This window comes from Amblyraja radiata, chromosome 7 (assembly GCF_010909765.2).
Source record: "Amblyraja radiata isolate CabotCenter1 chromosome 7, sAmbRad1.1.pri, whole genome shotgun sequence".
Lineage (NCBI taxonomy): Eukaryota > Metazoa > Chordata > Chondrichthyes > Rajiformes > Rajidae > Amblyraja > Amblyraja radiata.
This window is the reverse complement of record NC_045962.1, coordinates 37,086,643-37,230,821: the sequence shown is the minus strand read 5'-3', so window position 1 is coordinate 37,230,821 and position 144,179 is coordinate 37,086,643. Positions and strand designations below refer to the sequence as shown.

At 44.8% G+C, this 144,179-nt stretch overlaps 2 protein-coding genes across 6 annotated transcripts in view; one reads left to right on the top strand and one right to left on the bottom strand.

Moving 5' to 3' along the window:
- The first annotated feature begins 24,128 nt into the window (after positions 1-24,128).
- On the top strand, positions 24,129-125,719 carry csrnp3 (cysteine and serine rich nuclear protein 3). 5 transcript variants are annotated; one of them, XM_033024193.1, is made up of 7 exons: positions 24,129-24,542; positions 41,725-41,806; positions 89,588-89,667; positions 115,864-116,036; positions 116,923-117,182; positions 121,131-121,427; positions 122,714-125,719. In XM_033024193.1, exons 4-7 carry the CDS (start codon positions 115,889-115,891, stop codon positions 123,758-123,760), a joined length of 1,752 nt encoding a protein of 583 aa, XP_032880084.1. In that variant the 5' UTR covers positions 24,129-24,542; positions 41,725-41,806; positions 89,588-89,667; positions 115,864-115,888; the 3' UTR covers positions 123,761-125,719. The 5 variants fall into 5 exon arrangements, with proteins under 5 accessions (XP_032880084.1, XP_032880083.1, XP_032880086.1 ...); XM_033024192.1 differs by having other exon boundaries at positions 24,129-24,607; XM_033024195.1 differs by lacking the exon at positions 24,129-24,542 and adding an exon at positions 24,961-24,985.
- A 10,764-nt stretch (positions 125,720-136,483) lies between these two features.
- The window catches only part of galnt3 (polypeptide N-acetylgalactosaminyltransferase 3), a 22,738-nt gene continuing 15,042 nt past the window's right edge, over positions 136,484-144,179 (bottom strand). Inside the window, exon 10 of the mRNA XM_033024190.1 lies at positions 136,484-137,357. Coding sequence (XP_032880081.1) covers positions 137,244-137,357 — 114 coding nt within the window. The 3' untranslated portion in view covers positions 136,484-137,243. The remainder of the gene's footprint in view (positions 137,358-144,179) is intronic.

The window sequence follows — 144,179 nt, the reverse complement described above, 5'->3', positions numbered from 1 at the left end:
AGGCCTGAATAGAGTGGATGTGGAGAGGATGTTTCCACTAGTGGGAGTGTCTAGGACCAGTGGCTATAGCCTGAATAAAAGAACGTACCTTTGGAAAGGAGATGGGGAGGAATTTATTTAGTCAGCAGGTGGTAAATCTGTGGAATTCATTCACAGCCACAAACAGTTGTGGAGGCCAAGTCATTTAAGGCGGAGCTTGACAGATTCTTGATTAGTACAGGTGTCAGGGGTTATGGGGAGGAAGCAGGAGAATGGGGTTGAGAATGAAAGATTGATCAGCCATGATTGAATGGCCTAATTCTGCACCGATAACTTATGAACTATGAACATGAACTTTATCCATGCTAACCAGCATGCCCCATCTATGCTAGTCCTATCTACCCACTTTTATCCATTATCCCTCTAAACCTTTCCTATCCATATACCTGTCTAAATGTATTTTAAATGTTGCCTCAACTATCCTCTCATTCCATACACCCACCATCCGCTATGTGAAAAAAATTGCCCCACAGTTTCCTATTAAATCTTCCCCCACTTGCCTTAAACCTATATTAAACCTTAAACCAGGGTTCTCGATTCCCCTTACCCGAGGTAAAAGACTGTGCATTCACCACATTGGTGTCGCTCATGATTTTATACACGTAACATTTAATATTAATATTTAATATTTTTCCCTATATCATTGTCTGGTAACAGGAAGTTAGTCATTCAATGCCATGCGCATAATAAAATCTATAATTACTGCATTATTACAGACAGATGAAGGCCATTGTGCTAATAATATTGACCAGCTCTTGGAAGGAGCTGGCACTAACATTATGAACGAACGTTTCCAATATTATTCAAAATAATCTTTTAAATTATTTATCCACTTTGCATATGGAGATCATTATGGATTCCACATTCAACACAAATTTTCCATGTGCTAACAATATTCTGCGTAAAAGCAATTACCTGTTATATTACATTTTTCTATTGATTATAAAACTCAAATCATAAGTTCTATCTACCAAAGAGAGAAAGTAATCTACCCTGATCTAAGTCCGAGGTTAAAGACAGCAGTGGGAAGAAAACACAAGCAGAGTATTATTTAGGACGGGAAAGGAATGGAGGGTTATGGTCTGAGTGCAGGTAGATGGGACTAGGGGAGAATAAGTGTTCGGCACGAGGCCTGTTTCCATGCTGTAATTGTTATATGGTTATAGGTGCAAGATTTTTGATTATTGTAAAGGAGAATGAAGTGCAGGATGTTTCTCACGGGACTCTCAAGACACTGGAATACATGGCAAAAAAAAATGGAGAGTTGCGTCTGAGGTGGGAAATGGATAGTCCACGTTTCATTGAACCATAGAATCAGTGTCATACAGCAGAGAAACAGGCCCTTCAGCCCAACTTGCCCAAGCCTACCAAGATGCCCTATCTACCCTAGTCCCACCTTCCCAACCTTTCCTATCAATGTACCTGTACAAATTTATTTTAAATGTTGTTATAGTACTGCCTCAACCACTTCCTCTGGCAGCTGTTTCCATATACCTGTGCGAAAAAGTTGCCCCTCAGGTTCCTATTAAATCTTGCCCCTCTCACCTTAAACCTATGTCCTCTGGTTCTTGATTCCGCTACACTGGTTAAAAGATTCTGTGCATTCACCCTGTCTATTCCCTTCATAATCTTAAACACCTCTATAATATCATCCTCCAGGTTTGGCTTGGGACTTTTCATAAAATCGTGTTGCATGGTTTTGATTGAACCACATGTGAAATGTCCTCTGTCCACTCTCTTCACAGTTGTTGCCTAACCCGCTGTTCTTCCAGCAGCTCTCCTTTCTCTGCAATCTCTTGTGAAAAGGGACCCAGTGTTTTTGAGCCAAACACAAAGTGCTGGTGGATCTCAGCGGGTCAGGCAGCATCTGTGGAGGGAATGGACAGGCGATGTTTCGGGTCAGGACCCTTCTTCAGACTGATGAAGAAAGCTGGAAAGAGAGGTGGGTCGGGACAATGCCTGGCAAGTGATAGACAATAGACAATAGTTGCAGGAGTAGGCCATTCGGCCCTTCGAGCCAGCGCCACCATTCAATGTGATTATGGCTGATCATCCCCAATCAGTACCCCGTTCCTGCCTTCTCCCCATATCCCCTGACTCTGCTATTTTTAAGAGCCCTATCTAGCTCTCTCTTGAAAGCATCCAGAGAACCAGTCTCCACCGCACTCTGAGGCAGAGAGTTCCACAGACTCACCACTCTCTGTGCGAAAATGTCTTTCCTCGTCTCCGTTCTAAATGGCTTAGGATAAGTGGATACAGCTGGAGGGGGGGGGGGGGCGATGATTGGCAGATGGGTGGAGTCAGGGACAAAGGCTGGAGGTGAAAAGGAGACAAAGGGGTGTTATATAAGGAGAGAAGAGGAGGAGTGAAATGTAAAGTTGGTGGAAGGATATGGGTGGAAGGGAACAGTTTGGGGAACCGGGGGGGGGAGAGGAATATGGTGGACTCAGAGAAGACAGGGATGGGAGATGATTGGAAGGCAATGGAACTAGGTGACAGGGGTGGTGGGGAAGGTACATGGCGGGGGAGGAACAAGCAAAATAGGGTGGGTGAGAAGTGCTTGTCGGGGGTTTCCGAGAAATTGGAGAATACAATGTTGTCTGATGGATCATCTGCAATGTCTTGTCGTTTTTCATCTGCAAAGCTTTTCAAACATGGTGCCATTTTATTGATTTCTTGCAATTTTTCCATAACCAAAACAATTCTTGCAGTAACTAGGAACTGCAGATGCTGGTCAATACACAAAAGGACACAAATAGCTGGAGTAACTTTACGGGTCGGGCAGCACCTCTGGAAAACATGGGTAAGTGATATTTTGGACAAAGACCCTTTAGTTTAGTTTAGTTCAACGTGGAATCAGGCCCTTCGACCCAACGAGTCCATGCCGACCAGCATTCATCCCGTACACTAGTTCTATCTTTAAACTTTACTTTAGACTTTAGAGATACAATGTGGAAACAAGCCCTTCTGCCCACCGAGTCCACAATTACAATTTTTGCAGAAGCCAATTAACCTACAAACCTGTACGACTTTGGAGTGTGGGGGGGAAATCGGAACACCCAGAGAAAACCCAAGCGGTCACAGGGAGACCGTTCAAACACTGTACAGACAGCACCCATAGTCAGGATCGAACCTGGGTCTCTGGAGCTGTAAGGCAGCAACTCTACCGCTGCGACATTGTACCAGATTCTTGTGGTGTAACCTAATTGTCGTGCTAGGTTTTTCTGACAATATAGGCGAATAGGAATAGCCCGATATGTCAACAGGGTGAGCATGGACAAGGTGGGCTGAGGGGCCTGTTTCCATGCTGTACACGTATAGGTGTCTTTTATTTGTCACTCCATGCTTCTGTTTTCAAACCTTCTGTTCTGCAGACTTCACAACTTTGTCAACCAGTCCTCTCACATTCTATGTTGCATGGTATGTTAAGTAGAAATTTGTCTTGATCAGTGGCACAAAGTGGATGATCGTTTGGTTAAACTTCATGGCCAATATTCAGTTCTATTGAAGTGACACACTCAATGGGAGAAGGGTCATGACTCGAAACGTCACCTATCCATTTTCTCCTGAGATGCTGCCTGACCTGTTACTCCAGTACTTTGTGTTTATCTTTGGTATAAACCAGGATCTGTAGTTCCTTGTTATTATAATAAACGGGAACATCTATTATTGCCAGACTAAAATCAACATTCTCGGCGTAAGACATATTTAAACCCTCAAGCCTCAACTCCATCAGTCTCCAAAATGTTTGGCGTCAAATTTCTTTCGGATGACATACGCTGACATCTGCTGGCCAATCTACAAATTGTTTTCATCTTACTGAATGTGTAAGAGGGAACTTTTACACCGAACACACTGAAGATAGACACAACAAGCGGGAGTAACTCAGCGGGATCGGCAGCATCTCTGGAGGGAAGGGATTGGGAGATGGTTCAGCTCCAGATCCTTCTTTAACTGAGACAGGGGAGAGGGAAACAAGATATATGGAAGGGTACAAAGAGCATGTAAGGTGTGAAACGGACAGATCAAAGCAGATTGTGATCAAGGAAATGAACAATAGTTTATTGATGGTACACAAAATTGCTGGGGAAACTCAGCGGGTGCAGCAGCATCTATGGAACGAAGGAAATAGGCGACGTTTCGGGCCGAAACCCTTCTTCAGACTGATGATAGACACAAAAAGCCGGAGTAACAGTGGGATAGGCAGCATCTCTGGAGAGAAGGAATGGGTGACGTTTTGGGTCGAGACCCTTCTTCAGATGGGCTGAGGGAAGGTGACAACGAGGCATATAAACAGTAAAATTAATCTGGATAACAGTGAAACTAGTCAGAGAAGTAGGGTTGGGGAGGAAGGAACGAGAGGGAATGCAAGGGTTGCTTGAAGTTAGAAGTTGTTTAATGTGCTTTCCTTTAGCAAAGAGAGCCTGGTTCAGAGCTCCAACCATGCCTTTATGTCCTAATCTAGGTCATCAGAAGATCCTACTTTAAGGAAGATACTCCTTTCAATGAGAGAATCTAGAATCAAGTGTCGCAACTTAAATTAAAATGTGTTCCACTAAACTCTTGTTTCTCAAACTTTGAAACCTCTGGCTGCTCTAAAGGACTGATCAAGCTGCATTTGGAGTATTATGTGCATTTCTGGTCACCCCATTACAGGAAAGATGTGGAGGCTTCGGAGAGGATGCAGAGAAGGTTTACCAGAATGATGCCTGGATTAAGGGATATTAGCTAGAAGAATATTAGCTATATGGCAGATCAATGGTGCAGCATTTGAGTTGCTGCATTACAGTGTCAGACCCGGGTTTGACCCTGACTACGGGTTCTGTCTTTACGGAGTTTGCACGCTCTCCCTGTGACCTGCAAAGGTTTTCTCTGGGTCCTCCCATTTCCTCCCACACTCCAAAGACTGAGACTATTTGTAGGTTAATTGGCTTGGTATAATTGTAACTTGTCTCTAATGTGAGTAAGATAGTGTTAGTGTGCTGGTCGGCGCGGATTCGGTGGGTTAAAAAACCTGTTTCCGCACTGTATCACTAAACTAAACTAAGAGGTTGGACATACTTGGATTATGGGACATCAGAGGAAGACCTGATAGAAGTATATAACATTTTGAGAGGCATAGATAGGGTAGACAGTCAGAACTTTTCCCCAGGGTGGAAATGTGAAAGACAAGAGAGCATAGCTTTAAAGTGAGAGGGGAAAAGTTTAGAGATGTGCAGGGCACGTGTCATACACCCAGAGTGGTGAGTGCCTGGAACATGCTGCCAGGGTGGTGGTTGAGGTAGATACGATAGTGGTGTTTAAGCGGCTTTTAGATAGGCATATGGATATGCAGAGAACAGTGAGATATACAGTGCATTCAGAAAGTATTCAGACCTCTTCACTTTTTCCACATTTTGTTACGTTTCAGCCTTATTCAAAAATGGATTACATTCATTTGTTTTATCATCAATCTACACACAATACCTCATAATATAAAAGCAAAAACAGGTGTCTAGAATTTTTTGCAAAGTAATTAAAAATAAATAACTGAAAATATCACATTTACATAAGTATTCAGACCCTTTGCTATGACACTCAAAATTGAGCTTCGGTTCATCCTGTTTCCATTGATTATCCTTGAGATGTTTCTACAACTTGATTGGAGTCCACCAGTGGTAAATTAAATTGATTGGACATGATTTGGAAAGGCACACACCTGTCTATATAAGGTCCCACAGTTGACAGTGCATGTCAGTGCAAAATCCAAGCCATGAAGACAAATGAATTGTCCATAGATTTCCGGGACAGGATTGTGTCGAGACACAGATCTGGGGAAGTGTATAAAACAATTTCTGCAGCATTGCAGGTCCCAAAGAGCACAGTGGCCTCCGTCATTCTTAAATGGAAGAACTTTGAAACCACCACGACTCTTCACAGAGCTGGCCGCCCGGCCAAACGGAGCAATCGGGGCGAGAAGGGGCTTGGTCAGGGTGACCAAGAACCCGATGGTCACTCTGACAGAGCTCCAGAGTTCCTCTGTGGAGATGGGAGAGCCTTCCAGAAGGACAACTATATCTGCAGCACTCCACCAATCAGGCCTTTATGGTAGAATGGCCAGACGGAAGCCACTTCTCAGTAAGAGGCACATGACAGCCCGCTTGGAGTTTACCAAAAGGCTTGAGAAACAAGATTTTCTGGTCTGATGAAACCAAGATTGAACTCTTTGGCCTGAATGCCAAACGTCACGTCTGGAGGAAACCAGGCACCGCTCATCACCTGGCCAATACCATACCTACGGTGAAGCATGGTGGTGGCAGCATCATGCTGTGGGGATGTTTTTCAGCGGCAGGAACTGGGAAACTAGTCAGGATCGAGGGAAAGATGAACGGAGCAAAGTACAGAGAGATCCTTGATGAAAACCTGCTCCAGAGCATTCAGGACATCAGACTGGGGCAGAGGTTCACCTTCCAACAGGACAATGACCCTAAGCACACAGCCAAGACAACGCAGGAGTGGCTTCGTGCCAAATCTGTGAATGTCCTTGAGTGGCCCAGCCAGAGCCCAGACTTGAACCCGATTGAATATCTCTGGAGGGACCTGAAAATATCTGTGCATTGACGCTCCCCATCCAACCTGACAGAGCTTGAGAGGATCTGCAGAGAAGAATGGGAGAAATTACCCAAATACAGGTGTGTCAAGCTTGTAGCATCATACCCAAGAAGACTTGAGTCTGTAATCGCTACCAAAGGTGCCTCAACAAAGTACTGAGTAAAGGGTCTGAATACTTATGTAAATGTGATATTTCAGTTATTTATTTTTAATTACTTGGCAACATTTCTAAACACCTGATTTCGCTTTTTTATTGTGGGGTATTGTGTGTAGATTGATGGTAAAAAATAAATAATTTAATCCATTTCAGAATAAGGCTGTAATGTAACAAAATGTGGAAAAAGTGAAGGAGTCTGAATACTTTCTGAATGCACTGTAGATCAGTTTATCTTGGCATCATGTTCAACATGGAGATTGTGGGCCGAAGGACCGGTTCCTGTGCTGCTCTTTTCTGTGCTCTCTTCCTCTAAATGCACTGGAAGAATCTTTGAATACTTTTCAAGCAGAGTTTAATGGATACTTGAAAAGCAAGAGGGATGAAAGATTATTGTGAAGTTGAGGTTACAGTCAGATCAACATTATTAAATTTTGGCAAAGCCTTAACGGGCCAAATGTGCTTCTTATCCCTGATACCACACTTCCTCCAATAGTCCTGGCTAGATACTCTCAGCAAAACTCTCCTTGTGAACCATTATCAAATGTCATGTGGAAACACATAACATTTGTTTTCAATTATTAATAAACTTTTGTTATTTCCTTAATAGGTTAATGCATCAGATAACATAACTTCAGTGAATGACCCAAGTTATTTAGCTACTAGTTTGGGACAGCACAGTGGCACAGCTGTAAGGCCACTGCCTCAAAGTGCCAGAGACCCCCATTCGATCCTTACTATGGGTGCTGTGTTGGTATAGAGTCCGTACGTTCTCCCTGTAACCACATAGGTTTTCTCTGGGATGTTCTGGTTTCCTCCCACACTCCAAAGACGTACAGGTTTGCAGGTTGATTGGCTTCAGTAAAAATTGTGAATTGTCCCTAGTGTGAACTCTTTACTAACACATAGTGTTAGTGTGCGGGGTGATCACTGGTCAGCAGCTTGTCGTTGGGCCGATGGGCCTATTTCCACGCTGTATCTCTACAGATCTAAAGGAATCATGAGTAATATACTGGCAAGGATTGACAATTAGATAGATGATATATATTTCTTTAAATCTTTTAACAAATGTTGAATGAATTCTACACTGATTGTGCATCTTTCACAGAGCCTAACATGTTGAGAAATTAAATACTGGACTTTATAAAGTCAGTGGATACTAATTTGTGTTGAAAGATTATGGATTTTTGACTCGGGTCAAAACCTGGTCAAGGCACGATATCACCCACTCAATCTGCAGCTGCTGCCAATATGTAGTTTGACATTTTCATGGATGACTATTCAAGTGACTTCACAAGGCTTCGATCCTGACCTCAGGTGCCGTCTGTGTGGTTTGGGTGCTCCGGTTTCCTCCCCTATCCCAAAGACATACAGGTTTGTAGGCTCATTGGCTACTGTAAATTGTTCCTAGTGTCTAGGATAAAGCTTGTGTATGGTGTGATCACCAGTTGGCGTGGATTCGGTGGGCTGAAGGGCCTGTTTCAGCTCTGTATCTCAAAACTAAACATAGAAACATAGAAATTAGGTGCAGGAGTAGGCCATTCGGCCCTTCGAGCCTGCACCGCCATTCAATATGATCATGGCTGATCATCCAACTCAGTATCCCGTACCTGCATTCTCTCCATACCCTCTGATCCCCTTAGCCACAAGGGCCACATCTAACTCCCTCTTAAATATAGCCAATGAACGGGCCTCGACTACCCTCTGTGGCAGAGAGTTCCAGAGATTCACCACTCTCTGTGTGAAAAAAGTTCTTCTCATCTCGGTTTTAAAGGATTTCCCCCTTATCCTTAAGCTGTGACCCCTTGTCCTGGACTTCCCCAACATCAGGAGCAATCTTCCTGCATCTAGCCTGTCCAACCCCTTAAGAATTTTGTAAGTTTCTATAAGATCCCCTCACAATCTCCTAAATTCTAGAGAGTATAAACCAAGTCTATCCAGTCTTTCTTCATAAGACAGTCCTGACATCCCAGGAATCAGTCTGGTGAACCTTCTCTGCACTCCCTCTATGGCAATAATGTCCTTCCTTGTAATTAAGCGGCAGACATGGAAAGATTCAGTGTAACCTGTCCTCTATTTGGTAGCATGAGTACCGCCACAGAAGACACAAAGTGTTGGAATAACTCAAAGGGTCCGGCAGCATCCATTGATGCTGGATGCAGCTCCAGAGATGCTGCCTAACCCGCTGAGTTACTCCAGCACTTTGTGTCTTCTTTGTGTAAACCAGCATCTGCAGTGCCTTGTTTCAACAATACCTGGAATAGAGTTGAACAATATTGACAATCTGACAACATTGTGGATCATAAATCAATCTTTCCTTTTCTCTGCTTTGCTGTTCCCAGGGTAGAGGATTAAAAAACTAGAGGGCCCAGGCTTAAGGTGAGAGGGGTGAGATTTAAGAGGGACCTCAGGGGCAACATTTTCACTCAGTGTGTAATCCATATCTGGAAGGAGTTGCCAGAGGTAGCTGTAGAAGTGGATAGAGTTATGACGTTTAAAAACAGATATATGGATGGGAAAGGTTCAGAGGGCAATGGGTTAAATGACTAGCCCAGCATGCCATCTTGATCGGCATGGACAAGATTCGGCTGAAGGGCCAGTTTCGTTCTGTACATCTGCCTATTTAACTGATCAGCTGACAACACTGATGTAATGGTGCATTTTAAATTCTTTCTTACATCTACATATTTTTTTTATTCCTGTATTGAATCTACCCTAGATTCTCAGCCGAGTGAATATTCTTAAAAACTTAATTTTTTTAAATTATTTTATTTTTTAACTTGCAGTTATTTTAGAATTTTATTCTTTACACTACACTGTGCCTCTTCTGATCAATACTCCGTGAGAACTGTGGTTTGGGCAGTGCATGCAACAGGAATTAAAAATAAAATGATGTTTAAATGCAAACATAAGGAACTGCAGATGCTGGAGTCTTGAGCAAAACACAAAACACAGTGCTGGGGGAACTCAGTGGCGAGGGAATGGACAGACGATGTTTCGGATTGGGACCCTTCTTCAGACTGATGGAGTAGGGAGGATAAATCTGGAAAATAAATTAAATGATCTGCATTAGAACTTGCAAGATTGTCATGAAATTGCAGAAGCTACAGTATTTATTTTAATTATAGAATTTGAATGTTCCATTAAAAGCCTAACAGATTTCACAGCTTAGTATGTGATTACAACCTATATAATGCCAACCTATTAATAGAAATCTCCCAGTGAAATGCCAATGACCTGATATGTAAGTCTGAATACAACATAGGCCAACAGCAACTGGTTGCATTTAGAAGATGGCATCATTGCTAGTTTTAATTATAATTAATGCAGGTAAAATTAGTTTCAAATGCATTTACAATCCCACATTTGTTTATGAAAACAAAATATATTTCTTATCAATCGGGATAGAATCCACAAAATAATTCATTATTGTCAAATAAATGTGTAAAAAGATTGTTTTCTCTCGCTTATTATTAGATTTTAGACTTTAGATATGCAGTGCAGAAACAGGCCCTTCGGCCCACTGAGTCCGTGCCGACCAGTGATGATCCTGCACACCAGCACTATCCTACACACTAGGAATAATTTACAATTTACGGAAGCCAATAAACCTACAATCCTGTATGGCTTTGGAATGTAGGAGGAAACAGGAGCACCTGGAGAAAACTCACGTGGTCACAGCGAGAACGTACAAATCCTGTATAGGCAGCACCCGTCGTCAGGATCGAACCCGGGTCTCTGACGCTGTAAGGCAGCTACTTTACTGCTGCGCCACTGTGCTCCCTATTGTTGGAAAGGGTGTTGAAGAGATTCGGGTCGGGAACATTCTTCACACTGATGGAGTTGGGGAGAGAAAGTTGGCAAAGAGAGGTGGGAGCGGGACAATGCATGGCAAGTGACAGGTGGATACAGGTGAGGGGGTGGAGGTGATTTGCAGATGGGGGAGTACATAAGGTTACCCACATTGTGAAACATGAAAAAGCAGAAAATTGTTTAAATGGAAGGAGCAACACCGTAAAAAAAGTAGAATTCATGTAATTAGGGGGGCAAGTATGTTAGTCAGAGTCATAGAAAGATACAGCATGGAAACAGGCCCTTCAGCCCACTGAGTCAATGCCGCTGATACTAATTCTACATTAATCCTTTTTTATTCTTTCCACACTCTTAACTCTCGCCATTTATACCTCTCATACAGAGGTTGGTTGGTATATGAAACCAGCTGCCAGAGGAGGTAGTGAGGCAGGTACTATAACAACACTTATAAGACACTTGGACAGGTACATGAATAGGAGAGATTTAGAGGGATACTAGACTAAGTGGTACCCGTTGGGTCCCAGCTTCACACGGGAGGACTGGTCCCCCAACGCAATATTCCACCTCCTCACCAATTCCAATATTGCTGGCCAGTGGGAGGGGGGGGGAGGGCTTTCTGGAGCGCTAGCTTTGTGTTGTGGGCCGAAGGGACTGGTTTCCAGAGGGCTAGTATGGACATTGTGGGCCAAATGGAAGGGCTGGCAGCTCAGTCACTGAGACCACTCACACACACACACACACACACACTCACTCACACACACAAACTCACACACACACATACACTCACAAACAAACACACACACTCACACACACCATATATATGGCAGTAAACTTTCTTGAATACTCACGCGGCTGAGCGCAGCCTCTCCACTTTGGGGGCTTTCGCAGTCAGTGGCACTTCTGTAATCAGCGTCACCTCTGCACTTACCGGAAATTACGCAATCAGCGCGACCTCTGCACTCACCGGAAATTACGCAATCAGCGCGACCTGCCCACTAAGCGGAAGTCACAAAATGAGCGGGACTTTTGAACCAAACACAGTCTGACCTAATAAAGCATTTATTCCTTCCAAACACAGTCAGACCTAACAAAGCATTGCAGTTTCAAGCACAGGCAGGGCAGCAGGCCAAACAACTCATGGCATTGTCATTAAGGGCTAACTAATCATTTTTTTCAAGTACATCGCAGACTCACAGTTCAGTTGATTCACAGCTTAGAATGAGAGTTGTGGCCTCTCCCTCGCGATCTTGCAGAGTGACTGAGTCTCGTCCAGGCATCCGGGGTTTTATAGTCCTGCCCCCCCCCTGGAAGGGGCGTTACTTTCATCGCGGTGATTGACTGGCGAGAGGATCTCAAGGTTTTTGAAACACTCATAACCTTTTTAATTTTTCATCGATGGGAAAAATCCTCGAGGCCTGCTCAACGGAGGACTGTGAGCAAGATGCCCAAAAATCATAGTGATATATGGTAGCGTTTTTTTTCTAAAATCAATATACCACGCAGACAGGAAGTGGTCAAGATGAGACTTTTAATTATATAGATGGGCGAAATGCGGGCGGGTGGGACTGACTTAGATGAGGCATCATGGTCGGCATGGATGCGTTGGGCCAAAGGACCTGTCTCTGTATGGCTCTATAATTGTAAAGTCAATTCGATATGCCTTTTACGTGCATTAATTTTACACCTCCCATTTTCTGGCAACTGGTGGTCCGGCACCTCCTTTAATCCAGAGAAACTCCCTGGAAATCCCCTCGAAAGTATAGCTCCTAGGCCGGGTGAGACGGCCAATCTCAACTTCATCGGGACTTTCGCGGCCGATTAGTTGGGTGAAATTCACCCCCCTGCGACCAGGAGCTCTGGAACTCCGGTCCGGCCGAAGCCGGCAGATCCATTCTCATAGCTGACTTCCGAGGCTGACTTTGCAGGCTGGTATCGGCCACTCAGCGGCCTCGGCAGATCGTTCTGGTACCGTTGGATTCCTCTCAGGGGCCGTGAGTTCTGTTGGTCTGACATAACGGATAATTCAGAAAGGCTCTGGAGCCAATGGTGCCGGAAAACTGGTGGTGGGCCTGTCATTAAGCTGCTAGTAATGGGGTCTCCATGTAATGGGTTCCCGCTGGTTTAACTAACGGGAACGGCCTGGGAAATGGAATGTGACAGAGATGTTGTAGATATCATTACTGTATGCACACATTACACTGTGAGCTTCAGGTGAGCGCAGGGTTTCATGGCACCTGGTGTATTTGACAGTAAACGCAACTGAATCAGTGCTGAATGCTCAAAGATGGTATAAAAGTGTCCTCTTGTGGCGTTACAGCTTCATATCTCCGCAGATTAAATAACCTCTTTGGACAGGACTTCCTCAGCACAAGAGACTGTTGGAATCTGGAGCAACTATCAACTGCTGGAGGAATTCAACGGGTCGAGCAGCATCTGTGGGGAAAGAAGAATGGCCAATGTATCGGGTTGAGCCCTTGCATTGGGACTGGGAGTGGAGATGGCCCGTCTAAAGACGAGCAGGGGAGTTGTGAGATGGCCGCCAGAGAAGATTGGTGGAAAGCAGGGGCGATGGATGATGGACTGGTGAAAACAGGAGGGCGAGCGGAAGGGTTGGAGGTGCTGCAGAGTGGAGGTGCACTTTTTCCAGCTTAACAACATCATTCCGATAGCAGGGGCGACTAGAACTGAACACAGTACACCAAATGTGGCCTCATCAAAGTCTTGCATAACTGTAACATAACATCCCAACTTCTATGTTCAATACCTTAACTGATGAAGGACAACCCTCTTTACCACCCTATCTACCTGTGATGCCACTGAGGCAACCTGTACTCCTAAACCCCTCTGCTCTACAACACTCCCCAGGGCCTGACTATTTACTGTGAAGGCCCTGCCCTGGTTTGACTTCCCAAAATGCAACATCTTGCATTTATCTGTATTAAACTCCATTAACCATTCCTCAGCCTAACTAATCAAAAGCCTGTTATAAAGTTTAATAACCATCTTCGCTAACTATGATACCACCTACTTGTGTGTCAGATGCAACCCTAATCATGCCTGCACATTCATCCAAATCGATGATATAAACCACAAACAGCACCTACCTCTGAGGCACACCACTAGTCACAGGGCTCCAGTCCGGAAAAAACCCTCCACCGTCACCCTCTGCTCCCTTCCATGAGGCCAATTCCCTATCCAGTTAGCTAGCTCTCCCTGGATCCCATGCGATCTAACCTTCCAGAATATGGAACATTATCAAATGCCTTTCTGAAGACCACATATACACGTTTACAGCTTTGCTCTCCTCAAACTTCTTGCTTTCTTTATAAAAAAGTCAGATTCGTGAAAAACAATCTTCCAAGTACAAAATCACGCTGACTATCCCTAATCCGTTCGTATATCCAAATTATTATATATCTTATCCCCAGAATCCCTCTCTAGTAACTTACCTACCACATATGTTAGGCTCACTGATCTAGAGTTCCCAGGTTTTCCCTGCAGCCCTTCTTAAATTAAGACACATAAGCCACCCTCCAATCATTCAGATCTTCACCCGTGTCTAACAATGATTCATAAATCTTCCCCAGTTACCCACTTTCTCCCAATGCATTTATAAAATCTCTGGATTCTCTTTAATTTTATCTGCCAGCTATCGCCTGCCACCATTCTATCTGGGCTGGATAGGCTGGGACTTATGTCTGAGTGGCCTAAGAGGCTGAGGAGTGATGTTATTGAGCTGTACAAGATCATGAGGAGCACGGATAAAGTGAACACTCACAGTCTGTTTCCCAGGGTAGAGGATTCGAAAACTAGAGGGCACAGGCTTAAGGTGAAAAGGGAGAGATTTAAGAGGGACCTCGGGGGGACTTCACTTTTCACAAAAGCTAATAGCAAGATGCAATAAAATGTCTAAAGAAGAATCCCGACCCAAAACGTCAGCCATCAATGTTCTCCAGAGATGCTGCCTGACCACCGAGTTATTCCAGCATTTTGTGTTTATCTTTAATACCAAGAGAGATGTTCTTCTTTATGTTCAATATTTCTCTTGTCTTAGTGTCTACACGAAGTGCAACATGCAGAAGTGAAGGACAAAACAATGTTATTCAATCTTCCTTCCACTAGAGGCCAATAGAGTATAGAACTTGTTTAAGAAGGAACTGCAGATGCTGGAAAATCGAAGGTACATAAAAAAGCTGGAGAAACTCAGCGGGTGCAGCAGCATCTATGGAGCGAAGGAAATAGGCAACGTTTCGGGCCGAAACCCTTCTTCAGACGTAGCAGGGTTCTGAAGAAGGGTTTCGGCCCGAAACGTTGCCTATTTCCTTCGCTCCATAGATGCTGCTGCACCCGCTGAGTTTCTCCAGAGTATAGAACTTGTTTTAATCCAATACAAATAATTCCCAATATTTTTCCTCTGTTCAATGATTTGGATGAGAGCATACATGGCTAGATCAGCAAGTTTGCAGATGATACAAAAATGGGTGGTTTTGCAGATAGTGAAAATGGTTGTGAAAAATTGCAACAGGATCTTGATCAATTGGCCGGGTGGGCTGAGGAATGGTTGATGGAATTTAATGCAGAAAAATGATAGTTGTTGCATTATGGGAAGTCTAACATAAGCAGGACCCACACAGTGAATGGTGGGGCTCTGTGGAGTGTTGTAGAGCAGAGGGATCTAGGAGTGCAGGTGCATAGCTCCCTGGAGGCGGAGTCGCAGGTAGATCGGGTGGTCAAAAAGGCTTTGGGCACATTGGCCTTCATCAGCCAGAGTAATGAGTACAGAAGTTGGAGGTCATGTTGCAGTTGTATAAGATGTTAGTGAGGCCACATTTAGAGTATTGTGTTCAATTCTGGGCATCGTATTATAGGAAATATGTTGTCAAGCTGGAAAGGGTACAGAGAAGATTTACGAGGATGTTGCCAGGACTAGAGGGTTTGAGCTATAGGCAGAGGTTGAGTAGGCTGGGAACGCAGGAGAATGAAGGGTGGTCTTATGGAGGTGTATAAGATCATGAGACGAATAGATCGGGTAGATGCACAGAGCCTCTTGCCCAGAGTAGGTGAATCGAGGACCAGAGGACTTAGGTTTAAGGTGAAGGGGAAAAGATTTAATAGGAATCTGAAGGGTAACATTTTCACACAAAGGGTGGTGGATGTATGGAACAAGCTGCCAGAGGAGGTAGTTGAGGCAGGGACTATCCCAACATTTAAGAAGCAGTTAGATAGATACATGGATAGGACAGGTGTGGAGGGATATGGAGCAAGTGCTGGCAGGTGAGACTAGTATTATTGTTCCATTGGCGGTGGCGCGGGCACATCGCGATGCCCCGTGTCTCCCAAGAATTCGAGAACTAGCGACAATTCCCCTACCTGTTTCAAGTCTGCTCACACGGAGCCGTCATGCGTTCCTTTCGTACAGCCGACAGGAACTTCTGGACTTCGGTTCCTGCGGCTGCAACAACTTTTCGGTCGATCTCCGTCTCGCTCCTGAACTAGTCAGAACAGCGGAGCAGCGGAGCTGCAGAACACCCGCGGAGCCGCAGTGCGGCAGAACACCAGCGCGCACCAAGCCAGCTCGGCCGACCGGAAGCATCAACAGACGGCAACACGAACGAAAGCACCGCCGAGGACACAGAGGTGGGTTAAAGGCCAGGTTAGAGTTAGCCCCACACAGGCTAGCGATTCCTAGCCTTTTCCTCGCCAACGTGCGCTCACTGGCAAACAAAATGGACGAACTCCAGCTAAGGATCACCTCCCACAACTGGATCAAACACAGCAGCATCTTGATCTTCACAGAAACTTGGCTCAACACCGACGTTCCTGACAGCGCCATCCAGCTAACGGGGCGTCATTTACTCCGAGCGGACAGGACAACAAACTCCGGTAAGACCAGAGGTGGAGGTCTGTGCATTTATGTAAATAAAGCATGGTGCACGGACTCCACCATCATCGAGAGTCACTGCTCAGCTAACCTTGAGTTCCTCTTGCTTAGATGCAGACCGTTCTATCTGCCCAGAGAGTTTACCTCCACTGTTGTGACTGCAGCCTATATTCCTCCTGATGCTAATGCCAAGCTTGCAATGAAAGAACTGCATACTGCCATTAGCAAACAACAGACTCACAACCCCGAGGCAGCCTTCGTTGTTGCGGGTGACTTCAATCACTCCAACCTGAAGACTAATCCCCAAATTCTACCAACATGTCTCCTTCGCCACTAGAGTAGACAAGACACTGGACAAAGTCTACACAGACTGTCCAAGGCCCTCCCCACCTTGGTCAGTCTGATCACCTCTCATTGTTCCTGCTCCCTAAGTACTCCCCACTCATCAGATGGGTTAAACCCACTGTGAGGACAGTTAAAGTCTGGTCAGAGGAGGCGGACTTCACACTTCAGCAGTGTTTTGGAAACACTGACTGGAAGGCGTTTGCAGCCCAGGCCACCCTTGACTCCCACACGGACATTGATTCCTACACATCCTCTGTTCTGGACTTTATAAACTCCACCATCAACAGTGTCACCTCCCTCCAACGGGTGACCATATTCCCGAATCAGAAGCCATGGATGAACAGCGAGGTCAGGCTACTGCTGAAAGCACGGGACACCGCTTTCAGGTCAGGCGATGCTCGAGCCTACAGTTCATCCAGGGCTAACCTGAAGAGGGGCATCAAGAAGGCCAAGCACTGCCATAAGCTAAGGATTGAGGAGCACTTCAACAACAACTCCGACCCCCGACGCATGTGGCAAGGCATCCAGGCCATCACGGACTACAGACCCTCCAACACCACCCCCACTTCCAGCGACGCCTCCTTCCTTGAGGAGCTTAACCACATTTATGGCCGCTTTGACAGGGACAATCTAGAGACAGCCATCAAGGCTGTGCTACCTGCCGATCACCAACCCCTCACACTCAACCCCTACGACGTGTACGTGGCACTGAGTAGGACTAATGCACGTAAAGCTGCTGGCCCTGACGGCATCCCCAGGCGCGTGCTCAGGGCCTGGGCTGCGCAGCTGACAGACGTCTGGACTGACGTCTTCAACCTGTCACATACTCCAGAACAGGAGTATGGAGGATGCCATCTCAACGGCACTTCACTCCGCCCTCTCCCACCTCGACAACAGAGACACTTACGTAAGAATGCTGTTCAACGATTACAGCTCAGCCTTCAACACCATTATACCCTCTAAACTGATCACCAAACTCGGTGACCTGGGCATCGACCCCTCCCTCTGCAACTGGATATTGGACTTTCTAACCAACAGACCCCAGTCTGTTAGGTTAAACAAGCACACCTCTTCAACCCTCATCCTGAACACCGGCGTTCCACAGGGCTGTGTGCTGAGCCACCTCCTCTACTCCCTCTTCACCTACGACTGCACACCTGTACATGGTACTAACACCATCATCAAGTATGCAGATGATACAACGGTGATTGGCCTCATCAGCAACAACGATGAGTCGGCCTATAGGGAGGAGGTCCAGCTCCTAGCAGCATGGTGCACTGACAACAACCTGGCCCTTAACTCCAAGAAGACCAAGGAGCTCATTGTAGACTTCAGAAAGTCTAGGGGCGGCACGCACACCCCCATCCACATTAACGGGACGGAGGTGGAACGTGTCTCCAGCTTCAGGTTTCTGGGGGTCAACATCTCCGATGACCTCTCTTGGACCCACAATACCTCAACTCTGGTCATGAAGGCTCACCAGCGTCTCTTCTTTAAAAGGAGACTAAAGAAGATCCATCTGTCTCCTCAGATTCTGGTGAACTTCTGGACCATCGAGAGCATCCTCACCGACTGTATCACAGTATGGTATGGTAACTGCTCTGTCTCCGACCGGAAAGTACTGCAGAGGGTGGTGAAAATTGCCCAACGCATCACCGGTTCCTCACTCCCCTCCATTGAGTCTGTCCAAAGCAAACGATGTCCGCGAAGGGCGCTCAGCATCGTCAAGGACTGCTCTCACCCCAACCACAGACTGTTTACCCTCCTACCATCCGGGAGGCGCTACAGGTCTCTCCGTTGCTGGACCAGCAGGTCCAGGAACAGCTTCTTCCCTGCGGCTGTTACATTACTCAACACTGTACCTCGGTGATTGCCAATCACCCCCCCCGGACACTCCTTCCACAAGGAAAAATTACTGTATGCACGTAAATATATTTATTTATTGCTCATATTCTATGTCGCTCTTCTAGGGAGATGCTAACTGCATTTCGTTGTCTCTGTACTGTACACTGCACAATGACAATAAAGTTTGAATCTGAATCTGAATCAGTAGCTCGGACGTTGGCCGGTGTGGTCAAGTTGGGCCGAAGGGCTTGTTTCCACACTGTGACTATGCTCAAATATGATTTCAAAGACCACAAATTACTCAATATTTCTCAATACAGTTACTCAATACAATTACCCAATACAGTGGCATAGCAGGTAGAGATGCTGCTTCACAGCGGCATAGACCCAGGTTCGATCCTGACCTCGGGTGCTGCCTGTGTGGAAATTGCACATTTTCCCAGTGATATGGGTTTCCCCCGGGTGCTCCCAAAGATGCGCATGTTGCAGGTTAAGTGGCCCTCTGTAAATTGCCTCTTGTGGGTAGGGATTAGATGATAAAGTGGGATAACATAGAACTATTGTGAACAGGTGATCGATGGACTCGGTGGGCCGAAGGGCCTATTTCCATACTGCATCTCTAAACCTAACCAAACTAATTTCACTGACACCATGTTTCTCTGATGTTTCTCGGTGTGTTTTGTGTGGGGGGTGGTGTGGGGGGGTAAGGGGGAAACCGCTTGGGTCGCCTCCTCCATGGAGAGGCGACTTTTTCCAGGTCGCCTCCCCCGTGGCCTAACATCAAGGATTGGCGCGGCCTTTCCCGGAGACGCGCTCGGGGCTTCAGCGGCGGGCGCAGCGTGAACTCTCGTCGTGGAGCGGGTGAGCCCTCGCTGGGGCTCGCTGGAGGGGAGCGCTCCGTTTCGCTGGCCCGGGGCAGCCGGCAGCCTGAAAGTCGCGGTCTGCAGAGTTCCAGCTGATGCGGCGTCTACAGCCCGGGATCCCTCGTGGGGGACCCGGGGGGGGGAAGAAGAAGCCACCACTGCCGGCCCGCGGCCAACTTCTACCGCGGGCCCAGCGTGAACTTAACATCACCCCTGGAGGGGAGCTTCGACCGCCGGCCCTGCAGTCTACGGTGCTTCTGGCTGCGGCGGAGACTTTAAATCTCGACCGCCGGCATGCGGCCTACACCAACTTAAAGCCGCGGTCTCCGCTGAGGAAGAGCCGATCCTGGACTGACTCTGGACTTTGGTCCTGTCCACGGGGGGGAAATGGAGGAGGACTGGCCAAATTTTGTGCCTTCCACCACAGTGATGAATGCTGTGGTGGATGTTTGTGTTACATTTTTATTGTGGTTGTGTGTTCTTTATTATTGTACCGCTGCAGACAACCCAAATTCCACCGACCCTGGTTGTGTGGCAAATAAATTCTATCAAAATATCACCATAGATCTCTAGCATGTATTTTATCTTAAAATGTTTATTCAGCATCTTTTCATTGGTCTACCAGTGTTCACCACCATACTACATAAGCCTTTATGATTTCTGTGTTTATATGGAAATCCTACCAGATACCTTTAGTGAAATTACAAGTCGTATCATCGATCGAGAATAACTGTGAAATCACAGAATTTGTACTAATTTTGAAGATGAGTAAAGATATTGTATTTGGCATTTGAAAATATAAGAAATGGAACATAGCATCATGGAGTCATACAGCAGGGAAACAGGCCCTTCGGCACAACTTGTTCATAAAACAACCAACAGGCCCATCGAGTCTCATCTGTCTGTGTTTGACCCATATCCCTCTAAACCTTTCCTATCCAGATATCTTTTAAATGTTCCTATAGTACCTGCCTCAACTACCCCCTTGTTCTTGTTCTTGGTTCTTGGTTTCTTGGTCCTCCAAAATATTCCAAATGGAATTTAAACTGGAGGTGGTGGAGGGAGGACTTAAGCCAGAAAGGGTTATTGAGAAGAAAGAGCTACTTTAAATTTAGTTGCATCTGGTTGGGTAACTATAGTAGGGTGGAGATTATTCCATGCTTTAATTGTGCAGGGGAAGAACGAATTGCTGTATACATCTGTCTTTGTAGCTGGGATCACAAATTGGATTGAATGCCCTCGTCTGCTCCTAATTGGTTTAGGTTTGGTGTAGGTCTTGTAATCTATGTTGAGCTGACCATTTAACATTTTGTAAAAACAGGTCAAACGGTGAGCTTCACGTCTGTCTTGGAGAGGGTTCCACCCCAGAGAACTCTGGCAGCTCGTTCCATACACCCACCACCTCTAAATGTGAAAATGTTGCCCCTCAGGTTCCATTAAATATTTCTCTCTCAACTTAAACCGATGTCGTCTGGTTCTGATTCCCTACCCGGGGTAAAAGACACTGTGAATTTACCATATCTATTCCCTTCATGATTTTATGCACTATGCGATCACCCCTCATCCTCCTGCGCTCCAAGGAGTCCCAGCCTGCCCAATCTTTCCCCATATCTCAGACCCTTGCATCCTGGCAACAACCACAAAAATCTTACGCACTTAAAGAAAATGTTAATGGTAGAAAAAACCTGCAAGGATCCCATGTGGTAATGTTAAAGATTAAATATTTCTAATCTTTACCACATTTTCAGTTCATATCTTCTATCATTTAAATACTTCATAATTCAAAATGTCTTTTTAAAATATTTGTCCAATTAAATATGTCTTTTTCATATTTTAATGTTGTAAAACTATAATCATATGTTTTTTTAACGCTTGAAGAATTTGCAAATGTTAGGGCAGCGGTAGAGTTGCTGAGGTGGAGTTGCTGAGGTGGAGTTGCTGCGGTGGAGTTGCAGCGGTGGAGTTGCTGCGGTGGAGTTGCTGTGGTGGAGTTGCTGCAGTGGAGTTGCAGCGGTGGAGTTGCAGTGGTGGAGTTGCAGCGGTGGAGTTGCAGCGGTGGAGTTGCAGCGGTGGAGTTGCAGCGGTGGAGTTGCAGCGGTGGAGTTGCTGCGGTGGAGTTGCAGCGGTGGAGTTGCAGCGGTGGAGTTGCAGCGGTGGAGTTGCAGCGGTGGAGTTGCTGCGGTGGAGTTGCTGCGGTGGAGTTGCTGCGGTGGAGTTGCTGCGGTGGAGTTGCTGCGGTGGAGTTGCTGCGGTGGAGTTGCTGCGGTGGAATAATGGATGGGATTTATATAGCGCCTTTCTAATACTCAAGGCGCTTTACATCGCATTATTCATTCACTCCTCAGTCACACTCGGTGGTGGTAAGCTACTTCTGTAGCCACAGCTGCCCTGGGGCAGACTGACGGAAGCGTGGCTGCCATTCTGCGCCTACGGCCCCTCCGACCACCACCAATCACTCACACACACAAACACACACACACACACATTCACACACAGGCAAAGGTGGGTGAAGTGTCTTGCCCAAGGACACAACAACAGTACACACTCCAAGCAGGATTCGAACCGGCTACCTTCAGGTTGCCAGCCGAACACTTAGCCCATTGTGCCATCTGTCGTCCCAGATTTGCTGTAGAGTTGCAGCGGTAGAGTTGCGGCGGTGGAGTTGCTGCCTCGCAGCGCCAGAGACCCGGGTTTGATCCTGACAGCGAGTGCTGTCTGTGTGGAATTTGTACGTTCTCCCCGTGACCGTGTGGGTTTTCTCTGGGTGCTCTGGTTTCCTACCACACTTCAAAGACGTACAGGTTTGTAGGTTAATTGGCTTAGGAAAAATTGTAAATTGTCCCTCGCGTGTCCCTAGTGCTTGTGTATGGGTGATCACTGGTCGGCATCGAGTCGGTGGGCTGAAGGGCCTGTTTCCACGCTGTATGTCTTAAGTCTACTAAAGGGCCTGTCCAACTTAGGCGACTTTTTCGGCGACAGCCACTGTTGTGGCGTGACACCGAAAAACCGGCCCCCTACGACAATGTCTCCGGCAGGCTGCCACCTAGTCGACGTCAACCTACGACAAGCTATGTCAACCGGCGTCCCAATTCTTCGCGCCACACGACGTCAACACCTACGACAGCCTACGACGATATAGACGACAGCCTACGTCAACCAAAGTCAACTTACATCAATCCGCGACAAGCTACCACCCTGACGGCGTCAACTGAAGATAGGTGGAGGGGTGCACGTTTTTCAAATGACGCAACGTGACTTCTCGTGACGCCGATACTGTCGCTGGTTGACGTAGCATGATGTAGGCTGCCGCCACTTGAATTCACCTAAGTCAGCACCCGGCAACAGCCAACGTCAGATGGCGTCAACCTGGCGACAGCCTACGACAACACCTACGCCAGGAGAAGTCACGCAACGTCAAGCTAACTGTCGCCGAGAGGTTTTGAACATTTCAAATCCAAGCGGCGACAAGAAAAAGGCCACGACACAGGAGGCAACAGCTCACGACAATACAGGCGTCACGCCGCATCACCCTACGACCATGTGGCCACAGCCTATTTTCCGGTTGTCGCCGAAAAAGTCGCCCAAGTGGAACAGGCCCTTAAGAATGTGTGCACACTAATCAACTCGCCCGGCAGTCCAAGATGTGTTGTGATTATATTTTCAGGCTGATTATTCTGAGGTTCTGCATTTATAACTGCCTTAAAGAATTCAACAGGAAAATTCTTCTTCAATCAGTCTGAAGAAGAGACCCAACACGAAACTGGATCTCGACCCAAAACATCACTCATTCCTTCTCTACAGAGATGCTGCTTGTCCCGCTGAGTTACTCCAGCTTTTTTGTGTCTATCTTCGGTTTATACCAGCATTTGAAGTTCCTTCCTACACAAAACTTTGTCTGTCCTTTCCCTCCACAGACGCTGCCCAACACACTGTTCCTCCAGCACTTTGTCTTTTGCTGAACATCCATACATCTACCTGAGCATGGAATTGATATCATTTTCCTGATGAAACATCCCCTATCCATATTCTCCAGAGATGCTGCCTGACCCGCTGAGTTACTCCAGCACTTTAAGGTCTTTAAAATAACTATCATTTTACAACTTTAAAATACGAAGAAGACATATTTAATGTATTTCTTTGTAAACCAGTATTTGCAATTCCTTGTAACTCCACAGATGTTGCCTGACCCGTTGTTACTTCAGCACTTGGTCTTTATTTTGTATGATTTCAAGGTTCTGTACATTGCACAATCCATGCTCTCCACAGCTGCTGCCTGACCCGCTGAGTTACTCCAACACTTTGTCTTTTTTTAACAATAAACGAGCACCTGCAGTTCCTTGTTTCTGCCCTTTAATGATTTCAAGATTCTATTACCTGCTGAGTTACTCCAGCACTTTATGTATTTTCTTGTAAAGCAGTTCCTTGTGTCTACGGAGACGCTGTTTGGCCTCCGCTGTGTTACTCCAGCACTTTGTGTCTTTTCTTGTAAACCAGCACCTGCAGTTCCTTGTTTCTGCCCTTTAATGATTTCAAGGATCTGCACACATTGCATTACCTGCTGAGTTACTCCAGCACTTGGTGTCTTTTCCTTGCAAACCAGCATCTGTAGTTCCGTGTGTTGGCTGCTGTGGTGATGTGGAGGCTGTGCACATTGCATGGCCGGGCGAGCTGAAGACAGCGGCAGTGCTGGGGAACAAAGCCGAGTGTGGAGCTCAGCCATCGACTTGGGCGGCTCACGTTGCAGCGCGCTGCCGCTGCGGTGCGGGTGCGGGGAGCGCAGAGCCGTCAGCCTCTCTCCCCCTTCCCACTCTCTCTCCTCCTTCCCATTCTCCCTCTCTCTTCCCTTCCTCTCTCTGCTCCCTCCCTCCCTCCCTCCCTCTCTCTGTGCCGCGGCTACAACACTGCTACAACCAAAGATACTAGCTACACTGTCGCACTTGGCGAGCGGATACTCCGACGCTCCGCAAGGAGGGAGCCTCCGATGCTCAGAGTCGATGTCGGCGACACCGAGGTGAGGATCGGGGGCCTCCGGCAGCGCTCCGTGCCCGGGGAGGGGAGGACACACACACACACACGGTAGGTGGTGGCCATTGGAAGGAAGCCTTGGTTTCTCTCCCAGTGTCTGGCTTGTTTCAGTGTGAGGGGAGCGGGCAGACCCGCCGCCTCCTCCCGGGCCGCTGGTCAACGCCACCGGCGGCTGCTGCTGCTGCTGAGCTGGGCTGGGCCAGGCACCCACCGTGTCCCCCACCCGTGTCCTCGGGTCACCCACTAGCAAGTGTATCAAGGCAGCGAGAACACTGAACACATCAAGTCACCTTATTAGAGCCATAGACCCATAGAACACGGCAACAGGCCCTTTGGCCCAACCCATCCATGCCGACCAAGATGCCCCCATCGAAGCTAGTCTCATTTCCCTGCGTTTGGCCCCTACCCCTCCAAACCTTTCCTGCACGGGTACCGTCCAAATGTATTTTAAATGTTGCTATGGTTGCTCAGCTTGTTTTCATCAATTTGCATGATAAACAAAAGAGAGAGAGTCATTTTATGATGCTAATCACAAGGATATAATTTTCAAGCAACGACCAACCTTTGAATGTACCTCCCACTATGTTCAATGTAATATTATAGTAAGTTTCTTCTTATTTTTAAATACAATTTGTTAGTTAGTTCTGGGGCATTTTCACCATGTTAGTGCACGAGTTTTGATAATATTTTTTCGGCATTATAGTTTTTTTTTAAAAGACCAAGTAGACAGGATGTTAAAACAGATGGATAGTGAACATTGTTTTAAGGTGTTTTGTTGTAAAGTGGGTCTGCCATGGCTGCTTTCTGGATTGAGACAGGTTTAGAGGGTCTGAACTGCAGACCGGAGCTGAATATTCTGGGAATAATGCAGCTCTCGTTCAGCACTGCAGTAGTATAATTAGCAGCGAGGTTTTTAATATTTTTTTCTGCAGTAGCTGAGTCTCAGTTCCATGAAAGCATTAAAACAGAATACTATTGGAACTGCTTAAGTCTTCAATAAGACTGTAACCTTTAAATTTGTGGTTTCTGCTTTATAAATTATCTAACTATAAAAATGTGCAGGAAGGAACTGCAGATGCTGGTTTACATCAAAGATAGACACATAGTCCTGGAGTATCTCAGCAGGTCAGGTAGCATCTCTGGAGAAAAAGGATGGGCGACATTTCAGGTCAGAACCCTTCTGCAGACTGCTGCAAACTGCTGAAGAACAGTCTGAAATAGGGTTCCGACCCAAAATGTCACCTATCCTTTTTCTCCAGAGATGCTGCCTGACCTGCAGAGTTACTCCAGCATTTTGTGTCTAATGATAAAAACATTGCATGTAACAATGCTTCAAGCGCAGGAGGCTGAGGGGTGATCTTACAGAGGTCAAGAGTGTTTTAGTGTCATATGTCCCGGACTAGACAATGAAATTCTTACTTGCTGCAGAACAACAGAATATATGAATATGTAAACATTGTGTATAACGGGGGGGAAAAAATAAAAAGTTCAGTAAATAACAAATATAGTGCAAATAATTAATAATAATAGTCTTTTGCAGTTCAGAGCTCATAGCTTATTCGTTGTGTTTAATAGCCTGATGGCTGTGGGGAAGTAGCTGTTCCTGAACCTGGACGTTACAGTCTTCAGGCTCCCGGGCCTTCTTCCTGATGGCAGTGGTGAGATAAGTGTGTGGCCAGGATGGTGTGGGTCCTTGATGATTTTGGCTGCCTTTTTGAGGCAGCGACAATGATAGATCCCTTCGACGGTGGGGAGGTCAAAGCCGGTGGTGGACTGGGCAGTGGCCACAACTTTTTGTAGTCTTTTTCGCTCCTGGACGTTCAAGTTGCCAAACCAGGTCACGATGCAACCAGTCAGAATGCTCTCTACCATGCACCTGTAGAAGTTTAGGAGAATCCTCTTTGACATGCTGAATCTCCGTAATCTTCTCAGGAAGTAGAGTCGCTGATGTGCCTTCTTTAAAATTGCATCGGTGTGCTGGGTCCAGGAAAAATCTTCTGATATATGCACGCCCAGGAATTTGAAGTTATTGACCCTCTCCACCATCGTCCCGTTGATATAAATAGGATTGTGGGTCCTCATCCTTCCCCTACTAAAGTCCACAATCAGTTCCTTGGTCTTACTGATGTTGAGAGCCAGGTTGTTGTGCTGGCACCATTTGGTCAGTCGGTCGATCTCACTTCTGTACTCTGATTCGTCCAACCACAGTGGTGTCATCGGCGAACTTGATGATGGAGTTCGCACTATGACCGGCTACGCAGTCAAGGGTATAGAGTGAGTAAAGCAGGGGGCTGAGCACGCAGCCTTGAGGTGCTTCCAAACTAATTGTTACTGAGGATGAAGTGGTTCCTCCAATTCGAACAAACTGTGGTCTGTGGATGAGGAAGTCGAGGGTCCAATTGCAGAGGGATGCGCAGAGGCCCAGTTCCATGAGCTTGGTAACCAGCTTGGAAGGGGTGATGGTATTAAACGCCGAGCTGTAGTCTATAAACAACAGCCTGACGTAGGTGTTTTATTGTCCAAGTGGCCCAGTGCGGAGTGGAGAGCCAGTGAAATTGCATCTATCGTTGACCTGTTGTGGCGGTATGCAAACTGTAGTTGGTCGAGGTTCTTGTTGAGGTAGGAGTTGATGTGCACCATAACCAACCTCTCAAAGCACTTCATCACCACAGACGTTAGTGCCACTGGTCGATAGTCATTGAGGCATCATGAGTAAATGCACAGAGTGCAGAGAAGATTTACGAGAATGTTGCCAGGACTTGAGGGCCTCTGCTATTGGGGGAGGTTAGGTAGGCTCGGAGTTAATTCCTTGGAGCGCAAGAGGATTTGGGGTGATCTTATAGAGGTGTATAAGATCATGAAATGAATAGATAGGTTGAATGCATCTTTTTCCCAGGGTGGAGGAAGTAAGAACAAGACAATATTGGGTTAAGGTGAGAGGGGAAAGATTTAATAGGAACGTGAGGGGCAACTTTTTCACACAGACGGTGGAGGGTGTATAAAAAGTGCTGCCAGGGGTGCTAGTTATTACCTGGGCTAGATTCTAAAGCTAGGGCCAATGAAGAAAAAATCATGAGTGGGAAAAGATTTAATAGGGACCATGGGGATTTTTTTCATTCAGAGTGTCATAGAATCATACAGCATGGAAACAGGCCCTTCAGCCCAACTCGTCTGTCGACCAAGATGGACTATCTAAGCTAGTCCCTCCTGCCAGTTTTTGGCCCATATCCCTATTTCCCATTCAGTTACCTGTCTTTCAAATGCTGTGAAAGTACCTGCCTCAACTACCTCCTCTGGCAGCTCGTTCCAGACACCCATGTGGAAAAAGGTGTTCCTTAGGTACCGATTAAATCTTTCTCCTCCCACCTTAAATCAACGCCCTCTAGTTCTTGATTCCTCCACCCTCGAGGGGGAAAAAAAATGTACATTCACCCTCTCTATCTCCCCCCCCCCCCCTCATGATTTTGTACGGCTCTATTAGATCAGCCTCCTGTGCTCCAAGGGATAAAGTCCTAACCTGCCCAACCTCTCCCTATAGCTCAGGCCCTGCAATTCAGCTACCAGCATAACCAAGGACCAGTCTCGTCCCGGTCACTTCCCTCTTCTCCCCTCTCCCATCAGGCAAGAGGCACAGAATTGTGAAAATGCACACCTCCAGATTCAGGGACAATTTCCTCCCAGGTGTTATTAAATAACTGAACTATCCTACCGATAACTAGAGAGCAGTCCTGAACGATTATCTACCACAGTGGAGACCCTCATACTATCTTTATTTGGACTAATCTAGACTTTATCTTACACTAAATGTTATTCCCTTTATCATGTATCTGTACACTGTGGATGGCTCGAATGTAATCATGTTTTGTCTTTCTGCTGACTGGTTAGCACACTACAAAAGCTTTTCACTGTACTTCGGTACACGTGACAATAAACTAAACTCAAACTCAATTTTTGGCAACATTCTCATAAATCATCCCTGCACTCTTTCCAGCTCAGTGATATTTTTCCTATAGCAAGGTGATCAAAACTATTGAGGCTAGCACTATAACAGCATTTAGGAGATGTTTGGACATGTATAGGAAAGGTTTACAGGTGTGTGAGACTAGCTTAGATGGAGCATCTTGGTCGGCTTGGACGAGTTGGGCTGAAGGGCTCTTTTTTGTGCCGTATGACTCTATTCCACATCACTGTTTTGCTCTCTGGTGTCAGAGGTTATGGGGAGAAGGCAGGAGAATGGGGTTAGGAGGGAGAGATAGATCAGCCATGATTGAATGGTGGAGTAGACTTGATGGGCCGAATGGCCTAATTATGGTCATATCACTTATGATCTTATGAACTCTCTGTTCATTAGCCACTGCTTCTACTCATCAGCAATGCAGAGGGTTCCATAAGAAGTAGAAGCAGGAGTCAACTGCGTGATCTCACAAGCCTCTGGCCTTTCAATAGGGTTGGGGTTGCAATGATATTGGCCTCAGAGTGCTCTCCGTAGCACTTGACCGCCATTGAGATCAATATTCTGTTTGTCTCGAGCTTCAGGATATTCAATGATTCAGCCTCTATCATTGTCAGGGGTAGAGAATTCCAAAGCTGGCCAATCCTGTGAGAAGGTATTGGTTTAATATTGTCGCGTGTACCGAGATACAGGGAAGAGCTTTGTTTACGTGCTATTCAGTCAAATCATACCATACATGAGTACAATCAAACCACACATAAGAACAAGAGGTAGTGCAAAGAGAAAAATACCAGAGTGCAGAATATAATATTACAGAGAATAATCCAAGGTCCTCAGAGAGGTCGTTTAGAAGATCGGGACTATACCCTAGCTTATAAGAAGGGCGTTCAGCAGTTTCGTTTAGAGATACAGCATAGAAACAGGCCCTTCGGCCCACCAAATCCAGGCCGACCATCAATCACCCATTCACTAGTTCTATGTTATCCCACTTTCTCCTCCACTCCTACACAACAGGGACAATTTAGAGAGGGCCAATTAACCTACAAATCGGCACATCTTTGGTACGCGGTGGCAGGGAGAACGTGCAAACTCCACACAAACACCATCTGATTTCCATCCATTTCTCCATTTATTTTAGGCCAACTGATTGGATGTTAGTTAAGATGCCAAGTCGTGAATTGTTTTAAATTTTAAAAACGTGTTGGGTATTGAAAGGGATGCTTGTATTGGTTTGCATATTATGCCTTTTTATATTTACAGATGTGATTGGGTGTGAATTCTGCTATTTAAATTGTCACGCCGTGTGGCACATTGGGTAAAGTCACTGCCTCACAGCTCCAGAGCTCCAGGTTCAATCCTGATCTTGGGTGCTGTGTGTGGAGTTCACATGTACTCTCAGTGACCGAATGGGTTTCCTCCGGGTGCTCTGGCCTCCTCCCACATGGGTTTGTAGGTTGATTGGCCCTCTGTAAATTGAGTGTTGGGAGCGGGATAAGTAAGTGGGATAACATCGAACTAGTGTGAACTGGCGAGAAAGTGGGATAACATAGAACTAATGTGAATGGGTGGACTCAGTGGGCCTAAGGTCTGTTTCCATGCTGTATCTTTTAATTTGGGCTTTGTTGTAAGAGTTAACAAGTTAAGGCAGCGATCTTTCTGTCAATGCCGAGGGCTTTGAATGCTGCTGTTGTTTGCTGCTATTCTCGACACGCCCAGCCGAGGGATCTGCTTGGGGTTTGGTTGGTGTGAAGCCTGATTAACTGCAGAGTCCATGCTTTGCGGGTTTGAAAACCTCCAACAATGGCAGCAAGCTGTCTGTGTGTACGCCATTCTTGCAGGCAGTGCTTGCAGAAAGCTGTGATTGATGGGTCTGTGAGGAGAGGCCGTGGTACAGATGGGAATGTTTAAATGCCCGCTAATTAATGAGGTCAGCATTACATCTTCTGGGTGAGCCAATTTATACAATTGTGTAGGCCAGACATGTGCAGAAACGTTTTGTATTCACCACTGAGAGCAGGCTTACAATTAGGGCTGAGATATTATAAAAGCAGTAAAAAGGAAAATAAAAATATGCCGTAAAAATGTCATCCTGATGTAACGCTGTGAGTACTATTGAGAATTAAAGAGCATGTTATGGGGGCAATACAGCAGCTCGCTTCCTGACCAAAGGACGTTTGAGGTGATCGTAAAGAATGTATCTAATATCTGATGGCTTCCAGAATGAGAAGCTTTTAGCATTTGACTTTTCCTGGGAGAGCAAAGAAAATAAGTTTCCGGCACAGTGACCCAGTGGGTAGAGCCGCTGCCTCACAGCGCCAGAGACCCGGGTTCGAGCCCAACCTCTGGTGCTGTCTGTGGGTGGAGTATGTACGTTCTCACTGTGGCTGCGTGGGATTTCACCCATGTGCTCCGGTTTCCTCCCACATCCCAAAGACGTGCGGGTTTTGTAGGTTAATTGGCCCTCTGTAAATTGTGTAGGGAGTGGATGAGAAAGTGGGATAACAGAATGAGTGTGAATGGGTGATCAGGTCCCAATTTGGTCGGCGTGGGCCGAAGGGCCTGTTTCCGAGCTGTATCTTTCAATCATCCAGAATGTCAGTAATTTTCTGACTGGCTAGAATGTCGTGGTGAGCGTGGATCGATACGAGGCATTCCATTGTTGGTCATTGTTTGAGAAAGATGCCTCCCAACATGTTTTATAGCTGAGAATATAGCTAACCTGAACTAAAAAAGGCACAAAGTGCTGGAGGAACTCAGCGGGTCAGGCAGCACCTGTGAAGGGACTGGATAAGTGCCGTTTCAGGCCGGGACCCTTCTTTAGACTGAGTAGAGGGGAAGAAAGCTGGAAAAGAGTGGTGGGGGAGGGGCAGAGCCTGACAAGTGGTAGGTGGATACAGATGAGGGAGTGATTGTCAGATGAGTGGAGTAAGTGGTAAAGGCTGGAGGTGAAAAGGAGACATAAGAGTGTCAGATAGGGAGAGAAGTGGAGGAGGGAAATGTAAAGCCGGAGGGAGGGATATGGATGGAAGGGGATGGTAAATTGTCAATGGCTTGAACTAAAGTTTCATGACACTATCACTTTCACAAAAAAATCTCAGGTGTTGTAAAATGTGCTGCTTGGGGGAACTTGATCTTAATACAAATCGGGTCAATTTTATTTTTCGATTCAATTGATTTAATGTGGCCTTTATCATGGAAAGGAAACTGACGTTATACCAGGTGTAAATCGCAGAGGAAACTGAGGGGCACTAATGGTAGCAGGTATTTTATTTGTGGCATTATGTGGGCTTCATGCTGATCTGCCTTCTGTAACAGTCTTAAGATGGTGAGGCCACTGGGCATGTACCTCGGCAGGCATGGGTAAAGAGGAAAATGCTGCAAGATATCAACAAGTGGCCTGCAAACTTTGGTGTTAAATGGACTTTATTTTGGTGTGGGTGCGATCATGAACATATTTGGTGAGATGATAAAGGAAGATAGAAACAAAATGCTGGAGTAGCTCAGCGGGACAGGCAGCATCTCTGGAGGAAGGGAACAGGTGACGTTTTGGGTCGGATCCCTTCTTCAGATAAGCTCGTTTCTGGGTGATGATGTTAGTTCTGATACAGGTTTTTTTTTGTTTAGAGTCTTTTGTAAATTGCTCTGTATTTGGTGAGGCTGCATTTGGTACGATTGTGTGCAGTTCTGTTCGACCCCATTACAAGAAGGATGTTGGAGTCTCTGGAGAGGGTGCAGAAATTGTTCCAGAAGAGAATCCAGATGCTGCCTGGATTGAAGGACATTAGCTAAAAGGAGAGATTGAACAAAACTTGGATCGTTTTCTGTCTAGTAGTATGTATAAAATTGAGAGGCATATATTTAGACAGAACCAATTCCCCAGGCTAGAAATGTCAAAGACTAGAGGCCATAGCTATAAGGTGTGAGGAGTACAGTTTAGATGAGATGTGCGTGGTAAGTTTTTTGTTTTGTTTTGTACATTCTCCCTGTGACCACGTGGGTTTTCTCCAGGTGCCCTGGTTTCCTCCCACACTCCAAAGACTTACGGGTTTGTAGATTAGTTGACCTGTAAATTGTTCCTAGTGTGTAAGATAGAGCTAGTGTATGGGTGATTGCTGGCTGGCATGGACTTGGTGGGCCGAAGGGCCTGATTCTATGCTGTATCTCTAAAACTAAACTAAAGTATATCTATCTTTGGTCAATCATATGTCACCTCTGCTAATGTTCATTCATCTGTTATTCCTGTCTTAATTTTAAATTCACTTTCTTAGCCCTTGTAATCCTTGCGGCTGCTTGTTCAATGTTTAACTTTAACTTGTTCAAAGTTTCTTTAACTGTTGAAATAATTCCTCTAAAACTAAATACTTTGCTGCAATGTACCTTGGAGAAGAGGGTTATTTGGTTTCTGGGCCAGGCTAGCTCATGTTAAACAAAATTAATTCAAAACTCAATGAGTTTAAACAATATTCTGCTCAGATTAATGGATGCTCTAAAGCCTTTTTAATTAAGCAATCATTCTTGTCCCCAACACAATGGCCGCTAAACTATTATTTGCTTACCGAGTCTTCCCGATGTCTGCTCATTTGTACATGGGCTTTGGTTTTAAAATAATGTTGAGACCTGTCTCTTTCTAAAGTGGCTTTATAAATTTACTGTTGAGTGCATATTTGCAAAAGCCAAAGCAAAGAATGCACATTCCAGTAATCCTTTTTAAAACATAACCATATTAGCATCTAATGAATGCCAACTGCATAATTATAACCTTTCCGTGAACTTTAAATCAAAGAATTCTGAAGTTAATCGTAACAAAACAAAAAAGGTGACGATGGCAAGACATGGAATAAAGGCCAAGTTACCCAACCTAATACTATGTAAAAATGATTAAATTATTTGGAAAATATATATAAATCTAAAGGTAAACTGTGTTTTTTAAAGGCAAGTTAAACCTTACTCTTTACATCAACCATCATCTATGATTTTCATTTAATGTTTGCGTGGTTGGGAGGGAATATATTTTGTTCAGTGAAATAGGATTGTATGAGATACGCTTTGCAAGTGTGTTTAGTTTTAGAGATGCAGCATGGAAACAAGCCCTTTGGCTCACCGAGTCTGCACCAACCAGCAAGCACCCCCTACACTAGCACTGTCCTACAGTCCGACAATTTACAATTTTACCAAAGCCAATTAACCTACAATCCTGCACGTCTTTGTAGTGTGGAGGGATACCCGAGCACCCGAAGAAAACCCACAGGGTCAACGTACAAACTCCATACAGACAACACCTGAGGTCAGGATCGAACCCGGATCTCTGATGCTGTAAGACAGCAACTTTACCGCTGTGTACTGTTCCGCCCCTGTGATGTTATGGAGATTTTATAATTGGACACCATTAACATTGATTTACTAAACAATAAACGGCAGGAGATTGCTGTGAAAATGTTTCTAAACAGATGTCCTTTAAATTCTTGTAATTTTTCCAACAATTACACCATTTACATAATCAGTTGTTCGATCAAACTGCAGTTTTGCTTTAGACGAAATCATTATAAGGGAAAGTTAACTGAATGAGTGTTTTATAATTTTTGAACTCTCTGTTTTCATACAACATATTGCATTTCATATTTGTTTGAATATGGTCAATATGTTGTTTAAATTATCGCTAATGTTGAACGGCTCTTTAATAACTTGACACACGATGAAAATTGCTTCAGATTTTATCGTTTCATATTATTTCAAGTCTTTATATGAACCTAAAACTAAATGTTTTAAAGCTGGAAAGTTGCATTTTCTTATTTGTTTGGGTACCTGCACATTGCATTATGTAAGTAAATTACATTGCTGCAATTTATCAAGCATCTTTTGTTAATAAACAAAAAATGTAGTTGAATATGGGAATTTAGTGTAGGGTAGAGATGCAGTGTTGAAGCAAGCCATTTGGCCCGCTGAGTCCACGCCGACCTTCGATCACCCGTTCATACTAGTTTTATACATTAACATCCATACCCTACGTACGAGGGGAAATTTACCTACAAACCCCTATGTCTGGGATATGGGAGAAAAGCTGATCACCTGGAGGAAACACATGGTCGCAGGGAGAACATGCAAACTCCACACACAGACCGCACCCGCGGTCAAGATCGAACTGAGGTCTTTTGTGCTGTGAGGCAGTGGCTCTACCGGCTTAACTTAATTAGGGAATTAAATGTCACACAAAGCTGGGTGGCGGTGTGAGCTGCGAGGAGGATGCACTGAGGCTGTAGGGTCTCTTGGATAGGTTGGGTGTGGCCAGAAGCATGGCAGTTGCAGTATTATGTTGGTAAATGTGAGGTTATCCACTTTGGTGGCAAGAACAGGAAGGCAGACCCTCATTTGAATGGTGTCAGATTAGGAGAAAGGGAGGTGCAATGAGACCTGGGTGTGCTTGTACATCTGTCACTGAAAGTAAGCATGCAGGTGCAGCAGGCATTGAAGAAAGCCAATGGCGAGAAGATTTGAGTTTAGGAGCAAGGAGGTCCTACTGCAGTTGTATAGGGCCCTGGTGAGACCGCACCTGGAGTAATGTGTGCAATTTTGGTCTCCTTATTTGAGGAAGCACATTATTGCAATTGATGGAGTGCAGCGTAGGTTCACCAGGTTAATTCCCGGGATGGCGGGACTGATGTATGATCAAAGAATGGGTTGGCTGGGTTTGTATTCTCTGGAATTTAGAAGGATGAGAGGTAATTTTATAAAAACATATAAAATTATTAGAGGATTAGCGTAGATCCATGAAAAATGTTCCTGATGTTGGGGGAGTCCAGAACCAGGAGTCACAGTTTAAGAATAAGGTGTAGGCCATTTGGGACTGAGACGAGAAAAAACGTTTTCATCCAGAGAGTTGTGAATCTGGAATTCTCTGCCACAGAAGGCAGTGGAGGCCAATTCACTGGATGTTTTCAAGAGAGAATTAGATTTAGCTCTTAGGGCTAAGGGAATCAAGGGATATGGGGAAAAAGCCTGAATAGGGTACTGACTTTGGATGATCAGCCATGATCATATTGAATGGTGGTACTGGCTTGAAGGGCCAAATGGCCTACTCCTGCACATATTTTCTATGTTTACCCTTCTCTCCTTATCTGAAACCCTTTTGTCTCCTTTTCACCTCCAGGCTTTATCAACTACTCTACCCACCTGTCAAATATCCCCCCACCCCCCCCCCCCCCCACCGTACCTGTTTCCACCTATCACTGGCCAGGCTTTGTCCTTCCCCCACCTCCCTTCACCTCTCCATTAGTCTGAATAATGGTCGCGGCTCGAAACGTCATCTGTCCATTTCCTAAACAGATGCTGCCTGACCCGCTGATTTCCTCCAGCACTTTGTGCGTTTTGCTTAAGGATAAAGATGAAGAATTGTTAATGATAAAGAAACACTGGTCTGATCGAAGAAGGCTTTATACAGGAAGCAGAGGTTGATGAAATATTAGCTTTCATTAAAATTGGCTTGAATCCTGAAGGATCATTTGGTATTTCAGTGAGATGATTCATGAATATGCCAATTATTACACACTTTCCATTTAACATTACCTTCGGGATGTCGTATGTAGTGAAGGGCACATTGTTACAAGAATGTTTGTGTTCTTCCTCTATTAAATGAGTTATAAATAAAACCGGTTGTATTGGTGGTTCCTGTAACAATGCGATCATTCAATGGTGATGTTCTATTGTTGACTAGGGAAGGAACAATGGGGGCCCGGCGAGGGTGGGACCGCTGTGAGGGAGGTGGGGTAGAACAATGGACAATGGGCACCCGGTATGGGGAGGCTGCCGTGTGGGAGGGGGGAATTTGTAACTTTGTAAGCGCCCTTTATGGGTGTCTATTTGCATACCCTAGCAAGGTATGGAAGCAAAGAATTTCACTGTGATTTGTTATGTGACAATAAGGTATTCAATTCAAATCAATTTTGTCTTGAAATAAAACTTGGTTGAGATCTGTCATTTTACTTTTGATGCAGATTTACAGCATAAGAATAACTGGGGGTTGTTCCACTGAATAACCTCCCTGCTCCGCAGTCTCGAGTGGCTGATTTCATGTTGGTAGATCTGCTTTTTAATTCAAACGCACACAAACAGTGCCTTGAGTATGCCACACCCGGAAGAAACCCACGTGCTTACGTTGATAATCTAAAAAATTCCACACAGACAGCACCCAAGATTGAGGGTAGAGTTGCTGCCTTAAAGCGCTAGAGTCCAGGGTTTCATCCTGACTATGGGTGCTGTCCATATGGAGTTTGTGCATTTTCCCAGTGACTGTGTGGGCTTTCTCCGGAAGCTCTGGTTTCATCCCACATTCCTCCCACATTCTAAAGATGTACAGATTTGTAGGTTAAATGGCTTCTGTAAATTGTAAATTGTCCCTAGTGTGCAGGACAGTGCTAATATACAGGGTAATCTGCCTCAGTGGTCTAAAGGGCCTGTTTCCACGCTGTATCTCTATAGTCTAAATCGGGATCGAACCAGAGTTTCTGGCACTGTGCTGCCCATTGCTTCAAGCTTTGTGCTATTTATGAATTACTCTGTTCTCTCATTTTTAGATCTTAACGGAGTGGGAACACATTCACATCCTAGAGTCATAGATGAAAAACAGCATGGGAACAGACCCATCGGCCCAAATTGCCCACACTGACCAACATGTTCCAACTACACTTGTCCCACCGGCCTGCTTTTGGCCTGTATCCCTCTAAACCTATCCTATCCATGTACCTGTCTAAATGATTCTTTAATGTAGCGATAGTACCTACCTCAATTACCTCTTCTGTTGTTCTCTACACCCACCACCTTTGTGTAAAAAAAGTAACGGCCCAGGTTCCTATTAAATCTTTTCCTCCCTCACCTTATACCTATATCCTCTGTTCTCTATTCCCCTAATCTGGGCAAGAGACTGTGTGTTTACCCGATCTTTTCCTCTCACAATTTTGTACACCTCTATAAGACACCCCTCATCCACCAGCGCTCCAAGGAATAAAGTCCTAGCCTGCCAAGCCTCTCCCTATACAGTGACATCCATAATGTTTGGGACAAAGACCAATCATTTATTTATTTGACTCTACTCCACAATTTGAGATTTGTAATAGAAAAAAAAAATCACATGTGGTTAAAGTGCACATTGGCAGATTTTTGTAAAGGCCATTTTTATACATTTTGGTTTTACCATGTAGAAATTACAGCAGTGTTTATACATAGTCCCCCAGTTTCAGGGCACCATAATGTTTTGGGACACAGCAATGTCATGTAAATGAAAGTAGTCTTGTTTAGTATTTTGTTGCATATCCTTTGCATGCAATGACTGCTTGAAGTCTGCGAATCATGCTGGGTGTCTTTTCTAGTATTGCAGACATCTTTAGCTGATACTTGTTTTGGGGGCTAGTACAGTTCAGTTTTCTCTTCAGCATATAAAATACATGTTCAATTGGGTTCGGATTGGTTGATTGACTTGGCCACTCAAGAATTGACCATTTTTTAGCTTTGAAAAACGTCTTTGTTGCTTTAGCAGTATGTTTGGGATCATTGTGTTGCTGTAGAATGAACCGCCAGCCAATGAGTTTTGAGACATTTGTTTGAACTTGAGCAGATAGGATGTGTCTATACACTTCAGAATTCATTATGCTTCTACCATCAGCAGTTGTATCATCAATGAAGATCAGTGAGCCAGTACCTTCAGCAGCCAATGGATATGCCAGGCTATAACACCCCCACCACCGTGTTTCACAGATAAGGTGGTATGCTTTGGATCTTGAACAGTTCCTTCTCTCCTCCATACTTTGCTCTTGCCGTCACTCTGATATAAGTTAATCATTGTCTTATCTGTCCACAAGATCTTTTTCCAGAACTGTGGTTGCGCTTTTAAGTACTTCTTGACAAACTGTAACCAGGCCATCCTATTTTTGTGGCTAACCAGTGGTTTGCATCTTGCAGTGTAGCCTCTGTATTTCTGTTCACTAAGTCTTCTGCGGACTTTGACAAATCCACACCTGACTCCTGAAGAGCGTTTCTGAATTGTCATACAGGTGTTGGGGGATTTTTATTTATTATAGAAAGAATTCTTCTCTCATCAGCTGTGGGGGGTCTCCCTTGGCCTGCCAGTCCCTTTGTGATTAGTAAGCTCACCAGTGCTCTCTTTCTTCTTAATGATGTTCCAAACAGTTGATTTGGGGAAGCCTAAGGTTTGGCTGATGTCTCTACAGTTTTATTCTTGTTTCTCAGTCTCATAATGGCTTCTTTGACTTTCATTGGCACAACTTTGGTCCTCATGTTGATAAACAGCAATAAAAGTTTCCAAAGGTGATGGAAAGACTGGAGGAAAGACTAGGTGCTGAGAGCTCTCTTATACCTGCATTAAGGAGGCAATTAAACACACCTGAGCAATTACAAACACCTGTGAAGCCATGTGTCCCAAACATTATGGTGCCCTGAAATGGGGGGGACTATGTATAAACCCAGCTCTAATTTCCACATGGTGAAACCAAAATGTATAAAAATGTCCTTTAATAAAATTTGACAATGTGCACTTTAACCACATGTGATTTTTTTTTTCTATTACAAATCTCAAATTGTAGATTACAGAGGCAAATACATAAATGATGGGTCTTTGTCCCAAACATTATGGAGGGCACTGTATTTCAGGCCCTTGAGTCCTGGCAACATCCTCGTAAATCTTCTCTGCACCCTTTCCAACTTGACAACATCTTTCCTATAATATGATGCCCAGAACTGAACACAATACTCTAAATGTGGCCTCATTAACGTCTTGTATAACTGCAATATGACCTCCCAACTTCTATATTCAAGATTCTGACCTTATTAACATTTTAATCAGAATTTTGCTCATTGATCATTTCCATGGCTTTCTCTTTGTAACTTTATTCTTCTACATCGTACACAATACAGCTGATCACTGTGCTATCAACACATTTGAATTCTTGGCTTTCTATCTGACAATGTTAAACTTCCGAGGCTGTGGTACATGTGTTAGTTTCAGGAAAAGTGAAACATTAGATTACTTGTTTCCCGGCTACAGATACTTCTGGCTGAGATTGTGCCAGGAATAGAGGGTATTATTACAGGGAGAGGCTGGACAGACTTGGATTGTTTACTCTGGAAAGCTAGAGGTTGAGTGGGGACCTGATAGAAGTATATAAAATTATGAGAAGCATAAAAAGGGTAGATAGACAGCGAGCTTTTTCCCAGGGTGGAAATGTCAAAGACTGGAGGGCAGAAGTTTAAGGTGAGAGGGACAAAGATTAAAGGAGATGTGCAGGACAAACTTATTTTAGAGTGTGATGGGTGCCTGGAACACACTGCCAGTGGTATGGTGGAGGCAGATACAATAGTGGTGATTAAATTAAACCCTGTGCTGGCGATTCCATTTTGAGTCAAGAGTTTAATTCTCATATGTACCCAAACGGAACAATGAAATTCTTACTTGCAGCACATTTGATAAGGTCCCACATAGGAGATTAGTGGGCAAAATTAGGGCACATGGTATTGGGGGTAGAGTGCTGACATGGATAGAAAATTGGTTGGCAGACGGGAAACAAAGAGTAGGGATTAACAGGTCCCTTTCAGAATGGCAGGCAGTGACTAGTGGGGTACCGCAAGGCTCGGTACTGGGACCACAGCTATTTACAATTTACATCAATGATTTGGATGAAGGGATTCAAAATAACATTAGCAAATTTGCAGATGACACAAAGCTGGGTGGCAGTGTGAACTGTGAGGAGGATGCTATGAGAATGCAGGGTGACTTGGACAGGTTGGGGGAGTGGGCAGATGCATAGCAGATTAAGTTTAATGTGGATAAATGTGATGTTATCCACTTTGGTAGCAAAAACAGGAAGGCAGATTACTATCTAAATGGCGTCAAGTTGGGAAAAGGGGAAGTACAACGGGATCTGGGGGTCCTTGTTCATCAGTCTATGAAAGTAAGCATGCAGGTACAGCAGGCGGTGAAGAAAGCGAATGCATGTTGACCTTTATAACACGAAGAGTCGAGTATAGGAGCAAAGAGGTCCTTCTGCAGTTGTACAGAGCCCTAGTGAGACCACACCTGGAGTATTGTGTGCAGTTTTGGTCCCCTAATTTGAGGACGGACATTCTTGCTGTTGAGGAAGTGCAGCGTAGGTTTACAAGGTTAATTCCCGGGATGGCGGGAATGTCATATGCTGAGAGAATGGAGCGGCTGGGCTTGTACACTCTGGAGTTTAGAATGATGAGAGGGGATCTCATTGAAACATATAAGTTTGTTAAGGGTTTGGACACACTAGAGGCAGGAAACATGTTCCCGATGTTGGGGGAGTCCAGAATCAGGGGCCACAGTTTAAGAATAAGGGGTAAGCCATTTAGAACGGAGACGAGGAAACACTTTTTCTCACAGTGAGTTGTGAGTCTGTGGAATTCTCTGCCTCAGGGTGGTGGAGGCCGGTTCTCTGAATACTTTCAAGAGAGAGCTAGATAGGGCTCTTAAAGATAGCGGAGTCAGGGGATATGGGGAGAAGGCAGGAACGGGGTACTGATTGGGGATGATCAGCCATTATCACATTGAATGGCGGTTCTGGCTCGAAGGGCCGAATGGCCTACTCCTGCACCTATTGTCTATTGTCTGTTATCTGTAGCAGTACAACAGGCCTGTAAACATAGTGCTCTATACATAACATAATAAAACCATCAAAAATGACGTTCAATAAGTAAACAATAAATACAAAACCCATAGCCTGATCAAATTTATATTGAGGGTGCAATGGGCTGGTGTTATGGGCTGGTATAACTCTGCAGGTCTATAGAAGGGTTCATATTCTCCCAAGATGCTGCCTGACCTGCTGTTACTCCAGCATTTTGTGTCTATCTTTGGTATAAACCAGCATCTGCAGTTCCTCTTTATTGTTATTGGACCTAGTCATTTAACTTTTTGTCTATCTGTGTCTCTGTGAATGCATCTCCTCCTGCTGATATTCTTTCCCACATGTGTCTATAATTAAAATGTGAAAGAGAACTTGTTGCTTACTTTCCAACTTTACTCCAGCACTTTGTGTCTTTCTTTGTCAAGCAGCATCTGCAGTTCCTTGTTTATATTATACATTGATGGGATGTTTTCTGCAAACCAGACCATTCCTGCACCCCTGATTTTGTACGATTTTGCTGTCTGGCGACAATTCAACTTGGAGTAATTCCCTTCTCTTCCTCTCAGATGAAATGCAGAGCTGCAAGGACAGAGCAGGAATAAGCGAAACATGTCAACGGGTGTGGGTCGGATTTCACAGCGAGCTGAGGTGACTTTGTTGTTTTGTGCTTGTAAAAAGTGAACATTGTGAAGAAACATTGGATTGAATTACCTCAATCTCTTTTGCAGCTTTAGCACCTCAGTGCGTGACAAGGCACTTTGCAAAGAGATCTACTAAAGGAGTCTAACCATGATAAGAGATCTCTGTCTAAGCTCTTTTCAGTGTTGGGATTGATCATTGGTGTTGGATGATGCACCCATGGTTTGAGTGTAATGTTTCTCGGCAGGTGTCCTTTATTTTAATTTTATTTGAGTAATGTGCAGGCAAAGTGGATCAGCACCTAAGCAACACATATACTTCTAATGCCAATATAGTATTGCTGCCAAGAACAGGTTGCATAATGTAGAACAAAGATCAGAACAGAACAGGAACAGGCCCTTCAGACCACAATGCCCATGCTAGACAATACTATTAATTAATTCCCTCTGCCTGCACGTGATCAATATCCCTCCATTCCCTGCATATGCATGTGCCTGTCTCAAAGCCTCAAACACCATTATCCTATCTGCCTCCACCACCTCTGTGTAAAAAAAAAAAAAAAGTGCCCCTAACATTTCCTTTAAACTCTTATTTTCACCTTAAACCTATTTGACATTTGACATTTGACATATTATTTGACATTTTTATTTGGGGGAAAAAAGATTCTGACTGTCTATCCTATCTATATTAATTTTTATAAACAGTTATCAGGTCTCCATTTGGTCTGTCTTTCCCCTCTCAGCTTGAACCCATGCCCTTTGGTTCCTGATTCCCCTACCCTGGGATAAAGACTGTGTGTTCACCCTATCTATTCCTTTCATGGTTTAATACACCTCTATAAGATCACCCCCCAGGCTCCTGCGCTCCAAGGAATAAAGCCCAAGCCTGCCCAACCTCTCCCTGTAGCTCAGGCCCTTGAGTCCTGGCAATATCCTCGTAAAATCATGTGCGCTCTTACCAGCTCATTAGTATTTTTCCTATGGTAGGGTGACCAAAACTGAACGCAATACTCCAACTGTGGTCTCACCAACGTCTTGTACAAGTACAACTTAAGGTCCCAAATTCTACACTCAACGCCTTAGTGATGAAGGACAATGTACTGAAAGCCTCCTTCACCACCCTATCCACCTGTGATGCCAAGTTCAGGGAACTATGTTCCCTCTATTTGTTTTTAGTGCTGGAGACAACATTTTGGTTTGGGACAGATTCAGTCTGAAGAAAAATCACAACCCGAAATGTTGTCTGTCCATTCCCTCCACAAATGCTGCCTGACCCTTTGAGTTCCTCCAGCATTTTGTATCTTGCTCCGTCACATATGAGGCTGATTTCATGCTGCTGTTACTACCCAGTGTGGCGTGGAATCACAAAATCTGGAAAAAGACAACTTTATTGTAAGAAATTGCTTCTGTGTTTGTAGTGGTGGGATGTTGACTGACTGATGTTTGGATGCATCATACACATAGGAACCCCCAGTCCTCACTTTATTCACTCGCCTTTTCCCATATTTCTTGATCTTATTTCATCCACCTGTTGAATCAAATGTTTTTAAGTCACGGAGTTTAAAATACACCGTAGCAATGGTGCAATTCCAACTCAATCACAGTCAGCCAATTCTCCAGACCTTTTGGATGTGCTGGCCAGTAATCATTTTTGCTGCCCCAACTGCTAATAAATTTCCCAGCCTAACAACTCTGCAAAGTATAATCATCAGCCTAAAGAAGAGCCCCGACCTGAAACGCCATCTGTCTATTCCTTCCACTAATACTGCCTGACCTGCAGAGTTCCTCCAGCACCTTGCCTTTTGCTCAAAATTCCAGCATCTACAGTTCCTTGTGTTTTTATTCCACAGATAATTAAACATTTGTAAGATGGTCAACCTTACAAATGTCTAAGGACGAAGGAGTTGCTACCTCACAGCGCTAGGGACCCGGGTTTTATCCTGACCTTGGGTGCTGTCTGTGTGGAGTTTGCACGTTCTCCCTGTGACCATGTGGGTTTCCTCCGGGTGCTCTGGTTTCTTCCCTATCCCAAAGACGTGCCAGTTTGTCAATTAATTGGCACTGTAAATTGCCCCCTAGTGTGTAGGGAGTGGATGTGAAAGTGGGATAAAATAGAGGCCAGTTACACTCTAAAGAGGCCATTAACCTACAAACCCATGTCTTTGGGATGTGGGAGAAAGCCAGCACCCAGAAATGCAGCTAGAGTCAGAAAGACTTCCAGCATCTGTAGTCTCTTGTGCATCTAAAATATAATCTTGTTTTCTGTTGCAAATCCCTTGCATTTAATATCAATTCTGTAGACACGAGTTCTTTGCCTCTCAGTTGCTGAAAGCAGCCCTCTTCCATCTACCGTGTCCCACTTTTATAATTGTAAATAATCTACCATCTCACTCTGCAATTAGTTTTCTTTGATCAATAAAATCCAATTCGTTTTTCTATTGTAGGATACATAATAAATTTCTGCATGGGTTGTGCTATAAAATCGTAGACTAATTTATGTTAAATTGAGTGTTCGTATTAGCTAAATATATTTGTCATTTTTAGACGATCAGATAATTTAAGATTTAGTTTGTATACAATTACATATTCAATTCTGATTCTGTAGATTAATGTCAAATTATGTTTCTTCAATTGAGTACATGATGATAAAATTACAGGAAATAATTCATTTTGTCAATCAGTACGCTTGGTAAACTGCAAAAATATTATAAAGTTATTCTATTGTTACTTAGCTGCAGACAGTAAATATCATTTTTATAAATATCTAGTCTTCCAAATAACAGCAGCTTGCAGACATGAAATAACCTTTGTGGGTCATATGTTTAAAGTCAAGTATTGTTGAGATGTTCAAAAACGTTTTCAATATTCCTTTTGTAGTTATGCACGTAGGTGAGGCCGCATTTGGAGTGTTCAGTTTTGGTCACACTGCTACAGGAAGGATGTCATTAAGCTGGAAAGAATGGAGAGAAGATTTATGACGATGTTGCCAGGAATCGAGGAGTGGTTGGGTAGGCTAGGACTTTATTTCATAGAGCGTGCAAGGCTGAGGGGTGATCTTATCGAGGGATATAAAATCATGAGGGGAATACATAAGGAGAATGTACAGTCTTTTACTCAGGGTAGGGGAATCAAGAACCAGAGGACAAGTTTATGATGAGAGGGGAAAGATTTAATAGGAACCTGAGGGATAACTTTTTCACACACAGAGGGGTGAGTATATGGAACGAGGAGGTAATTGAGTCGGGTACAATAATATTTAAATGACATTTGGACGGGTACATGGATAGGAAAGCTTTAGAGGGATATGGGTAAAGAGGACTAGCGTAGATGGGTGTCTTGTTGGCATGGACGAGTTGGGATGATTGGCCAGTGCCTCGGGGCTCTCTTCAGAAGTGGCTTACAGTTTTGGATGTAACTGTAAAAAAGAAAAAAACTCAAAATGCTTGAAAAACCCAGTAGGTCAGAAGGTGTCCATGGCTGGAGAAAGAGTTAATGTTTCAGTTTTGGGACTCTTCAAAACTGAGAGAGGGCAAATAAGTCCATGTAGGGAGAAGCAAAGATGTCTGAATGGTGGCCGATTAGGAAAAGGGGAGATGCAACGAGACCTGGGTGTCATGGTACACCAGTCATTGAAAGTAGGCATGCAGGTGCAGCAGGCAGTGAAGAAAGCGAATGGTATTCGCTTTAATTGGCACTGTAAATTGCCCCCTAGTGTGTAGGGAGTGGATGTGAAAGTGGGATAAAATAGAGGCCAGTTACACTCTAAAGAGGCCATAACCTACAAACCCATGTCTTTGGGATGTGGGAGAAAGCCAGCACCCAGAAATGCAGCTAGAATCAGAAAGACTTCCAGCATCTGTAGTCTCTTGTGCATCTAAAATATAATCTTGTTTTCTGTTGCAAATCCCTTGCATTTAATATCAATTCTGTAGACACGAGTTCTTTGCCTCTCAGTTGCTGAAAGCAGCCCTCTTCCATCTACCATGTCCCACTTTTATAATTGTAAATAATCTACCATCTCACTCTGCAATTAGTTTTCTTTGATCAATAACATCCAATTCGTTTTTCTATTGTAGGATACATAATACATTTCTGCATGGGTTGTGCTATAAAATCGTAGACTAATTTATGTTAAATTGAGTGTTCGTATTAGCTAAATATATTTGTCATTTTTAGACGATCAGATAATTTCATATTACATTTGCTACGAATGGCATTCATAGCAAAAGGATTTGAGTATAGGAGCAGGGAGGTTCTACTGCAGTTGTACAGGGTCTTGGTGAGACCTCACCTGGAGTATTGCGTACAGTTTTGGTCTCCTAATCTGAGGAAGGACATTCTTGCCACAGAGGGAGTGCAGAGAAGGTTCACCAGACTGATTCCTGGGATGTCAGGACTTTCATATGAAGAAAGGCTGGATAGACTCGGCTTGTACTCGCTAGAATTTAGAAGATTGAGGGGGGATCTTATAGAAACTTACAAAATTATTAAGGGGTTGGACAGGCTAGATGCAGGAAGATTGTTCCCGATGTTGGGGAAGTCCAGAACAAGGGGTCACAGTTTAAGGATAAATGGGGAAATCTTTTAGGACTGAGATGAGAAAAACATTTTTTACACAGAGAGTGGTGAATCTCTGGAATTCTCTGCCACAGAATGAAGTTGAGGCCAGTTCATTGGCTGTATTTAAGAGGGAGTTAGATGTGGCCCTTGTGGCAGGAGGTATCTGGCTGGATTGTGGGGGGTATGGAGAGAAAGCAGATACAGGATACTGAGTTGGATGATCAGCCATTATCATATTGAATGGTGGTGCAGGCTCGAAGGGCCGAATGGCCTACTCTTGTACCTATTTTCTATGTTTCTATGTCTGATAAGGCGAACCATCCTCTCAACAATTCGAGAGCAGTCCTGAGCTATCATCTACCTCATTGGAGACCCCCTCGATTAGGTTTAATCGGACTTTACTGGACTTTATCTTGCACAACCGTAATCGAGGTGTACAAAATCATGATTAGAACAGTGTAAGAAGGAACTACAGATGCTGGTTTACATGGAAGATAACTACAAAAGGCTGGAGTAACTCAGCGGGACAGGCAGCACCTCTGGAGAAAAAGAATAGGTGAAGTTTTGGGGTCTGAAGAAGGGAACCAATCCGAAACATTACTCCTTTACCCCTGAGATATTGCCTGACCCGCTAGATGACTCCAACATTTGTGACTATCCTCCGTGAATAGAATAGATCGGGTAGATGTACAGAGTCTCTTGATCAGAGTAGGAAAATCGAGAACCAGAGGACATAGGGTTAAGATGAGGGGGATGGCGAGGAGGAAAAATATGTAATAAGTACCTGGCAGTTAACTAACCCTGTATTGTATGCAAGATGTTAGCATCTGTCATTCCATGTGTCTAACATACATTTACTATAAACATTACTGTCTAACATACATTTACTATACTCAAAGGGATCACTCCTCTTTCAACTCCCCTGTCCACTATCTCTCCCCCCCCTCCCCCCCACCAACCACAACTTCCTTGTCACAAGTCTACTTGCCCTTGCTACACCCATCCTCTCTCATGGAGTCATAGAGTCAAACCTTGTGGAAACAAGCCCCTTGGCTCAACTTACCCATGCTGACCAACATGCCCCATCTACACTGGTCCCACCTGCCCACATTTGGCCCATATCCTTCTAAACTTGACCTATTCATGTACTGGTCCAAATGTCTCTTAAACATTCCGAAAGTACCTGCCTCAACTACCACCTCCAGCAGCTCGTTCCATACCCCACCACCCTCTGTGTTTATAAAAATAAAAAAAATAAAAAAGTGGTACGCCCAGCGGTAGAACTGCTGCCTCACTGCGGCAGAGACCCAGGTTCAATCCCTGCTAAGGGTGCTGTCTTTATGGAGCTTGTATGTTCTCCCCGTGACTGCATGGGTTTTCTCCAGGTGCTCTGGTTTCCCCCCCACATCCCAAAGACGTGCAGGTTTGTAGGTTAATTGACTTCTGTAAATTATCCTTAGTGTGAAGGATAAAGCTAGTGTACGGGTGATCGTTGTTCGGTGGGCCAAAGGGCCTGTTTGCACGCTGGATCTCCAAACTAAACTAAATAGAAGAAACAAAGAACCACAGATGCTGATTTATCGCAAATGACAGACACAAAGTGCTGGAGTAACTCAGCGCATCAGGCAGCATCTCGAGAGAAAAAGGATGGGTGACGTTTTGGGTCGGGATCCTTCTTGATACTAAATTGAAATTCTGTTGTAGGATATGGTTTAGATGTGCTGGTCTATTATGTTATTACAGATTTCCCCTGGCAGCCAACTAAAGTCGGATGTGACAGGGAGTGGAATGGGCAACGTTTCAGCCTGTGTCAACGTATTCAATGGCACAATACCTGTCAAAATACTATGGGGATAAGGTTACCAAGGGATGAGATGTGATACTGAAATTGCAAGGTTACGGAAAGGATACTTTGCTCCGGTTTTGCTGTGCGAGTTGAGATTAATATTTTAATGACTAAAATAAAGGAAGCAGATAACAGACAATTTCACCCAGTGTAGAGAGAATTTGACCTTGGCTTCTTGGGTCTGGTGCAGCTGTAAATACTCAAGGTATCTGTTAACGACTGACCAGAGGCTGCAGAATCCATCCAAAAGCAGAGTGAAATTCTTTTCTTACATACACTTCAGTACAATATTGCTATATATAAGCACATCCTCTTTAAACGTTGATTTGTCTAATTTCAACTGAGTCCTGCATTTCTCCCCCCACCCCCATCTCAAGTCATCCACAGCGTACATGTAAATGAAATTGCGTTTAGTGCAAGATAAAGTCTGATTAAAGATCGTCTGAGGGTCTCTAAGGTGGGAGGTCAGCACAGCTCTCTAGTTGGTGATAAGGTGGCTCAGTTACCTAATAGCCTTGAATCTGGCTGTATTTCAGGGCTGAACAGCGGCACAGCGGTAGAGCTGCTGCCTTAGCGCCCGAGACCCGGTTTCAATCCTGACTACGGGTGCTGTCTGTGTGGAGTTTGTACGTTCTCCCTGTGATCGCATGGGTTTTCTCTGGGTGTTTTTGGCTTCCTCCCATTGCTCCAAAGGCATACATTTTTGTAGGTTAATTGTCGTCGGTAAAATTGTAAATTGTTCCTTGTGTGTAGGATAATGCTAGTGTACGGGCATGGACTCGCTGGGCCGAAGTGCCTGTTTCCACTCTGTATCTCTAACATCTCAAGTATACATTTTCAAACATCTATACCTCTTGCTTGAAGGGAGAAGGGAGAAAATGGGAGTGACCGGGGTGAGACTGATCCCCGAATCTGGAGGGACGGGTGCAAGAGGTGGGCCGTGGGGTTTCGTTGTTGGACTGGGTTAAGTTACTGAGAACCCGTGGAGAAAGTCTGTACTCCATAATTCTAACAACGTAGGTCGAAGGGCCTGTTTCCAGGCTGTACAGCTCTACGATTTTTGTCCCTCAAAAGCTCTGCAGCAGCTTTCATGGTGTTTGGCAGAAAGCCTTTGAATCTGCCGTAGCTTTTTTTTTGCACAATTGATGGCATTGCAGTTAACATTGACACAGGCAGCAGCTGTGTGCCACAGGAAGTGCAGGAAGAAAGACAAAATGTAGCAAGCAGCCAAATAAAATTACCATATTGTTAAATTAAGCCTTCTTCCCAATATTGTCAATATTGTATGAATCACTGCATGTGGCTATCGATTCTGTACATGGCGATCTCATGGCTTCATTTTACTCTATTTAGGTTAGTTTTAGAGATACAGCACGGAAAGTGGCCCTTTGGCCTGCCACGCCCACACCAACCATCGAACACCCATTCACATTAGTTCCATGTTATCCCACCTTCATATCCACTCCCTACACATTAAGGGCAATTTACAGAGGGCCAAACAACTAATAAACCTGCACATCTTTGTGATGTGCAGGAAACCTACACAATTACAGGGAGAACATGCAAACTCCACACAGAGAGCACCTGAGGTCAAGATCGGACCTGCGCCTCTGGTACTATGAGACATTTCTGACAAATAAGATGACGTTTAAGAAACATTTAGACAAGTACTTGGATAAGATAGGTTTAGAGGGATATGGGCCAAAAGCAGGCAGGTGGGACTAGTGTAGATGGAGCATGTTGGTCGGCGGGGACAAGTTGCGCCAAAGGGCCTGATTCCATGCTGTCTGACTATGATTAACAGGCCTACAGTTCTATGGACTTACTGTCTCGCTTCTTTGATTATATGAATAACATTAGCTGCCCTCCCCTCTTTTCTGGTGTTTACATTTGTGACAGTGTCTCCGTGGCCTCTTCTCTTATCCCAAGGTCAGGATCGAACTGGAGCTGTGAGGCAGCACCTCCACCACTAAACCGCTGTGCCGCCCATGTACCGTTCTAAATGTTCTACTGTTTCCAGTCTGAAGAAGGGTCCTGACCTGAAATGTCATTCATCCTTTTTCTCCAGAGATGCTACCAGACCTGTGTGGGGGGGGGGGGGGGGGGGGGGGGGGGGGGGGGGTGGGGGGGGGGGGGGGGGGGGGGGGGGGGGGGGGGGGGGGGGGGGGGTGGGGGGTGGGGGGGGGACAGACAAAACTGGAGGTGAGAAAAGATTCAAGGTTAACCTATGTGTCTGGAGGATGCAGGGTGGACTGTCTTTTTATGGGCTTGAAATGTGCCTGGAAGTGGCGGGGTGGTGAGCAGTAACTGCTTTTGAATATATGCTTGTCCTCTTAAAACATCACTGAATTCTGCTTCATCCAGCTAGCTCAGGAAATCCGGCTATATTAAGTGTTGAATTGGAATAAAGTTAAAGAGATGCTGTCAAGAGTAAAGTCTCAAGTGTGTTTAATTGATGTCTGTACCACCAGTGGAACGGTGAAATTCATACTTGCAGGTTGACAGCTCATAAATGCAATTACGCACAGATAATATATAATAAACATGAATTCAATAAGCAAATAAACACAATACTAATGCAAAACCCCCCCAAAGTCCACAGTGCAACCAAATACACAGTCTGAAGAAGATCACAGTTGCTGAGGTTAGTATTGTACAGTGTTCAAGAGCCTGATGGTTGCTGGGAAGAAGCGGTTCTTGAACCTGGAGGTCAGGGTTTTCAGGCTCCTGTACCTTCTTCCCGATGGTAGCAGCGAGATGAGAGCGTGACTAGGGTGGTGTCGATCTTGGATCTCTTTGATGGTGGGGAGGTTAGTACCCGTGATGGTCTGGGCAGTGTCCACCACTCACTGTAATCTCCTTTGTTCCTGGGTGTTTGAGTTGCTGAATTTGGCCGTGATGCAACCAGTTGTATTGTCACCTCTCCCGTCCCTGCAGACTGCCCACTCCCACAGGCACCTCAGCCTGCCTTTCCTGAAGATGGAACAGCATTGAGGCAATGAGTGTATTTCTCTGGGACCCCACAGTAAGGGATAAAACATCTGCTATCAATATCTGTAATTATCTTGTCTCCGAATATGAATGCAGGTAAAATCAAGGCTGGAAATTATACAAAACGGAAATGCATTCTCCATGTTTGATTAAGAATTGTTTTAATAATATGTAATAGGTGACTCAAGTAAATTCACACTTATGTAAGCAATTCTTTAAACCCACTGCTTTATTCCGAGTTGCGCTTCTTGATAGCAGTGCGTTACTGCCGTGGCATGCGGCCGTTTCCACAAGCCAGTTGGCTGTTCTCGTGAATGCTCCCCCCATGGTCTCCCAACCGTGGTCTCCCCATTGCGGTCTCTCCACATTCACCATGTTGAATAGTAAATTTACTCATACGCAGGAGCACTTCTGTTTCCGACTTACACAAGGGTCCATGGGGTGTAATTCACATAAGCAGGAGAGCACCTGTATATAAAAGTGAATATTTGGAGTAATTTAATTGACATGGCAATTTCAATCATTTGTAAGGGTTTTTTTTAATCAATGCAAATCTTTATGTGATCTTTGTGCTTGAATAGCATAAAGTCACAATTTTGATGGAGCTATATTTAAATGATTCTGCGTGAGGCTAACTCGGATATTCAACTTGCAATAAAACTAATCAGACACACAGTGCTGGAATAATTCAGCGGGTCGGACAGCATCTCTGGAGTACATGGATTGGTGACATTTTTGTCGGGATTCTTCTTCAGACTGATTCCCCTTATCTGACACCCTTTTGTTTCCCCTTTGCCTTTGTCATTTACTCCACTCATTTGCCAATGACCCCCCCTCACATGTATTCACCTATCACTTGCCAGGCATTGTCCCGCCCCCACCTCTCTTGTCCAGCTTTCTCCCCCCCCCCCCCCCACTCCATCAGTCTGAAAAAAGTTCCTGACCCAAAACACCATCTGTCCAATCCCTCCACAGATGCTGCCTGATCCGCTGAATTCCTCCAGCACTTGTGTCTTTAAACAATATTTAAACCAGCATCTGCAGTTCCTTTCGACCACATAAATCTATTAAACCTCTGTTATTCCTGCAGTCCATCTGTTTTTTTCTTTTTTTTTTTCTTTCTTTTTGTTCCTTTGTCATGTTTTAGTTAATTTTGTTTTATTAAGTTGTGTATGTGTGTGGGTGGGGTGGGAGAAACATGTCTGGTCTCTTCCTTCGGGGGATGCGACTTTTTTAATGTCGTATTCACCGTCTCCGTCTGCGCCGAGGCCTAATGGCGGAGCTGGCGGCCTCGGAGCTGTGGCGGTGGCAGCGGTAGCGGAAACCTGACTCGGCCTCGGAGCTGTGTCGGCAGCAGCAGCGGCAGCGGAGACCTGACTTGGCCCCGGAGCTGTAGTGGCAGCGGCGGCGGCGGCGGCAGCAGCAGCGGAGACCCGACTCAGCCTCTGAGCTGTGGCGGCGGCGGCTGTGGAGACCCGACTCGGCCCCGGAGCTGTGGCGGAGGCAGCGGCAGCGGAGACCCGACTCGGCGCCGGAGGTGTGGCGGAGGCAGCGGCAGCGGAGACCCGACTCAGCCTCTGAGCTGTGGCGGCGGCGGCTGTGGAGACCCGACTCGGCGCCGGAGCTGTGGCGGAGGCAGCGGCAGCGGAGACCCGACTCGGCCTCAGAGCTGTGGCGGCGGAAGCAGCGGAGACCCGACTCAGCTCCGGAACCGTGGCGGCGGCAGCGGAGACCCGACTCGGCGCCGGAGCTGTGACGGAGGCAGCGACAGCGGAGACCCGACTCGGCCTCAGAGCTGTGGCGGCGGCGGCAGCGGCAACGGAGACCCGACTCGGCCCCGGAACTGTGGCGGCGGCAGCGGAGACCCGACTCGGCCCCGGAACCGTGGCGGCGGCAGCGGAGACCTGAATCGGCCTCGGAGCTGTGGCGGCGACAGCGACCACCCGTGGAGTTTGAACCGGCCCGTTCGCGGAGCACGGTTGAGCCGCGGGATTTACCATCTTCTGGAGCCTGGATCGCCTCGGCGCAGATGGAGAACAAAGAGGGAAGAGACTTTAAGATTTTGCCTTCCATCACAGTGAGGAGGTGTTTGGTGAACTCACTGTGGTGGATGTTAAATTTGTGTTGATTGTGTGTTTTTGTCATTTTTTATTATATGTATGACTGCAGGGAAACGAAATCTCGTTCAGACCGAAAGGTCTGAATGACAATAAAGGAATCTAATCTAATCTAATCTTATTCCTGAGGCTATTTGGAGGTCCCTAAACCTAGTAATGGTTATTGTGGCCAGAGGAGTGCATGGATTATGTGGGGATGGCTGCATCTTCCTGCAGGCTAAATCATTCCATGGATGTGTATGATGTTGGTTTGCCAGAAGCAGGTGCCGACTGCAGAAATCTTCCTGGGAAGGAAGGTCTGAAAATGAGAGCATTAGAAGGAGAGGCATCTCCCTCTGCTGTCATTCATCACCTAGCAACCAGTTGCTGAGAAACGTGAACAAAGCTGGCAATAGGCTGCCTGTCCGCGGGCTCTGCCAATGAAAGGTCCTCATTTGGACGTGAAGTCGAAGAGGGAGAGATGGTATCGGTCTCATGAACAAGGGTAAGAAACCTAAGCGGCCTTTATTTTATCAAGAAAAATCGTCGTGACCTATTTAAAATAGAAATATGATCGAACCATGTTATCTGAATTGCCTCTTTCAAACGCTCTCTTTATCTTCTTGGGTGTTGCTGTCAATAAGAGACACAGAATTCTCCTCCAGAATTTGTTGAGTCATAGAACGGTACAGCACAGGAAGGGGCACTTTGGCCCACAGTGTCTGTGCCGAACATGATGCCAAGTTAAACTAATCTCTGCCTGCACGTGATCCATATACCTCCATTCTCTGCAAATCCATGGGCCAATCTAAAAGCCTCTTAAATGCCACCATTGTATCTGCCTCCAGACACCCCACCCCTTTAAACTTTGCCCCTCTCACCTGCTTTGACCTCTAGTCTTTGGCATTTCCACCCTGGGGAAAAAGGTTCTACCCTATCGAACTCCTTCATAATTTTATATACTTCTATCACGTCTCCCCTCAACCTCCGGTGATTCCGAAAAAACAATCTAAGTCTGTCTATCCTCTCCCTGGAGCTAATACTCCCTATTCCAGGTAGCATTCTAGTAAACCACCTCTGCACCCTCTCCAATCTATGTATGTGATTTCAAGAAGACATTTCATAGTCCCTTTAAACCAGAAAGATTCACAGGCACGAGTGCAAATGAGATCAAAGGCAATGTAGGGATGGTCAGTCACACAGTACGGAAACTGGCCCTTCAGCCCAATTTGCCCAACACGACCAACATGTACCATTTGCCTGCATTTTGCCCATATCCCTCTAAACCATTTCCTAATCTTTCACCTCTCCAAATCTATCTATCTATATACTTTTAAAACTCTGTGTGTGGGTGTGTGTCATTTTGCATTTGAAACATATCTCCTCGAAAACCAGACTTAAAAACGTGGAGATTTTTACATATTTTGGTAGGGATTTAACTTATGATTTCAGAAATCCACTCCCCTCTAAATTTGGTCAATATTTCCCCAGATTGTGAATATAATTGTTCACAAAACTCACTTTAAGGAAAATAATCACCGCTTGCCAGCTGCTGATGTCACAATGCCCACATGCCCACAATGCCCACATGCAGCTGCTGTCAATGCGCATGCGCAGTTTTCCACGAGGTACGTTACTCCATGCCCCCCCCCCCCCCCGTTCTTCAAAAGACACAGAAAGAATGAGAATGTTCTGCAGCAAAGATCCTACAGTTCAGCTCCGCTATAGGATCTTTATTCAGGAGATCCGGAGGTGAGCTTCGTTCACGCACTGAAGGAGGTTCTCCTCACTGTCTGAGCAGCTTGTGAAGCCCCGCCACTCCCATCCCCTGCCCGCTTATTCCAGCTGTGTGTTTCTAAAGAATCTGAAGCCGCTTCTGACCCTATCCGCCTTTCGCAGCCCACTCACTCGCCCGGCTCCACCCCCCCCCCCCCCAACAACTCCTCCCATTTCCTCCCTCCCTCTCTCCCCTCTCCTCTCTCCTCTCTACCCGTCACAGGGGACCACCTCCTCTCCGGGGAGGCCCGATCATCTGTTCCCCCCCCCCCCTCCGACTGGCTCTGTCATGCTGGTGGGTGCGCTTACCTTTGCGGAAGTCACGATCAGCTGGTCCCCCCGCTGCTTTTCACCGTCCTCAGATCGCTCCGTGCCTTGCTCAGGCTACCGCCCTGCCCCCCTCCTCTCTCTCTCTCTCTCCCCCTCCCCCTCTCCCCCAACCCCCCTCTCCCCCAACCCCCTGCCCTCCCCCACCATCCCATACCCTAAACCACCTTCCCCCTCTCCCCCTCTCTCCCAACCCCCTGCCCTCCCCCACCATCCCATACCCTAAACCCTCTTCCTCCACCCATCCTCTACCCCCTCCCCTACCCCCTTCGCTCCACCGCCTCCCCTATTCCCTTCCCTCCACCTCCCCCCTCCCTTCCCCCCACCTCTCCCCCTTCCCTCCCCCCCTCTCAGCTCCTTTTCCCCCCACTCTCTTCTCCCCTCTCTCTCCTCCCATCTCTCACTCCACTCCTTCCCCACCCTCCCCCCTCACCAACCCTCCCTCTCCTCCTCCCCTCCACCCTTTTGCCCTTCTGTCTCTGCCTCTCTCTCTGCCCTCACTCTCTACCCCCCCCCCCCTCTCTAGACGCGCCTGCGAGTTGGGGGCTATGAGTCAGTGGATAGGGCGGTTATGGGGTAAAAGGTGAAAATTAATAATATTAATATAATATCAAGGGGGGTACTTAGTTTGTGTGTGGGGGCGGTTAGTGTGTGTGACGCCGCATGCCGCCCCCCGCAAACGCGCGTTGGGGGAACAGACCCAACGGGTCTGCACTTGGTCTAGTATTGTTATAAAACTCTGATCTTGGATATTTACTTGTGGGGATGCTTGCTTGAACTTTTTATTTGATTCATATCTCCTCGAAAACCCGACGCGGTAATGGTGACATTTTTACATATTCCGGTAGAGATTTACCTCATGATATCAAAAATCTCCTCATCTGTAAATTTGATTCATTATTTCCTGAGTTTTTTACTAAAATTGTTCACCAATCTGACATCTTTTTAAAATCTAACTGCTGAAGCGAGCTGATGGCAAGCTGCGCAGAATTTTCAACCAGCAGCCACGAGCTGCGAGTTACGTGGTCAAGCCGCCCTCCCTCTCCACCCCCCCCCCCTCTAGCCGCGCCTGCGCTGTTGGGGGTTATGCGTGAGTGGATAGGGCGGGGATGGGGTAAAAGGAGCGAATGAATAATGTTAATATAATATCAAGGGGGGGTTAGTGCGTGTGTGTGGGGGGGTGGTTAGTGTGTGTGTGTTTTGTTTTAACTTGGCTATGGATCAAATAGCCACAATTGAGTGAGAGATGCACATTTAAACTCATACAACATGGAAACTGGTCCGGCCCATTTTGTCAATGCCAACCAAGCTGCCATGCCAAGCAAGTGACATTTGCCTGCATTTGCCTAAAGCCCTCTAAACCTTTCCTATCTATATATCTGTCCAAATGTTTTTTAAAAGAAGTAATTGCCTTTTTTCCCCAAAAATAAACTTTATTCTGAATAAATTGCATCTGCTTCTATAGCTTTCTCTGGCAGCTCGTTCCAGACGCAGACTCTTAGGGTCCATCTCCCCTCTCACCTTAAGCCTGTGCCCTCTAGTTTTAGAGTCCTCTACCCTGGAGAGAGAGACAGTGAGTATTGACTTTATCCATTTCTCTCGATCATGTATGGATCATTTTCTATGTGTTCAATGAAGATGGGGCTCATCTATGCCTTCATACCCCACCAATTGTTCAAAGTTATTGTTGGCAGTAAGACCAGACACATGTATTTACATGCCATTCCTTTCTCCATCACTTTAATGTAGGCATCAAACTGTTTATTTAAATAGATTAAATCATTGGCTAAATAGTGAAGGAAGATTTTTGAGCGCATTTGTTTGTTTGCATTAGCGACAGCTAATTTCTAGGCTAGAAGCTTATGTTTCATGGCCATCTATCCAGATGGTGCTTCACACAATTAGAAACATACCCTTCATGGACATTACTACTGATGGTATGAACGATTATGACATATGGGTAACTTTATGTTCTTTTATGTCATAGTAAAAGCTTCATTTGCTGCAAAGCAAATCATTTACTATAACAACATTTAAAAGACATTGGACATTTAGAGGAATATGAACCAAATGCAAGTAAATGGGTGAGTTGGGTTGAAGGGTTTGTTTTTGTGCTGAATGAGTCAATAACTTTGTGTGTGTGTGTGTGTGTGTGTGTGTGTGTGTGTGTGTGTGTGTGTGTGTGTTATAGTACATATATAAAGTACATATAAAATCTTAGTATGTCAATTATAAAAGCATCATTAATTATATATATTTTAAAAAAACCCACAATACATGAATTAAAATCCAGAATAAAAAGAATTATCAATGTCTTACAACGAGACAACGAACCAGTGTATCCACAACTGCGATTCGTAGCGTGTAGTGCTAAACCTTATGTTTGACAAGGCCACGATAATAACATTTTTAGAGTCATTTATCCTGCAGATGAGTTTATACATATGATTTCTTAGGATAGCTTCTAAAGTACTGACACACGCACACGCACGCACGCACGATGAAATGGCAGATGGAGTTTAATCCAAGCAAGTGTGAGGTCAAATGTAAGGGTAAAATACGATCAATGGCATGTCCCTTAACAGTACTGATGCACAGAGGGATCTTGGGGTCCAAGTCCATCACTCCTGAAAGCGGCAATGCAGTATTAGTAGCACAGTACCTCAGGCCCTTAATTTCTGGCAACATTCTCGTAAATCTTCCTTGCATCTCTCTCCAGCCGAATGGCATCTTTATACATCGGGTATGATCAACTTGAGGGTAGTTTAGTTTAGAGATACAGCATGGAAACAGGCCCTTTGGCCCGAGTCCTCGCCAACCAGCCTTCACCTGTACACTAGTTCTATCGGAAAATTGCTCCCGATGTTGGGGAAGTCCAGGACAAGGGGTCACAGCTTAAGGATAAGGGGGAAATCCTTTAAAACCGAGATGAGAAGAACTTTTTTCACACAGAGAGTGGTGAATCTCTGGAACTCTCTGCCACAGAGGGTAGTCGAGGCCAGTTCATTGGCTATATTTAAGAGGGAGTTAGATGTGGCCCTTGTGGCTAAGGGGATCAGGGGGTATGGAGAGAAGGCAGGTACGGGATACTGAGTTGGATGATCAGCCATGATCATATTGAATGGCGGTGCAGGCTCGAAGGGCCGAATGGCCTACTCCTGCACCTAATTTCTATGTTTCTATGTTTCTATCCTGCAAACTAGGGGCAATTTACAAGAAGCCAATTAACCGGCAAACCTGTCTGTCTTTGGAATGTGGGAGGAAGCCGGAGAAAACCCACACGGTCACAGGGAAAATGTGCAAACTTCGTACAGACAGCACCCGTAGTCAGGATTAAATTTAGTCACTGGCACTGTAAAACAGCATCTCTAGCGCTGCGCCACCGTGCCGCCACTGTAGTTTCACTAAATTCATCCATCTTTCGAGTGCAAGGTAAACATGAAAGCATTTAATTAAAAAATACAACTATCTTTTTAAGAACATGTGTCTGGCGTGGTGTCACGTTGGGATTTTTTTAAATGAAGGCGATTGAACTGTTGTATGTGATGGAGGTGGGACCAGTGCTTGTTCTGATGGAAGGAGAAGGGAGGAAATGTGTTAAATGAAATGGACCAGGTAGGTCACTGAGACCCAGAGAGGTCATGTCAGTGGCAGTGGTGGGCCTCCAGTTTCTCAAAGGCATCGCTGAGAGATTGAAAAAGAACAAAAGGGTCTCTACCCATAAAGGAGGCCATAAAGAGGGAAATGTTATCAGATATGCATCTTAAGATATATATGTTTACTTGCCATGGTGAATACTTTCAGTCATAGAGCTATACATCACAGGAACAGGCCCTTTGGCCCACCCTGTTCATGCTGACCAAGTCGGCATATTGGTCTGGTCCAATTTTCCCAGCATTTAGCCCATAGCCCTCTAAACTCTTCCTATCCATATCTCTGTCCAAACGTCCCAATTGTATCCCTTTGCATTCATATTTTGCATGATCTGAAGATTTTTGAAATGAAAAAAAACACAAAGTGCTGGAGTAACTCAGTGGGTCAGGCAGCATCTCTGGAGAACATGTTAGGCAACGTTTCGTGACGGAACCCTTCTTACCAGACCCGAAATGTCACCTCTCCACGTTCTCCGACGATGCTGCCTGACCTGTTGAGTTATTCCAGCCCTTTGTGTCTTTTTTAAAATGTAAACCAGCATCTGCAGTTCCTTGTTTATTAATGTGAAATGAAGCTGGTCATATAGTCTGTAGGAGCGATGGGAATGAATGCTGCTTTTGTTTATTCATTTCCATTCGTGTTTCTGAGTCATGACCACCTGCATCTCATAACTAAAAAGATAAAACAGAACACATGAGTCACACTAAGAGACATATTTGTGTATGACAGTACCCTTGTGAAAGCAGCTTCAGCTATTCACTGCTCCCACCCATTGATCACAAGCAGTTAGGGTTGCTGTGAAATATTATTTATCCTCAACCTGTTTTTTAATGCTGCCATATGATTCTAGTATTGTATCTGTCAGTCGACAGCATTGAATCTCACACAATTCCTGAACAGTGCCTTAGTGTTTCTGTATCCTAGTTAAAAGATATTTAATGGTAAAAAATATATTTAATGTATTTTTAATGAGATATGGTGATATCATCTGATTTAAAAAAAATATACCATGGTGCAGCAGTAGTTATGGGCCTGTCCCACTTAGGAGATTTTTTAGGCAACTACAGGCGACTGCCGAAAAATTTTCAACATGTTGAAAACATTTTGCCGACAATTTGGGTTGTCGTAGGTGCTGCCTAATGCCCCTGTCCCACTTAGGAAACCTGAACGGAAACCTCTGGAGACTTTGCGCCCCACCCAAGGTTTCCGTGCGGTTCCCGGAGGTTTTTGTCAGTCTCCCTACCTGCTTCCACTACCTGCAACCTCCGGCAATCACCTGCAACCTCCGGGAACCGCACGGAAACCTTGGATGGGGCGCAAAGTCTCCAGAGGTTTCCGTTCAGGTTTCCTAAGTGGGACAGGGGCTTTAGGTTGTCACCAGGTTAACGTAGGTTGTCGCCAGGTGACGCAGGTTGTCGCCAGCTGACTTCGGTGGATTCCATTGTCCTAGTCGCTGGCAGTCGCCTAAAAAATCGTCTAAGTGGGACAGGCCTATTACAGCCTTTCAGCACCAGAGACCCCGGTTCAATCCTGACTATGGGTGCTGTCTGTATGGAGTTTGCACATTCTCCCTGTGCTCCTGATTCCTCCCACCCACCAAAGAAGTACAGGTTTGTAGGTTAATTGGCTTCAATAGAAAATTGTAAAATGTCCCTAGTATGTAGGGTAGTGCTAGTGTATGGGGTGATCACTGGTTGGCGTGAACTCTGTGGGCCGAATGGCCCCTTTCCATGCTGCATCTCTAAAGTAAAATCTAAAGTAGTAACGTCTAAAAGTGCTGGTGTAACTCAGCGGGTCAGGCAGCGTCTCTGGAGAACGTGGATAGGTGACGTTTCAGGTCAGGATCCTTCTTCAGATGACGCTAGGTGGATATAGGTGAGGGGGGATTTGATAGGCAGATGGTTGGATAAAGGCGATAGATGGTGCAACAAAGTGTGAGATACGGATAGAAGATGCACAAATTGTGAAGCCAGAGGAAGGAATATATTTGGAAAGTGGGGAGGGGAGAAATGGGCATGAATTCAGGCAGGGCACAGGGAAGAGTGGTGGGGGGGGGAGGGGGGTGAAGGGAAGGTTTGTTTGCGGGGAGACCTGATAAAACTATGTAAAATAATGAGAGGCGTAGATTGGGTAGACAGTCAGAACCTTTTACCTAGGATGGGAAAATCAAATACTTTAAGGTGAGAGGGGCAAAGTTTAAAGGAGATGTGCGGGGCAAGATTTGTTTACACTGGTGGGTGCCTGGAATGAGCTGCCACGGGTGGTGGTGGAGGCAGATAAGATGGTGGCCTTTAAGAGGCTTTTGGATAGGCATATGGATATGGAGGGATATGGATTATTTGCAGACAGATAAGCGATGGTCGGCATCATTTTCGTCATGGACATTGTGGGCTGATGGGCCTGTTTCTGTGCTGTGCTATTTGATGTTCCATCTTCTATGTTCATACCCATCTGATCTATGGTTTCTGATGGATATTGCCCACCTCGGCTTGTTATCTAATGTCACAGGGTCACGGGGAGAATGTTGAAATTCCACGCAGACAGCACCCGAGGTCGGGATCGAACCTGGGTCTCTGTCGCTGTGAGTCAGCAGCTCTGCCCATTGTGCCTTCTGAATGAAAGCCAAGTCTGACAATGAGGTTGACTGAAGGCCAGGAAATGTGTGAAGCATAAACAGGCGGGCTGCTGAGTTGCAGCACTCGGCAGGCAGGGAGAGTCTCATCGCCAGGCTTTCTGCCAATTCCAGACTCTCAGTGAACCAGTTAAATGGTTCAAAACTCCTTGTAAATGATAAATAAAACACAAAGTGCTGGAGGAACTCAGCAGGTTGGGCAGCATGAATGGAGGGAATGGTTAATTTACGAATGGGAAATGATGTTCGGTTTACAGTTTATGTTTATAATGGGGTGTGTGATTAATTTTAAACAACAGCTCTAATTAAGCCATCATGTCACTACTAACATCTCAATCTATTTTGCTGGTGGAGGAACTCGGAGGGTCAGGCAGCATCTGTGGAGGGAATGGACAGGTAATGTTTCAGGTCCGGACTCTCTCCAGATCAGGGGAGCAAGGTGGTGCATTGAGGGGAAGTAGTGAGAGAGGGTCTCACACAATTTCTTAATGTCTACAATAACCTTAGTTTAGTTTAGAGATCAAGCACAGAAACAGGACCTATGGCCCGACGAGTCCGCGCCGACCAGCGATCCCCGTACACTGGCACTATCCTACATGCTAGCAACAATTTAAAGTTTAGCAAAGCCAAATTAACCTACAAACCTGTATGTCTTTGGAGTGTGGGAGTAAACCAGACCACCTGGAGAAATCCCATGCGGTCACGGAAAGAACATATAAACTCCGTACTGGCAGCACCTGCAGTCAGTATTGAGCCCAGGTCTATGACACTGTAAGGCAGCAACTCTACCGCTGCACCACTGTGCTGCCCCAAATATGTACACGTTTCGAGGTTAATCGACTTAGGTAAATTGTAAATTGTCCCTAGTGTGTAGGATAGTGCTAGTGTATGGGGATCACTGGTCAGCGTGGACTCGGTGGGCTGAAGGGCTTTGTTTTGCATGCTACCTAGTCAAATCACATACACTATACATAAATACAATCAAGTCAAACTCAAGTACAATCGGTAGAGGAAAGGGGAAGATACAGAGTGCAGAATACAGTTATCTGTATTGTAGTGTATCAGTTCCAGAGACAAAGTCCAATGTCTGCAATGGGGTAGAGGTGAATCGGACTGTACCCTAGCTTATGGAAGGACAATTCAGAAGCCTGATAACAAAGGGGAAGAAACTGCTCCTTAGTCTGGGGGCAGTAGGATCTACCCCCAGACTCAAATCTGGAGAAGGGTCTCGACCCGAAACATCATACATTCCTTCTCTGCAGAGATGCTGCCTGTCCCGCTGAGTTACTCCAGCATTTTGTATCTATAATTGGCCATTCATGCTGCCTCGGCAAGGCCATCAGCATAATTAAGTACCTCTCCCATCAGGCAAGAGGTACAGAAGTGTGAAAATGCACACCTCCAGATTCAGGGACAGTTTCTTCCCAGCTGTCATCAGGCAACTGAACCGTCCACTCACCAACTAGAGAGCGGCCCTGAGCTACTATCTGCCCCATTGCAGACCTTCAGACTATCTTTAATCAGACATTATTTGACTTTATCTTGCATTAAACTTTATACCCTTTATTCTGGTCTGTACACTGTGGACACTTGATTGTAATCATGTATAGGCTTTACGTTGACTGGATAGCACGCAACAAGAATGCTTTTCACCGTACCTCAGTACACGTGACAATAATAAATAGAACTATTCGGCCCATCAAGTCTGCACCGCCATTCAATCATGGTTAATCTATCTTTCCTTCTCAACTCCATTCTCCTGCCTTCTCCCGTAACCTTTGACACCCTTACTAATCAAGAACCTATCAATCTTTACACATTGATTTGGCCTCCACTGCCGACTGTGGCATTGAATTCCACAAATTCACCCTCTGGCTAAAGAAAGTCCTCCATCTCCTTTCTAAAGTTACTTTTATTCTGAACTATACCCTCTGGTCCTAACCTCTCCTACTAATGGAACCATCCTCTCCACATTCACTCACTCAAGGCATTTCACCATTCGGTAAGTTTCAGTGAGCTCCTCCCCTCATCCTTCTAAACTCCAGCGAGTACAGGCCCAGAGCCATCAAATGCTCATCTGATGTTAACCTAATCATTCTCGTAAACTTCATCTGGACCCTCTCTCATGCCAGCTCATCCCTCCTCAATGTGGGATACCAAAACTGCTCACAATACTCCAAATGTGGTCTGACCAGCACCTTATAAAGCCTCAGCGTTGCATGCTTGCTTTTATATTCTATTTCATATAGCGTAAGACTGGAAACTAAGCCAGGCCGTTTACTCCAGCTCCCTGGAGTGCTGAATCAATACACACAGCTCCATGTTGCTAAGGCGACGGTGGTAAGACTGCAGCCAGTTGCTCCATTTATAATTTGCATTCAACTAAATAGAACATAGAACAGTACAGCACAGGAACAGGTCCTTTGGTAATGTATAAGGAAGGAATTGCAGATGCTGGTTTACACTAAAGATAGACACAAAATGCTGGAATAACTCAGCAGGACTGGCAGCATCTCTAGAGAAAAGGATTAGATGCTGCCTGACCCGCTGAGTTGTTCCAGCATTTTGTGTCTATCTTTGGTGTATACCAGGTGAGGAGAGGGGGGTCTGATTCGGTTGAAGGGCCTGTTTCTGTGCTGTGGATCTCTTTGAAATTCCACAATTTAACATTGCAAACATCCAGAATTGCTTCATAACTTCTGTTTTCTGAAATTTAAATTTATTTCAGTCTGTGCACGGATAAAGTGTGAAAGCCAGGTGCTACTTGTGCGCATTAATGTGCCTGAACAGATTTTTATTACTTTGGAAGGTTTCAATTAGAGTGTGTGAAACAGATGGTGTGTATTATGCGAGTGATGGGGAAGGCTGATGCAGAGAGTGGTGTACAGCTGGCAGGAGGAACAATATACTGATTGCATTTTGTTGTGGAGGGTGCTGTTCAGTTCAGCTATAAATCCTCTTTCAGTCCATATTGGCATGTCCACAACTGAATTTACATCTTTGGACTTCGGCCTGTTTGACACTAATATTGGGGTTTATAATTAATTGAAATGTCTTTTTGTTGATTGTGCTATTGTTTATCTATGAGTACTGTGTTTACAACCCAGTTGTGCTGTGGCAAGTTTGAATTTCATTGAAGGACAAAGTGCTGGAGTAACTCAGCGGGTCAGGTACCTTCCCTGGAGGATGTTGATAGATGACATTTTGGGTCGGGACCCTTCTTCAGACTGCCTGACTGACTGAATTACTACAGCACTTTGTGGCCTTTTCTGTATTAACCAGCATCTGCAGTTCTTTGTTTCTACACTAAGAATTTCATTGCTCTGTTTTGGGTACAGTGCCATCCATAATTTTTGGGACAGACCCATCATTTATTTATTTGCCTCTGTACTCCACAATTTGAGATTTGTAATAGAAAAAAATCACATGTAGTTAAAGTGCACATTGTCAGATTTTATTAAAGGCCATTTTTATACATTTTGGTTTCACCATGTAGAAATTACAGCTGTGTTTATACATAGTCTCCCCACTTCAGGGCACCATAATGTTTGGGACACATGGCTTCACAGGTGTTTGTAATAGCTCAAGTGTGTTTAATTGCCTCCTTAATGCAGGTATAAGAAAGCTCTCAGCACCTAGTCTTTCCTCCAGTCTTTCCATCACCTTTGGAAACTTTTATTGCTGTTTATCAACATGAGGATCAAAGTTGTGCCAATGAAAGTCAAAGAAGCCATTATGAGGAACAAGAATAAAACTGTTAGAGACTTCAGCCAAACCTTAGGCTTACCAAAATCAACTGTTTGGAACATTGTTAAGAAGAAAGAGAGCCCTGGTGAGCTTACTAATTGCAAAAGGACTGGCAGGCCAAGGAAGACCTCCACAGCTGATGACAGAAGAATTATCTCTATAATAAAGAAAAATCACCAAACACCTGTCCTACAGATCAGAAACACTCTTCAGGTGTGGATTTGTCAATGACCACTGTCCGCAGAAGACTTCATGAACAAAAATACAGAGGCTACACTGCAAGATGCAAACCACTGGTTAGCTGCAAAAATAGGATGGCCAGGTTAGTTTGCCAATAAGTACTTAAAAGAGCAACCACAGTTCTGGAAAAAGGTCTTGTGGACAGATGAGATGAAGATTAACATATCACAGTGATGCCAATAGCAAAGTATGGAGGAGAGAAGGAACTGCCCAAGATCCAAAGCATACCATCTCATCTGTGAAACACGGTGGTGGGGATTTTATGGCCTGGGCATGTATGACTGCTGAAGGTACTGACTCACTTCATTGATGATACAACTGCTGATGGTATTAGCATAATGAATTCTGAAATGTATAGCCACATCCTATTTGCTCAAGTTCAAACAAATGCCTCAAAACTCATTGGCTGACGGTTCATTTTACAGCAAGACAATGATCCCAAACATACTGCTAATGCAACAAAGGAATTTTTCAAAGCTAAAAAATTGTACATTTTTCAGTGAATTACAGACTTCAAGCAGTCATTGCATGCAATGGATATGCAACAAAATACTAAACAAGGCTGCTTTCATTTACATGACATTGCTGTGTCCCAAACATTAGGGAGGGGGGGGATTTGAAACCAAATTGTATTTAAAAAAAAAGGCCTTTATTAAAATCTGACAATGAGCACTTTAACCACCTGTGATTTTTTTTCTATTACAAATCTCAAATTGGGGAGTACAGAGGTAAATAAATAAATGATGAGTCTTTGTCCCAAACCTTATGGAGGGCACTGTACATATGGCAATTAAACACTTGACTCTCAACCTTAGATGGAATTCGCCAACAACAATTTATAATACGCAATTGAACTGACTTACAATAATAGATGAAAAGCTGTGTGTTTTTCGTAAAGGTTGCAGTAAAATCATCTTGTTTGCTGCTGTAAAAGATTACATATGGCAGAAATCTAGATCCTTGCCACCATCCTAGTGTTTGAAAGCAGGATTTTTGTTTAGTGATTTCATGTGGCTGCAGTATTAATGGTCAACTCTTCTGTGATGGCCAGAGTACATTGTGCAAGTTTGTCAGTCATGCTTTTATGTTGTGTCAGAGATTTACGCTGCCACCATGTCCCCTGGTGCAACTATTTAATGGCTGGTTGCCTAGTGACGAGAGTATTTTTCCATGCACGAGGCTGGATTGTCTGACTTTTGTCTGAGGTTCTGTTGGGAATAGGTGGCAACCAAAAGTGGAAGCAAGAATTCAAGTGGGCGGGTAGTAGGGGTGAGGGAGGGGAGGAGGGGAGTGCGGGTGATCCCAGACTTAGTCAGAGTCATCCAACGCAGACCATTGTATGAGCTGCCAGGGGAGGTAGTTCAGGCAGGTACAGTAACAGCCTCTAATACACACTTGCAAGACGTGGGTTTGTAAGTTAATTGGCCTCTGTAAATTGCCCCTGTTGTGTAGGGAGTGGATGACAAAGTGGGATACATAGAACTGGTGATCGTTGGTCGGTGTGGACTGGGCTGAAGGGTCTCTTTCCATGCTGTATCACCTAATTAAAATTGAAACAATTGCATTGCCGTTCTTGTTCCATGATTTTGTCTTTGTGCTTTCGCTTTCAGCTGCTTTACATTTTAATAAGCGATCGTTAAAATAGCATCTATTAATGGGAGGTTTAACCACCTAACTAAGGTTTAATTTCCCCCTGTTTTGCACAGTAAAAATACCGAAACGAGCATTGACCTATTTTTTTAATATTGCTGAATTTAAAAAAAGACTATTTTTGAATATCTCAAAATGAAATACAATGGTATGAAGGTCGCACATTCCTGTACAAATACATTTCTGAAAGATGCAGTGCAGTTGACACAAATGTTGCAAAGCTGAAAGCCAAATGATCTACGGAGAAAGGTCCGTGTGGCTACAGTCGTAGCTGTTGATTGCGTTCTTCTGATTAAAGCAAGGCCATGATCAATAACACTCTCTGAATCTGCACAGCCACAGGCAGAGTGGAAAAATAAAATTCCTTTTGATACTTTGATATCAAAAATGTCTTTTGATACTCTGCCATCAAGAGTGTCATTACGCTGGAAAGGGTGCTGAGAAGATTTACGAGGATGTTGCCAGGACTCGAGGGCCTGAGCTATAGGGAGAGGTTGAGCAAGCTAGGGCTCTATTCCTTGGAGCACAGGAGGCTGAGGGTTGATCTTATAAAGGTGTATAAGATCATGAGGGAAATAGATAGGGTAAATGCAGAGCCTTTCCCCAAGAATAGAGGTATAAAGAACCAGAGGACATGGGTGTAAGGTGAGAGGGGAAAGATTTAATAGGATCCTGTGGGGCCACTTTTTCATACAGATGGTGGAGGGTAAATGTAAACAGCTGCCAGATGAGGTAGTTGAGGGTGGCGGGTACAATCACAACACTAAAAAAACATTTGGATATATACATTGGTTTAGAGATATATATGAACCAAACACGAGCAGGTGTGACTAGTGTAGATGGGGTATCTTGGTCAACATGGACGAGTTGGGCTAAAGGGCTGGTTTCTGTGCTCTGACTATGAAGCAGCCACATCAGCACCAAGTAGCAGTAACTGGGAAATAGAAATGAGCAACTGCAGATGCTGGTTAATACATGCAAGTACACATAGTGCTGGATTATCTCAGTGGGTCAGGCAGCATCTCTGGAGAACATGGATAGGTGACATTCTTCAGACAGAAGAGGTATCTCGACCTGAAGCCTCATCTATTCATGTTCTCCAGAGATGCTACCTAACCTGTTGAATTACTCCAGCACTTTGTGTCTTTTTGAGCAACAGTGAGGATTGACATTATTTTTGTGTTAGTTTGTGTTTTTATTACAATGTTAAATTGACCTGTGCCTAATACGAAAGGCTGATTCGTTTAGTTTAGAGATACAGCGTGGAAACAGGGCCTTTGATTCGTGCTGACCAGCGATCCCCGCACATTAACACCATCCTACACCCACTAGGGACAGTTTTTATATTTACCAAGCCAATTAACCTACAAACCTGTTTGGAGTGTGGGAGGAAATCTCCGCCCAGTCGGAGGTCCAGAACGCTCTGGAGCAGGTTTTCATCAAGGATCTCTCTGTACTTTGCTCCGTTCATCTTTCCCTTGATCCTGACTAGTCCCCCAGTTCCTGCCGCTGAAAAACATCCCCACAGCATGATGCTGCCACCACCATGCTTCACCGTAGGTATGGTATTGGCCGGGCGATGAGCGGTGCCTGGTTTCCTCCAGACGTGACACTTGATATTTAGTCCAAAGGGTTCAAACTTGGTTTCATCAGAATAGAGAATCTTGTTTCTCATGCCTTTTGGCAAACACCAAGCGGGCGGTCATGTGTCTTTTACTGAGTAGTGGCTACCAACTGGCCATTCTACCATAAAGGCCTGATTGGTGGAGTGCTGCAAATATAATTGTCCTTCTGGAAGGTTCTCCCATCTCCACAGAGGAACTCTGGAGCTCTGTCAGAGTGACCATCTGGTTCTTGGTCACCTCCCTAACCAGGGTCCTTCGCCTCCGATTGCTCAGTTTGGCCAGACGGCCAGCTCTATGAAAAGTCCTGGTGGTTCCAAAGTTCTTCCATTTAAGAATGGCGGAGGCCACTGTGCTCTTCGGGACCTGCAATGCTGCAGAAATTGTTTTATACCCTTCCCCAGATCTGTGTCTCGACACAATCCTGTCTCTGAGGCCTACGGACAATTCCTTCGTCTTCATGGCTTGGTTTTTGCTCTGACATGCACTGTCAACTGTGGGACCTTATATAGACAGGTGTGTGCCTTTCCAAATCATGTCCAATCAATTTAATTTACCACTGGTGGACACCAATCAAGTTGTAGAAACATCTCAAGGATAATCAATGGAAACAGAATGAACCTAAGCTCAATTTTGAGTGTCATAGCAAAGGGTCTGAATACTTATGTAAATGTGATATTTCAGTTATTTATTTTTGATTACTTTGCAAAAATTTCTAAGCACCTATTTTCGCTTCTTCATTCAGGGGTATTGTGCGTAGATCGCTGATAAAAAAAAAATCAATCCATTTTAAAATAAGGCTGTAACATAACAAAACGTGGAAAAAGTGAAGGGCTCTGAATACTTTCTGAATGCTCTGTAGATGTTCATAGAAGAATGATGAAATGATTTCCTTGCTGCTATCCTGCCTGGTACCGGCTGACGCAGGGGGGCAGCTTCTATAAGGGTATCTTCGTGCTCAGCTGATGGAGAGGATGGTTGGCTGCGATGTTCCCTGTTACTCGATGCAGCCTCTGTTGGTTCTTCTACTGAAGTAGCTGGGTCGTCCACAGGAGCCATTTCTGTAGTTCTTAACGTCGTATCAATGGTCTTTCGTCGGTTTGACTGCGTACATGATCCCAAATGCCGCCGAGAAGCTCTCCCGTCTGTCAGCTGTAATTCTGCCACTTGACTATTACACTGACGGACCATAGCCAGTTGTCTCTACCACTTCTTTCCTTAATTCTCTTTCCCTGACATTTGTCAATGTTCCGTTCGTGGGTTTGCTGCTGTTTATGCAACATTTCTACCCCATTTCCCGTGACCTAAATAAATAATTTACTTCTCGTCTCGAGTCATAAAGTGTAGAAACAGGCCCTTTGGCCCACCGTGTCTCTGGTTAGCAACAGCAGGATGAAATTGGGTCTTAATGTTGTAGAGAGGTAAATATTTATGTAAACTATATATTAATTCTTGAAATTTGAGTCATTGCTCATTTAGAACATAGAACAGTGCAGCACAGGAACAGGCCCTTCAGCCACAATGTATGTGTCGAACATGATGCCAAGTTAAATTAATCTTCGCTGCCTGTACATGACCCATATCCCACAATTCCCTGCCTATCCATGTACATTGTATCTACCTCCACCACCATCCCTGGCAGTGCATTCCAGGCACCCATCACCCTCTATGTAAAATATAAACTTGCCCCGCACATCTCCTTTGATTTGGCATTTCTACCCAGGGAAAAAAGGTTCTGACAGTCTAACCTATCTATGCCTCTCATTATTTTTATAAACTCCCGTCAAGTCTCCTCCCCTCAATCTCTGACGATCCAGAGAAAAGAATTCAAGTTTGTCCAATATCTCCTCCTAGCTAACACCCTCTAATCCAGGCAACATTCTGATGAACCATTACTGCAGCATCTTGGAACATGATTTCCCATTTTGCCAAAGTCCGTTCATGCCTGAAACCTTTTGTGGTTTTGGAGGGGTTAGGAACTGCAGATGCTGGAACCTTGCGAAAAACACACAAAGAGCTGGAGTAACTCAACACATAAGCTGCATGACTCGCCGAGTTCCTCCAGCACCTCATGTTTTGCCGTTTATTTCATGTGGGGTCATGGTTGTTGATTGAACCAAATCATTTTCAATCGTGATAAAATATTTGATCGAAATATGATCACTCTTCCCTGAAGACCACTTGCTAACATTGTTAATTAACCTTTCTCATTTCACAATCTTATATTTATAATTACCTATTCCCTGGTTGATTTCTCAACATAATGAACCAGAAACCATCTATTCTAGAGTCTGAAGAAGGGTCCTGACCTAAAATGTCACCCATCCTTGTTCTCCAGAGATGCTGCCTAACCCGCTGAGTTACTCTGGTCTTGTAAATATTTAGGAATCGTGATCGATTCACAGCTCTGCTTCAAACAACAGGTGAAAAGAACAGTAAATTTAATAAAATTTAATTTGTCCAACTTTAGATATATTAGAAATAATTTAACTATTGATTCAGCCAAACTATACTTTAATGCAATGATTGTGCCATACATGACCTACTGTATAACAACTTGGTCACTGGCATGTAAGTCCACACTAAAGCCTGTTGAAATTGCTTATAAACAAGCCCTAAAAACTCTTGACAAAAAGCCCAGAATGTACCATCACTGTAGCATCCTGAAGAAATTTGATCTGCTGAGCTGGGAAAACGTAATAAAATATTCGGACTCGATTTTGGTTTACAAAACCTTCCGTGGACTAGCCCCACCTCCGTTAAAGGACTTCATAAAGAAAAACACAAATAGGTCGACAAGAGCAGCCTCCAGGGGTGATTGTATAGTCCCGTTTAGGAAAAGTGTCTTTGGGCAGTCAGTATTTTCATATCGAGCGTCGCAGACCTGGAACGCGATACCATGCGTCATACGGGATCTGCCAACCCTTACCTCATTTACCAAACATCTAAAAACATGGTTACTGCAAAATCAAAATTGCAATCATAATCTACATTAAAAATATCCTATGGTACTCTTTTATTGCTACTTTTTTACTTTATTGTTTGTTTTGTTTTTGTTTTTGTCTTTTGTTTTTACCTTGTTTGGGATGTGTTTACCTTGTGTTGGGACTAAAGATGGAAATTAGCTACTGGCTACAATCTTGCATATTACATGCAAATGTTTATTAATATGCACTGTCCCTAATAAAAATCAATTCAAATTCAAATTCAATTCAACCAACATCTGCTGTTCCGTGTTTCTACTCTCAACCGTTTCTGTCTGCAATCTTTATCCTTTATTCTCAGGGATAATCCACTTTTTCCATTTTTCTATCTCTTCTAAACTTTAAGGATCCTGGCTTATTTAATTTCTATTCTTGCTCGTTCTGTGAACAGTCATACACCCTTGGAAACGGGCCCTTCGACGCAACTTTGCCATGCCGACCAACGTGCCCCATCTATACCAGTCCCACCTGCCTGCATTTGACCTGTATCCCTTTAAACCTGTCCTATCTAGGTACCTAACGTCTTTTTGCCTCTTAAATTTTGTTATTGTTGTTGACCATGTTTCTGTTATGGTTATTGGGTAACATTCATTGACTTCTACACGTGCTGTTAATTCCTCAACATTTTATAAAAGCACAAGCAATGTGAAGAGAAATGCATCTTTTTAAAAGTTGTTCTTATTTTTGACTGTTTTCTTTTCATTCCCAAAGCCTTCTAGCTTTTAAATGTTTTAAAAGTGGTAAATAATCATTTAGGGTTATAGAGTCGGAGCTGTAGAGCACAGAAGCAGGCCCTTCGGCCCATATTGTCCAGGCCGACCAAGTTGGCATACTGGGCTAGTCCCATTTGCTGACATTTGGCCCGTATCCCTCAAAACCCTATCGATCTATCCATTCAAATGTATGTTAAAAGTTGTAATTGTATCCACCTATAGCTTCATCTGGCAGCTCATTCCAGATACGGACTATAGTCTGAGTGAAAAAGTTGCCCCTGATGTGCCTCTTAAATCATTCCCCTCTCAACCTAAGCCTGTGCCCTCTAGTTTTAGAATCCTCTACCCTGGAGAAAAAGACTCTGAAAAAGTCATAGAGAGTCAAAATCATACAGTGTGGAAACAGGCCCTTCGGCCCAACTCCTCCATGCCGACCAACACTAGTCCCATCTGCCGGCGTTTGGCCATATCCCTCTAAACCTTTTCATGTACCTGTCCAAATGTTTTTAAACATTGTGATAGTACCTAAAGGTTTACTTTAGTTATGGATGAATTATATATATATTTTTTTTTAAAGTTATTTTTATTGGAAGTACGGTAAATTACAATAATACACAACACATATATCTTAATACATTTTTTGTACCGCTTCATTTTTTTGAGCTTTAAGAAAAAGATAGAAGTAAGGAAAGTAAAGAAAGTGCGCAAGAGTCGTGAAGTGCAAGAGAGTGTTGGGAAAAGAAAGCTCCTTAGAAAAGAAGTTAGAGAAGGAAGTAAAGTAAGAAAGTAGACCCTAGAAAAGAAAGTAAAAGAAAGTAGGAACATTCGCTCTATTATAACATTAAACTCCGCAGAAAGACTACCAACCAAGTCTGTTTTTGTTGTTTTACCTCCCATTGCCAGGTCCTGATACCATTTATTTATTTATTTATTTTTAAAATCACTATTGCACCTCATGCTTGTAATAGGTCCAGAAACGTAGACCACGTCTTTTGGAATTGGTCTGCTTTACCTGCTAAGAGGAATCTCATCTCTTCCAGTTGTAATGTTTCAAACATATTTGATATTCACATTTTTATTGTTGGTGTGGGCGCATTTTTCCAGAATTTAAGTATGAGCTTTTTTCCCATTATTAGCCCGTAATTGAATAAATTCTTCTGATACACGTTTAATTCAGGGTTACCTTCCGATATTCCAAAAATGATCCATTCTGGTTTTGGTACCAGTTTTATTTTGATTAATTTTGAAAAAACATCAAATATTTCATACCAGAATTTTTGGATTTTTGTACACAAAACAAAAGAATGCGCTATGGTAGCTTCTTGACACAGACATTTATCACAGATTGGTGAAACATTTGGGAAGATTTTATTTAATTTCGTTTTTGAATAATATAGTCTATGTAATGTTTTGAATTGGATAAGCGTGTGTCGTATGTTGATCGAACATTTATGCACCTGTAGTAAATGATTATCCCAGCTCTCTTTTGAAATTTTTATAGCTAATTCTTGTTCCCAGTCTCTTCTAATTCCATCTGTTGTGGGTATTTCTATGTTTAAAATGATATTATATAGGTACGATATTAGATTAGCTGATTCCGCCTTTGTCTTCATTGCTTCATCCAGTAAGTCGGAAGGCATATTATGATAGTCTTTTGTGTATTTTTTCAGATAATCACGAATTTGAAGATATTTAAAATATTGGTTATTTTTCAAATTATATTTCAGTTGTAGTTATGGATGAATTATATAAATGTATACTATTACAACCAAGACCACAATGGTGGAACAGGCAGAGGACGATGGCTGACCTTAGTGGAGCGGCACAACGGCTGGGAAGGCAGATGAAGGCTGCAGCAGAAAAGGGTCTCCGGTCGTCTTGGAGAAAAGGGTCTCCATGCCACTGGATCCTGACCCAGATCTGTCAAGGACTGTGGGGTGGCTGTCTGTGCACCAGTCTCCCCACGTTAAACAAAGTCACGCACAGGCGTCCTCCATATAGGGAATCGCACCCTGGAGACACCCATGGTCAGCCATGACCGAAGGGGGCCTAAGAAGAAGAATACTATTACACGTAGATCAATAAATGTAGAATACAACTCTCTAGCCCTATGCAGAATATTTCCTTATAATTGAAATATGCCACATGTCACAGATGGTTATACTTTTAGTGCACCAGGAAGTTCTGTAGTTACATTGTTACATGTTTGCAACACAAGGAACATTAAATATAGATTCATGTAACGAGTCTGCTTTTGTTTTGAACACAATATTTAGTTCCTACATGGTATCTTAAAAGATTTTGGTTTATTGGCTTTGAAAGACTGCAGATACGAGGGGCAAATTGCTGGCAGATTTGATGAATATCACCCATTGCTTTCTACAGTGATGTTCAAAGGCATCTTTACATCATGCACAAAAAATGGAATGCCTTATGCTGTAGCAGAGCATTTAGTCATACAGTCGTATTCCACGGAAACAGGACCTTCAGCCCAACTCGTCCATGCCGACCAAGATGCCCCATCTAAGATAATCCCACCTGCATTTGGCCCATATTCCTATAAATCCTTCCTATCCATGTACCTGTCCAAATGTCTTTGAAATGACATTGTAGTACCTACCTCAACTACCTCCTCCATATACCCACCATCCGCTGAGTGAATAAGTTGCCCCGCAGGTTCCCATTAAATCTTTCCCCTCTCCCCTTAATTCCCCTACTCTGGGGAAAAGAGTTGATATTGCTTCATCAATGTATCCAGCCCATCACACAGACCAGGATCCCTACCATCGACTCCATCTACATTTTATGCTGCCTCGGGAAAGCAGCCAACATAATCAAAAACTTGTTCCACCCTCGTTATTCCTCTCTCTCATCCGGCAGGGTTGGTTCAGAGATACAGCATGGAAACAGCCCCTGAAACAGCAAAGGGGAAGATACCGAATGCTTAATATAGTTCTCAGCATTGTAGCATTGTAGCGAATCAGTTCCAGATACAAAGTCCAATGTCCTCGATAGGGTAGAGGTGAATCGGACATTACCCTAGCTTATGGAAGGACCGTTCAGAAGCCTGATAACAGAGGGGAAGAAGCTGTTCCTGAGTCTTGTGGCGCGCACTTTCAAGCTTCTATACTGACGGGAGCAGGGAGAAGGAGGAATGGGTGGGACAAATCTTTGATTAAACTGGCTGCTTTCCCAAGGCAATGTGAAGTATAGATGGATAGTGAATTTTGCCCAGGTTAGGGGAATCGAGAACAAGAGGTCATAGCTTTAAGTTGAGGAGGGAAAGATTTAATAGGATCCTGAGGGGTAACTTTTTTACACAAAGGGTGATGGGTGTATGGAACGAGCTGCCAGAGGAGGAAGTTGAGACGGGTACTATCACAATGTTTAAGAGACGTTTGGACAGGTACATGGATAAGATAGATTTAGTGGATGGGCCAAGGTGGACGGGACTTGTCATGCTCCATGTGCAGGTAGGGCATGAGCAAGTTGGGTTGAAGTACCTTTTTCCGTGCTGTATGACTCCATGAATCATTAGTTGGGAGTCTGTTCTGTGTGATGGACTGGGCTACACCCACCACTCTGCAATTCCTTGAGGTCTTGGGCAGAGCTGTTCTCAAACCAAGCTGTGAAGTTTGGCATGCTTTCTCCAGTGCATCTTCACACCATTGCAACATACATTAGACTTCAACCATGAAGCATAAAAGCTATCCTGACCATTATGTGAAATGGTCTGCTTGTGTGGAATGCTTACCAAGCTGAAAGGATAAATGAAGTGTCGGAACCAACAGTTTCAACATCTTCACGGTATCAGCAGTGCCTTGTGTTGCTTAGCAACCAATAAATGGCACAGTGTCAGTTTAAGAAAATAAATTGAGGATTTTTATTTGATTTTCCTTTTGATGCAGAGTATCAGATTTTAGGTATTTATCTTTAAACCACAACAAGAAATATATTTACATGCACAAATTGTTCAATGCATAATAAGGAGTACTGCATGGTTTGACAATGTTGCATCCTGTAATAATTTGCCTGTCACCTCAGAAATAGTCTTTTATATATTCATAGTTTACTAATATTAAAGTCTGCCTTGATTAGTGGCTACTGCTGCCTCGATTAGAGGGTATTAACTCTCAGGAGAGATTGGATAAAATTGGTACAAAGAGCTGGAGCAACTCAAGAGGGTCAGGCAGCATCTCTGGAGAAAAGAAATAGGCGACATTTCAGGTCGGAACCCTTCTTCCGACTAATAGAGTAGGGGGAGAAAGTGGGTAAAATTTTGATTGAACATGGGTTCTGACCTAAAACGTCATCTGCTACTTTCCTCCAGAGATGCTGTCTGACCTGCTGAGTTACTCCAGTGTTTTGTGTCTATCTTTGGTATAACTCAGCACCTGCAGTTCCTTGGACAAAATTGGATTGCTTCCCAAAGACATACATGGTTTGTAGGTTAATAGGCCTCTGTAAATTCCCCCTAGTGTGTAGGGAGTGGATGTAAAAGTGGGATAATGTAGAACTAGTGTGTATGGGTGATCGATAGTCAGCGTGGACTCGGTGGTGGTTACAGGGCTGCCAACTCTCACGCTTTGAGCGTGAGACTCACGCCCTCAAGCAAACTCTCACGCCCTCACGCTCATCAGAAGTTTCTCACGCTCAGTGGTGAGAAATTTTGTGATCAATGAAAATATCAAAACTCTGATAAACTACATGGTCCGCGGGTTTTGGAGAGCAGGGGCTGCGGGAGGGATGGGAGCAGGACCAGCAGCCGGAACAGATGCGGGGAGCCGGGACGGACGAGTGTTTGCCGGGGCCGCCGTGTCGCTCGCTGCAGCTTCGGCCATGGAGCACTACGGACAGTGCGAGTGTCCCGGGCGTCGGAGGCGTCGGAAGCGTTGCGCCACTGCCGCTGCCGCTGCCGCGAGAATCTCTGTGCCGAAGGGACAGACTCTCAAAGGGAGGTGGAGAGAGAGAGAGGGGAAGGAGACAGGGAGACAGTGGGGAGAGAGAGAGGGGTGAGACAGGGGGGAGTGAATGTAGAGAGAGAAGAGGGGGGGGAGAGAGAGGTAGGGGAGAGTGAGGAGGGAGAGGGGGGGAGTGTGAGAGGGAAGAAAGAGGGAAGAGAGAGAGAGGGAGGAGAGGGTAGGAGAGAATGGAGGAGAGAAGGGGACAGGCGAGAGGGGGAATAGGGGGGCGAGGGGGAAAGAGAAGAAACGGAGCCGGGAAAGAATAGATAGGGGGGCAATGAAAAAGAGATAGAGACAGAGAAAGGGGGAGAGGGTAAGGGGAAGAGTGAGGTAGGAGGGAGAAATGGGGAAGAGAGGGGGGGGAAGAGAGAGAGGTGAGAGGAGAGACAGAGAGGGGAAAGAGAGAGAGGGGAGAGTGTGTGGAGAGGGAGAGAGAGGGGGAGATAGAGAGGGAGGGAGAAAGAGGTTGGGGAAGCGAGGGGGAGAGAGGAGAGAGAGGGGGGAGAGAGAGAAGAGAGAGAGGGGGAGAGAGAGTTAGGGGAAAGAGAGGGGAGAAGGGGAGAGGGGACAAGAGAGAGGGGGAAGAGTAAGGTGGGAGGGAGAGAGGGGGGGAAGAGAGAGGGGGAGAGAGAAGAGAGGGAAGGGGAGAGAGTGAGAGGGGGAGACAGGGGAGAGAGAGGGGTGAGAGTAGAGAGAGAGAGGGTGAGAGGAGAGAGAGAGAGGGGGGTTGAGAGGAGAGAAAGCAGAAGAGGGGGGAGAGAGAGAGAGAGAGAGTCTCTGTGTCGAATTTGCCCAGGTGATCGGCATGGATCAGACTGCGGCTCGATGCATCCTGGAGGACAACCAGTGGCTGCTGGAAGTAACTACCAAGCACTGGGTAGAAACGGTGGAAGGTAGTGGACTTCAAATTGGAGTGGTTGGAGAAAGCATCCTGCTTGCCTGCTAGATTTTCACTTACTGTAGCTGCAGGAAAAATGTTCCCGATGTTGGGGGCATTCAGAACCATGGGTCACAGTTTAAGAATAAAGGGGGGGGGGGGCAGTTAGGACTGAGATGAGGACAAACTTTCTTCACGTAGAGAGTTGTGAATCTGTGGAATTCTCTGCCACAGAAGGCAGTGCAGGCCAATTCACTGGATGTTTTCAAGAGAGAGTTACATTTAGTTCTTGAGGCTAACGACATCAAAGGGTATGGGGAAAAAACAGGAAAGGTACTGATTTTAGATGAATAGCCATGATCATATTGAATGGCAGTGCTGGCTCGAAGGGCCGATGGCCTATTCCTGCACCTATTTTCTATGTTTCTATGCTTGAGTATATGGCAATAAAACTCGATCGCTTGATTTTGAAGCATTCATGCATGGTGGAGGTATAATGTAGTCATAGAGTGATACAGTGTGAAAACAGGCCCTTCGGCGCAACTTGCCCACAACCGCCAACATGGAATGGAGGGATATGGATCACATGCAGGCAGAGGAAATTAGTTTAATTTGGCATTGTGTGTGGCACAGTAAACGTGAGCCGGAGAGCCCATTCCAGTGCTGTACTGTGCTGTTCTATGTTATAAATTGTGAATCTCCCTATAACCCATTACCAGAGGGTGATCAGGAGTAATGGCAGAATACAAGATTAACAATTAAGAATATCAAAAGGAATTAAAGAGAGTTGATCACACTATGCCAATTACTGTTCCATTTCATATTGGTTTATTTTAAAAGACTACCTTTAAAGACACATCAGCACCAATAAAGTGTCAGCTCAATTGTGAATCAGCAATAAATGATGCACCAATCTATATTCAGTGTTGTGATTTTTAATTAATATTTTTGATCAATCAAATGAGTTAATCTAAATAATGTTTCCAGTTCCACATACAATTATGAGATCAGCCAACTTAGAGGAAGGAATGTTTATAGTTAGGGATGCTGTAAAGTGTAATTTATGGATGTTATAAAAGTGTTAAATTGATTAGTATTTCCCATTGTATGGCAGTAAGTGAGTTCGGTATTCCGACTGCGCATGCCAGGTCATGGGTCACTCGCGATAAACATTCTTGGCGGCTGTGCTTCTGCATGGGTACAGACCTGAGTTTAATCTGTGGTCGGGATTGGGCCCAGCTCTCCGGCGCTACAGGTGCTGTTCCGTTGCTGCTGGGCTGTCCCCGTTCCCTCCCGGGTGTCCCGTCCCTGTCTGGGGGGCGGCCAGGGATGTCCGGATTGGTCCTGGTCTGGCGTGGCGCCGGCCCGTTCCGGTGACGGCCCAGGCTTGCAGCCGGCACGGAGACGAGGTGCTGGCTCCGGCTCGGTTCTGCGTGTACCCGCCGGGTTGAACGGTGGCCCTGGACTTGCGGGGCGCCAGCCCGTTGCGGTGGCGGCCAGGGGTTGCAGCCGGCGCGGAGAAAAAAGCGCTAGCTCCACTACACTGTGCTGGTGCCCTGTCAGTCCAGGGCTGTCGGTTAACCCGGCGGGACAGGCAGAGTTGAGCTGGCGTTGGCGTTTCTTCACCACGCTGGCTGTGGGCCTGGGCCGCTGCTGCGGCGGACTGGTGTCCCTTCGGTCCAGGGCTGTCGGTTACCCGGCAGGAGAGGCATAGTTGAGCTGGCATTGGCGTTTCTTAACCACGCTGGCTGTGGGCCTGGGCCGCCGCTGCGGCGGGCTGATGTCCCGTCGGTCCGGGGTCGCTCCGGGTGTCTCCGGCCGCCCCTGGACGGGAATGGGGCGCTCTGGGGGACGGGGATGGTCCAGTGGCAGTTCCGCGGCGCCGGAGGCCCGGGTTCGATCATGGCTGCGGATGAGGCGCGGGTCTGTGTGCATGCGGCGGCACGGTTGCTGGGGGTGTTTATCATGAGTGACCTTTGACAATCCCATGATTCCTTGTGTTTATTGGAATACCGAACTTGCTTATTATATCTGATTAAAATGATCATTCATATTCTCTGCAAGAACTCATTGACCTGAGAGGCTTTTTTGGAAACAGTTGCGCAAGGGTGGCCCAGTGGTTGCTACCTCACAGCGCCAGAGACCAGTGTTCGATCCTGACTATGGGTACTGTCTGTACGGAGTTTATACATTATCTCCATGACCACATGGGTTTTCTCCGGGAGCTCTGGTTTCCTCCCACACTCCAAAGATGTATGGGTTTATAGGTTAATTGGCTTAAGTAAAATTCCAAATTGTCCCTAGTGTGTGGGATAGTGCTAGTGTACAAGGTGATCGCTGGTTGGCGCAGACTCTGTGGGCCGAAGGGCCTGTTTCCGAGCTGCATCTCTGAAGTCTAGAGTAAGTTAACCATGTTCACTGTCGATCCTGGATCTGTTTCTGGGTTATTGAAAATTAGACAGTTTAGATCTTCTGAAGTCCTTCTGCGGATAGATAAACGCATTACAATCTGCTGACTATCACCGACCATCATCAAACATAGAACAGTACAGCACAGGAGTAGGTCTTTCAGCCCACAATGTTCTTGCCAACATGATGCCAAGATAAACGAATCTCCTCTACCTACACATAATCCATACCCCCTCCATATCCATGTGTCTATCTAAAAGCCTCTTCAACACCATTGCTATATCTGCCTTCACCACCACCCCTGACATGCGTTCCAGGCACTCAGCATCTTCTGTGTAAAACAAAAACTTGCCCCTCATAACTCCTTTAAATTTTGACCCTCTCACCTTAAAGCTAGACTTTAACATTTCCACCGTGGGGGGAAAAAAGTTCTGACTGTCCACCTTATCTGTAACTCTCATCTTTTTATTAACTGCTATAATGTCTCCCCATCAACCTCCGGTGTTCAAACGAAAACAATCTAAGTTTGCCCAACCTCTCCCAACAGCTAATACCCCCTAATCCAAGCACCAGTCTTGTAAACTTCCTCTGCACCGTCTCCAGTGCCTCCACATCCTTCCTGTAATGGAGCGACCAGAACTCAATGCAATACTCCAAATGCGACCTAACCAAAGTTCTGCAGAGCTGCAACGTGACATCGTGACTCCATACAAGGGCATATTGTTCATACCACTATTACCATTTCTTTGACATTGTATGACTATTTATTTTCAACAGTGTTTAATTGTCATATACTGTATACCAGCAATGGAACAATGAAATTCTTACTTGTTGCAGTTTAACAGGCCCATAAACAGAATCACACATGGATAAAGATATAATAATCAATAATACAATAAATTCATGACCATAATACAAGGTAACCAAGATAGTGCAAAATCTGAAGTTGGTAGAACAACCAAAGAAACAGCCCAGAGGGCAGCACAGCAGTGGAGTTGCTGCCGTGCAGCGCCAGAGACCAGGGTTCAATCCTGACTCTGGGTTCTGTCTGTACGGAGTTTGTACATTCTCCCCGTGACCGCGTGGGTTTTCTCCGGGTGCTCCGGTTTCCTCCCACACTCCAAAGACAAACAGGTTTGTAAGGTAATTGGCTTTGATAAATTGTCCCGAGTGTTTCGGATAGAGCTAGTGTAAGGGATGATCATTGGTCGGTTTGAACACAGTTAGCCGAAGGGCCTGTTTTCACACTGTATCTCTAAAGTCTAGAAGATCATAGTTGCTGAGGTTAGCGTTGTGCAGCATTCAAGAGCCTGATGGTTGCTGGAAGAAGCTATTCTTAACCGTGACCTCTTGTGATTTTTGAATTATGGAGGATTTTTTATTTTTGGTTCTACCTTACCCTAGTGCCTGGAGAACTGTAATATACACTTACCTGATCTCCCGGTTGCTAAACACTTTAATTCTCATTCCCATTCTCATAATTACCTTTCTGTCCTAGGTCTCCTCCATTGTCGGAGTGAGGCAAACGCAAATTGGAGGAACAGCATCTCATATTTCGCTTGGACAGCTTACAACCCAGTGGTATGATATTAATTTCTCTAACTTTAAGTAACTCCGGGATTCCTTTTCTCTCCATCCCTCCCCAAGTCGCACCAGCTTCTCATTTTCATCCAACAAATAGCAAACAATGGCCTGTTCACTTTATCAACGTTACTTTTTTGCATATCTTTCATTCATTGTTCTATATCTCTCTACATCATCGTCTATATCTCTCGTTTCCCTTTCCCGTGACTTTCAGTCTGAAGAAGGGTCTCCACCCGAAATGTCACCCATTCCTCTCCAGCGATTCTGCCTGTCCCGCTGAGTTACTCCAGCTTTTGGGTCAATAAACTGTAATATACATTGTGCTTTTGCAGATAAGGTAATGAGAAATGGAACATGGTCTGTGGCTCACATCAGACTTTCTGAAGCCATTAAATATTGTTTCAGGAATGTGTGAACAATATCAAATTGCACAGAAAGGATGTGTTACGTTATGCTTTTATAGATATTGCTCATAAGACTTTGGAGCATAATTAATGCATTCGGCCCATCCAGTCTATTAGAGTCATAGAGTGATACAGCGTGGAAACAGACCCTTCGGCCCAACTCGCCCACCAATGTGCCATCTACACCAGTCCTACTTGCCTGCACTTGGTCCAGATCCCTCCAAACCTGTCCTATCCATGCACCTGTCTAAACGATGGGATAGTCCCAGACTAAACTACCTCCTCTGGCAGCTTGTCCTAAACACCCACCAGCCTTTGTGTGAAAACGTTACCCCTCGGATTCCTATTAAATCTTTTCCCCGTCTCCTTGAACCTATGTCCTTTGGTCCTCGATTCCCCTACTCTGGGCAAAAGACTCTGTGCACCTACCCGATCTATTCCTCTCATATAATTTTGTATACCTCGATAAGATCTCCCCTCATCCTCCTGCGCTCCATGGAATAGAGACGCAGCCTACGCAACCTCTCCCGAGAGCTCACACCCTTTAGTCCTGGCAACATTCCCATAAATATTTTCTGAACCCTTTCAAGCTTGACAATATCTTTCCTACAACATGGTGCCCAGAACTGAACACAATATTCTAAATGCGACCTCACCAACGTCTTATTCAACTGCAACATGACCTCCCAACCTCTATACTCAATACTCAGACTGATGAAGGCCAAAGTGCCAAAAGCCTTTTTGACCACCTTATCTACCTGCAACTCGACCTTCAAGGAACCATGCACCTGTACTCCTAGATCCCCCTGGATTCCATGCAATCTAACCTTCCAGAGCAGCCTACCATGTGGAACCATGTTGAATGCCTTACTGAAGGCCATATACACAACATCTACAGCTCTGCCCTGATCAACCTTTTTGGTCACATCTTCAAAAAAATCAATCAGATTTGTGAGACAAAACCTCCCACATATAAAACCATGCTGCCCCGGAAGAGATCCTAATTATCCAGAAATCTGAATCCCTGAATCCTGCACCAGTCCTCATTCACCCATTCAGTTCCTCTATCTTCCTATTCTTACCTTCACTAGCACGAGGTACTGGAAGCTTAGTATACAAACTTAAAGCACATGGTATTGGGGGTTCAGTATTGATGTGGATAGAGAACTGTATGGCAGACAGGAAGCAAAGAGTATGAGTAAACGGGTCCTTTTCACACTGGCAGGCAGTGACTAGTGGGGTACCGCAAGGCTCAGTGCTGGGACCCCAGCTATTTACAATATATATTAATGATTTAGACGAGGGAATTGAATGCAACATCTCCAAATTTGCGGATGACACGAAGCTGGGGGACAGTGTTAGCTGTGAGGAGGATGCTCGGAGGCTGCAAGGTGACTTGGATAGGCTGGGTGAGTGGGCAAATGCATGGCAGATGCAGTATAATGTGGATAAAAGTGAGGTTATCCACTTTGGTGGCAAAAACAGGAAAGTAGATTATTATCTGAATGGTGGCCGATTAGGAAAAGGGGAGATGCAGCGAGACCTGGGTGTCATGGTACACCAGTTATTGAAAGTAGGCATGCAGGTGCAGCAGGCAGTGAAGAAAGCGAATGGTATGTTAGCATCATAGCAAAAGATCTGAGTATATGAGCAGGGAGGTTCGACTGCAGTTGTACAGGGTACTTGTGAGACCACACCTGGAGTATTGCGTACAGTTTTGGTCTCCTAGTCTGAGGAAAGACTTTCTTGCCACAGAGGGAGTACAGAGAAGGTTCACCAGACTGATTCCTGCGATGTCAGGACTTTCATATGAAGAAAGACTGGATAGACTCGGCTTGTACTCGCTAGAATTTAGAAGATTGAGGGGGGATCTTATAGAAACTTACAAAATTCTTAAGGGGTTGGACAGGCTAGATGCAGGAAGATTGTTCCCGATGTTGGGGAAGTCCAGAACAAGGGGTCACAGTTTAAGGATAGGGGGAAATCTTTTAGGACCGAGATGAGGAAAACATTTTTCACACAGAGAGTGGTGAATCTCTGGAATTCTCTGCCACAGAAGGTAGTTGAGGCCAGTTCATTGGCTATATTTAAGAGGGAGTTAGATGTGGCCCTTGTGGCTAAAGGGATCAGGGGGTATGGAGAGAAGGCAGGTACAGGATACTGAGTTGGATGATCAGCCATGATCATATTGAATGGCGGTGCAGGCTCAAAGGGCCGAATGGCCTACTCCTGCACCTATTTTCTATGTTTCTATGTTCTATGTAAGCAACCCTGAGATCACTACCCAGCAGGTCCTGCTTTTCAGTCTTCTACCCAATTCTGTAAATTCTTGTTACAAAACCTCCTCCCTCTTCCGACCTATATCATCTGTGCCAACACGCACAACGACCTCCGGTTGCTCCCCCTCACTCTTGAGGATGCCGTGCAGCCGCTTGGAGACGTCCTGGACCCTGGCACCAGGGAGGCAACACACCATCCTGGAGTCTCGCCTGCTGCCGCAGAATCTCCTATCCGCACCTCTGTCATTCAATCATGGCTGATCTAACTTTCCCTCTCAACCCCATCCTCCTGCCTTCTCCCCATAACCCCTGACACCGTTACTAATCAAGAACCCATTAATCTCCGCCTTAAAAATACCCAATGATTCGGCCTCCACAGCTGTCTGTGGCAATGAATTCCACAGATTCACCACCCTCTGGTTAAAGAAATTCAATAGACAATAGGTGCAGGAGTAGGCCATTCGGCCCTTCGAGCCAGCACTGCCATTCAATATGATCATGGCTGATCATCCCCAATCAGTACCCCATTCCTGCCTTCTCCCCATATCCCCTGACTCTGCTATTTTTAAGAGCCCTATCTAGCTCTTGAAAGCATCCAGAGAACCTGCCTCCACCGCCCTCTGAGGCAGAGAATTCCACAGACTCACCACTCTCTGTGAGAAAAAGTGTTTCCTCGTCTCCGTTCTAAATGGCTTACTCATTCTTAAACTGTGGCCCCTGGTTCTGGACTCCCCCAACATCGGGAACATGTTTCCTGCCTCTAACGTGTCCAAGCCCTTAACAATCTTATATTTCAATGAGATACCCTCTCATCCTTCTAAACTCCAGAGTGTACAAGCCCAGCTGCTCCATTCTCTCAGCATATGACAGTCCCGCCATCCCGGGAATTAACCTTGTAAACCTACGCTGCACTCCCTCAACAGCAAGAATGTCCTTCCTCAAATTAGGGGACCAAAACTGCACACAATACTCCAGGTGTGGTCTCACTAGGGCTCTGTACAACTGCAGAAGGACCTCTTTGCTCCTATATTTGATTCCTCTTGTTATAAAGGCCAACATGCCATTCGCTTTCTTCACTGCCTGCCGTACCTGCATGCTTACTTTCATAGACTGATGAACAACGACCCCCAGATCCCGTTGTACTTCCCCTTTTCCCAACATGACGCCATTTAGATAGAAATCTGCCTTCCTGTTTTTGCTACCAAAGTGGATAACCTCACATTTATCCGCATTAAACTTCATCTGCCATGCATCTGCCCACTCCCACCAACCTGTCCAAGTCACCCTGCATTCTCATAGCATCCTCCTCACAGTTCACACTGCCACTCAGCTTTGTGTCATCTGCAAATTTGCTAATGTTGCTTTGAATCCCTTCATCCAAATCATTGATGTATATTGTAAATAGCTGCAGTCCCAGCACTGAGCCTTCCGGTACCCCACTAGTCACTGCCTGCCATTCTGAAAGGGACCCGTTAATCCCTACTCTTTGTTTCCTGTTGTCTGCCAACCACTTCTCTATCCATGTCAGCACTCTACCCCCAATACCATGTGCCCTAATTTTGCCCACTAATCTCCTATGTGGGACCTTATCAAATGCTTTCTGAAATTCCTCGTCATCTCCAATCTAAGGGTACGTCCTTTTATTCTGAGGCTTTGCCCTCTGATTCTAGACTCTCCCACTAGTGGAAACATCCTCTCCACATCCGCACTATTTAGGCGCGAGATTTCCGTGTGGAACAAAAGCTACCGATGACTGCCCATTGTCCGATGGAAGCAGAGAACTATGCTGACAGCTGTGGACCCAAAGGACCTCGATGCTGACTGACACATTCAGACTGGAAATGATGTGCTCCAGACTTCACACTCATCCCCGCGGGAGCTCGCTGATGAACTCCCTCTTGGTCCTTGACATCTCCTGCATTCTTTCAGGCAGGCTGAGTAAAGACGATCACACCAAGCACATGTGTTTTGTTTTGTTTAGTTTAGAAAGATGAGGGGGGACCCTCATTGAAACTTACCGAATAGTGAAAGGCCTAGATAGATTGGATAAAAGGACCTATCGTTAGAACCACCCCCTCTCCATGTACCTTCCCCTGCAACCGCAGGAGATGCAACGCCTGTCCCGACACCTCCTCCTTCGACTCTGGCCAAGGACCCTGACAGTCCTTTCAGGTGAGGCAGAGGTTCACTTGCACATCCTCCAACCTCATCTACTGTATCCACCGTTCCAGGTGTGGACTCCTATAAATTGGCAAGACCAGACTGGGTGATCGTTTGGCGGAAAGCTTTGACCTACTTAATCTCCCAGTTGCCAAACACTTTAACTCCTCTTCCCATTTCCTATCTGTCCTGGGCCTTCTCCATTTTCAGAGTGAGGCCAAATGCAAATTGGAGGAACAGCACCTCATATTTTGCTTGCGCAGCTTACAACCCAGTTTGATAATTGATTTCTCTAACTTCAAGTAACCTTTGCATCTCCCCTCTCTCCGTCGCGCCCTTGCCCTACTTGTCGTACTAGTTTCACTGTCGTCCTGTTGAGTTTCACTGTCTGTATAACTCGTTATTACCTTCTCCACAGCCAACAATGGACCATTGTGGGCTCCACCTTTCCATGATCATTGTTGCGTTGTGCATCTTTCATGCCTTTGTTCTATGTGTCGTCTATATCACTCCTCTCCCTTTCCCTTGACTCTCAGTCTGAAGAAGGGTCTCGACCGGAAACGTCACCTATTCCTTTTCACCATAGATTCTGCCTGACCCGCTGTGTTACTCTAGCTTTTTGTGTCCTCCTAGAGGGAGTGGAAGCGAAAGTGGGATAACATCGAACTGATGTGAACGGGTGATCAATGATCAGCGTGCACTCAGTGGGCCGAAGGGCCTGCTTTCATGCTGTATGAGTAAACTAAACTAAACTAAACTACCGGAAGCATGAAGGAGATTGTTGATAGTTTGGCTTTTGGACGAAAGTTTATCAAAGTATTTTTTGTGAGTAACACCTGGCAGTGCCGATGTGTATGTGTGTGACGGAAGCAGATGGTGGCTGGTGTGAGCAGCAAAGCTAACCCATCACTGGGGGGCTGCCAAAATCTGCTTGTGAATCAGCAGCTGGCAAAGAGACGTAATACCGTGCCAGGCTGCTCCCTCTGGAGAGAGAGAGGGTGTATAAGGTTCTGGCACACAGAGGTCCAAGATCTCCAACAGGCTCTTCACGAGGAGAAGCTTGCTTGCAGTTGTAAACCTCCTCTGCACCTTCTGCAACAGCTCCACGTCCTTCCTGTAATGGGGCAACCAGAACTGCATGCAATGTTCTAAATGCGGCCTGACCAAAGTCCTATAAAGCTGCCATAAAGATTAGGCCATTCATTCCTCTTTCCTGTTCAGCTATTCAATAAGTTCTGACTGTCTACCCCATAAAGTCCACCCTATAAAGATTTAATAGGAACCCGAGGGGTAGCTTTTTTTTACACAAAGGGCGGTTGGTGTATGGAACGAGCTGCAGGAGCAGGTAATTGAGGCAGGTACTATGACAATGTTTAAGAAGCATTTAGACAGGTACTTGGATATATGATGGGTTTAGAGGGATATGAGCCAAACGCAGGCAGGTGAGACTAGTGTAGATGGAGCATGTTGGTCGGCCTGGACAAGTTGGGTAGAATGGCCTTGTTTCCACTCTGCATGTCTCTGTATGACTCTATCTATGGCTCTCATAATCCTACACACTTATTATACCAGGTCTTCACTTATCCTGCTGCAACCCTGAGAAAACAATCCAAATCTGTCCAACCTCTCCCTGTAGCTAATACTGTCAAATACAGGCATCATTTTGGTAAACCTCCTCTGCACCCTCTCCAAAGCCTCAGAAAATATTTCTGATAATTATTTGACGATGGCAAAGCTATAAAGAATCAAAATGAGTGAGTGAATCCCCACTTGTCAAAAAGTAGTCCATGTTTTTATCCTGAATTCTTTCATTTGTATGCTTCTAAAAAGCTTACACCTGTGCTGGAAATACTATTGCATCTCAACCTCAGTGCTTGTATGTAAAATGTGTGCCTCAGTTTAACTTGTTATAAGACTTAAATACACCCTGCCGTGAGCAGCAAGCCCCTTCCCTACCATCAGCTAACCTTCACCTCGAACATGACTTGCTTTAAGTGGCCATTACTCCTGCCCTGCTCGTTCCCTGCTGGGAACCAATTCAACCTTCATGTTTAAATCGCCATTTACCATTAAGATTTTAGCCTGCTCCCTGAAATGCAATGTCATAAATTGTACGTTTGGCAGATAATGGGTACTTTAAACAGCTTTGTACGGGCACAGTGAAAATAAAGTAACAGATGAGTAATATTATTGAAGCTTGAGATGTATTTACAAAGCAATCTGATCGCTGCTTAAATGTGGCAGCAGGCCAAGTAATATTTCAATTATTATTTTAGAAACAACAATGATAGAAGAATGAAAGCAGAAGAAATTGGAGGCTAACCAGGAAATTGCCATTGTTATAAAGATTTTCAAGGTGAGTACCTGTATTCATTTAAAAAAATATAGACGTCAAACCAGGGCAAGACAGACCTTCACGGTGAATGGCAATGGTCCTGGGGAGTGTTGTCGATCAAAGGGACCTTGGAGTTCAAGTACATAGTTCCCTGAAAGTGGCGTTGCAGGTTGAGTGGGTTGTCAAGAAGGCTTTTAGCAAACTGGCCTTTATCAGTTAGGGTATTGAGAATGGAAGTTAGGACGTGATGTTACATTTGTACAAGACATTTGGTGAGACCACACTTGAAGTATTATGTTCGGTTTTGGTCACCCTGTTATAAGATGGATGTTATATAGCTGGGTAGAGTGCAGAGAAGATTTACGGGGATGTTGCAATGGCTTGAGGGCCTGAGCTTATAGTGAGAGGTTGGGCAGACCAGGACTTTATTCCTTGCAGCACAGAAGGCTGAGGGGTAAAAGAGAATAAATTTCGTTTGATAGTAGACGGCCAATTGTTGTTTGTTTCCTCATTGCTTCAGGGGGGTTAATGTTGTGGGTATTGTGACGCTAACCACTTAACAGAGTTTGGTTTAGGAGCATACAAGGCAATAAAACATGGCTTAATTAAAAAAAATGTTGATAAAGAGTTGTTAAATTTGAATGTATTATGCTTTGGCAGCTTAAAAGGTCACGTATCAGGCACCTGCCTGATTTACAAGATAATATGTTTAATTTAAATTTGCTGTTGTTCCTAGTTGCCACCCTCAGCAACTTTCAACCTCACAGACGTGTACAATGTGTGCAGTACGTCAAACCTTTGCCTGTGGGAACAGCCCACCTTCCTAGCAGTAAGAATAACCCTTCATTAAAGCAAGCAGAAGCAAAGGAAAAATGAAAGCAAACCATACCTTTCCAGTCAACCTTTTCTTTCCATAAAACATTGTAAACCCTCGCATGTAAACAGCGAGACTTAAATATTTCACAGACTTTTTGTCAATTAGAAATGGCTCAGGAACTCCATCCTTAAACAAATCCTTTATCTATCATTAGATGCTTTTAGATGAGTAAGTTTAGATGTGTGAAATTTTTTAAATCTATTCTGCTATTTTGTGATCATTTCAGTATTTCTTAAGTTAATTGTGAATTAAAAAAAATTATACTAGACCAAGTGGGACCCGTTGGGTCCCGTCCCCCGGGGTGGGGGGGGGCGCGTTGTCATTCAGGAGGGATGTTCCCCGAACGCAATATTCGACCACTCACCCATAGCTCCCAACTGCGCAGGCGCGGCTGACGGGTTCCCGTTGTGACCATAGTAAGCAGGCCATTGCTGTGCAGGCTAAATTCCACCTGTTCCCCCGACGCAAGCCCTTCCCCCAACGCAATTTTGCACGCCACTCACGCATGAGCACCCCAACTGCGCAGGCGCAGCTCACTTCTCCTCATCATACCGACACTCCCTGTCTTCCTCTTCAACCCTCCCTCTTCATCCCTAGAAAGGGGGTGGGTGAAGGGGAGGGGTTGGCGTGAGGGAGGGGTGGCAGTGAGGTCAGGGGGGTCGGAGGGAGGGGGCATAGAGGTGATGGGGGCAGAAAGGGAGGGGGCAGAGGGAGGGGGGAGAGAGGGGGGGGGAGGCAGGAGGGGAGGGGGGCAGAGAGGGAGGGGGCGAGGGAGGGGGTAGAGAGGGAGGGTGGAGGAGGGGGTTAGGGAGGGGTACGGGTGAGGGAGGGTGAGGGAGAGGGTATAGGAGGGAGGGGGTAGAGAGAGGGGAAGGGAGCATAGAGAGGTAGAGGGCGAGGGATGGAGAGGGAGGGGGCAGAGCGGGGGGGGTAGAGAGGGAGAGGGCAAGGGAGGAGGGCTAGAGAGGGAGGGGTAGAGTGGGGGGGTAGATAGGGAGAGGGATGGGGTAGAGAGGGTGGGAGTGAGGCTAGATAGGGAGGGGGCTTCCTCCTCCACCCAAACCTCCCCCCCACCCCCATCTCCCTCTACCACCCCACGCCCCACCCCATCTCCGTCCTCCTCATTCCCCTCATCATTCTCCCATCACTCCCATTCCCTGCCCCAGGACCTACCCAGGTCTTGGAGCAGCGCCAGGGCCTGGAACTCGGCCTGCTTCTCGTATTCGGCACGGCCCTGATTTGGTTCCTGCAGTGGCTTTTTTTTTGGCCCCGGGCTCGGCTCTCACTAGCTTGAGCACCAGGCTCGGCTCCAGCAAGGGCCCGCGGCACCACCCTGGCCACCGGATGTTGGGCGTTGGGCGCCGGCAGTGGCCGTGACGCGAGTACGCTGGAGTGCCCCTCCCTCCCGGAGTGTCCCGTTCTGCCTTGCGAGTGCATTGTGACGTCACTCTGCGTTTTTTTCCGAAATGGGTGAGTTTTCTATTTTTTTTCTTTAACTTTAAACGATTAAATAGTGCGGAAATATAGGTGGGAATGCGACGGGAAGATGTTTATCGGCTCGATGTGAAAAATGTGAGTAGAATGTGTGAAAATGGGAAGGCTGTGGCCTAGCGCTTGGAAGAAAATAGGAAAATAGAAATTGCAGGGCTGCCAACAATGGGTGAGAGTTGGCAGTGAGAAATTGCGAGAGATCAAGCCCAAGGGAGCGCAGCAACCAAGGGGGTGGGAGGGGGGTGTTCCCTCTCCCATTGGTACTGAGCTTTTGCATTTTTCAGTTTGAAATTGTGCAATCTGGTGCATACTGTAACGATTCTTTAAACTTACACTTGAGTGCAATATTTATGCTTTAAATTGGATTAGCTATGAATAAGGTTAGGCTACATTACATTCCTAATTACATTCCACAGTAGAGCCAGACTCTGATCAACAGGTGCAGCACATGAATTATCTTAGTATATTCATGTATGGAAATCAGGTTATAATCAAACACTTGGCCCATGTTGACCAACCTGGGCTCACTGCACCCCTGGGTAATACTCCTGACCCTGACTCCAGTTGCATACCTTCTCTCATTCCTGACCCCGAGTCCAGCCTTACACCTACTACCTTCCCAATATTTAACTGAAGGAAATAATGGGTTATCGGGACTGTATGTTGTAACAGACAGCCTGACCTTGCATGTCATTTTAATATTACACTTATTCCATCCCCCTGAATATTCCTGATTAATAAATTATGGTTTTGTCAACTAATTACAAATCAGGCTAATTACAAATCAATAACATTAGCCAACTCCGAAACACGAAGCGCTGAACATTGGGATCCAGACATCATGGACAACTGGCCTCAGTTCCCCGCTCACATCTGGCAGTGCTCTCTGTCTGAACCAGAGGCCACAGAGCGTTTTTGAAAGTCGGGAGGCTGAGCGATCACTGATCACTGGCCTTGGGGGTACCCGGCGAGGGAGTGGAGCAACTGAGTGGGGGGAGGGTGTGGGAGGGGTGTGACCCTCCTCCCACGGTAGGGACTTTTTCCAAATTTGATGTACTAAAATCATGTTTTAGTGCAATGTAGAAATATGATTTCAATGTTTTTTGTATGAAGTACTTTTAAGAGGTAACTTTTTAAGGGGTAACTTTTTTCACACAAAGATGGTGGGTGTATGGAACAATCTGCCATAGGAGGTAGTTGAGGCAGCGACTATCCCAACATTTAAGAAACAGTTAGACTGATACATGGATAGGGCAGGTTTGGAGGTATGGACCAAAAGCAGGTAACGTAGCTAGGACATGTTGGCGGGTGTGGGCAGGTTGCGCTGAAGGGCCTGTTTTCACACTGTATCACTCTATGACTACATTATACCTCCACCATGCATGAATCCTTCAAAATCAAGTGGTCGAGTTTTATTGCCATATACTCAAGCATAGAAACATAGAAAATAGGTGCAGAAATAGGCCATTCGGCCCTTCGAGCAAGCACTGCCATTCAATATGATCATGGCTGTTCATCTAAAATCTGTACCTCTTTCCTGTTTTTTCCCCATATCCCTTGATTTCGCTAGCCCCAAGAGCTAAATGTAACTCCCTCTTGAAAACATCCAGTGAATTGGCCTCCACTGCCTTCTGTGGCAGAGAATTCCACAGATTCACAACTCTATGGGTGAAGGGGATTTTCCTCATCTCAGTCTCAACTGGCCTCACCCCTTATTCTTAAACTGTGTGACCACTTGTTCTGAACTCCCCTAACATCGGGAACATTTTTCCTGCAGTTACAGTAAGTGAAAATCTAGCAGGCAAGCAGGATGCTTTCTCCAACCACCCCCATTTGAAGGCCACTATCTTCCACCGCTTCTACCCAGTGCTTGGTACTTACTTCCAGCAGCCACTGGTTGTCCTCCAGGATGCACCAAGCCACAGCCTGGTCCATGCGGTCACCTGGGCAAATTCGGCACAGAGACTCTCACGGCCGCAGCGCAACGCTTCCGACGCCTCCGACAGCCCAGGACTCTTGCACTGAGGCTGCTCCATGGACGGAGCTGCAGCGAGCGACTTGCCAGCCCGGCGAACACCCACCAGCCCCGGCTCCCAGTCCGCATCTGCCCCCGGCGTTGCTTCTGCTTCCATCCCTCCCTCAGCCCCTACTCTTCAACACCCACGGCCCATGCAGTTGATATGCGTTTTTAAATTTTCGCTAATTGAGTTGTTTTCTGGAGCGCTAATATGGGTGTTGTGGGCTGAAGGGCTGGTTTCCAGAGGGCTAGTATGGGCATTGTGGGCCGAATGGATTCTTGGGCTGGCGGCTCAGTCACTCAAGGCTGTTGTGCTGGCAGCTCACTCCGTCATGGCTGGTGGGCTGGCAGTTGACTCACGGCTATTCCTTGAAATTCTATTTCAAGCAGGGTGCAAGGCCACCAAATTCAAGTGCAGTTTCATACCATTTCAAGCAGGGTGCAAGGCCACTAAAGACAGCGAGTCGTGACCTCTCCCTTCTCCATCTTGCAGAGACTGAGCCACGCCCACACTTGTGTGTTTTATAGTCCCTCCCCCCCTCCCACCAGAAGGGGCGTGGCCTTCCTGGTGTGATTGCCAGGAGAGAGAATCTCAACATTTTTTAAACACTAATAACTAATAACACTAAATACTTATTTTTAATCGATGGGAAAAATCCTCGGCACCTGATGAGCGGAGGGGGACTGAGTAAGATGGCCAAAAATCACAGCCGTACGTGGTAGCGTTTTTTCTAAAATCAATATAAAGCGCAAACAGGAAGTGGTCAAGATTAGACTTTTAAGTATATAGAAGGCAAGGCAACTTTAATCAGGCAAGGCAACTTTAATCAGGCAAGGCAACTTTAATTAGGCAACACAGCTTTAGCATTTCCAAACCAAAGGCAACACAGCTTTAGCATTTCCAAACCAAAGGCAACACAGCTTTACCATTTCCAAACCAAAGGCAACACAGCTTTAGCTTTTCCAAACCAAAGGCAACACAGCTTTAGCATTTCCAAACCAAAGGCAACACAGCTTTAGCATTTCCAAACTATATTTTCAAACCACATTAAGGTCACTGACAGGTCAGTAAAACCACTCACATTTTAGTGGGCATGTGTTCAGTGTTATTCACAGCTCAGACTGAGGGACGTGACCCTCTCGCTCCCCCATCTTGCAAACACTGACTGAGGCACTCAACACTTCCAGGTTTTATAGTCCCTCCGGAAGGGGCGTGACCTTCAGGATAGAGAACCTCAGCATTTTTTAAACACTAATAACTCTTTTATTTTTCAACGATGGGAAAAATCCTCTTGTCCTGCGCAGCGGAGGGGGACTCTGAGTAAGATGGCCAAAAATCACAGCCGTAAGTGGCAGCTTTGTTTCTAAAATCAATATACAGAACAACAGGAAGTGGTCAAGATCAGACTTTTAGTAACATAGATATAAAATTATTACGGATTTGGACACTAGATGCAGGAAACATATTCCAAATTATGGGGTAGTCCAGAACCAGGGACCATCATTTAAGAATAAGGGGTGAGCCATTAAGAACTGAGATGAGGAAAAACTTTTTCACACAGAGAGTTGTGACTTTGTGGAATTCTCTGCCTCAGAAGGCAGTGGAGGCCGATTCACTGGATACAATCAAAAGAGAGTTAGATCGTGCTCTTTGGGCTAGCGGAATCAAGGGGTATGGAGAGGAGGCAGGAACGGGGTACTGATTGTGGATGATCAGCCATGATCACATTGAATGGTAGTGCTGGTTCGAAGGGCCGAATGGCCTACACCTGCACCTATTGTCTAAGTATCTTTGTATCTTTCGGGATAAATAAAGTTGTTTCGTATTTTTGTTTCGTGTTTCGTATAACAGTAAAAATTGGAAAGAGCCCTGGTTTTCAAAGGAAATTGGACATCTTGTTCGGAAAAAGAGGGAGATCTACAATAATTATAGGCAGCATGAAGTAAATGAGGTGCTTGTGGAGTATAAGGAATGTAAAAAGAATCTTAAGAAAGAAATTAGAAAAGCTAAAAGAAGATATGAGGTTGCTTTGGCAAGTAAGGTGAAAGTAAATCCAAAGGGTTTCTACAGCTATATTAATAGCAAAAGGATAACGAGGGATAAAATTGGTCCATTGGAGAAACAGAGTGGGCAGCTATCTGCAGAGCCAAAAGAGATGGGGGAGATATTGAACAATTTCTTTTCTTCGGTATTCACCAAGGAGAAGGATATTGAATTATGTGAGGTAAGGGAAACGAGTAGAGTAGTTATGGATACTATGAGTTTCAAAGTAAAAGAAGTACTGACACTTTTGAAAAATATAAAAGTGGATAAGTCTCCAGGTCCTGACAGGATATTCCCTAGGACATTGAGGGAAGTTAGTGTAGAAATAGCCGGGGCTATGACAGAAATATTTCAAATGTCATTAGAAACGGGAATAGTCCCCGAGGATTCGCGTACTGCGCATGTTGTTCCATTGTTTAAAAAGGGTTCTAAGAGTAAACCTAGCAATTATAGACCTGTTAGTTTGACTTCAGTGGTGGGCAAATTAATGGAAAAGATACTTAAAGATAATATATATAAGCATCTGGATAAACAGGGTCTGATTAGGAACAGTCAACATGGATTTGTGCCTGGAAGGTCATGTTTGACTAATCTTCTTGAATTTTTTGAAGAGGTTACTAGGGAAATTGACGAGGGTAAAGCAGTGGATGTTGTCTATATGGACTTTAGTAAGGCCTTTGACAAGGTTCCTCATGGAAGGTTGGTTAAGAAGGTTAAACTGTTGGGTATAAATGCAGGAATAGCAAGATGGATTCAGCAGTGGCTGAATGGGAGAAGCCAGAGGGTAATGGTGGATGGCTGTTTGTCGGGTTGGAGGCAGGTGACTAGTGGGGTGCCTCAGGGATCTGTGTTGGGTCCTTTGTTGTTTGTCATGTACATCAATGATCTGGATGAAGGGGTGGTAAATTGGATTAGTAAGTATGCAGATGATACCAAGATAGGGGGTGTTGTGGATAATGAAGAGGATTTCCAAAGTCTACAGAGTGATTTAGGCCATTTGGAAAAATGGGCTGAAAGATGGCAGATGGAGTTTAATGCTGATAAATGTGAGGTGTTACACCTTGGCAGGACAAATCAAAATAGGACGTACATGATAAATGGTAGGGAATTGAAGAATACAGTTGAACAGAGGGATCTGGGAATAACCGTGCATAGTTCCTTGAAGGTGGAATCTCATATAGATAGGGTGGTAAAGAAAGCTTTTGGTATGCTAGCCTTTATAAATCAGAGCATTGAGTATAGAAGCTGGGATGTAATGTTAAAATTGTACAAGGCATTGGTGAGACCAAATCTGGAGTATGGTGTACAATTTTGGTCGCCCAATTATAGGAAGGATGTCAACAAAATAGAGAGAGTACAGAGGAGATTTACTAGAATGTTGCCTGGGTTTCAACAACTAAGTTACAGAGATAGGTTGAATAAGTTAGGTCTTTATTCTCTGGAGCGCAGAAGGTTAAGGGGGGACTTGATAGAGGTCTTTAAAATGATGAGAGGGATAGACAGAGTTGATGTGATCAAGCTTTTCCCTTTGAGAATAGGGAAGATTCAAACAAGAGGACAGGACTTCAGAATTAAGGGACAGAAGTTTAGGGGTAACATGAGGGGGAACTTCTTTACTCAGAGAGTGGTAGCGGTGTGGAATGAGCTTCCAGTGGAAGTGGTGGCGGCAGGTTCGTTGGTATAATTTAAGAATAAATTGGATAGGCATATGGATGAGAAGGGAATGGAGGGTTATGGTATGAGTGCAGGCAGGTGGGACTAAGGGGAAAAAAATTGTTCGGCGCGGACTTGTAGGGCCGAGATGGCCTGTTTCTGTGCTGTAATTGTTATATGGTTATATGGTATTGTAATTGGCTTTTGTAAATTGTCCCTAGTGTGTAGGATAGAACTAGTGTACGGGTAATTAGTGGTCGACGTGGACTCGGTGGGTCGAGGGGCCTGTTTCCACACTATTTCTAAAGTCGAAACTGATCCTTTAAAAATAACACCATCTGCCACCTGGTGTCAGCTGAGTGTCTGTTAAATTTTAACATAGAACCCAGTCAATCAAAGAATCCAATCTACCAAAGCCAGATTGATTTTTGCAATTGGTTCTTAAATGCTCTGATTACTAAGCAAGATGGATGCAAATGTAATGGAACTCTTTCCGAATCCATATTTTTATTGAAGGAAATAGCTTTAATGGGTTTTAGAATAGGAAATTGCTGGATATTACGAATCAAAATAAAATGTAGACTTTGGTGAGGATACCTTGGCCGTCCATTGTGGCTTAATGGTGAACTCTCAGTCTCTTGACAAACGCATCAGGCATGTTCATCAGCACTCGACACACATGAGTTTTGAATGTTTTGTCAAAATAAGGGAAGGGATCCCACGCTAGTAGGCCACATGAGTTGCAAGGGTGGGGGATAAATTTGTGAAATTTGAGTAATGTATGTAGACTGTATTCAGGGCCGGATTTACGTATAAGCTTCACAAGCTTAAGCTTAGGGTCTCGAGATCAAGGGGGGCCTCGGCAGGGCCGGATATACCTATAGGCTTCATAGGCTGAAGCCTAGGGCCTCAAAATCTACCGGCCAAGGTGTTTTTTTTCCACAGAGTAAAAAAAAATCCAGAGAAAAAAAAGATGGAGCACTTTCAGCGTTTCCACTTTGATGGAAATTACCCGAAATTCTGGGTCCAGCCCGCTGGAAGTTTTGGGGGAAATAATTGCGACCATCCGCGCCTGCGCAGTTGGGGGAAGCCAGTGACGCAGCAGCGACGCAAAATGACACTGTCTTTCCGCGCATGCGCAGTGGGCCCGGGCGGGTTCAGATCTCCATTTGCACTCCACACAATCACCTGGATGCCTCGTGTCTATCAATGATCCTAGATGTCTACTCCAGGTAAGTAGCAGGAGTGCCCGTTTCTCTGGGCCAGGGAGGTCTACGGTGCCTGCCGTGCGGAGTCTGGAGCCTCGCTGCGTGGTAGGGAGAGAGAGGGGGAGGGGGGGAGGAGAGGGGGGGTGTGTGAGAGGGGGAAAGGGGGTTGAGACAGGGGGACGAGCGAGGTAGGGGTTAGAGAGAGAGGGGGAGGGAGAGAGAGAGTGGGGATGTGAGAGGAGGAAAGGGGGGAGACTTTTTGGAGAGGGGGAGGGGGGGCGAGAGAGAGGGGGGGGAGAGGAGTGGAGAGAGGGAGAGGGGGATTATCTTTAGTGAGATTTGCAAAATTAAGGTAGGTTTTAGAGCAATTATATTTTCTCCTCCATATGAATAATATCAAACAATTGTCAACTGCTTTCTTTTCCTTGGTAACAATACTTAAAAATATGAATTCCATAGTTTGCGACTTTCATTTTGCATCATATTTTTAATGTGCACACACTAAAACAGTCGAACAGTAACAGGCAATCAAATCAAGACACAAAACATTTTCTATAAAAAGGTTTTATTTACTGCAAAAACATACAGTATTTTATTTGCAGTGTTTGCATGCTCCTTTATAATATTTTACATAACATATTACAGTACAACTTGATTATTAAAACAAGGACAGCTTCAATTCTTGATTAAAAAAAATGTATACAACAATGACCCCATTCCAACCACTCATTACTCTTGACTGAAGCGGGCCCTGGACCCCGGCCGCAAGGGTCTTTGAGCTTCGCGCTTGTGATATGTGCTGCGTGCACTTATTTCACATAACATTTTTGTAATCCTGCCATGCCACCCCCCTTTTTGAAAAGCTTTGTATGGGCCTGTAGGCACGGAAATCGCTATCAAAATATGGAGGGGTCCGGAGGACAGGGGGGACAGAATTTCTTGGCAGTCGCGTGCGCATGCGCACACTCACACGCGAGGCTTCGGAAGCTCAATCCAGCGCTAAATGCAGCTCAACTCTGCCTGTCCCGCCAGGTTAACCTACAGCCCTGCCTGGACTGACAGGACACTGGCGCTGCTTCTCCGCGCTGGCTGTAAACCTGGGCCATATTTCCCGCAAGTCCAGGCAGGGCTGTAGGTTAACCTGGCGGGACAGGCAGAGTTGAGCTGGATTTAGCGCTGCTTCTCTGCGCTGGCTGGGGGCCTGGGGGCACCGCACCCGTCTGACTCCCGACGTCTCTGGCCACCCCTGGGGGGGGGGGGGGTGTCACTCAGGTGGGGATGGGACAGCGTTGGAGAGCTGGGATCGATCCTGGCAGTGGATGAGGCGCAGGTCTGTTCCGCCCCCATTGCCTGCAGACCGAAGTCCCTCTTGTCCAATCGGCGCTCTCGATCAGCAGCCCCACCCCCACTGTCTCGCGGAAAGCGGAGATTTCACCGGGTTATAAAATCCGGATTACAAAAAATGGGGGGGGGGGGGGGGGGGGGGGGGGGGACTGTCCCCCCACCTGTCCCCCCGGGATTTCCGCCCCTGGGGCCTGGTGTGTAATATTTTTGACACTGCCATAGGCCTTTCTTGCATATGCTGTCACAACGCACTGTAGTCTCTAAACAACACTTCAATCATTTTCCTTGCCCTCCATTTCAGAATAATAGTGTTTTAAGCCGATAACTTGACACTAGCACTGGCAATAAATAAAAAGCGCAGCTTTCCAGCCCTTATCTCATTGGCCACGCTCGGCTGCACATCGGTGTCAATCTGGTGGACACTTCCACCTTCCTCTCGTCGTGGGGGATTGGGAGGGGCCTCACAAGTGGAATAGCCTAGGGCCTCTCTTCATCTAAATCCAGCCCTGACTGTATTGAATAATTTGTAATATGTTCATAAGATGTTCGATCGGGTTCAAGTCCGGGCTCTGGCTGGGCCACTCAAGGACATTCACAGACTTGTCACAAAGCCATTCCTGGCAGGATCTTTTCCTCGAACCTGACTGGTCTCCCAGTTCCTGCCACTGAAAAACATCCCCACAGCATGATGCTACCAGCACCATGCTTCACTGTAGGTATGGTATTGGCCAGGTGATGAGCGGTGCCTGGTTTAATCTAAACGTGACGCTTGGCATTCAGGCCAAAGAGTTCAATCTTGGTTTCATGAGACCAGATAATCTTGGTTCTGATGGCTTTTGGCAAACTCCAAGCGGGCTGTCATGTGCCTTTTACTGAGGAGTGTCTTCCGTCTGGCCACTTTACCATAAAGGCCTGATTGGTGGAGTACTGCAGATATAGTTGTCCTTCTGGAAAGTTGTCCCATCTCCACAGAGGAACTCTGGAGCTCTGTCAGAGTGACCATCGGGTTCTTGGTCACCTCCCTGACCAAGGTCCTTCTCCCCCGATTGCTTAGTTTGGCCGAGCGGCCAGCTCTATGAAGAGTCCTAGTGGTTCCAAAGTTCTTCCATTTAAGAATGACGGAGGCCACTGTGCTCTTCGGGACCTGCAATGCTGCAGAAATTGTTTTATATCCTTCTCCAGATCTGTGTCTCGACACAATCTTGTCTCTGAGGTCTACGGACAATTCCTTTGTCTTCATGGCTTGGTTTTTGCTCTGACATGCACTGTCAACAGTGGGACCTTATATAGACAGGTGTGTGCCTTTCCAAATCATGTACAATCAATTTAATTTACCACTGGTGGACTCCAATCAAGTTGTAGAAACATCTCAAGGATAATCAATGGAAACAGGATGAACCTAAGCTCAATTTTGAGTGTCATAGCAAAGGGTCTGAATACTTATGTAAATCTGACATTTCAGTTATTTATTTTTAATTACTTTGCAAAATTTTCTAAACACCTGTTTTCGCTTCTTCATTCTGGGGTATTGTGTGAAGATTGATGATAAAAAAAATAATTTCATCCATTTTAAAAAGGCTGTAACGTAACAAAATGTGGAACAAGTGAAGGGCTCTGAATACTTTCTGAATGCACTGTAAATGCACAGTCTTTTAACCAGGAGTGCTAGATCAAGAACCAGAGGACATAGGTTGTAGGTGAGGAGGGGAAAGATTTAAAGGAATCTGAGGGGCAACTTTTCTGCATAAAGGGCAGTGTGTGTATGGATCGAGCTGTCAGAGGAGTTTGTGAGGCAGGTACTACAACACTGTTTAAAAGATATTTAGACAGATAGTTGGATAGGATAGGTTTAGAGGGATATGAGCCAAATGTCGGCAGGTGGGAGGGTGTGTAGGGAGGAGATGAGAAAGTGTGATAAAAAGAACTAAGGTGATAGAGTCTGAAGAAGGGTCTCGACCAGAAACGTCACCCATTCCTTCTGCCCAGACATGCTGCCTGTTACTCCAGCATTTGTTGTCTCTTCGGTTTAAACCAGCATCTGCAGTTCCTTCCTACACATAGAACTAATGTGAATGGGTGATTGATGGTCGGTGTGGACGATGGGCTGAAGGGCCTGTTTTCATGCTGTATCTTTCAAACAATCAATCAAAAAACTATTTTCTGGCTCAACTAGTAATTTTCAGGTCTGTTGTTTGCAGAGTCCATTGTGATTTAAGTGCTTAAGTGACTGCAGTTAAGACTGGCTGGCTGTTAAGTCGACAGTCCCATGTGACCTCTTTCCCCTACTTCCAATAAGAACAACCTACATTTTAACATGCATATTTGATGAAGTCAGTCCCATTAGTTGCACTGTAAATGCTAATTTTTAACTATTCCTCCCCCCCCCCCCCCCCCCCCACTCCTGGGATCATAAAAGACTGATTTTGGGCTGTGTGTCAGAACTAAGGCAGAGGGGAACAGGAGCCTAATTAGAAATCCTTTAGTTTTAATTTAGTTTATTATAGTCACGTGTATCGAGATACAGCAAAAAGCTTTTTTGTGTGTGTCCTCTCCAGTCAGCGAAAACACCATACATGATTACAATCCAGACATCCACAGTACTGATAGACGATAAAGTGAATAACTTTTATGCAAGATAAAGTATGATTAAAGATAGTCTGAGGGTCTCCAATGAGGTAGATGGGAAGTCAGGAGCACTCTCTAGTTGGTGAGAGGACAATTCAGTTGCCTGATAACAGCTGGGAAGAAACTGTTCCCAAAACTGTCCCATTTTCAGTTATCTCATACTGGCTACCACTGTATTTAACTTGATTTCCTAATGACTTTGCTCACAAAGAGTGCAGAGGAGATTTCTGAGGACATTGACAGAGCTATAGGGAGAGGTTGAGCAGGCTAGGACTTTATTTCATCAGAGCGCAGGAGGCTGAGGGGTGATCTTGTGGAGGTATATAAGATTATGAGAGGATACATAGAGTGAATGCACAAAGCCTTTTACCCAGGCTAGGGGAATCAGGAACCAGAGGTCGTTGGTTTAAGGTAAGAGGGAAACAATTTAATAGGAACCTGAGGGGCAACTTTTTCACACATGGTGGGTATATGGAATAAGCTGCCAGAAGAGCAGGTCGAGGCAGGTACTATAACAATACTTAAATGACCTTTGGACAGGTACATGGATAGGAAAGGTTTAGAAGGACATGGGCCAAATGCGGGCAAATGGGACTAGCTTAGACAGGGTATTTTGGTCAGCACGGATGAGTCAGGCCAAAGGGCCTGTTCTATGCTGAATGACTCTTAAATACAGACATCTTTTATGCATATCCTTAAAAATGAATTTGTAGAAACCAGGAGCTGCAGCTGCTGGTTAATATGCAAAAAGACACAAGGTGCTGGGGTAACTCAGCGGGTCATGCAGCATATCTGGAGAACATGGATACGTTTTTGGGTTGGGACCCTTCTTCAGACTGAAGGACATTGCTAACCTGAAATGTCACTTGGCCATGTTCTCCAGAGATGCTGCCTGACCCACTGTTACTCCAGCACTTTGTGTCCTTTTGTGTATTAACCAGCATCTGTAACTCTTTGATTCTAACAGAAGCGTGTGTTTGCTAACAGACAAACCCCCTGTGGCAAAAATATAACGGCAGATCAAAATGCTTTTTCAGTCAGTCTAAGAAAGAAGTGAATTGTGAATTATTCTATTTTTTGTATGCTATGGTACCTCCTAATTGTCATATGATTCAATTTAATTGCCACATGCAGCCTGATTCACTACAAACATGCAATTTTCAAAGTTTAGGAAATTTCCCCAACAACTCTCACCAACTTTTACATCTGCGCCCTAGAAAGCATTTTATCGGAATGCACCACAGCATGGTTTAGGAACAGCTCCTTCCAAGACCATCGAACCAACGACTAGAGAGCGGTCTTGAGCTACTACTCAATGGAGACACTCGGACTATCTTTAATGAGACTTCACAGGACTCCATCTTGCAATAAACGTTATTCCTTGTATCTGTATACTAAGGATGGCACGATTGTATCCATATCCACGATGTATTGTCTTTCTGCTGACTGGTTAGCACAGAACAAAAGCTTTTCACTGTACCTCGGTACACGTGACAATAAACCAAACTCAAACTCAAACTAAACTAAGCTCAAACTCAAAAGTCAGAGAAAGCTAGTTTTGCTGGTGCTGGAAGCCTGCACCTATTTTTTGCCACTACCCCTAAAGCTCCTTGCAATGCAGAACATGGAATATTGTTACCTCTGGGACTATGGCTTGTGTTGAAAAGCAACTGAATTAGCCATACAGCTGACAAAAGCCTAGATCTGTGAAATGGTAAAATGCTACCCTTTGGTAAAATGTCAACAAATACTTTGAGTACTCAAATTGCACAAATAATTATTCCATTCAGATTATAATGTCCTATTTATGTAATAACAACGTGTTCAGTAACGTGATACAGAAACAAACCAGAAGCAATTATTCAACAAGTAGTGAAATGTGATTTAAATCACATGTTTAACTTTTATGGGATTTAGTGGGATTTTCAGCTACTGGTGATGTGTTAACCAGGACTAGTGTGTGTTTTTATGAGTAGAGACTTTATTATCACATGCACCATAGAAAGCATTGATAGAGTCTTGGAAGATTTTCTTTGCACTACCTCCAATGCAGACTCAACCTGTCCGTTGAATCTGCGTTAGTGTCCCGGGGAACCATGCGGGCCCGATCCGCCCGCCGAACAACCATGTTACCGATGACCAGAACGATGACTGAAGACTCGGTAGGCCCGACTCGCTCCACAGGCCTCCCAGGGGACTGGGGTGAAGCCGGGCGGAGAGGCTTGTCTGGGCCGAAGGAGCCTCAGCGGTGGCGGCGGTGGGAGCCTCGGCAGTGGCAGTGGGACCTCGGCGGTGGCAACAGGAGCCTCTGCGGTGGTGGAGCCTTGCGATCGATGAGCGTGAGGGGGGAGGGCGGGGAAGACAATGGGGAGCCTGCATGGGGGGACCGTTGTGAGGGAGGGTGGGAGAACAAAGTGGGACCCGGTGTGGCACTCTAGTTTAGAATCCTTCGCCCAGGGGATAAGTCTGTATTTGTTTGTTTGTTTGTTCATTTGTTCTGGTGAAGGTACTGTGCACACGGCAGCCAGACAACAGTCGCTTGTCTTTATCTTTTTGTTTTCACTTTTAATTTCAAGTTTTTGTGTACCTCGTGTGTTGTGACTGTCGGCAGACCCATTTCCCTCTGGGGATGAATAAAGTTTTATCATATCGAGTCCTGTGTTTCTACCCACATCCCAACGACCTGCAGGTTTGTAGGTTAATTGGCCTCTGTGAATTGCCCCTAGTGTGTAGAGAGTGGATGATAAAGTGGGATAACAGGGTAACAGGTGGTATGGTGGCGCAGTCTTACAACACCAGAGATCCGGGTTCGATCCTGATTACAGGTGCTGTCTATACGGAGTTTGTACGTTCTCCCCGTGACTGCATGGGTTTTCTCTGGGTGCTCTGGTTTCCTCCCACACTCCGAAGACGTACAGGTTTGTAGGTTAATTGGCTTTGGTAAGCCCCTTCTCAAGATCTCAAGAGAGAACAATGTGGTTAACTGTAGATCTGGTAAAACGACCTGGGTGAAGGAGTGGGGAAGGGATTATTGGGTCTTTTTATTTATCAACCAGCATCTGCAGTTCCTTGTTTCTCGACTATTTATTTACTGTTCCATACTTGTTAATTAATTATCCCATTTGATTATTTAATTAATTGTTTTATTAATCCCATCGCGAGTTCTGGACACAGTGCTGGGGTAACTCAGTGGGTGGGCGGCATTTTGGGTCGGGACCCTGAAGTCTGAAGAAGGGTCCCGATCTAAAACGTCACCCATCCGTATTTTCCAGAGATGCTGCCTGACCCGCTGAGTTACTCCAGTACTTTTTTAAATTAACATTATTCAGTTATCTCCTTACTTTAGATTAATACTTAATCCCAGATTGTATTAGTATTATTAATCGAATGTTAATCGAATATTAATATGAATTCATATTAATCCTAGATTAATACACCAACTAACTGCTAAGAATCAGAATCAGTCTGAAGAAGTGTCCTGACCCAAAACGTAACCTTTCCATGTTCTCCAGAGAGACTGGCTGAGTTACTCCAACACTTTGTGTCTTTTTTTGTAAACCAGCATCTGCAGTTCTTTGTTTCTCGACAATATTTCTTTGCTGCTCTGTGCTACAAGCTGAAGCCTATTCCCCACTCCACCACAGCCCCTGGTCTACGAGAGCTGCTGTCGAACCTCGCCTGTACCATTTAAGCCGGTGAAATAATGGCCGATTCCTGGTTCAAATCCGCTCGTATGTTGTCCCCGAGCTGCTGAAAATATCCTCAGGCGGTGAAACGCTGCATGCCTGGCTGTTCCAGACACCTCCCGTCTGATCGCACAGGGGACAGTCTGACTGGAGCTATTTAGGGCAAGTGAAGCTAATGAACCTTTGTGGAGCCCGCTGCCGTTGTGATTAAACAATATAAAGCATATGGTGGCAGTATTTCCCTCTGTGCCCCAAAAAATACATAATGGCTTCAGATCTGAGGAGGAGCCCGTGGAAAGAATAAATACAAGGTACTGTACGTCTCTCGTTATCCGGTAAAGCAAAACAAGATGTAATGAAAGCACCTGTAAAAGTCCCACTGCGGCGTGGCACCCAAACACACTGCTATGCAGTCTGGAGGCGTGAAATGCAAGGGAATATTGTGCTTGGCAATTTGGAGATATCTCATTGCAAACAATGTTACGTGAGCACCAAAACACTGTTAATTGTTAGTTCTGCACCGGTAGAACAGCGGAGAGCAGACGATTAGTATGCACGGGGTATCATGAGAGAGATACCACAGATTACATATTCCGTGCAAGTTTGTCAGTGAATAATGAATCAGTAGACTCCCTCGCGTTACAAATTCTGCCTGCTACTTTGTTCTTGCTGTGTTTCAGATGCAAGCCTTGGGGGAAATGCTGTGAGTCGCTATTTGTACTGTGATCGTGGCGCACAATATGTACCTCTATTTATCTCATTAGCTGTGTGGACCGATGAGTTGGCATTTTGTTACGGAGGTCCTGTATTGTGGGGAGTGTGTTTTACTGATATCACTGTTCTCCTGTTTCGAAATCAAAGACTCACTTCAATTCACTCAACTCCAATATACAGATTCTACAGCCCAGCTTTAATCCAAAGACACTGTGCAGTTAACTTGGCGACGTCTTAAATGTAATGGAAACTGTTGAATTTATTGATTTTCCAAAGCCTTTGCAATTGCAGTGTTTTACTGTACATTAAACAAAGGAAACAGACGTTACTGATACAAACATTTTATCTTCATGGTCAGGAAATGTACTCCTGTTGCCTCATTTCGCAACATTTGCTTAAAAATTCTGTTTCACAAAGTCATAGAGCTGTACAGCATGGAAACAGGCCCTTCGGCCCACCTTGGCCATGCCGACTTGTTACTGTGCTGGTCCCATTCGCCTGCATTTGCTCCATATCCCTCCAAACCATTGCTTTCCACATATCTGCCCAAATATCCTTTAAACATTGTAATTGTATTCTATAGCTTCCTCTGGCAGCTCATTCCAGATACGGACAACCCTCTGAGTGAAAAAGTTGCCCCTGATGTCACTCTTAAATCTCTCCCCTCTCACATTAAGCTTGTGCCCTAAAGTTTTAAAATCCTCCACGCTGGGTAAAAGACTGAGCGTTCACTTTAGCCATGGCCCTCATGATCTTATGCGACTCAGTAAGGTCATCCCTCAGCCTCCTACGTTCCAAAGGAAAAAGTTCCAATCTATCGAACCTCTCCCTATAATTAAAGCCCCCAAGTAACATCCTGCCGAATCCCTTCTGCATTCTTTCCAACGTGACATCTTTTTTCAGATGAAAAAGTCTAAAAGCTCACATCAGTATGCCTGGCCTCTTGATGAAAAAGCACTATGTGACCACATATCAAAAGGACACAAAGTGCTGGAGTAACTCAGCGGGTCAGGCAGCATCTCTAGAGAACATGGATAGGCGATGTATCTCGTTGAGACCCTTCTGGAGTAACTCAGCGGGTCAGGCAGCATCTCTGGAAAATATGGATGGGTGATGTTTTAGATCGGGACCCTTCTTCAGACTTCACGACCCCCCTACCATCAGTCTTCTTCTTCTTATTATTATTATTATTATTATTATTATTATTATTATTATTATTATTATTATTCAGGGGTGGGGGGTGGGGTGGAGGAAAGGGGAGAGGTTGGACGAAGTGTGGCAGGCAATATGTTGACAAAGGCCAGGGGCGGTGGGGGGATTATGACAGGCAGATGGTTGGAACAAAGGCCATAGATAAGAACAGTGGGTGTGAGACGGGTTTGAATAGACAATATTATTTATTATTATTTATTTTAGTTGCAGATTGTGAAGAAAGTATTTTTTAACCTGGTTAGCACACAACAAAATATTTTCACTGTACCTCGGTACACGTGACAATAAACTAAACTAAACCTAATAATATTGACAATGTAAGATATAATTTCATATGAACCAGCATTCCTTTGTGTGTTTAAAACTTCCGTGCAATTTTCTGTCTGAAATGCAGCGATCAAGATAACCATTACATGTCAGTTAGCTTCGGAATAACTTAGTGATTCTAAAGTGTACCCCAAGGATTCATTCATCGGAATGATCCCATTTTAAAGCAATAACATGATTTTAAGGACACAATAACACGTGCTCTCGTGACACTATATAAATTGTGTTTTTGTAAAAACTAATTGGTGGAGTCTAGCCAATTGTATTTTGTTTCATATTGGCTGTAATGATATGTTTGGTAGAGAATATATCACCGTTAACGGCATAACATGCATAATCTTTGGTACAAAGATCTGAAATTGAAAAGAGCTAGAATATTTATCCTGCTTGGATTTAAGGGCCTGTCCCACTTGGTGGTTATTTGCGCGTCATTTACGGGACATCATTTACGCGTCACAAGGCAATGTCATTTACGCGTCACGTGCGCATGGCGTGCAATACGCGCGCAGGGCGAGATCTGGTGGCGTAGGCAGTGACGCGCGGTCGCACACGGTGCCCCAGGATTTTGGGATTCACTAAATCTTCGTGCGCCACCTGCGTGACGCGCAAATGACGCCCAAGTGGGACAGGCCCTTAAGACTGCCTGAGGGGACAGTGTAAAGTGAAAGAAATCCTCCGTTAGTTTTGCAATTGCAGGCTGAATCAACCCTGGGCTACAACAGTTTCTCTAGAGACTAGGATAGAGTGGATGTGGATAGGATGTTTCCACTAGTCGGAGAGCCTAAGACCAGAGCCCATAGCCTCAGAATAAAAGGATGAGGAGGAATTTCACTTTTGGAGGAAACTGGAGCAGCCGGAGGAAACTCACCTGGTCACAGGAAGAATGCATAAACTCCGCCTGAGGTCAGGATCCCTGGCGCCATGAGGCAGCAACTCTACCCTCTGCACCACTGAGGATCATGGTACAAATACCATGAATATGAAAGAAGATCCATTTAATAAAACCCTTATTGTTTACTGCCCAACTATCTACCATCTACCAACATTTCTTTTAATACTTGTGTTTTTTCTCAAATCCAATCAGGTTTATACCAGGCATCTGATATCATTGTAATCGTTTGCTACTGGGCAGATTGGGTTAATATTATTCCATTCTGTGGAATAGCATTGAACATGCTTGTTAAAATCTGTGAAGTCATGTGAATGAGGGAGTTCTTCACATACACTTATAAACAAACGTATGCATTAAATGTTACCATAACACAAGTTTAATGTTGCATCATGGTGACAGCAGGGCTGCCAACATTGGGTGAGAGTTGGGAGTGAGAAATTTGCGAGAGACCAAGCCCGAGGGAGCATCGCAACCGGGGGGGGGGGGGGGGGGGTACGGAACATTGGTACAGAACATTTGCATTTTTCAGCTTGAAATTGTGCAATATGGTGCATACTGTAGCGAGTCTTATAACTTACACTTGAATGCAATATATATGCTTTAAATTGGATTGGAGCGTTTTGGAAAGGGGGGAGGCTTTGCGATCATTGATCACTGGCCTTGGGGGTACCCGGTGAGGGAGTGGAGCAACCGAGTCGGGAGAGGGTGTGGAAGAAGGGTAGGAACGTTTTGAAATTTGATGTATTAAAATCATGTTTTAGTGCACTGTAGAAGTATGATTTCAATGTTTTTTGTATGAAGTATTTTTAAGAGGTAACTTTTTAAGGGGTAACTTTATCCACACAAAGGGTGATGGGTGTATGGAACAAGCTGCCAGAGGAGGTAGTTGAGGCAGGGACCATCCCAACATTTAAGAAAAAGTTAGACTGATACATGGATAGGACAGGTTTGGAGGTATGGAACAAAAGCAGGTAGTGTAGCTGGGACATGTTGGCGGGTGTGGGCAAGTTGCGCCGAAGGGCCTGTTTTCACACTGTATCACTCTATGACTACATTATACCTCCACCATGCATTAATGCTTCAAAATCAAGTGATCGAGTTTTATTGCCATATACTCAAGCATAGAAACATAGAAAATAGGTGCAGGAATAGGCCATTCGGCCCTTCGAGCCAGCACTGCCATTCAATATGATCATGGCTATTCATCTAAAAGCAGTACCTCTTTCCTGTTTTTTCCCCATATCCCTTGATGTCGTTAGCCTCAAGAACTAAATGTAACTCTCTCTTGAAAACATCCAGTGAATTGGCCTGCACTGCCTTCTGTGGCAGAGAATTCCACAGATTCACAACTCTCTGCGTGAAGAAAGTTTGTCCTCATCTCAGTCCTAACTGGCCCCCCCTTTATTCTTAAACTGTGACCCATGGTTCTGAATGCCCCCAACATCGGGAACATTTTTCCTGCAGTTACAGTAAGTGAAAATCTAGCAGGCAAGCAGGATGCTTTCTCCAACCACCCCCATTTGAAATCCACTACCTTCCACCGTTTCTACCCAGTGCTTGGTACTTACTTCCAGCAGCCACTGGTTGTCCTCCAGGATGCACCGAGCCGCAGCCTGATTCATGCCGGTCACCTGGGCAAATTCGACACAGAGACTCTCTCCCCACTCTCTTCTGCTCTCTCTCCTCTCAACCCCCCTCTCTCTCTCCCCCCCTCTATCTCTCCCCTCCCCCTCTCTTTCCCCTCTCTCTCTCCTCTCTCCTTCTCTGTCTCTCCTCTCACCCCCTCTCTCTCCCGTCTCCCCCTCTCACTCTCTCCCCTTCCCTCTCTTCTCTCTCCCCCCCTCTTCCCCCCACTCTCCCCTCTCTTTCCCTCACTCTTCCCCTTCTCTCTTGTCCCCTCTCTCTCCCCTAACTTTCTTTCCCCCTCTCTTTCTTCTCTCTCCCCCCCTCTTCTCTCTCCCCTCTCTCCCCCTCGCTTCCCCCAACCTCTTTCTCCCTCTATCTCTATCTCCCCCTCTCTCTCCCTCACCACACACTCTCCCTCTCTCTTTCCCCTCTCTCTGTCTCTCCTCTCACCTCTCTCCTCCCAATTTCTCCCTCCTACCTCACTCTTCCCCTTGCCCTCTCTCCTCTCTCTTTCTCCTCTGTCTCTGTCTCTTTTTCTTTGCCCCCCTATCTCTCTCTTTCCCGTTTCCCCCTCTTCCCCCTCTCTCTTTTACCACCCCTCTCTCTTCCCCTTCTCTCCTACCCTCTCTCTCTTCCCTCTTTCTTCCCACTCACCCCTCTCTCACTCCCGCCCTCTCCCACCTCACTCTCCCCTACCTCTCTCTCCCCCCCCTTCTCTCTCTCCATTCACTCCCCCCCTGTCTCTCCCCTCTCTCTCCTCTCACCCCCCCCCCTCTCTCTCTCTCCCCACTGTCTCCCTGTCTCCTTCCCCTCTCTCTCTCTCCACCTCCCTTTGAGAGTCTGTCCCTTCGGCACAGAGACTCTCGCGGCAGCGGCGCAACGCTTCCGACGCCTCCAACGCCCGGGACACTCGCACTGTCCGTAGTGCTCCATGGCCAGAGCTGCAGCGAGCGACAAGCCGGCCCCGGCAAACACTCGTCCATCCCGGCTCCCCGCATCTGTTCCGGCCGCTGGTTCTGCTCCCATCCTTCCCGCAGCCCCTGCTCTCCAACATCCGCGGACCATGCAGTTTATCCGAGTTTTGAAATTTTCGTTGATCACAAAATTTCTCACCACTGAGCGTGAGAAACTTCTGAAGAGCGTGAGGGCGTGAGAGTTTGCTTGAGGGCGTGAGTCTCATGCTCAAAGCGTGAGAGTCGGCAGCCCTGTGATAGTCAAACTTGCATTAGGGAGAGGTTGGACAGGCCTGTTTGGACAAGTTTTTCTGTGGAGTGTAGGAGGCTGAGGGGTGACCTTATTGAGGTGTACAAGATCGTGAGGGGCATGACTTCGTTTTTTTCTCAGGATGAGGATTCTATAACTTGAGGGCACAGGCCTAACGAGAGGGGAGAGATTTAAGGGGAAACTTGTTGACTCAAAAGGTAATCCGTATCTGGAATAAGCTGCCAGAGGAAGTTATAGAAATGAATACAACTACAGTGCCCTCCATAATGGTTGGGATAAGACCCATCATTCATTTATTTGCCTCTGTGCTCCACAATTTGAGATTTGTAATAGAAAAAAATCACGTAGTTAAAGTGCACATTGTCAGATTTTATTAAAAGGCCATTTTGATACATTTTGGTTTCACCATGTAGAAATTGCAACTATGTTTATACATAGTGTCCCCCCCCCCCCCCCCCCCCCCCCCCCCCATTTCCGAGCACCATAATGTTTGGGACACAGCAAACATTTCTATTAATTGTGTACAGAGGCAAATAAATAAATGATGGGTCTTTGTCTGTATGACTTTTAAAATACATTTGGATGGATACATGGATAAGAAGGGTTTAGATGAATATAGGTCAAATGCAGGCAAATGGATGTAGCCCAACATGCCAACATGGTCAGTGTGGACAGGGTGGGCTGAATGGCCTGTTTCTCTGCGGTACAGCTCTATGATTCTATTCCCATTGTAGTGGAAGTATATCCTGAATGAGCCCAAATATTCAAGTTATTTTCCATGTACTTCGACAGTGTAGCAGTTTTTGTCAGTGGGAGTTAATTTCTGAAATTCTGCACATTCAAAACATTCCAACAGTGCCACATGCAACTTGAATATCTTTTATAGTTTGCAATTTGCAAGGGATAAATGAAGCATATAATCCCATACTCCACTCCAACAAAATATGGATCCATTTTCATTTTATTTAGCAAATTATAAGCATATCAACATTTTAACTATGGTCTGGAATGGCTGTTTGTTTTAGAGTAAATAAAAGTCTAGGTAATAGTGCAGATCAAAAGGAGATGACGAGGTATTTCTGTCGTCAGATGGTGGTGAATCTGGAATGTATTGCCACAGACGGCTGTGAGGCCAAATCATTGGGTATTTTTAAGGCGGAGATTGACAGATTCTAGATTTGTAAGGGTGTTGAGAGTCAAAGCCATAATTGAATGGCGGAGAAGACTCGATGTGCAGAATGGCCTGGTTCAGCTCCTATGACATGAACAGGATACACTTTTAATTTCTTCTGCAAAAAGGGAAAGGTATCTTAAAAGATTTAATAGGAACCTGAGGGGGCAACCTTTACACACAGAGTTGGTGGGTATATGGAGAAGGTAGTTAAGGCAGATACTATAACAACATTTAAAAGACACTTAGACAGGTACATGGATAGGAAAGGTTTAGAGGTTTAGAGGGATATCGGCCAAATGTTGGCAGCTGGGACTTGCTTAGATGGGCCATTCTTGGTCAGCCTGGATGTTGGGCCGAAGTGCCTGTTTCCATAATCTAACTTGGTGTCTTGCAACATTTTGCACGAATGTTGCCATATATACAAATCCCTTCCCTGACCAAATTATTGAATGAAACACTTTTTGATGAATCACAACTATTAATCATCTTTTATGAATCGATATGACACATTTTTAAACCCCTAAAACAATGACATTTCTGGTAGTTCATAGAAAACATGCATTTCAAAGAGCTCTATAAGTTTCTGTACAGAGAATTGAAAGGGGTGTAGCTTGTAAAATCAGACTACTTGTATGTGGATTTAGCCGTGAGAATACCTGTTGATCATGGAAATTGAAGCTAGAATAACAAAGGGAGGCAAACTAGGCGCAGTGGGTAGAGCTACTGCCTCACAGCACCAGAGACCCGGGTTCGATCCTCTAGTGCTGTCTGTGTGAATTTTGCACGTTGCCCCTTTGACGACTTGGGCTTTCTCCAGGTGCTCCATTTTCCACCCACAGTCCAAATACGTGTTGGTTTTTGGGTTAATTGGTCCTCTGTAAATTGCCCTTTGTGTGTAGGGAGTGGATGTAATTGGACAACATAGAACTAGTGTGAACAGGTGATCAATGGACACTGTGGACTGAAGGGCCTCTTTCCATTGCTGTATCTCTAAACTAAACCAAGATAAAGTTAAGTGCTACCCTATGTATTACCATATTTGTGCCTCTTTCAGGCAACTGATAAATAGATTGCATCTGAGCATCTAAGTGTGAGCAACTCACACTTTATCAATTATTATCAGTAATAAACGCCGTGCTGGAGGAACTCAGTGAGTCAGGTAGCATCTGTAGAGGGAATGAACAGACAACGTTTCGGGTTGGGACTCTTCTTCAGTCTGTCGGTGATCTGCCAATCTACGCCTGTATCCACCTATCTTGCCAGGCTTTGTCCCACCACCACCTCTTTTCCAGTTTTCACCCTCCTACTACATCAATCTGAGGAAGAGTCCCTACCCCATGTGGCGCCTGTCTATTTTCTTCCACAGATGCTGCCTGACCCGCTGAGTTACTACAGGTCTATGAGACCTTCTCTCACAGCTCTCCCTTTGTGAAAATTACAATGTTATATAAATAGTTACAATGTTATAAAATAGTTTCGCTTAGGGAAACAACGTGGAAACAGAAACCTTCGGTCCAGCAAGTCCGTACCGACCACCTTGCACACCAGCACTATCCTACACACTACTCACAACTGGGACATGTTGGCCGGTGTGGGCAAGTTGGGCCGAAGGGCCTATTTCAACACCGTATCACTATGACTCTACCAGGAGCTATCTTTAATTTTACCGGCCAATTAATCTACAAACCTGTACACCTCTGGAATGTGGCTTGCAATCGGAGCACCCGGAGAATACCCACGTGGTCAAATGGAGAATATACAATCTCCATACAGACAGCACCCGTAGTCAGGATCGAACCTGGGGTGCACCTCAAGTTCTCAATACAGAGACACAAATGGTCAGGTGGCACCAAAGGTCAATATTCTCAAAGTTCATAAAAGGTTACGTTAATATTCTGAAGAAGAGTCCCAACTCGAAACGTTGTCAGTCCATTCCCTCCACTGATGCTGCCTGACCTGTTGAGTTCCTCCAGCAATTTGTGTTTGGCTCAGGATTTCAGCATCTGAACTTCCTTGTGTCTACAGTTAATGGTCAGTGACGGTTGTGCTTTGTTTAATTCAAAATGCGAGATACTATTCAGCTTGCTCTACGTCTTGTTGCAGTCGCTGTAGATCATTTGAAAGCACCATGAGCGGGATTTTGAAGAGAAAGTTTGAAGATGTTGAAGGGACCTCCCCATGTTCATCCGTGAGGGAGTCCGAGGATGAGGTCTCTGGGAGCGAGAGTGCCGAGAGTGGAGATAGTGTCAACCCGTCCACTTCCAGCCACTTCACTCGTAAGTACATATTCCGCTTGGGGTATACCTTGCAACCCAATGGTATGTATGCATTCTCTCCAGAGATGCTGCCTGACCTGCTTTGTATACTTTAGACTTTAGATTTTAGAGATACAGCGCGGAAACAAGCCCTTTGCCCATCGAGTCCGCACCAACCAGCGATCACGCGTACACTAACACTGTCCTACACACAAGGGACAATTTAGTTTTTTACCAAAGCATATTAACCTACAAACCTGTATTTCTTTGGCGTGTGGGAGGAAACGGAGCACCCATTTACGAGGATGTTGCCAGGACTTAAGGGCCTGAACTAAAGGATGAGGTTGAGTAGGCTAGGACTTTATTCCTTAGAGCGCAGGAGGATGTGGGGTGTTCTTATAGAGTTAGATAAAATCATGAGAGGAATAGATCGGGTAGATGCACAGTCACTTTTCCAGAGTAGAGGAAATCGAGAAGCAGAGGGCATTGGTTTAAGGTGAAGGTGTAAGATTTTAGAATCTTATAGAATAGATAGGATAGGACAGGTGGATGTATGGATTGAGCTGCCTGAGGAGGTGGTTGAGGCAGGAACTATCGCAAAGTTTAAGAAGCATTTAGATAGTTACATAGATAGGACAGGTTTAGAGGGATATGGGCCAAATGCAGGCAAGTGGGACTAGTGTTGGTTGGTGTGGGCAAGTTGAGCTGAAGGGCCTGTTTCGACACTGTCAATACAGTGACCACCAGAGATAACCCACGTGGTCATAGGGAGAACGTACAAACTCCGTACAGACAGCACTTGTGGTCAGGATCGAACTCGGGTATCTAGCACTGTGAGGAGGCAACTCTACCACTGTGCCACCGTGCCGCACAGTGGTCAAACTAATTTATCTATTTACACTTCCAGCATCATCGATCCTGAAACGGGAGAAGAGGATGAGGAGGAAGAGCGTGCGCTTTGACTACGTGACTGTGTACTACTTCACGCGGAGGCAGGGCTTCACCAGTGTTCCCAGCCAGGGAGGGAGCACTCTGGGCATGTCCAACCGGCACAAGTGTGTGCGGCAGTACACCCTGGGTGAATTTGCACTAGAACAGGAGAGACTTCACGGAGAGATGCTGAAGGACCATCTCAAGGAGGAAAAGCTGAACTCATTGAAGCTCAAGGTATGATGACCTCTATGTATGTTGTCCTCCTGTTCTGGTGGCCCCATTGTAGGGACAATGTGGAGATAGCACAGAGGAGGAGGCCTACCAGAACGCTTTCCTCTGGCTTCACCATTTACAACTCTTCAATCCTTTCCTCTTGCATTCTGTCTTTTCATCTCTGGCTTTTGTCAGTGAAAGGCTTTGTCTTGTATGGTATCCAATCAGATCAGATATACCATTCATAAATACAATCTGCCTATCACCCCCCATACCCTCTATTAGCTGCCAGGCTTTGTCCGTCACCTCTCTATGTTCTCCATAGATGCTGCTTGACCCATTGAGTCACTGCAGCGCTCTCCTTTGTCTTTACCACAATGGTGCCTGGATTAAGGGTTTTTAGCGATAAGGAGATCTTGGACAGATTTGGATTGTTTTCTCTGTAACGCCAGAGGTTGAGGAAAAACCTGATAGTAGTATACAAAATAATAGGAGGTAGAGACAGGGTAGACTGTTCAAAACTTTTTCCCAGGGTAGAAATGTCAAAGACTACCGGGTGGCACCAGCAATGGCTGCCTCGCCAACAGTCTGTCCCTTTCTTCGTTGTTTTTATTTGTATGTTTTTAGTGTCCTTTAGCTTGTTTTTTATGTGGGGGAGGGGGGGGGGGGGGGGCTTGGTGGAAACTTTTTCTAATCTCTTACCTCAACGGAGATGCAATTTTTTTTCCGTATTGTATCTCCTTCCGTACTGCGGCCTAACATCGAGGAGCTGGCGGCCTCTGCTGGAGACCAACTTCGAGAGCTTCACCCCGGGAACCTGCGGACTTTAACATCGTGGAGCTCAAGGTCCGACTTCGGGAGCTCCGATCACCCCGACGGATGGTTCGACTGTTCCGACCTCGGGAGGAAGATTAGACTTTATTGTCTTCCATCACAGTGAGGAATGTGGGGAATCTGCTGTGGTGGATGTTTATGTTAACTTTTATGGTTGTGTGTCTTGTTGCTTTTTTTGTTTAGTTTGACTGTATGGTAATTTGCATATCGCTGTACCCTAATTGGTACAACGTGACTATTTTTTTCCCGGGGTGGAGCTCTCGAAGTTGGTCTCCAGCGAAGGCCGCCAGCTCCTCGATGTTAGGCCGCAGTACGGACGGAGATACGATACGGAAAAAAAATCGCATATCCGTCGTGGTAAGAGATTAGAAAACATTTCCACCAACCCCCTCCCACACATAAAAACAATTTTTAGACCATCACGTGGAACAGCCGACATGATCTTCACAATGCGTCAACTACAAGAAAAATGTTGTGAACAACTTCAACCTTTGTACATGGCATTCATCGACCTCACTAAGGGCTTCGACTCGGTATCAAGGGAACTCTTATGGGACATCCTATCCACCTTTGGATGTCCTGAAAAGTACATCCTGTCTGCATCAGAAACCTGGATACCATACCGACGCCATCAGAAAACACTTGAAAAGTTCCATCAACGATGTCTTCGAAGAAGCTTAAATATCAGTTGGGAAGACTGAAGAACCAACGTCAGCGTGATGTATGAAGCGAAAACATCAAGAACCAACTAAGATGGGTCGGTCATGTTGTTCGGATGGAAGACGAGTGTCTACCAAAGTAAACCTTCTACTCCCAGCTTAAAGAAGGCAAATGGAAAAGAGGCGGACAAAAGAAGAGATTCAAAGACACCTTAAAAGCCAGCATGAAGAAATGTGAAATCGACATTGACAATTGGGAAACCAATGCCAAGGACAGGAAACTCTGGTGAACCATCATCCAAGAAGGAACAGCGGCCTTCGAAGCCAAGAGATGCGCAGAATTAAAAGAAAAGAGAAGAAAACGGAAAGAGAGGCAGCTCACAACCAAAGCCCGATCTGCCATCTGGAATTACCTGTCCTGAATGCCGAAGAACTTTCAAAGCCAGGATTGGACTCATAAACCACCTAAGAGTCCATAAAACCAACAGAACATAGACCATCATCCTCAACCTTGAGGGATAGCCACGACGATGACAACCTGACAATAAAAGACCTCTGAAGCCTTTGACTAGAGGGCACAGCTTTCAGATGAGGGGCAAAGTTTGAAGTGTTAGGTCAAAGGTCCCGGTTGTGCTTAGTTTATTGTCATGTGTACCAAGGTACAGTGAAAGCTTTTGATGTGTGCTAACCAGTCGGCGGAAAGACAATACACGATTACAGTCGAGCCATTCACAGGGTACCGATACATGATAAAGGGAAGAATGTTTAGTGCAATATAACATCCAGTGAAGTTCAGTTAAAGATAGTCTGAGGGTCTTCGATGAGGTAGATGGGAGGTCAGGACCACCGTCTAGTTGTTGGTAGGTTAGTTCAGTTGCCGGATAACAACTTGGAAAAACATGAAAAATATAAAATGTATACAGCTTTAAATCTAATTTCTTACAGCTTTGAGAAACATTATTTTATTTTATGGAGTATTTCAGATGTTTTTGCCCTTGCTAGAAGGCATGAGTCATGGTGATTCATAGTTCATCCCAGCAGCTGCAGGCCACAAGTGGTGATTCCAGGACACAGGATGTTGACGTGGAGACTGCCAGAGATACTGGACGCTAGGTTTAGCTTCATTATTGTCACATATACCAAGGTACAATGAAACGCTTTGTTGTGCCTGCTATGCAAACAGATCAGATAAACTATACATGAAAAAAATCAAGTTGAACTCCAGTACAATAGGTAGAACGAAGGGGTGCTGTGGTACATTTAACACATGGTGGCAGCACTATACTGTCTGCAGGAAAACTTGCAGAAAACTTGCCAAATCTCTTGTTCATTTCTTCGCAATGATGTATTGTAGTAAAGGGTACAAAGTGCTGGAGTAAGGCAGCATCCCTGGAGAACATGGACAGTTGGTCTGAAGAAGGGTCCCGACCCAAAACGTCACCTATTCACGTTCTCCAGAGATGCTGCCTGACCCGCTGAGTTCCTCCAGCATTTTGTATAAACCAGTGTTTGCAATTCCTTGTTTCTACTATGTATTGTTATGGCGTCATACAGTATGGAAACAGGCCCTTTGGCTCAACTTGCCCACACCGACCAAGATGTTCCACCTACATTTGGTCCATACCCCTGTACTATCCATGTATCTGTACTATCCATGTACTACCCATAAATCTGTCTCTATTGTAGTAAGATGAATAGTTAATTATGAACTAATTATCACAATAGCAACTTATAAATGTTATTCATAAGTGTTTGAGATTCTTCGAGAAAAAAGTTAATCTTAACATTCATCTTATAACAGAGCAGATAGATTTCTAATCATAATAATTTAACCTGTTCACATCTTCATTCACCCATCCAATCTTGAAAGTGGTCTGTTTCTATCTCCCCTCTCTCAGCCCTTGACTAATGTTTAAAACACCCGAGATACAACATGGAAACAGGCCCTTCGGCCCACAGATCACCCGTTCACAGTAATTCTGTTCAAGGGCCCCGATCTGAAACGCAACCTATCCATTTTCTCCAGAGATGCTGCCTGACCCATTGCAATACTCCAGCACTTTGTGTCTTTCTACATTATTATCTTTAAAAGCTTATTGCTGAATCTTTGAGAGCACAATGTAGATTCCCTGGGATGCTGTTTAAACAAGTAAAGCAAAATCCAAGGCGAAATGGGTGTAAGACTAGGTGGAGCACAGGGGAAAGAAGGGGCCCGTTCCTCCTGTTTGCATGTGGCCTCACTGTGACATGAAGAGGTCCAGGACAGAACTGTCAGTGTGGCAGTGGGAAGGGGATTTAAAATGGTTAGCAACTGGGAGATCCAGCTGGCTGTTGCTTTATCTGAGCACAAGTGCTAAGATAAAGAAGAGCCCCAACGTGAACCGTCACCTATCCATGTTCTCCAGAGATGCAGCCTGTGTTACTCCAGCACGTTGTGTCTTTTTTTTTGTAAACCATCTCACCTTTTGCATTGCAGTTGACAAAGAATGGAACAGTGGAGTCTGAAGAAGCCAGCACACTTACACTGGAAGATATTTCTGATGATGACATTGATCTGGACAACACGGAAGTCGATGACTATTTCTTCCTACAACCATTGCCGACCAAGAAGAGAAGGGCTTTGTTACGGGCGTCTGGTGTCAAGAAGATTGACGGAGAGGAGAAACACGAGCTTCGTGCAATTCGAGTTTCCAGAGAGGACTGCGGCTGTGACTGCCGAATATATTGTGATCCTGAACTCTGTGCTTGTAGTCAAGCGGGAATTAAATGCCAGGTGAGTGGAGAACTTATTCTGTGTAAATACATGAGTAGGTTTAGTCACATGTTTAAAAAAAATAAAAAAAAATTCTCTCCCAGAACTTGCTGCTAAAATATTTGTTGTGTAATCCACATCAGACTTTCTAGATACAGCGTGGAAACAGGCCCTTCGGGTCACCCGAGTCCACGCCGAGCAGCGATCACCCGTTCATAAGTTTATGTTCATAAGTTATAGGAGCAGAATTAGGGCATTTGGCCCATCAAGTCTTTTCCGCCATTCAATCATGGCTGGTTTATCTTTCCCACTCAAACCCATTCTCCTGCCTTCTCACGCTAGTTCTATGTTATCCCATTTTCGCTGTTAAATTGACGACTTTAGAGATACATCCAGTCCGTGCTGACCAGCGATCGCTGTACACTAACACCATCCTACACACTAGGGAACATTTATAATTTCCAGAAGCCAATTAACATACAAACCTGCAAGTCATTGGGATGAAACCGGCGGTCCCAGAGAAAACCCTCGTGGTCACCGGAAGAACGTCCAATCCCCGTACAGATTGTCAGGATTGAACCCGGGACTCTGACCATGCTGTGATACATCCCAATAAAATGCTTTCTACGGCATATGTGTAGAAGTTGGTGAAATTTTTTATTTTATTTTTTCCTTTCACTTCTTTTTCTTCTTCTTCTTCTTCTTCTTTATTTATTTATTTATATATATATATTTTTTATTTTAAAAGAAAGTAAGAAAGACAAGAAAAAAAATAGAGAGAAGAAAAAGAGGAAAAATAGATAGTAGAGAATAGAAAAACGTGAAGTGTGTGTATATAAGAAAAGAAAAAGTAGAAAGTAGAAATAGGAGAGAAAGACCCTTAAAAAAGAAATGTTCAAATCTTTATTCGGAGATGTCAATCTATCCACGACCTGACCTGAAATCAGTAATCTTTATGGTGCTGCTGTATCACATGATTCCAAAAAGTCGATGAAAGGGGACCAACTCCTTAAGAATTGGTCATATTTATCTATTAGTCGGAGTCTCATTTCTTCAAGGTGTGCTATGTCCATCATATTCCTAATCCACATTTTAATAGTTGGTATAGCTGTATTTTTCCAAAATTTAAGTATCAATTTCTTTCCAATTATTAACCCATAATTAAAAAAAACTTTTTGGTCTTTATTTAAATTGATATCTTCTACTATTATTCCAAATATAATCCAAATATAAAAAAAGAATTTTTTTTTCTAAGCCAGCGCCTGTTTCTAGTTAACCGTTGCCCTGTGCTGTTTTCTTCCCCCTAGGTGGACCGCATGAGTTTTCCGTGTGGATGCACCAAGGAAGGTTGCAGTAACGCGGCGGGCAGGATTGAGTTCAACCCTATCAGGGTAAGGACGCACTTTCTGCACACCATCATGAAGCTGGAGCTGGAGAAGAGCCAGCAGCAGCTGGACCTGGAGAAGGGACTGTCGGTGGGAGAGGTGAACGGGCACTCTGCCCATCTATCCCGCCCGTACTCGGCCACTGAGACCTTTGAGGTGGACAACGAGCCAGAGACGGCGGTGATGCACCTGCAGTCGGCGGAGGAAATGGAGTGGCCTGAGGAGGAGGAGGAAGAGGAGGAGGATGGCAGCAGTCTGTGCAGCGGTGTGACGGACTCCAGCCTTCAGAGTCTGGCTGCCAGCGAGTCAGACGACGAGGGAGGGGGCAAACCCTCGTCTGTCCCCGCCCCCCCAGCACAGCCCGACACCCTCTCCCTCCCCTCCGTGCTGTGCTACGCCGACGGGACCTCGCCCGAGGCCGCTTCCTACTACGGCAACCCATCCGCGCTCTACTATCAGATTGACCGCAACTCAGCTGCCAGTGCCGTTAGCGCTGACGACAGCGCCTCGCCCGCCTCCACGGAGCGCAGCGGTGAGCCCTTCTGTGTGGAAGCCACCTTGACCTCGAACTACAGCGAGGGGAGCCAGGAGAACGGGGCGCTCTCCCTGGTGCCCTACGGCTCAGCGGCAGATCAGTACATCGAGTACACCCCACAGCCAGAGGGAGGCTTCGGCGGTGCCCACTACCCCATCCCCACCCCCTCCGTGATAGTGTGCCGCCCCTCGGTTCACGGAAACATCGCCCAGTGCAACGGTCTGTACTCAGACCAGCAGCCAGGACACTCCCGAGCGGACCTACAGAGCTACTTAACTAACCACGTTCAGGATGACTACACCGCTGCTGCCGCTGCCGCTGGAGACCTGTACTCCCCCAAGCAGGTCCTGGACAATGCCATAATCCTCCCAGAGGGCAGCGCCTTGCTAGAGGAAACCATCAAAGCCTCAGTCGTGGAGACGGTGTTTGTTTAGCTTGCTCCCTCGCTCTGTACGCTTTGTCCCTCCCTCCGCACCGGTCATTCAGAACGGGAAAGATTTACAACATGAACGTTTACAATTTTTAAACACTCAACACCTTTCCTTTGACTGATCAGAGGCCGAGATGAATGCCACTGGACGGCAGTGGTTTACTGACTGCAATCAGAAATGAGTTTCATGTGAGACACTGCATTAGACATTGTAGTTTAATGCGAGCCATTTCAGTCACTAATAATTTATTTGACTTTCAGAAGCATTAACTTACCTGAGCATTATAGATGAAGGACAGCGCAGCAGCCAGACTCAATCTTCACTCTCTGCTGTAGGTCTACGCGACAATCTCAAAAGTTTAAAATAAGGTCCCTGTTTTCAACAAAAACTTGGAAAACTACTTATGTACTATACACGTGAACATTGTGAAAATAATTTTGTTTCATCTGTGAATTTATTTATGCCAGTTGGTGCGATTGTGAAGTATATGTTAAATATTTCTCTTTGATTATGACAGATAATTCAATCCAAGAGATCAGCAAAAATTGTTTGAGATGATACAGGCTTCATTTTCAGTTTAGGAGTTATTTTGAACTGAATATGAAGACAGCTCTTTCTTTGTGTTTATATTTACTCTACAAGTGTGAAGGCAGTGCTCATAGTTTCATAAGACATAGGAGCAGAATTAGGCCATTTGGCCCAATGAGTCTACTCCGCCATTCAATCATGGCTGATCTATCTTTCTCTCAACCGCCTTCTCCTTGAAACCCTTACTGATCAAGAAGCTATCAATATCTGCTTTAAAAATACCTAATGACGGCCTACACAGCCATCTGGGTGTGATGAATTCTACTCATTCACCACCCTGTGGCTGAAGAAATTCCTCCTCATCTCCATTCTAGGTACGCCCTTTTATTCTGAGGCTGTGCCCTCTGGTCCTAGACTCCCACTACTGCAAACATCCTCTCCACATCCACTCTTGCCAGGCATGAGACTCCAGTGAATAACAAAAGCTCAGGATCTCTTCAGACTGTGAGAACAGGAGTTTTATTTTTAGAATCAACATCATAGTTTCACTGATCCATGATTATGGTAGCTCACAGCCCTAAACATACAAACATTGAGTTGCCCAATTTTAAGGTAACAACCCAACTCCCTTTTCCCCTGCCTTAGCTTGGTGCACACACATTTCTCCCGTTATCCCACCCCTTCCCCCTATATCTTCCTCTGGCTTCACATTTCTCTTCTCTTGCACCTTTTTGTCTCCTTTTCACCTCTGCCCTCTTTGTCCACCCAACTACGACAATCACAACCGCCCCACTCCTCAGCTGTATCCACCCATCACTTGCCCGATTTTGCCCTGCCTTTCATCTCACTTCCTTCCCCACCACCAGTCTGACCCAAAACATCACCCGCCCATCCCCCCCACGGATTCTGCCTGACCCGCTGAGTTCCTCCAGCACTTTGTGTTTTTTCTTCCTTTTAAGCAAGCCGCCTGAATTGCAGAATGAGAAAATACTGGCACATGATCACTGACATATCTCAAATAAAACACATTAAAGTCCATGGAAAACACAAAGTGGTAGTGGGAATCAATCTGTCATGCTATCACTGAATGTTATAGCTCCCCCAGCACTTGTTTGACAAACTAAAGTGAAATCTTTACCTCGAAAGAAAGATTGTGCACTCTTTATATGTAATGTGCTGTTTTCCCAGCTAAATCAAATATTTTATAAATGGAATCAAATTCCTTTTAATCAGGCAACATGTTTCTATTTTGTCACTCCACTGTGGTTGATAATTTATTAACGGTGTGAATGAGGGCAGCACCGAGGTGCCGCTGGTAGAGCTGCCGTCTCACAGTTCGATCCTGACCTCAGGTGCAGTCTGTGGAGTTTGCACATTCTCCGTGACCATGTGGGTTTCCTCCGGGTGCTCCGGTTTATTTTCACATCCTAAAGACGTGTGGGTTTGTAGGTAATTGTCCTCTGTAAATTGCCCCAAGTGTATAGGGAGTGGATGAGAACGTGGAATAACATAGAACTAGTGTCAACGGGTGATCAATGGCTGGCATGGATTTGGTGGACCAAAGGGTCTCTTTCCATGCTGTATCTCTAAACTAAACACTGCCAACATTTCCTAACTTCATGAAATAATTCACAGGGTGGAATAATGCAAAATTTAAATTTAGCAAGATAAAATTTATTTAATAGAGTTCATGTCATAGGAGCAGAATTTGGCCATTTGTCCCATCAAGTCTACTCTATCTTTCCCTCTTAACCCCATTCTCCTGCCTTCTCCCTGTAAACCCTGACACCCTTACTAATCAAGAACCTGTTACAATCTCCACCTTAAAAATATCCATTGACTTGGCCCCCACAGCTGTCTATGGCAATGAATTCCACAGATTCACCCCCCTTTGGCTAAATAAATCAGTTGCGGCTTTGCAAAATGCATTCCAAGAAAACACTGAACTTTAATTTACACATTCCCATCAGGGAACAATAGGGCTTATCAATGTGAAAAAATAATCACCGGGGCAGCCTTGGTGAAAGTCATGTTAGGAGAGTCTGATTTTAACATTTCATTATATGGTTCTTGACAGCAATCAGAGAGTTCAAAGTTATGCCTGGGATGAGGGAAATAAATCATTCCTTGGTGACAGGTTCATTTCTCAGAGTGCATCTTACTTTAAATTCTGCCTCTACTGAGCTGTTACCTTGGTGAATAAATCTTGGATTTCAGGTTGGTGATTTAACAAAGATATTGACAGTTCAGAAAGTAGATGGTTGGTCACTTACTTTATAAATCGTGGGCGCACAAGAAACAACAGTTGCTGGAATCTGGAGCAAAACACAAAGTGCTGGATGAACTCAGCGGGTCAGGCAGCATCTGTGGAGAGAATGGAAAGATGACGTTGTGGAGTTAATCTGAAGAAGGGTCCTGACCCGAAAAGTCATCTGTCCATCCCTCCACAGATGTTGCCTGACCGGCTGAGTTCCTCCAGCAGTTTGAGAATGAGATACAGCATGGAAATAAACCCTTCGACCCATCAACCATCTAGTTTAGTTTAGTTTATTGTCACGTGTATCGAAATACAGTGAAAAGACTAATTATCTATTTACACTGATCTAATCCAACTTTATTCTCTCCGTATTCTCATCTACCACACACAGTCACACTAGGGATAATTTACACAGAGGCCAATTAACCTACAAACCGGTACGATTTTTGGATGTGTGAGAAAACCGGAGCACCTGGAGAAAACCCACGTGGTCACAGGGAGAACATACAAACTCCGTACAGACCGCATCGATAGTCAGGATTGAACCGGGGTCTCTGGGGCTGTGAGGCAGCAGCTCTACCAGCTGCGCCCCTGATCTGAATTTATCAAGCAAAAAAGACCCATCAAACATACCTATTAGTGGAGAAATTATAACAACTAATAGCTAGGTCACTTTAGTTTTTACCTGCACAAGTTGTAGCTTTGCCAGTGATCTTGAAATTTCAATTCTTGCATGTACTCAGTATACAATCACAACTCTTCTTCACTTGTAGCGAGCAATGTGCTTGTGTAAGGGAACTACTTGTTATCGCCATTCTGCTGGAATAAATATTCAAAACTTCTAATGACGTTTAACTAGTGTACGGGTGATCAATGGTCGGCACGGACTCAGTGGGCCGAAGGGCCTGTTTTCACACTACAACTGTGAAATAAAAAAGAATGATTCATTTAATTCCAGTAAAAGCTGCTTGTGTTGACTATATGCCACCACATCAGTTGGTTCTGAACTTTTCTCACCCGCATTTGAAAATTAATCAAACATTTGGACTTACGGACAATATTTTAAGATCGCATGATAGATGAATTGATAATTCTGTCAGTGATTCCAGGGATCGACACAAAATGCTGGAGTAACTCAGCGGGACAGGCAGCTTCTCTGGAGAGAAGGAATGGGCTTTTCCAGAGATGCTGCATGTGCCGCTGAGCTACTCCAGCATTTTGTGGCTATCTTCGGCGGAAACCAGCATCTGCAGTTCCTACACAACGTGATTCCAGCTTTCAAAACATTCTATTTTGGCTTTGCAGCTTGTTAATCCCAAAGTTAAAGCATTAAATAAGAATCAAATTAAATCACTTAAAACAAAATGAAAGCACGAAATAATGAATAGTGCAATGACATTGAATACTCTATCCGCCTGCCCCTTGCCTGCTGAAACATGCACAGCAGCTGCAAGGCAGCATGGCAAAAGTTTCAACAACTTTTGCCAGAATTTCCCATCATTTTTTATATAAGAAGTTTGCACCACCTCCTACAGCAGAGTTGTGGATGTAGCCCAGGTCATCACACAGACCAGACTCCCCTCCATTTACTCTATCTACACTTCACGCTGCCCCTGGAAAGCAGCCTACATAATCCAAGACTTGTCCCACCTCGGTCATTCTTCCTTCTCCCCATTCCCATCCTCCGGAAGGTACGGAAGCTTGAAGTGTGCACCACCAGACTTGGGAACAGCTTCTTCCCTTCTGTTATCAGGTGATGTTTCAGGTCGGGACTAGTCTTCACCTCTATCCCATTGCGGACATTGGACTTTATCTATGGAACTGATGTGCTATGATGCTCAGAACTATATTCTGCACTCTGTATCTTCCCCTTTGCTCCACCTATTATACGAGTTTGAACTGATTGTATTTACATATAGTATTATCTGATCAGTGTGGATAGCACCCAAAACCTAGCTTTCACTCTACCTCGGTACACGTGACAATAATATACGCGAGCTATCTGGTCGTAGCTGGGAGTTGGGAACCAGCGATTTACGTAAATAGACTTTACCTCAAGTTTGTAGTAGTCAGATGCTGTAAGAATATCACACATAAACAGGACTTTATAGATCTATACAGCATGGAAACTGGCCCTTCGGCACACTGAGTCCGCACCAACCAGCGCTCACCCTGTGCACAAGCACTATCCTAGGGACAATTCACAATTTTACAGAAGCTAATTAGCCTACAAACCTGTACGTCTTTGGAGTGTGGGAGAAAACCATAACACCCGGTTAAAACCTGTGCGGTCATGGGAAGAATGCTCAAACTGCAGATGCTGATTCACAAAAAAGGACACAAAGTGCTGGAGTAACTCAGCGGGTCAGGCAGCATCTCTAGAGAACATGGACAGGTGGCGTTTCGGGGGTGGGGGGCCTTTCTTCAGACCTATTCAGTGAGTAGTTAAAAGCCAGTGGTTCCAGGGACACTGTTGATTTCACGAAAGATTATTGTGATTACGTTTTCTGTTTACAATCTTAGAATATCCAAAATCACTTAAACAACTGGATCTTAAACCAACAGTATTTTGTTCCATGCATTGAGGTTACTTATATACCATAAGAGAACGGATAATGTGAAATAATTCATGTTGTTCCAATTGATGGTACAACACAAGTTGTAATCATGTGTAGTTACATCCTTTTATTTTGATAAGTTAGTCATTGTAGAATAATTTATGAGGATAGAAAACTGACACAAGATAGTTTCATTTGGACCATAAAAAATCTTTAATTTCTTTCAATCGCATATGTGAAACTATGTTTATATCATGGTTAATATTTTTCAAAAACTATTGTTCCAGGACTAATTTTTTGGACATATTGTGATATTTTTTGTCTAATTAAAGAGGGATCACATACCACGGGAAGTTTCACAACTCATGTTTGACAGGCTATTTAATTGGAGACACAAGAAACTGCAGATGCTGGAATCTTGAGCAAAACACAAATTGTTAGAGGAACAGCATGTCAGGCAACATCTGGGGAGGGAATGGACAGGAAATGTTTCAGGTCGAGACTCTTCTTCAATCTGAAGAAGGGTCCAGACCTGAAACGTCGTTTGTCCGTTCCCTCCACAGATGCTGCCTGACCTGCTGAGTTCCACCAACACTTTGTGTTTGGATGGTAACTTAGTTATCTCATCAAAGATACGATCAAACAGGCAACACTTTGCATTGTTTAGAAAACTTTGGGATATTACAATTTATATAGTCTACCTGTGACCCCAGTTGTGCCAAAAGAGATGGTAGACTACAATATCACAAATCCCCAGAACTGAATTAAAGCTGGGTTTAGAATATTGTAATTTTTTTTCACAGTAACTGTATACTTGGTAGTATTTATCTGTTCAGTATTTATTATGAATGATGATGCAGACATTTGATGTATTTATTGTGGTTTGTTGCAACAGTATATTGCAAATTCAAATTTTACTGTATTTTTTTGTTGCTAGAACATTAGTGCTAATTGTTACAGCTGTACTGTATTATATGAGCTTTGGTTCTCTGATGTCTATTTGTTTGTATTCCAGCTATTGCAAGGTGCAGGCTTGATATTTGTCCAATTAACTTGCATCTTTGGGGCCTGTAAAAATTGGACAAAATGTATTGTTTCGGAAGTTTGTTGTCTTCTTTGCACAAACAGATGTTGCTTATAGATGGTCAGAATGTGAAAATTCTATGTTTTAATTATTCCACATTGCTGTAGGAAATGAGGCCAAAATACAGTACTGAATGAATTTCCATCACCCCCATCTGGTGCTGTGCTTTTTTTTTTTAACATTGATTTATGCACAAGCACATTCTCGGTGTTCATGGACATGTGTAGTACATTGAAGCACAAGGAACTGCAGATATTGGAGCCTTTGGCAAAACATAAGGGAACACAGTGGGTCAGGCCTGTGGATGTGGAGGGAAAGGACACACAACATTTTGGGTCAGAATCTGAAGAAGGGTCCTGATCGGAAATGTCACCCGTCCATTTCTACCGTAGATGCTGGCTGACCTGCTAAGTTCTTCCAGCACCTTGTGTTTTGTTCATGTAGATAATCTTAAGCTTTATATATTAAGGATGCAGCCAGTGCTCTCTCCTCTCTGAATTGCCTTCCACTAATGTTGTGAAATAGAGTTATAGAGTCATACAGCATGGAAACAGGCTCTCATTCCAAATCATCCATGCCAACTAAGATGCCCCATCTAAACAATCCCCACTTGGCCCATATCACTCTAAACCTTTCCTATCCATGTACCTATCCATTTGTATTTTAAATGTTGTTACAGTTCCTGCCTCAACTACCTCCTCTGGCAGTTCACCCCCAATAGCTGTGATTAAAATTTTGCCCCTCAGGTTCCTATTAATCTTTCCCCTCTTCCTCTCACCTTAAACCTATATCCCCTGGTCTGGATTCCCCTACTCTGGGTAAAAGACTTTGTGCATTCGCCATGTCTATTCCCCTCATGATTTTATACACCTCTATAAGATCACCCCTCAGCCTCCTGCGCTCCAAGAAATAAAGTCCCAGCCTGCCCAACCTCTCTCTCTATAGCTCAGCCCTTCGAGTCCTGGCAACATTCTCTGCACTCTTTTTAGCTTAATGGCATTCTCCCTATAGCAGGGTGACCAAAACTGAACACAATACTCCAAATGTAGCCTCAGTAAGATCTTGTACAACTAGAAAATGTCCCAACCTGAAACATCACCAATCCTTTTACCCCCAGAGATGCTGCTTGACCTGTTGTGTTACTGCAGGATTTTGTGTCTATCTTTTCTATACTCTATACCCCGACTGATGATGTCACATAGCAATGTATCCATACAAATTCACCTTGACTTATCAAGTAGGTTTATTTTAAACACAAGAACCAGAGGTCTTTAACCTTATTGTTTTCCAGTATGTCATGTGTTTATAACTAATCTATAACCCAATTCCATAAATACAATTCTGCCTATTATTCCTATATTTTAATCACCAAAGACCTATCAATTTCATGTGACAGCATTATTTAGAGTGAAGAGGGGATTATATCAGTAAGCAATGTTATCTCCCAGAGGGAATCGAAAAGTCTGGAATCATTTGTATACAGAACTGTTTGGTTGCCTGGTTCGTTTAAGGCCCAACTCTAATTTTTTGGGTAGGTTTAGTTCTAGTTGAGTTCAGAGGCACCTCACTCAGTGCCACCAATGCTTTACACAGTTATGTGATTCCTTTAGTTTGGTTTAGTTTAGAGATACAGTGTGCAAACAGGCCCTTCGGCCCACCAAGTCCACACCAACCAGCGATCCCTGTACACTAGTTCTATCCTACACACCAGGGATAATTCACAGAAGCCAATTAACCTACAAACCTGCAAGATTTATGGCACGTTTGCTTTACTTGAGTATAGAAGTTGGGATGTAATGTTAAAATTGTACAAGGCATTGGTGAGGCCAATTCTGGAGTATGGTGTACAATTTTGGTCGCCTAATTATAGGAAGGATGTCAACAAAATAGAGAGAGTACAGAGGAGATTTACTGGAATGTTGCCTGGGTTTCAGCAACTAAGTTACAGAGAAAGGTTGAACAAGTTAGGGCTTTATTCTTTGGAGCGCAGAAGATTAAGGGGGGACTTGATAGAGGTTTTTTAAATGATGAGAGGGATAGACAGAGTTGACGTGGAAAAGCTTTTCCCACTGAGAGTAGGGAAGATTCAAACAAGGGGACATGACTTGAGAATTAAGGGACTGAAGTTTAGAGGTAACATGAGGGGGAACTTCTTTACTCAGAGAGTGGTAGCTGTGTGGAATGAGCTTCCAGTGAAGGTGGTGGAGGCAGGTTCGTTTTTATCATTTAAAAATAAATTGGATAGTTATATGGATGGGAAAGGAATGGAGGGTTATCGTCTGAGCGCAGGTATATGGGACTAGGGGAGATTATGTGTTCGGCATGGACTAGAAGGGTCGAGATGGCCTGTTTCCGTGCTGTAATTGTTATATGGTTATATACGTGGGAGAAAACTGGAGCACGTGGTCACAGGGAGAACGTACAAACTCCGTACAGACAACATCCGTAGTCAGGATCAAATCCAGGTCTCTGGCATTATGAGGTAGCAGCTCTGCTGCTGTGTCACTGTCCTGCCCAATCTCAGGTCATTCAGTCCAAGACATCAAACATGGTTTCTCTCTACCGTATCAGTAGTATCTTCAGACTCAAAACGTTGATCGAATCAATCTATAGTCATAGACACAGTGCTGTACAGCACAGAAACAGGCCTTTCGGCCCACCTTGTCCATGCCGACCAAGTTGGCATGCTGGGCTAGTCCCATTTGCTTGCATTTGGTCCATATAACTCTAAACCCTTCCCATCCAAGTGTCTTTTAAAAGTTGTAATTGTATCCGTTTCTATAGCTTCCCATGGGCAGCTCATTCCAGATATGGACTACCCTCTGTGAAAAACTTGCCACTGAGATCCCTCTTAAATCTCTCCCCTCAAGCCTAAACCCTCTAGTTTTAGAACCCCTCTACCTGAAGATATTTGGTTATCTTCAACAAATAATTCAATTACAAACTGAAACTATTAATGAATCCTTGTTCATCCAAGAAAGGAACAATGAATAAAAATTAAGCCTATTTTTTAACATAACTTGTACATTTACCGACTGAAACAGTGCCAATAATTATGCCTTACTTCAGAAAAATCTTCACAAACAGAAATTAAGAACTTTTAAGTGATCATACACAAATTATCAAATTTGTATATAAAGCAATCAGTTTTAACCTCGAGTTCTTGGAATAATATTAATATAATACAGCAACTTTTAAACTGGGACACAGAGTGATGCAGCAGTAGAGTTGCTGCCTTAAAGCGTCACAGATCCGGGTTCGATCCTGACTACAGATGCTGTCTGTTTGAAGTTTGTATATTCTCTATGTGACCACATGGGTTTTCTCCAGGTGCTTTGGTTTCCTCCCACACTCCAAAGATGTACAGGTTTGTAGGTTAATTGGCTTTGGTAAAATTATAAATTTTCTCTAGTGTGTAGGATAGTGCTAGTGTACTGGGTGATCGCTGGTCGGCATGGACTCGGTGGGCGGAACGGCAGGTTTCCACGTTATATCTCTGAAGCCTGCAAGGAACTGCAGATGTTGGAATCTTGCATGGTCTGAAAAGAACACCACCTATCTGTGTCCTCCAGAGATGCTGCCTGACCCGCTGAGTTACTCTAGCACTTGCTGTTCTAAGCTTTTATATGGGACCAACATTATAAAGGCATCAACGTGTTGCAGTGTGCAAATTAACATCACAGCACTTCCAAAACACAAATCCAGCACTTACCTGAAAAAAAAACTTCCTTTGGATGTTAGTACCCCCTTGCGAGTTGAAAGACTTGCCTTCAATAACCAACTGCAAACATGGGGATCTACAAATTGGGGGGAAAGGGACAATATTATGTCTAGCTAGTTACAATTTTCAGAGCTTCGAATGATCTCTCAATCCCCACAAAATAACAGCTATGTTTTGTAGCAATACAAGAAACTGCGGATGGTGGAATCTTGAGCAAAAGTGCTGGAGAAACATTAATGGGGCCACATTTGGAGTATTGTGTTCAGTTTTGGTAACCCTGCTATAGGAAGGATGCCATTAAGCTAGAAAGAGTGCAGAGAAGATTTACCTGGATGTAACCAGGACCTGAGCTATAGGGAGAAGTTGGGAAAGCTTGGACTTTATCTCTTGGAGCACAGGAGGCTGAGGGTGATATTATAGACATGTATAGGATCATGAGGGGAATGGATAAGGTGATTACACCTGTAGTCAGGACCGTAGTAAGATATTTTACCTAAGGTAGGGGAACTGAGAACCAAGGACACAGGTTTAAGCTGAGGGGAAAGATTTAATAGGAATCTGAGGGGCAACATTTTCACATGGGTATATGCGACAAGCTGGAGGTGGAGGTAGCGGAGGCAGGTACTGTAACAACGTTTAAAAGACATGTGGTCAGGAAAGGTTTAGTGGGATATTGGCAACTGTGACTAGTGTAGATGGGGGGGCATCTTGGTTGGCATGGATGATTTGGGTCTACGGGCCTGTTTCCATGCTGTATATAACAGCAGGTCAGACAGCATCCATGGAAGGCATGTTTTAGGTTCTTTAGATTATTTTATATTATTCTCCTGTGAAGTTAGGGGCGACCGGCTGAATAGTTTTCTCGTTGGTACTGGCGGGATTTACAGATCATAAGTGGTTGCAGGATTGTACATTTGCAACACATTTGACAAGAATGTACGCAGAGAAAGAATGCTTTTCAAAAGAAAATCAGTTAGAAGCTGCTTTGTGCAGCAAGAGAGAAGTGGTACCATAAAGCTGGAGTAACTCAGTGGGCCAGGCAACATCTCTGGAGAGAAGGAATGGGTGACGTCTCAGGTCGAGACCCTTCTTCAAACTAGTCAGGGGAAAAGGATACAAGATAAATAGACAGTGATGGGTATTAGTCAATCAGCAAATACTCAATTGGCTGCAGATCCAAAGGTACGTTTCCCATAAATAGACATCCTCTTTTATCTCACCCTGTTTCCCAGCGGGATCCGGCCAATTCTACAAATTCCATAAATAGCTCAATCACTTTACAAAACGTTTATAAAACATAAGCAGCATTTTCTTCAATCAACAGAGATGGATGACCCATGAGAGAGAAAGAACTGCAGATGCTGGAATCTAGAACAAAACACAAAGTGCTGGAGGAACTCAGCGGGTCAGGCAGAATCTGTGGAGGGAATGGACAGACGACATCTTGGGTCGGGATCCTTATTCAGTCTGGGAGAGGAGGAGAAGTTTAAAAGCAGGCATACTTTGAGGAGGTTTCACGATGGAGAAGTTGTTGAGAAGATTTCCTCAATACAAGTGAAGCTCCACAACAGTGCGAGTGATGGGGCTTATCGCCTCTCGGTAGCTTTTATTTTGCCTTTGGAAAGATGTACCAAAGCAAAATTAAACAGGTTATACAGTCAAAGAGCACGGAAACAAGCCCTTTGGACCAAGAGGGCCCATCTACGCTGGTCCCACCTGACCCTGTTTGTCACATATTGTACTAAACCTTTATTTATTTACCTGTCCAAGTGTCTTTTAAATGGTCTCAGCAAATTGCACAAATCCCCAGGTCCACGCCTCTGCCAAGCCTTTGCCTGATCTTTGATGCTGCCGCTAACTCACCGCATAGCAGTGGGACATTGATAGAACATGGAACAGTACAGCACAGGAACAGGCCCTTAAGCCAACAATATATACGCCAAACACAATGCCAAGTTAGAAAGAAGGAGGAATTTCTTTAGTCGGAGGCTGGTGAATCTGTGGAATTAATTGCCACAGGTGGCTATGTTGGCCACGCCAGGTATAGGTTGAAAGGTTATAGGGAGAAGGCAGGAGAATAGGGATAAGAGGGAAAGATAGATCAGTCATGGTTGAATGGCAGAGTAGACTCAATGGGCCGAAAGGCCCAATTCCTCTCCTATTACTTGAAGTAGAATTGATCTCATCTGCCTGAACATGATCCATATCCCTCTATTCCCTGCACTTCCATGTGCCTATCCAAAAGACTCTTAAACGCCACTATCCCATCTGCCTCCACCACCACCCTTGGCAGTGCGATCCAGGCACCCATCACTCTGTGTAAAAAGGACAGCCCTGAACATCTCCATTTAAACTTTCCCTCTCAGTTATCAAGTGAGAAGTGTGGCATATTCAGTGTCCGTGGATGATGTAAATCCATTTAACCAGCATTGTGAACTATCTTTAATCGGACTTTATCTTGCACTAAACATTATATCCTTTATCTATAGTGTCCTATATCTGAACACTGTGGGTGGCTTGATTGTAATTACGTATAGTCTTTTCGCTGTCTGGATAGCACGAAACAAAAAGCTAACACTGACAATTACCAATTTTTATTGGAGCAGAGTTTGGAAAAATATTATAAATATGACTTGACATTACATGAAATTAATTTGATTACCCCTGCACAAAAGATCCTTAGAACCAAATTTCCTGAATTATAAACACATTTCAATCTCAAAAATTGTCGAACTTCAAGATGAGATAGCAGCAATAAACAAACCCATGGCACATATTAAAGAAATGTCGTCACAGCAATAAAGATGAAAAAATGGATGGTCTAAGAAAGTGAGATACCTCACAATCCTCTTTCTGTACTTTCTTTTTATAAATACAGCTCTTTGCAATTTTAATGAAAGGAAAAACAATCTTCCCAATACATGCCGAAATCACTCCCCAAAATATATACCACAGTAAAATCCTCAAGTAAATTATTCTTCAAAAATAAGCAGAATTTATTCTGCTGCTCATTCACCCGTTAAAATGTTACCAGCATACACAATCACCAACTCTATAAAATAAAATCTCACGTACTCCAAATTCATCGTTGAGTATTGGAATAATACAAAATATAAATCGATTAAACAAATGTCCATTGCTGTAAGATATCGGAAGGTTACCTTAACACCGTCTAACACATTCAAGTGCAATTTGCTTTATTACAAACTTTAAAAATGTCTCAAAAATATTTCCATTGCATAAACGTGCATGTTTTTGGCCTTTCAAGACTGTGCAAAAAATTTCCTGATGCAATAATTTGGACTTGAGCTTCATTGCTTCAGGGCCGACCTTGCCTGTCAGCTAAAGATCCACTGTTGGTGTTGATCGGAAGGATTGCATGGAACCAAGTTGGGGTGTTTACCTCTTGCCGTTAAACACTTATTTGAAACTCGATTTACAAGATGCATGTCCTGTAACACAAAACAACGTGTGAAAGATAAACCTGCAATATCATTTTATTATTAATCGTGATAACTCCAACTGTCTTTGGAAACCCAACACATTCTGAACCAATGTCCACGCAAGTACATCTTAGCGATTTTAATAGTGCCATCAGGAATGAATATTGAAATATTTTACTTTGTTAACTCATGCGGAATTAGACAATTCACAAGATATTTCAGTGGAGTATAGGCATTCCTATTGAAGAAGTGCGGTGGTGGAGGTGGTAGTGCCGTTTAAGAGGCTTTTAGATAAACACATGGATGGTCATTGACAGCATCTTCACCTGGCATTTCCACAAAGAGTCATGGCACTGGGACCACCGTCAATGTTGCCCCCAGTTTGATCTCTGGTCTCTCCCTGGTGCACCGATCCCATAGATGAATGCCAGTCGTGCTTAGACTTCCATTCCTCAACTTCTCAGAGTCATTGAGTGTGGAAACATCCCCTTCGGCCAACTTGCCCACGCCAACCAACATGCCCGATTTACTACTAGTCCCACCTGCCTGCATTGGGCCCATATTCCTCCAAACCTATCCTATGCATGTACCTATCCAGATGTTTCTTAAACATCGTGATAGTCCCTGCCTCAACTACCTCCTCCGGCAGCTCGTTCCATATACGCGCCACCCTTTGTGTAAAAAGGGTTCCCTTCAGGTTCCTACTAAATCTTTCCCCTCTCACCTTAAACCTATGTTTGGTTCTTGATTCCCCTCCTCTGGGCAAGAGACTGCATTCACCATATCTATTCCCCTCATGATCTTATACACCTCTATAAGGTCACCCCTCAGCCTCCTGCACTCCAAGGAATAGAGTCACAGCCTTCTCAATCTCTCCCGATAGCTCAGACCCCCCCCCCCCCCCAAGTCATGGCCACATCCTCGTATATTTTCTCTGCACCTTTTACAACTTGCTTTCGAGATCCAATTGTTTCATGTTAATTCCAGCCTTAAATGTAAATAGCCTACACTTACACTTATCTAGGACATAAGAGAGAGTTAGATAGAGCTCCAGGGGCTAGTGGAGTCAAGGGATATGGGGAGAAGGCAGGCATGGGTTATTGATTGGGGACGATCAGCCATGATCACAATGAATGGCGGTGCTGGCTCAAAGGGCCGAATGGCCTCCTCCTGCACCTATTTTCTATGTTTCTATAAGCAGGGTTGTGGAGTCGGAGTCGTTGAGTCGGAGCGATTTTGCTGCTGCTGGAGTCGGAGTCAGTAAAAAATTCCCAACTCCGACCTCAACATAAATTGCAGAGAATTACAATTTGTAATCATGTATTGTCTTTCTGCACACTGGTTAGCACGCAACAAAAGCTTTTCACTGTACCTTGGTACACATGACAATAAACTAAGTGGTGAAGGTGATCAATGCGAGTTCGGTAATGGATGTTGTCTACATGGATCTTATTAAGGCATTTGATAAGGTTTCCCATGGTAGACTGATCCAGAAGATTAAGATGCATAACATTCACACTGACATGGCTGTAAGGAATCATAACTGGCTTATTGATAGAAGATAAAAGGTTGTGGTTGAAGAACAATATTCAGGCTGGAGTTTTGAGACCAGTGGAGTTCCACAGGGATCTGCACTGAGACCTCTGTAATATACAAAGGACTTGGACATTAATGTGGATGGTTAGTTAGTAGGTTTGCAGACGGCACCAAAACTGATGAATTGATCAAGTGGGGAAGGCCATCTAAGTATACAGTGGGACATGGATTAGCTACAGAAATTGGCGGATAAATGGCAGAGTATAATCTGAGCAAGTGTGAGGTGTTGCATGTAGGGAGATGGAATGTAAGGGGAATGACTTAATGACAAGATCCCCAACAACCCTGATGTATGGAGGGATCTTGGGGTCCAAGTACTTTGGTTCTTGAAAGTGGCAATGCAGGTAGATTAGTAAAGAATGGCATAATTGCCTTCATTGGTCAGGGCATTGAGTTTAAGAGTGGGGAAGTCATATTGCAGATTTATAGGACTTCAATTACTCCACATTTGAAGTATTGTCTGCAGTTCTGATCACCTATTACAGTAAGGGTATGATGCTTTGGAGAGGGTGCAGAAGTGGTTTACCAGATTGTTACCTGGAACGGAAGGTAATAGCTATCAGGAGAGGTTGGGCAAATTTGGATTGTTTTCTCTGGAGCGTCGGAGGTTGAAGGGAGATCTCAAAGTATATAACATTGAGAGGCGTAGATAGGGTAGACATGTAAACCTTTTTACTAGGGTACGTGTCAAATATGTGAGCGTAAGATGAAACCAGAAAAGTTTGAAGGAGCCAAGTAGGGCAATTAATTTTTAGGGGGTGCTAGTTTGCACTGTCAGTGATGGCTGGCATTTGGTGGTATTTGAGACTTACAGATACACACATGGATAGGCAGGGGATGGAGGGATATGGATCACATGCAGGCAGAAATTTGTTTAACTTGACATCATGTTTGACATAGACATTGAGGGCTGAAGAGCTATTTCCTTTGCTGTACTATTTTATGTTCTGTGAAATGAGGTTTTTGACTAAGCTCTGCCGAGCACTATGAAGCCTCTGGGGCTGCTCCAGTTTCTTCACTTTTGTACTGGACCTCTATTCTGTTTGCCTGCTTTTGTTCCATCTCGAGGAGTGGAGCAATTGCTACCGTGCTTGACCTCTGTGGTGATAGTTGTTTCTAAGAAGTCTGTACAGAATTTTGTCCAGTGCACCAAACCACAACAGGCCAGTCATTTTAAACTTTTTTTGTGGAAGCTAGTTAGTAATTGTCCAAATTGCTGTTAATTTCATCTAAGATAAATTTGGATTAGTTTAGAGATACAACATGAAAATTGGCCCATCGTGCCACTGAGTCCATGCCAATCATTGATTACTCAATCACACTATTCATTTATCCCATGTGTCCATTCTCCATGCTAGAATTTAGAAGCCAATTATCCTATAAACCCACACATCTTTTGGATGAGAGAGAAAACGCGTGCCGCCAGAGAAACCCCACACATTCACATGTGGAACGTGCAAACTCCACGCCACATTCGACGGTAGAATTGAACCTGTGTCTCTGACACTGCACCACTTTAAAGCAGAGTCAAAGTCATGGATGATTAAAGAGCGCACTTGATGTGGCGTAGACGAAAGTGCTGGAGAAACTCAGCGGGTGAGGCAGCATCTATGGAGCGAAGGAAATAGGCAACGTTTCGTGTCGAAACCCTTCTTCAGACTGATATAACATGATGTGGCGTGTTGACGTTTAAGGTGCCAAATAAGAGCGTTGTACGCAAGCTTTAAGCATACCAAGTGAAATACAGAGTGGCAGTATAAATATATAATTGGTTCAAATGGAAAAAAATCATGCTGAACATTTGTAGTTGGATCTGAAGGAAGGTGGCTTGGCAGAATATAATTTAGAGTTAACATGGTGACAGAAAAGGACCCCAGGAATAAAAATGGAGATAAGACCTGTTTAGGCTGGTCCAGACAATTAATTCAAATGGGATCCATAGTGACTTGGTAAATTGGGTCCAATACTGACTTAGTCATTCGGCCCATCATGTCAACTCTGCCATTCAATCATGGCGGATATATCTCTCCCTCTGAACCCCATTCTTGGTTCTTCCCCTGCCTTCTCCCCATAACCTCTGTCACCCATTGTCTATTGTCACCCATATTAATCTATCTCTGCCTTAAATATATCCACTGACTTTGCGTCCACAGACTCCTGTGGCAAATAATTCCACAGATTCACCACCCACTGACTTAAGAAATTCCTCCTCATCTCCTTCCTAAAAGAATGTCCTTTAATTCTGAGGCTATGACCTCTAGTCCTAAACTTTCTCACTAATGGAAACATCCTCTCCACATCCACTCTATCCAAGCCTTTCACTATTCTATACTGTTTCAATGAGGTCCCCTCCTCATTCTTCTAAACTCCAGTGAGTACAGGCCCAGTGCGTCAAACACTTATCATATGTTAACCTACTCATTCCTGGGATCATTCATGTAAACCTCCTCTGGACCCTCTCCAGAGCCAGCACATCCTTCCTCAGATATGGTGCCCAAAACAGCTCACAATATTCCAAATGTGGCCTGACCAGCACCTTATAGAGCCTCAGCATTACATCCCTGTTTTGATAGAAGCCCTTTCGAAATAAATGCCAGTATTGTGCTTTCTTTCTTCACTATCGATTCGACTTACAGATTAACTTTTTGGGAATCCTGCACCAGCACTCCCAAGTCCCTTTGTACCTCTGAAGCTTCCCAAACCTCTGGCTTCCCACTAATTTTTGCCATGTTCTCTTTTAGTTTTATATACTGTCCGTGACATTTCTTGTCAGCCACGGTTGCCTCTTTCTCCCCCTGGAATCTTACTTCTTCTTTGGAATGAAAAGATACTGCATCTTCTGAATTATTACCCAGAAATTCCTGCCATTGCTGTTCCACCATCATCCCTGTTAGGGTCCCTTTCCAGTCAATTTTGGCCAGCTCCTCTCTGAAGAAGGGTCGAAACCCTTCTTCAGACTGATACAATAGTCCCCTTTGTTCAGCTGCAATACTGACATGAAATGAAATTGGTGGATTTTGAATTGAGGGGTGGTCCAAGGACAAAGCAGAATATAGATCAGTACAGATATGTTGGAGAAATGGCAGAAGGTGTTTAATCAGAGTTTGGGATATTGTATTTTGGGGGATCAAATACAAGGAATATACTAAATGGCTGGGCTCTTGGGACGGTGATGTACAAAGGGATCTTTGGGTGTTTGTCCATAGCTCACTGAAAATAGCAACGCAAGTAGATAATGAGGTAAAGGAATATGGCATGCTTGCCATCATCGGTCAGGGCATTGAGTATACAAGTTGGCAAATTGTGTTGCAGCTGTGCAAAACGTTTTGGTTCTGTTACATTTGGGGTATTCTGTCCAATTGTCCAATATAGGCAAGATGGAGAGATTTCAGAGAAGGGTTTTACCAGAATGTTTTTGAAAAAAAAACACATGCAGTGCTAGAATAACGAGGCAGATCAGACAGCATCCCCCCCCCCCACCCATTGTTTTCTACTGCTCATTGACCACTTTCTTTCTTATAATCACTGCAATGGCCACGTGTCCTTTGTAAAAAAATATAATCATAGTTTCCCTAGTCCTTGCCTTTCATTCCACTAGCTTCCACATTCAGCATACCCTTTATCTCTTCTGTCAACTACAACACGATCCCACAACCATCCACACACTTCTGCCCACCCTTGTGCAGTGACTACTCTTTCCATAACTGCTTAACCTGTTCATCATCCTGTTGGCACTTTCTCTGCTGGAGGGCAACACTTGTTCCTAAACATCTTCCCTCATCACCTTTCAGGGACCAAAGCTGCTCTTCCAGGTTAGGTAAAGATTCACGTGCATCTCCTTCACCCTTGAGCACTGCATCCAATGCTGTTGATGTAGCCTCCTCAAAGATTCCAAATGCAGAAGAGGCGACTGGTTTGCAGAGCATCTAAGCTCTGTCCACAATAGCAATCCTGAGATCCTGGCTACATGCTATTTCAACTTCCATTCTCATTTGCACACTGACTTGTCCGGCTTCAGCCTTTTACACTACCAGAGTAAAGCTCAACACAAACTGAAAGAACAATACCTGGTGGAGGAAATTGAGATGGAGAGGGCATAGGTTTAAGGTGAGAGAGGAACGTTTTAGCCTGTCGAGGTAAATGAGGCAAGCCCAATAGCAACATTTCAGGGACATTTCAAAAGGTACATGGATAGGAAAGGTTTTGGGGGGGGATATGGAACACCTTGATCAGTGTGGATGAGTTGGACAGAAGGGCCTATTCCTGTGCTACATGGCTCTGACTAACATAGTAGATTACGTCGTCTACAACCCAATAGTACAAATATTGAGCCTGAAATTTCAGGTAAACATCACCACTTGTTCTCCTCTTGGTCCTCTCATTTTTGTCCCCTTTCCCATTAAACTCTCCCTCACCCGGATGACTACGTTTCTTATCTCTCCAACTTTAGTTTTAATCCATCATCTACCGACAATCTTCACTCATAGAAACATAGGAAATAGGTGCAGGAGTAGGCATTCGGCACTTCGAGCCAGCACCGCCATTCAATATGATCATAGCTGATCATCCAAAATCAGAACCCTGTTCCTGCTTTCTTCCCATATCCCTGAATTCCGTTAGCCCGAAGAGCTACATCTAACTCACTACATCCAGTGAATTGGCCTGCAATGTCTTCTGTGGCAGAGAATTCCACAGATGCACAACTCTGAGTGTAAAAGTTTTTCCTCATCTCCGTTCTAAATGGCCTACCCCTCATTCTTACTCACTGTGTCCCCTCCCTCATATGGCACCATGTACCCTTCATCTCTCCCTCAATAGTTCCCATTTATTACTATCCTTATCAGATTCTCAGATTTCGGCTTTTCTGTCCCCACTCATTGCCCTCCAGTCATTGTCTCTACCTTTACCTTCCCCTTCCCACACTTGGCTCCATCTATCTTCTTCCTTGTCTCCAGAGATGCTGCCTGTTAGTAACAGGGGTTATGGCGCCGCAGTCGGAGTCAGAGTTGGATACACAAGGAATCAAGGAGTCGGAGTCGGGTGCTTTGGGTATCGACTCCACACCCTGGGCATGTTCATATGTTATAGGAACAGAAATAGGCCATTCAGCCCATCAAGTCTACTCAGTCATTCAATCATGGGTGATCCATCTTTCCCTCTCAACCCCATTCTCCTGCCTTCTCCCCATAACTGTGACACCCTAACTAATTAAGAGTCTGTCAATCTCCACTTTAA

Bases quoted from the DNA above. Each gene is read 5' to 3' on its own strand.
- csrnp3 (XM_033024191.1), top strand. From the start codon at position 106,817: ATGGTGGCAGTATTTCCCTCTGTGCCCCAAAAAATACATAATGGCTTC. The intron at 106,903-115,863 runs GTACTGTACGTC...GTCTTGTTGCAG, and splicing joins GTGGAAAGAATAAATACAAG to TCGCTGTAGATCATTTGAAA. The intron at 116,037-116,922 runs GTAAGTACATAT...TTACACTTCCAG, and splicing joins CACTTCCAGCCACTTCACTC to CATCATCGATCCTGAAACGG.